The sequence below is a fragment of the Pelodiscus sinensis genome, unplaced genomic scaffold, assembly GCF_049634645.1.
Source record: "Pelodiscus sinensis isolate JC-2024 unplaced genomic scaffold, ASM4963464v1 ctg100, whole genome shotgun sequence".
Classification (NCBI taxonomy): Eukaryota; Metazoa; Chordata; order Testudines; family Trionychidae; genus Pelodiscus; species Pelodiscus sinensis.
In genome coordinates, this window is record NW_027465939.1 from 269462 (window position 1) to 393574 (window position 124113).

The window sequence follows — 124113 nt, forward strand, 5'->3', positions numbered from 1 at the left end:
AGAGCGACAAGAATGATTAAAGGTCTAGAGAACATGACCTATGAAGCCAGGCTTCATGAACTGGGCTTGTTTAGTTTGGAAAGGAGCAGACTGAGGGGGGACATGATAGCGGCTTTCAAGTACCCAAAAGGGCGTCACAAGGAGGAGGGAAAACAACTTGTTCATCTTGGCCTCTGAGGACAGGACAAGCAGCAAGGGGCTGAAACTGCAGCAGGGGAGGTTTAGGCTGGACATTGGGAAATTTTCCTGCCTGGCAGGGGGTCAAACACTGGAATGAGTCGCCCGGGGGGTTGTGGAATCCCCGTCTCTGGAGAGACTGAAGAGCAGGCTGGACACACCGGCCAGGGACGGTCTAGACCAGTCTCTCTCAACCTTTTTTTAAAGTACCCATTTTTTCAACAGTTACAAGTACCCCCAGCCCCTACAGTTTTCAGACACACTCACATTTTTTTCTACCATTGCAACACATTTGTGTAAACAGCATAATCGTAGCCGGGCAGGTGGTGACATTTGTGGGTGTAAAAAATACAAAAATAATGAAGTGCTGTAACACTTAAAAGAAACATTCATCATCACTGACACTTCTCCGACTTTGTGTGTTGACGTCCCCCCCAACCTCTCTCGGGCACCCCGGGGGACTCGGACCCTGCTCTAGACGGTGCTTGGTGCTGCCGTGACTCCAGGGGACTGGACTTGACCTCTCGAGGTTCCTGGGCTCTAGGAACTGGGGGAAGCTCTAGGGCCTGTGCCATGCAGGAAGGTCGGACCAGTCCCAGGGCCTGTGTTGTGCAGGGGAGGGGGGTGACGGCAGGTCAGGGAGCCCCCGACCCTGCACCCCGTCTGCAGCCAGATGTGACTCCGCCCACCAGGAGAGCACAAATGGGCTTATTGCTTCTCCAGGATCCAGCCCAGCGCAGGCACAGGATAGGCCGACGGCCCTAGTGCCCTTGGGGGGCGGGGTCACAGGCCCCTGAACCCCGTACTGGCTTTTAGTCTCCTCCGTGCTTCCCCACGCTCCGACTGCCCCGCCCCAGGCCCCGCCCCCAGCCAGGTGGCATCTCCGCCTCCCTCCCTTTGTCTCTCCCCCGGGAAGAGCCGTGTTCCCTGCCCAGGCTGGGACTAGGTGTCTGGGCCAACCCACAGGTGGGTGAGTCCGTGGGAATCCCACAGCGCAGCCAGGCGGGGTACGGAGCAGACAGCCCCCCCCCCCCCGTCACAGGGTGTCATCCACACACAAGGGTCTCCACTGGCCTGGGAACGGATGCGTGTCTCTTGCTGGGGGGCAGGGTTTGCTGCGGTCCCTGGGCCTGGCACACCCCAGAGCTGCCAGTGATCCCTGGTGGGTCAGGCAGGGGCCAGGCGCATGTCCTGCCACAGCCGTTCCCAGAGAGAGAGCCACCCAGGGTGGGGGCACCGCTGGGAGCCAAGGCAGAGGGCAGGGAAGGGCCTTTCCGCAGAGCCCTGCCCCCACGGCGGTGCGGCTGGGTGGTTCTGAGGCCACGGCGGTGCGGCTGGGTGGTTCTGAAGCCACGGCGGCGCGGCTGGGTGGTTCTGAGGCCACGGCGGCGCGGCTGGGTGGTTCTGAGGCCACGGCGGCACGGCTGGGTGGTTCTGAGGCCACGGCGGCGCGGCTGGGTGGTTCTGAGGCCACGGCGGTGCGGCTGGGTGGTTCTGAGGCCACGGCGATGCGGCTGGGTGGTTGAGGCCACGGCGGTGCGGCTGGGTGGTTCTGAGGCCACGGCGGTGCGGCTGGGTGGTCCTGAGGCCACGGCGGTGCGGCTGCTCCCACCCTGGGCTGGGCGTCTGGGCGGCCCCTGAGATGGAGGCTGAAGCTGGAGGAGGTGCCTCTTTAGGCCTCTCTCAGTCTTCATGGCCCTGCCTCCTGCCCCCCAAGTAAGGGCAGCCCTGGGCGCAGGCCCCGCACGCAGTAACCCAGGCGCTGCGCTTCCCTACAGGGTCGGCACCAGCATTTTCACCCGGGTCAAATGATGGAGCGGGGGCCAATCCGCGAGGAGCGACGGCGCCCGGTGACCCAGCAGCCCCAGGACCACGCTCTGCAGCCCCGGCTCCGGCCCTGCCCTGCCGGGATTGTCTGGGCCCCCAGGGAGCAGCTCGCTGGGCTGGTCGCCCGTTTCTGGCTCCATCTCCCCGGGCTGCCCATAAAGCTCTAGCGCAGGAGGCACAGGAGTCTCTGGTGTTTTATCGCTCTCAGCCCTGGAGTCGCTGTCGCGGAGCCGTCTGTCCCGCCCGCCCCGCCTGGGCTCCCCGGGGGTGCCGGAGTCTCCCCGTGAGCCCGGCCCAAGGAGACGCCCGTTTGCTAAACCGCCTCCAGGCTCGTCCCGGACGCTCCTTTCCCTCAAGCAGGCGCCACCCCGGGAGGTTCTGGGCGCCAGGAGCCAAATAAACCTGTTCCCCTGGAAACCAGAGCCCAGGTCTGTGGCCTTCTCCCTGGGACCCGCCCCTCAGACCTCGCCCTGCCCGGGTGGCGGGACGCTCTGGAGGAACCCGGGGTGGACCCAAGCCAGGGAGGGTAGAGCCACAATCCAGAGTTAGAGAGGCCCTTAGGCCTGGGTCTGAGCCGCCCCCCAGTGGCTGCTTCCCTGGGCCCTCGCACGCTCTGTCCCCCCACGTGGCTGCTTCCCTCGGCCCTCGCACGCTCTGTCCCCCCCCACGTGGCTGCTTCCCTCGGCCCTCGCACGCTCTGTCCCCCCCACGTGGCTGCTTCCCTCGGCCCTCGCACGCTCTGTCCCCCCCACGTGGCTGCTTCCCTGGGCCCTCGCACGCTCTGTCCCCCCCACGTGGCTGCTTCCCTGGGCCCTCGCACGCTCTGTCCCCCCCACGTGGCTGCTTCCCTCAGCCCTCGCACGCTCTGTCCCCCCCACGTGGCTGCTTCCCTCGGCCCTCGCACGCTCTGTCCCCCCCACGTGGCTGCTTCCCTGGGCCCTCGCACGCTGTCCCCCCCCACGTGGCTGCTTCCCTGGGCCCTCGCACGCTCTGTCCCCCCCACGTGGCTGCTTCCCTCGGCCCTCACACGCTCTGTCCCCCCACGTGGCTGCTTCCCTCGGCCCTCGCACGCTCTGTCCCCCCCCACGTGGCTGCTTCCCTGGGCCCTCGCATGCTCTGTCCCCCCCACGTGGCTGCTTCCCTCGGCCCTCGCACGCTCTGTCGCCCCCACGTGGCTGCTTCCCTCGGCCCTCGCACGCTCTGTCCCCCCCCACGTGGCTGCTTCCCTGGGCCCTCGCACGCTCTGTCCCCCCCGCGTGGCTGCTTCCCTCGGCCCTCGCACGCTCTGTCCCCCCCCACGTGGCTGCTTCCCTGGGCCCTCGCACGCTCTGTCCCCCCCGCGTGGCTGCTTCCCTCGGCCCTCGCACGCTCTGTCCCCCCCACGTGGCTGCTTCCCTCGGCCCTCGCACGCTCTGTCCCCCCCCCACATGGCTGCTTCCCTCGGCCCTCGCACGCTCTGCCCCCCCCACGTGGCTGCTTCCCTCGGCCCTCGCACGCTCTGTCCCCCCCCCACGTGGCTGCTTCCCTTGGCCTTCGCACGCTCTGCCCCCCCCACATGGCTGCTTCCCTCGGCCCTCGCACGCTCTGCCCCCCCCACGTGGCTGCTTCCCTCGGCCCTCGCACGCTCTGTCCCCCCCCCACGTGGCTGCTTCCCTCGGCCCTCGCACGCTCTGTCCCCCCCCACGTGGCTGCTTCCCTCGGCCCTCGCACGCTCTGCCCCCCCACGTGGCTGCTTCCCTTGGCCTTCGCACGCTCTGCCCCCCCCACGTGGCTGCTTCCCTCGGCCCTCGCACGCTCTGCCCCCCCCCCGTGGCTGCTTCCCTCGGTCCTCGCAGCTCAGCCCCGCTCCTGGCAGCCGCCAGCTCCCAGTGGGCACTAACCCCCAGGGGAGCAGGGGCAGCTGCCACCCCCAAGGCAGGCCCAGGGCGAAGGGCAGAGGCCTGGGGATGCTGCGGCACCGCTCAGACTCCCCTGAACCCGCCCCCCCAGCAGTAAGTGGGCCCAGGGGTGCCCCATGCACTGTCACCGTGGGGGAAGGGCCTCTCCTGCCCCCCGCCCAGGGACTAGGACACTCAGGCGCCTCTTTGCCCACTGCCAGGGCCTTCTTGGGGACAAGCTTCCGGGCAGCGTCCTCGGCTTCACCCCTCACCCAGCGCAGCCCAGGCCACGCGCCGGCTGGGCCTGGCTTCCTGGGACTGTGCAGATGCCACAGGTGGGGGGGGGAGAAGAGGGGGTAGGGCCAGGGCCCTCTGCCTGCAGGAGGCCGGTCGGGGGCAGGGCAGTTACCGGGGGGGGGCAGGGGGAGGCTGGACCCCCTTGCACGGGGGCAGCTTGGGGGGCTAGCGGGGCCCCTGCACACAAGGGACAGCGCCACAGGGGCCCAGTTTATTTACACTTTATTGCACAAGCCACGGTGCCCCCCACCATGGGCACCAGCCCTCAGGGCTCTGTGCACCCCCACAGCAGGGCAGGCCCCGCGCTGGTGACAGCCCTGGGCAGAGAACTGTGCCTGTCACCCCCCCGCTGGGGTGGGGGGCGCGGCCTGGCCTGTGGGAGCGTGGGGGCTGGGCAATCCGCGCCTGGAGCTGCAGGAATTGCTCAGGGGCCTGGACCCCGGGGCCCAGCCCAGTGGGGCCCAGCCCGGCTGCAGAGCTGGCCCAGAGTGCTGGGGGGCTGGGAGGGGCTGCAGCCCCCTCCCCACTACAGGCAGCTGCCCCAGCTCAGGTCTGGGGGCGGACGGCAGACCCCGCGCCGGGGCCGTTTGAGGAACTGAGTCAATAAGGGGTGAGTAGCCCCGGCCCTCACATCTCGTCTACTCGGTGCTGCTGGATCACCACGCTGGGGGTGCGCGCCACCCACTCCTGCCTCTCCGGCTCCCAGGCTGCCGCCTCGGCTGAGTGCAGGGGGCCCCTCGCAGGCAGCTGCTGGGCAGGACCCGGCTCCGAGCCAGCCCCTGCCGGAGGGTCGGAGGAGGAGTTGCTCTTGACGGCCGCGCTGTGCTCTGGCCGGGGCGGGCTCCGGCCCCCCTCCCGGGAGCCATTGAGGCTGCCTGGCAGCGAGGCCTTCTCGGCTTCCAGGGTCAGCCCTTCCAGCGTGGGCCCCTCCCGCTGCGGGGCGGCTCCTGCCTGAAACCGGGGCCCCTGACTGGGGTACTCGCGGATCTGCCGAGACAGCACTGCAAGAGAGAGGCGAGTCGGTCCGGCGCCAGGACACGGCCGGGCTGGGGGCTGCCCTGGCCCTGCTCTGCACGGGGCAGCCGCTGGCAACGGCACAGGACAGCCGAGCAACCACGACAGCACCAAGCCCGGGACCCACGGGGAGCCCAGGAACCCACAGAACGCCTGCCTCTCCCCTGGCCCCACTCACCCCCTCGGAGCTCCTCCGGCTGCACCCTGGCTCCCAGCGGGTAGAGGCTGGGGGAGAGAATGAGGCAGAAGGACAGGAGCAGGACCTGGGGAGAGAGCACTGAGCCGTGAGCACGGGCGCGACGCCAGCCCCGCCAGCCCCGGGGGCGGCCCAGCCACTCACCACGATGCAGGTGCTGGCGGTGGTGGTCTTGGTTGAGGACTGTCGCACCAGGGCCTGGAGCTTCCGCAGCTGCTCGAGCAGAGACCTGGGGCCGAGTGTGAAACACGAGTGAGCACCCCCATCCCAGGCTGCCCCCACCCGCACGGGCCCCGTGGCCCCCTCTCGGGGCAGGGCGGGGGTGCTGCCTGGAGGGGCCATGTCACGGGAAGCCAAGCGCTCCCCTTCCCCCGGGGCTGCCCCCTTCCCAGTCTCCATGCGGGGGGGGGGGGGGGGGGGAACGACTCACATGTTCTCCTTCTGCAGCAGCTGCACCTTCTTCTGGAGCTGGTGGTTCTGCGCCGTGCAGGCCACCACCCTGCCGAGTGGCAACAGGGAGAGGAAAGTGTCAGACGGGGCAGGGGTTTGCACCGCTGGCTCTCTGGGCAGGGTTGAGGGTGCCCTATGCCAGGTGGGGGTGTCCCCATCTCCCCCTGCACTGCCACACGCTGGGGCGCAGAGCCCAACTGCTCCCACACAGATGGGGGAACTGGGCTACCACCGATTTGCAGGCAGACGGGGCCAGCGGGGATGTACCCTGGGACTGACCCCGGCCCTTGGCGTCCCAGGGCGGGTGACACCCACCCCCCACACCTGAGCTGGCAGCCCCGTGACACAGGGCTGCGCTGGCCCCAAGGCGGCTCACAGGAGGGGCCGGTCTCAGCCCGCGATCAGAGCTGGCCACTTTGCCAGCGCACGGAACGTGAGAGCAGCCAGGCCGGGTCAGACCAAGCCCGACCAGCCCAGCGTCCTGTGCCGGCAGGGCCAGTGCGGGGGCCCCAGCGGGCATGAACAGAACAGGGAACCCCCCAGGGAATGTCGCCCGTTCCCAGCCCTGACACACACAGGCCAGGGACCCCGGCCCGGCTAACAGCCACTGGCGGGAATGCATCTCGCAGCCCTGGCCTGGCGCTCCCCGGGGTGCAAACCCACCGCTTGCCCCGGTACCTGCTCTCCAAGCCGTCCATATAGACCTTCTTCCTGCGCCGACTGTCCTGGGCCGACTGCTTGTTCCGGATCTTTCGACGGACTCTCTTCAGGAGCCGCTCCTCAGCCTGGAAGAGCCAGCTCCAGTTCCAGCCACGCTCCCAGGCCAGAGCCGCCCCAGCCACGCCCGCCCCCGCCCGAGCTCAGGAGCTGGCAGGTGCCTGCCAGGGGGCCGGGTGCAGGCAGCGCCCATGTGCTGGGAACCCTGCTGCAAGCCCTGGCCCAGACGGCAAGGCCTCCTGGGGCTGCCGAGACCTGCTGCCCCCAGGGCGCCAGGAAACGGGGGAGCCACCAGGCAGAGCCTCAGCTCCAACAGCACTTTCTGCTCTCCCAGTCTGCATGTGCATGCACCCCCGCCCTGAGCTCGCTGCACCTCACCATGACCAGGCCGCAGAGGGGAGGGGTGAGCTATGGGCGCCGGGGGAGCAGGCTGAGGACTATCAAGACGCACCTCACTGGCCCTCCAGCTCTCCGCAGCACCCCCATCCCGTCCCTCCACAGCAGCGGACGGGCCCCCAGCAGCTAGTGCTGCACTGGCTGGAGGGCCTAGCTCCATTCGGGGAGCAATTCGCCGGCTCCAGAGTGTGGGGAAGGGCCCCCCTCAGCGCTACGATCAGTCTCTGGCCTGGCCCTCCCAGCCGGGCTGGTGGGGACTCACCTTGGTCAGGGGCAGGTGGGCTGGCAAGGAGACACCCTCCTTCTGCAGAAGCCGTTTCTCCTCTTCTGTCAGGGTGAGCTCGGGGAAGCCAGACTGGAAGACAAAGGACTCGCTGCTGAGACTGGAGACCCTGGGCGCGGGGAGCCTGCCCTGAGCCGGAGTTTGGGGGCCTGGAAAGGCAGGGAGCAGGTGGGGCTTGTCCCTGGGGCATGGGCCTCAGTACCTGCACGGGGGACCCAGGCCCCAAGTCATCCACAGGCACCGCAATGTCTCCTGGCGTCTCCTCTGCACTTCCAGAGTCCCCCCACGCATCTGGGAGAGGAACAAGAGTCAGGCTCCACCCACGGCACCCCCATAGCAGCCAGCCACCCCGCCCCCGCAGACAGCCTCCGGCCGCGGGGCCGGCCCTCACCGAGGTCAATGAAGATGTCTCCTTCTGCCATCTCCGCTCTCGCGCGCTGCAGCACCGCCCCGTCGCGATGGAGGGAGTAGCTGTGGTCCACCTGCACCACGGCCGAGCTGGAAGGGCTGCTGGCCAGGTCGCTGGCCGGGGACCAGGGCATGGGGACTGTGGTCTGGTCCTCGGAGAAGCTGCTGTCGCTGTCGGGGGGCGAGTGGCCCTGCCCAAAGGGGCTCAGCAGGGCGCTGAGGAAGTCCTCCACCTCCTTCTCATCCAGGAGCTGCGCAGGAGAGTGGCTGTTCAACAGGCCTGCAAGCCCCCTCCCACGGCTCAGCTCTGCCCACCCCAGGCACCAGGCTCACCTCGGGCTCCAGCAGCCCCCAGTCTCCCGGCAGCTTGGCGTCGGCCCCAGGGAACGCCGCACAGGGGGAATCGCCCGCTAGGAGGAAGCTGAGCAGCTCTTCCTCTGCCAAGGCAGCCACCTCTGCTGGACACGACATCTGAGCGAGACAGACAGGCCACCCAGGGGCTGGGGGAGAGCGCCACCTCCCGCCTGCCCCTCCGGTGCACCACAGGCAACGCGAGGCCTGGAGCGTGCTGCTGCGGGAGGCCGGGCGCCCTGAGCCCTGCGGCCCACGAGCAGGCGGCCGGGCCGGGCCCAGGGAAGTAGCCAAGACTCTGCCCCGGCCTGACGCCACCGAGGCCCCGATCCGGCCGACAGGTGCAGCAGCTTCGCTTGTGGGGCAGCCCTGCTGATCGCTGTGTGGGGCGCCGAGGAGCAGGAAGGAGGGGCCTGCTGGCAGTCCAGGTCAGGCAGGGCCCCGCCCCGCTGCTCCAGGGAGCGCCTGGCTGGAACGGGCCCAGCAGGGAGGAAGGGTCGCGAAAGCTGCTCCGCACACGCAGCGTCTCTCCCCGCGAGGGGCCCACGCCAGGGCACCGCGGTTCGGACAGCGCCGAAGGGGCCGTGCTCAGCCCCACGCGGCCGGCTGCGCCATGGGAAGGCTGAGAGCACAGGGCTGAGCGGCAGAAGGGCCCCTCGACCTCCTTACTGCCTTGGGCCCCAAACGCTCCCCTTTGCCTTGGGCCCCAAACGCTCCCCTTTGCTGGGCAGGCCTCCGGCTAGTTCTCCACAGGCACCCAGGCTCGTGGCCAGGAACCGCTGCCCCAGGGCAATGGCCAGGGGCACCAGGCGCATTCTCCCTCCTTCCCTCTGCAACCGAGCCCCAGCCAGCGGGCTCTGGGTGTGGAGCTGCACCCCGCCTGCCCCATGGCCCCAATGCCTCAGGCGGGCTCCTGTCTGCGGGGGCAGGACCCCAGGGCTCTATCAGGAGGGGCAAGGCGCAGGGGCTGGGGTTCTCTCCGCAGGGGGAGGGAACGGGGGGCAGGACCCCAGGGCTCTATCAGGAGGGGCAAGGCGCAGGGGCTGGGGTTCTCTCCGCAGGGGAGGGAACGGGGGGCAGGACCCCAGGGCTCTATCAGGAGGGGCAAGGCGCAGGGGCTGGGTTCTCTCCGCAGGGGAGGGAACGGGGGGCAGGACCCCAGGGCTCTATTTGGAGGGGCAAGGCGCAGGGGCTGGGGTTCTCTCCGCAGGGGGAGGGAACGGGGGGCAGGACCCCAGGGCTCTATCAGGAGGGGCAAGGCGCAGGGGCTGGGGTTCTCTCCGCAGGGGGAGGGAACGGGGGGCAGGACCCCAGGGCTCTATTTGGAGGGGCAAGGCCGCAGGGGCTGGGGTTCTCTCCGCAGGGAGAGGGAACGGGGGCAGGACCCCAGGGCTCTATCAGGAGGGGCGGGGCGGGATTCTATCCATGGGGGGAGGGGATGACAGGATGCCGGGGTTCTATCCGGGGGAGGGGCAGGGGACCAGACGGCGGGGTTCTATCCGGTGGGGGGGGCAGGGTGCCGGGGTTCTATCCGGGAGGAGGGGCGGGGGGTGCAAGAGCCCGGGGTTCTCTCCGGGGGGGAGGGGCGGGGGGGGAGGGCGCCGGGGTTCTCTCCGGGGGGGAGGGGCGGGGGGGGAGGGCGCCGGGGGTCTCTCCGGGGGGGAGGGGCGGGGGGGGAGGGCGCCGGGGGTCTCTCCGGGGGGGGGAGGGGCGGGGGGGAGGGCGCCGGGGGTCTCTCCGGGGGGGGGAGGGCGCCGGGGTTCTATCCGGGGGGGAGGGGCTGGGGCAGGGCGCCGGGGTTCTATCCGGGGGGGGGGAGGGGCGGGGGGGGAGGGCGCCGGGTTCTATCCGGGGGGGAGGGGCGGGGGGGAGGGCGCCGGGTTCTATCCGGGGGGGGAGGGGCGGGGGGGGGAGGGCGCCGGGGTTCTATCCGGGGGGAGGGGCGGGAGCAGGGCGCCGGGGTTCTATCCGGGGGGGGAGGGGCGGGGGGGGAGGGCGCCGGGGGTCTCTCCGGGGGGGGGAGGGGCGGGGGGGGAGGGCGCCGGGGGTCTCTCCGGGGGGGGGAGGGGCGGGGGGGGAGGGCGCCGGGGGTCTCTCCGGGGGGGGAGGGGCGGGGGGGAGGGCGCCGGGGGTCTCTCCGGGGGGGGGAGGGCGCCGGGGTTCTATCCGGGGGGGAGGGGCTGGGGCAGGGCGCCGGGGTTCTATCCGGGGGGGGGGAGGGGCGGGGGGGAGGGCGCCGGGGTTCTATCCGGGGGGGGGAGGGGCGGGGGGGAGGGCGCCGGGGTTCTATCCGGGGGGGAGGGGCGGGGGGGGAGGGCGCCGGGGTTCTATCCGGGGGGAGGGGCGGGAGCAGGGCGCCGGGGTTCTATCGGGGGGGAGGGGCTGGGGCAGGGCGCCGGGGTTCTATCCGGGGGGGGAGGGGCGGGGGGGGAGGGCGCCGGGGGTCTCTCCGGGGGGGAGGGGCGGGGGGTGCAAGAGCCGGGGTTCTCTCCGGGGGGGGGGCGGGAGCAGGGCGCCGGGGGTCTCTCCGGGGGGGGGGCGGGGGGTGCAAGAGCCCGGGGTTCTCTCCGGGGGGGGAGGGGCGGGAGCAGGCGCCGGGGGTCTCTCCGGGGGGGGAGGGGCGGGAGCAGGGCGCCGGGGGTCTCTCCGGGGAAGGGGCGGGGGGGGAGGGCTCCGGGGGTCTCTCCGGGGGGAGGGGCGGGGGGAGGGCGCCGGGGTTCTATCCGGGGGGGGGAGGGGCGGGGGGGGAGGGCGCCGGGGTTCTATCCGGGGGGGAGGGGCGGGGGGGGAGGGCGCCGGGGGTCTCTCCGGGGGGGAGGGGCGGGGGGCTGCGCAGACCCCGGTACCTCGTTCGGCAGCTTCCGCCCGCAACACCGCTTCCAACACACCACGGATGACGTCACCTGGCCCAGCAGCCCGTGCGCACCCCCTCCCTCTACGTTGCGCGGGGCGGGCCCCGATCCCTATTGGCCAGCAGCAATGTCACCCAGACGCGCTGAGAGCCCGCCCCCAGCTACGCATGATTGACAGGGCGCAGGGGGGCCGAGGGGTGGGAGCCGGGCACGGGGGCGTGGCTCCGGCCCGCCCCGCCCCGCCCCGCAGCGGTGCCCATGCAGCCGGGGCAGTCTCACCGGGCCCGGCAGAGCCCCAGCGCTTCCAGGGTCTGGACTCGGGCTGTGCCGGACCCCCGGGGCTCTGCCCCTCCCCCAGGGCCTGGGGCAAAGCGCTGGGGGACTGAGCCTGGCCACCTGGCCCTTGCCATGGGCTCTGTGAGGTCACTGTCCCCAGCCTGCGTCAGAAGGCCCCTGTGATGTCACTGCCGCATCACTGTCGGGCCCCAGGTCTGGTGCAGAGGCTCCCCGGGAAGGGGAGGAGCCCAGTGGAAACAGGGAAGCTGGTGGTGGCTTCCATGGAGCTGTGGGTCAGTGCCCCCCCGGCACAGCTCTCCAGGCAGCTGCCCTGTGCTGGGTCTGAGCCCAGTGGAAACAGGGAAGCTGGTGGTGGCTTCCATGGAGCTGTGGGTCAGTGCCCCCCTGCACAGCTCTCCAGGCAGCTGCCCTGTGCTGGGTCTGACGGCTCAGATGGGGGTTAGGGTGGGGCTAGGGCCTAGGGCTGAGCCCAGCAAGCGTGGGGTGGAGGAGTGCAGGGCTGGGCCAGTGTGGGGCGACCCATGGGGAGTGCCGCCACCGGGCGGGCAGGCTAGCGCAGTCCCTTTTAAATGGTTAGAGCTTTATGAGGGGTCCCCACGTGGGACCAGGAGCCCAGATGCTACGGCACATTTCCAAAGGCTGGGCGGACAGGCTGGGGCTGGGCACTGCTGAGGGTGTCTGCTCAGGTGAATGCTCAAAACCAGGGCTCCTTGCAGCCCCGACTGGAGCCCTTTCCCAACAAGCCACACACCAGTCACACGGAGCGCTCCAGCTGCCATTCCGGCCAGCAGGAAGCCTCACAAGCAAAACCCCTCCGAAACCCCAGCTCTCCCTGTGCCACAATCAGCCCTGAGCCTAACACAGGTGAGGGGTTATAGAACCCGATCTCACCTACCCCGAATACATCCCCCTGGCCCAAAGAATCAGCCCCAACCCCAGCCAATTTACACTCTGGATCTTACCCACAAGAGCACGCTGGGCCGATCCTTTAGAATCTACCATCTAAAGGTGTATTCATAAAAGAAAGAAAAGGAGGAGAGTGAGGTTGTTAAGGTGAATACGATCCCCAAGTTCTCAATGCAGGCTCTTAGCAGAGATGTTACACACGGCTAGCTTAAAAGTCTCTGGTGTCCACCTGCATTAGGCCGGGTCGGCCTCCTTCCCGCTCGCTGTCCCTCGCAAGGCTGCATCTGGGGTCAGGAGCAAGATTGAAGACCAGATGGAGACGGCCTCATGGGATTTTTATATTCCTGGTGTGTCCCTAACTCAAGCTGGTCACATGGTCACGTGACCTATCTCTGTTTCGCATGCAACTTGCCATGAGGCACTGGCCAATCTGCAGGCTGCCAGACGCATCCCTCAGGTGTGTATTGGCCACCCAGAGCCAGTGTCCATGCAGCAGGGCTAGAGAGCACCGCCAGGCACTGAACAAGCCTTCCTCACAACAGGCAGTCCATGCCCATTGCTCTGTCTCAGACAGAGAGCACACCACACCAGCACAGAGCCCCTATTCATAACACCTCACACAGACTCACACACATACATGAGTGGCACACACAGAGTCAGTATGACACAAGCTTTCGTTTGACACCTCACATGGCCCCCTTTGTACAGACTTTGAGGCAAACACGCCCCCCCCCCCCCGTGGGTGCAGCAGTGACCTGTCTGCGCTCCCTTTAAAATCCAATAACATGACACCCCAACTCAAAACTGATGCAGGAGGTGATGCCAGTAACATCACTGAGGGCATCACAGCCTCCCCATGTTTTGGCTCTGTGCTACTGCGGGTTCTAATCCAATATTAGAAACAGGAGTACAGACCTGGACGAGTGGGAGGATAGCTCAGTGGTTTGAGCATTGGCCTGCTAAACTCAGGGTTGTGAGCTCAATCCTTGCAGAGGCCGTTGGGGGCACAAATTGTCAGGGTAGTACTTGGTCCTGCTGTGAAGGTGGGCGACTGGAGGCGATGACCTTTCAAGGTATGTTCTAGGAGATAGGCAATCACCATTATTTTTAAAGTGTGTGAAAACCAGGCTTGCCTAAAATAGGCTTCAGCACTGCAAGGTCTGTCCTAGTGACAACCATGTCCTTGCACCGTTTTGTAAACCTTGGTAAGAACCATAGTCAGTCAGATCTGCTTTTGCAGCATGATCCCCATGTGTGTCATGCAATCTTGCCCAGAGCTAAAGAAAATAGTAAAGTTATTCAGGGTAGCTCTGGCAACTGTCTGAAATCCAATTAACATGAGTTACTGTAGGGATTCTCATCCCCCATAGTGTAGGTATCTTGGCCTTAGCCATGAAAACATAATGATGGTGTGCCTCAGTTTACCTTTCCACACAGCACATTCTGACTGGAATCTTCTTTGTCCTGTAAGAAGTTCCAAGATCAGTTACAGGCATTACCGTGAAATATCAATATCACAAGGTCCTTTAACATACAATGGGTCACATGGTACATTTCTTGGCAGGTTCAATGGTCTTTCCAAAAGAGCACGCACACTGGACATTTCTACAATTCTTGGTAACAACAACACATTGTGTCAAGTATCAGGGGGGAGCCGTGTTAGTCTGAATCTGCAAAAGCGGCAAGGAGTCCTGTGGCACCTTTTAGACTAACCGAAGTGTTGGAGCAGAAGCTTTCGTGGGCAAAGACCCCTTCGTCAGACACATGTGACATGCAAAGTGGTCTTTGCCCATGAAAGTTTATGCTCCAACACTTCATTTAGTCTAAAAGGCGCCACAGGGCTCCTCGCCACAATGGCACATTGGTTACAACAGTTAACATCAGCAATAGGAACAAATCCATATCCAGTGCCCATCGACAGTACTTTCCCCCGGGCCCCATCTTTGGCTCACTACTGATGAAATCCTGGCCTTTTAGGCTTAAACGGCAACTTTCCTTTGCAAAAGCAAGTTTTGCCTTCCCCCTTTTCGTGTGGGTTCAAATCCTGAAGTCCATAGCTTAATAGAGACAAAGAACGGGCTGGGTGTGTCTTCCCTGCCAAAGATGGCCATGGAATTTTCCTTCTCCCCCCAGTCAGTCAGGTAACAATAACAAGCAGCCCAGACACCCTTCTGATCCTCTGCTTTCAGCCTACTTCCCCAGGTGGGTCTCTGCCTCACAGAGAGGGTCCATTCTCACTGACATGATAGACTTACAAATCTCTTGTCCTTCCACCACCACCCTGTGCTTCTGCATGGAATCAGGTGTCAAGTTCACTGATAGATTACAAGGGTCCACTGTGTCTAGAGATGGGAGCGTAACTGCCATCTCCTGCATTCTAGAGAGACTAACCACACAGCTGTTCTGCTCTGCATACTTAGCTACATGGTCCTTCCTCTGAACCTGAGACACATGGCTACGTCTACACTGGCATGATTTTCCGGAAATGCTTTTAACAGAAAAGTTTTCCGTTAAAAGCATTTTCGGAAAAGCGCGTCTAGATTGGCAGGACGCTTTTCTGCAAAAGCACTTTTTCCATGGCCAATCTAGACGCGCTTTTCCACAAAAAAGCCCCGATTGCCATTTTCACGATTGGGGCTTTTTTGCGGAAAACAAATCTCTGCTGTCTACATTGGCCTTTTTGCGCAAAAGTTTTTCAGAAAAAGACTTTTGCCCGAACGGGAGCAGCATAGCATTTCCGCAAGAACACTGACAATCTTACATGAGATCGTCAGTGCTTTGTGGAAATTCAAGCGGCCAGTGCAGACAGCTGGCAAGTTTTTCCGCAAAAGCAGATGATTTTGTGGAAAAACTTGCCAGTCTAGACACAGCCATGCTGTCCATCTCATCATCAGCCTGGAAACATTTCTGTCCCAAACACGCGGACTTCCCAGCAAGCCGGTCAAATACAGTCATTGGTTATCACAGGACGATTCCACCTCTCTGGCCGTTTCTGCCTCCTTTGAAACAATCCACGATCCCTCTGAAACCTCTTCAAAACTGTCCACACTGGACCTTTCTAAATCCAGGTCAGTGGAGTCACTGTTAACAGAAATATTCTGTCTATCAGGCACTGAAACAAGTGTCTCACAGAACAAACTGCTGCCTCTTACAGGCAGAGCTTTCTCCTGATCTTCCCCAAGCCAGCCACTTTCACTCCTTCAGCCTCAGCAAACCGCTGGCCAAAATCACTGTACAGATTCTCTTCCCTATAAACTCCTGTAAGCAACAGCTCACCTTCCCCTGGCCCTACAGTAGCATTGCTCTGCTGAGCCACAACCAACTCCTCCTGAGTTTCCCTTACCCCACCCCACCCCATGCTCATGAGGGTTAGCCAGCAGCCTGGGGACTAAGGGGTTAACTATGTCCCTTACCTAGCCAGGTGGAGTGGCCAATAGGAATGTCGGTAGGAATTTCAAACTGGGAGAAAGGAGTTTTGGGTTTTCCCTCCTTTGTTCTGGACAGTTCTCTCCAGCTATTGAGGGGGACAGACACTACGTCTCCCTCCAAGGAAAGACTCTTGCTTCACTTTCTGTAGGTGGGGTACGTTTAGATAAATCCGTCAGGTTTCATTGTTTTATGGTTTGGGTTTGGGATCTGCTGTCGGGGCACTTTTTCAAAGCTATTTGGTGTTTCTTTGTACCTAACTTCTAGGCCCATGGAGTTCTCCAGGAGGATATTTTGTTTGTTACTTTTCCATCCAGCCGTTATGCTTGCAACAGGAATGTTGTGCTGATAATAAAAGTTTTCTCTCTTTTCTTTTTATTAACCTGGGATTGGTTAATGGTGGTGTGACGGACCCAGGCAGGTCCGCACTAGAGCCCCAGGCCGCCGGGCGGGCCGACAGGCAACCCCGGGAGCGGGGGCGAACGGACCCGGGGGGACACCCAGCCGGAGAAGGGGCGGCTGGCCCCGCGGCGGGGAAGGAGGGGCCGGGAGCGGCCGCAGCCGATGGGCGGGGAGCCCGAGCAGCGCAGGTCCAGCGTCAGGGCGGTACGCCCCGGCCGTGACGTCAGTGAGTGTCGGGACGCCCGGGGGCGGAACTGACGCCCCCGGCGCCCTCGGCCGGGCCGCTTGAAAAGTGGCCGGCAGAACAGGCAGCGGCGGCACTCGGAGGAGCTGCTGCCGCCCCAGCTGCCAGGGGGAGACCCCCCCGCGTTGGAGGAGAAGGACCGGACCCGAACCCCCACGACGGCCGCGGGACGAGACCGACGCTTCGGGCGGGGTAAGCGACCCCGGGGGCCCCCCTGACGGGGCGGAGGGTAGCGGGGAGTGGAAGGAGCCCGGGGCGGGGTCCTTCTGGCGCCCGTGGACAGGTGCGTTACGGGGATAGACCCCACCTGTCGTGGGAGGAACGTCTCCATTGTTCCCCCACTTAGGGCCCCGGGCTGGGACCCCCACACCCCCTCCCCACCTCGAAACCCCCAACCCACGCACCCCCCCGCGGGGGTGAACAACGCAAGGTACAGTAGAGGGTGAGAAGGGGGCCAAGGCCCTTACCCTCCTTTCACCCCAGCAAGGACCTTGCCCACGGACAGGCGACCCCGTCCCCTCGCCCCTAGCACCCGGACAGACCAGTACCCCGGGCTGCCAGAGGGGAGTCGGGACAACGAGTCCGCGGATCCCAGCCCAGACTCGCGGGCGGGAGGGGTGTTCGCACCCACGCGAGCCATCACCCTGCTTTTACTTTGGGTGAGATTTTCCCAAATGGTCTCCCTGGTTTATTAATTTGGGTGGTGGCAATGGAGATTCTAGCCCCAAGATCCAGGGTTTAGTTTGATACCAAAGCCTGGAAGCTAAGGCTTTGGGGTGCACTGGCTGGCCCCCACGTCTGCATTTATCCTGCCAGAGCGGGGAAGGAGCCAGGACACCCCCGATCATCTGTGGCCCTCAGGCAGGTTTCCACACGACCCACGTCAGGTAAACAGACCCCTCAGGTACGAGGTCAGAGACGTTTCCCTTCCCTTTGCAGCTTTCCAGACTGCCCGTAGGCACCGCAGTTAACTCCCCTGCTCGCCTCTGCCCCGGCAGGGCAGGGCCGTCCTGAGGATTTCTGGTGCCCCTAGGCCTGACCTGCTCTTCCACCCCTTCCCCTCCCCCTCCCAAAGACCCCAGCGGCCAATCCCACTGCGTTCAGGTCTCCAGGACCCAGCCCTGCTGTTACGTGCTCTACTGCTTCCTGTCAGAGGCGTGCGCAGGCATGTGCACCCAAAGAATGTTTTTTAAATGTACTCTTTGACCCCCCGTTAGCCACACCCCTGAGCCCCGTTAGCCACACCCCTGAGCCCCGTTAGCCACGCCTCTGGAGGCAACACTCTCAGGGCAGGATGGACAAATGACCAAAAGTAAAAGGTGTCATGTGACACCTCCCCCCCCCAAGGACTTTTCCCACCATCCTCCTCCCAATAGGGATTAGTTTGGCCCCCACCAGCCCCCCCTCATGCAACTATCCTGCAATTGCATTAACCAATGGGTGTCACATTAACTTGGGGGCGTAGAGGCTGGGGGAAGTTTTCCCTCTCAGCCTGTGTCTACATTGGCACAATCTTGCACAAAAGCAGCCGCTTTTGCGCCAAAACTTGCTGCCTGTCTACACTGGCCACAAGTCCTTGTGCAAGAGCACTGACGTTCTCATGTATGAAATCAGGGCTTCTTGTGCAAGAACGACGATGTGCCTGCTCAGGAATAAACCCTCTTGCACAACTGTTCTTGTGCAAGAGGCCAGTGTAGACAGGCAACAGGAATTTCTTGTGCAAGAAAGCCCTGTGTTTAAAATGGCCATGAGAGCTTTCTTGCACAAGAGAGTGTCCAGACTGGCACGGATGCTCTTGCGTAAAAGCACAGCTCTTGTGCAAAGTCACATGCCAGTGTAGACGCTCTCTTCTGGAAGAGTTTTTGCACAAGAACTCTTCCGCAAAAGAGTCCTTGTGCAAAATCATGCCAGTGTAGACGTAGCCTAAGAGTTTCCTCCCATGAGCAAACTGAATTTTGTGTTGTGCACCAGTCCTGAGTTCATGTGGCTTGTTTGGATGTGCCACTGTGGCACCCAAGTTATGAATAAATATCTTATAAACCTCTACCTTTTCCCCCTGCTGCCATGTCTCCTCCCCTTGCTCCATCAGCTCCCCATGTGTCTGCTGCCCCCCGACTCCGCACCCTCCTCTGCTGTCCTGACTCCTGCCCTTCTCACTGCCCTCAGCCTTCCTGAGACCTGCCCCCCTCCGCCAGCCCTTCTCTCCCCCTGTGCCCACTCCTCCAGTAGCCCCACTCTGATCGTGTGAGCTACCCCTCCTCATCCCCTCTCCTAAAACCTCCCTCTGCACACCTGCCCTGCCTCTCTCCTCTGGTGCTGGTCCCTCCCCTGCAGGTGTCTGCCCTTCTGCTTCACCCCCAGAATCCCCTGGCACCTGCACCTTCCCTTAGCCCTGCACCCTCCTGGTGCCTCCCCCTTCCCTCACTGCCCCCTGCCCCCTTTTTCCCTGAGGCCCACCCCCTCACCACTCTCTGCCTCATTCCCCTCCTGCCCCTCTGTGCCCTCACACATGCCTTGCTCCATCCCCACCTTCTCATGCCTACTCCTTCTTTTAAGCCTTCGCCCTTCCCTCTCCCCCTCCCCCTCCAGCCCCCAATGTGCTTCCCCTCTTCTCTCCCAGCATCGCCCTGTCCCCCCTCCACTGACACCTCCCCTCCTGCCCTTTCCTCATTGTCTCCACTTGCCCCCCCCCCCGCATTAGGCTCTCCTGCACCCCTGCCCCTTGGTGCCTTCCCCTTTCTTCTCCTGACCTGCCCCCTCTCTCCCCCCCCATAGCACAAGCCCCTTCCTCTCCCACCCCTCCCCTCGCCTTGCCTCACCTCGCCTACCTTCTGCCTTCCAGTTTGCAGGACTGGAGTCTGCTGCAATCGGGCCCCAGAAGTCCCCGCAGCCCGGGCTCCAGACCACGTGCCAGTACCAGAGCCGGGCCGCTCAGCGCTCACAGCCCCGGCCATCACAACACGGCCGGTCCCGCCCTAGCAAGGCTCTGCTCCCCTGCGCCCCACTCGGCACATCTCTTTCCGAGGCACGGCTTGGCCATTTTGAAAAACAGCGCCGCAACGCCAAGTCACGTGTGCCCCCCCCAGCGCAGCCCCGGCTCCTCCCAACACTGCTGCCCGGGCTGGCAGCTTCCCTCCTCCAGCCGGGGTCAGCTTGCTGGCCTGCTCGCCGGAGTCCCTCGGCCGGTGGGGGTCTTCTGGCAGGGCCGTAAGAGCTCCGGAGCAGCTTCCCCTCCGTGCCGGGCCGGCAGAGCGGTGCCCCAGAAGGCGTGGTGCCCTGCGCGACTGCGCGCTCTGCGAATGCCTAAGGACGGCCCTGGCTAAGGGATCGCCTGATCCCACAGAGTCACTTCCAGCAAGACACCAGCCCCAGAACCGTCTGACCTCTGGGATCCTGACACGACACCGACTGGACCTACCCCGGCCACAGCATCAGCCCCCAGCAGAGACAAACTGGCTGGACGCGTGTGTTGTGGGGGGGAGAGGGGGACGGCAGGCTGAGGCAGTGGCTCTGCTGGGTGGGGTGGGGAGGGGCAGGATGGGCTGAGGGGGGCGAGGACTTATTGGAAAACCCTGGGAGGTGGACGGCACAAGCTGCACCAGGCAGGGCAAGGCAGGACTAACAGGGAAGGGCGAGGGCGGGGCCAGGCTGGGTGGGCAGGGTGGAGCTGCAGAGAAGGGGCTGGGGTGGCCATACAGGGCAGGCTGTGGAGGGCAGGGGCTAACAGGGAAGGGGCAGGAGGAAGCCGTGCAGGGCTGGGCAGGGCAGGGGTAGCTAGGAAGCGGTGGGGGCAGCCAGGCAGGGCAGGAAGGGGCAAGGTGGGCCAGGCAGGGCAGAGGTGGGGCGGCCAGGCAGGGCAGGAAGGGGCAAGGTGGGCCAGGCAGGGCAGAGGTGGGGGGGCCAGGCAGGGCAGGAAGGGGCAAGGTGGGCCAGGCAGGGCAGAGGTGGGGGGGCCAGGCAGGGCAGGAAGGGGCAAGGTGGGCCAGGCAGGGCAGGGGTGGGGGGGCCAGGCAGGGCAGGAAGGAGCAAGGTGGGCCAGGCAGGGCAGAGGTTGGGGGGCCAGGCAGGGCAGGAAGGGGCAAGGTGGGCCAGGCAGGGCAGGGGTGGGGGGGCCAGGCAGGGCAGGAAGGGGCAAGGTGGGACAGGCAGGGCAGAGGTGGGTGGACCAGGCAGGGCAGGAAGGGGCAAGGTGGGCAGGCAGGGCAGGGGTGGGGGCGGCCAGGCAGGGCAGGAAGGGGCAAGGTGGGCCAGGCAGGGCAGAGGTGGGGGGGCCAGGCAGGGCAGGGGTGGGGGGGCCAGGCAGGGCAGGAAGGGGCAAGGTGGGCCAGGCAGGGCAGCGGTTGGGGGGCCAGGCAGGGCAGGAAGGGGCAAGGTGGGCCAGGCAGGGCAGAGGTGGGTGGACCAGGCAGGGCAGGAAGGGGCAAGGTGGGCCAGGCAGGGCAGGGGTGGGGGGGCCAGGCAGGGCAGGAAGGGGCAAGGTGGGCCAGGCAGGGCAGGAGTGGGGGGGCCAGGCAGGGCAGGGGTGGGGGGGCCAGGCAGGGCAGGAAGGGCAAGGTGGGCCAGGCAGGGCAGAGGTGGGGGGGCCAGGCAGGGCAGGAAGGGGCAAGGTGGGCCAGGCAGGGCAGGGGTGGGGGCGGCCAAGGAGGGCAGGAAGGGGCAAGGTGGGCCAGGCAGGGCAGGGGTGGGGGCGGCCAGGCAGGGCAGGAAGGGCAAGGTGGGCCAGGCAGGGCAGAGGTGGGGGAGCCAGGCAGGGCAGGAAGGGGCAAGGTGGGCCAGGCAGGGCAGGGGTGGGGGGCCAGGCAGGGCAGGAAGGGGCAAGGTGGGCCAGGCAGGGCAGGGGTGGGGCGGCCAGGCAGGGCAGGAATGGGCAAGGTGGGCCAGGCAGGGCAGGGGTGGGGGGCCAGGCAGGGCAGGAAGGGGCAAGGTGGGCCAGGCAGGGCAGGGGTGGGGGCGGCCAAGGAGGGCAGGAAAGGGCAAGGTGGGCCAGGCAGGGCAGGAAGGGGCAAGATGGGCCAGGCAGGGCAGGGGTGGGGGCGGCCAGGCAGGGCAGGGGTGGAGGGGCCAGCAGGGCGGGGTGGGGGCGGCCAGGCAGGGCAGGAAGGGGCAAGGTGGGCCAGGCAGGGCAGGGGTGGGGGCGGCCAGGCAGGGCAGGAAGGGGCAAGGTGGGCCAGGCAGGGCAGGGGTGGGGGCGGCCAGGCAGGGCAGGAAGGGGCAAGATGGGCCAGGCAGGGCAGGGGTGGGGGCGGCCCGGCAGGGCAGGGTGGGGGCGGCCCGGCAGGGCAGGGGTGGGGGGGCCAGGCAGGGCAGGGGTGGGGGCGGCCAGGCAGGGCAGGAAGGGGCAAGGTGGGCCAGGCAGGGCAGGGGTGGGGGCGGCCAGGCAGGGCAGGAAGGGGGTGTAGAGACATCTAATTAATTTCTGTATTAAATCGTTTTCTCACTGAAATGTTGTTAGCTTTGTCTCACGTCCTTTGAGCTCTGTGTTCTCATCTTTAGCGTTGTATGAAACCCTTGTCTGTAGAAACTGCGTGTACTTCGTGTAGAACATGGAACGTCGGTATTCAGTCTGTGCACATAGAAAAGAGACTCTGTCTTTGCACCCGTTGGTGAATGGGTTGCTCTGTGGCGCGAAGGTGGGAATGGCTGAGGCTTGAGAGAGGGGATGGAAGCCAGAGCCGAGAGGAAAGAGAAGAACAAGGGGACCTGTGAGGCGGGCCCACGAAGGAAGGCTGGACACAGAGATGCCTTGGGGGTCGGGAAGCCCCCTCCTTGAAGGGGAACGTGGCAGCGCTGACGCCCCACGTCTGCCTGCACAGGAAGGGGAGCGCTCTCAGGGAGGACACGTGCTGAGCGGCCGGTGGAGGTCTGCAGGAGAGAGCCACGCTCCACATTTAAGGCGTCTTGCAGGGGGACCCAGGTTTTTGTCTTGTCAACGTGGGCGCATCCATCCGGATCGGCAGAGCCCGGCTCCTCCCCTCCCCGACCTACCTCACCTGGCAGTGCCGTTAGGGGGAGCAACAAGTTTGGCAACAACAAGAAGATGGAGTCTGTGTGCATGTGCTTGTCTGTGTGCGTGCGTGCGTGTGTCTGTGCGTGTGCGTGTCTGTGCTTGTCTGTGTCTGTGCGTGTGTGTGTCTGTGCGTGTGCGTGTCTGTGTCTGTGCGTGTGCGTGTCTGTGTGTGTGCGTGTGCTTGTCTGTGTGTGTGCGTGTGCTTGTCTGTGTGTGTGCGTGTGCTTGTGTCTGTGTGTGCGCGTGTGCTTGTCTGTGTGCGTGTGCGTGTGCTTGTCTGTGTGTGCTTGTCTGTGTGTGTGCGTGTGCTTCTCTGTGTGTGTGCTTGTCTGTGTGTGCTTGTCTGTGTCTGTGTGTGTGCGTGTGTGTGCTTGTCTGCTTGTGTGCTTGTCTGTGTCTGTGTGTGTGCGTGTCTGTGTGTGTGCGTGTCTGTGTGTGTCTGTGTGTGTGCGTGCGTGTGTGCGTGTGTGCATGTGTGTCTGTGTGTGTGCGTGTGCATCTGCGTGTTTGTGTGTGTGCATGTGCGTCTGCGTGTCTGTGCGTGCGCGTCTGCGTCTGTGTGCTTGTGTGTGTGTGTGTGCGTCTGCGTGTCTGTGCGTGCGTGTGCGTGTGTGTGCGTGTGTGTGTGCGTGTGTGTGATATCACATGTATAGAAGAGTTGATAGATAATGTGTTACCAATAAATGTGGAGTTTTGCCTTTTCCCCCTGAAAAGTTCCCGTGTAGCACTTTTAAGTACAACAGGGATAGGGGTAGCCATGCGGGGAGGGGAGGGGGGCTGGCTGTGCAGGGCGGGGTGGGGGTGGGGACGGGGGCAGGAGGTGGGGGCGAGCAAGGAAGGGAGCAGGCTGTGCAGGGCCTGGTGGTGGGGGGGGCAGGTTGTGGGGGCAGGGAAGGGCGCAGGCTGTGCAGGGCCTGGTGGTGGGGGGGGGCAGGTTGTGGGGGCAGGGAAGGGAGCTGGCTGTGCAGGGCCTGGTGGTGGGGGGGGCAGGTTGTGGGGGCAGGGAAGGGAGCTGGCTGTGCAGGGCCTGGTGGTGGGGGGGGGCAGGTTGTGGGGGCAGGGAAGGGCGCAGGCTGTGCAGGGCCTGGTGGTGGGGGGGGCAGGTTGTGGGGGCAGGGAAGGGAGCTGGCTGTGCAGGGCCTGGTGGTGGGGGGGGGCAGGTTGTGGGGGCAGGAAGGGAGCTGGCTGTGCAGGGCCTGGTGGTGGGGGGGGCAGGTTGTGGGGGCAGGGAAGGGAGCTGGCTGTGCAGGGCCTGGTGGTGGGGGGGGGCAGGTTGTGGGGGCAGGGAAGGGAGCTGGCTGTGCAGGGCCTGGTGGTGGGGGGGGCAGGTTGTGGGGGCAGGGAAGGGAGCTGGCTGTGCAGGGCCTGGTGGTGGGGGGGGCAGGTTGTGGGGGCAGGGAAGGGAGCTGGCTGTGCAGGGCCTGGTGGTGGGGGGGGGCAGGTTGTGGGGGCAGGGAAGGAGCTGGCTGTGCAGGGCCTGGTGGTGGGGGGGAGCAGGTTGTGGGGGCAGGGAAGGGAGCTGGCTGTGCAGGGCCTGGTGGTGGGGGGGGCAGGTTGTGGGGGCAGGGAAGGGAGCTGGCTGTGCAGGGCCTGGTGGTGGGGGGGGCAGGTTGTGGGGGCAGGGAAGGGCGCAGGCTGTGCAGGGCCTGGTGGTGGGGGGGGCAGGTTGTGGGGGCAGGGAAGGGAGCTGGCTGTGCAGGGCCTGGTGGTGGGGGGGGGCAGGTTGTGGGGCAGGGAAGGGAGCTGGCTGTGCAGGGCCTGGTGGTGGGGGGGCAGGTTGTGGGGGCAGGGAAGGGAGCTGGCTGTGCAGGGCCTGGTGGTGGGGGGGGCAGGTTGTGGGGGCAGGGAAGGGAGCTGGCTGTGCAGGGCCTGGTGGTGGGGGGGGGCAGGTTGTGGGGGCAGGGAAGGGCGCAGGCTGTGCAGGGCCTGGTGGTGGTGGGGGGGGCAGGTTGTGGGGGCAGGGAAGGAGCTGGCTGTGCAGGGCCTGGTGGTGGGGGGGGGCAGGTTGTGGGGGCAGGGAAGGGAGCTGGCTGTGCAGGGCCTGGTGGTGGGGGGGCAGGTTGTGGGGGCAGGGAAGGGAGCTGCTGTGCAGGGCCTGGTGGTGGGGGGGGCAGGTTGTGGGGGCAGGGAAGGGAGCTGGCTGTGCAGGGCCTGGTGGTGGGGGGGGGCAGGTTGTGGGGGCAGGGAAGGGAGCTGGCTGTGCAGGCCTGGTGGTGGGGGGGGGCAGATTGTGGGGGCAGGGAAGGGCGCAGGCTGTGCAGGGCCTGGTGGTGGTGGGGGGGGCAGGTTGTGGGGCAGGGAAGGGAGCTGGCTGTGCAGGGCCTGGTGGTGGGGGGGGGCAGGTTGTGGGGGCAGGGAAGGGAGCTGGCTGTGCAGGGCCTGGTGGTGGTGGGGGGGGCAGGTTGTGGGGGCAGGGAAGGGAGCTGGCTGTGCAGGGCCTGGTGGTGGGGGGGGCAGGTTGTGGGGGCAGGGAAGGGAGCTGGCTGTGCAGGGCCTGGTGGTGGGGGGGGGCAGGTTGTGGGGGCAGGGAAGGGAGCTGGCTGTGCAGGGCCTGGTGGTGGGCGGGGGGCAGGTTGTGGGGGCAGGGAAGGGAGCTGGCTGTGCAGGGCCTGGTGGTGGGGGGGGCAGGTTGTGGGGGCAGGGAAGGGAGCTGGCTGTGCAGGGCCTGGTGGTGGGGGGGGGGCAGGTTGTGGGGGCAGGGAAGGGCGCAGGCTGTGCAGGGCCTGGTGGTGGTGGGGGGGGCAGGTTGTGGGGGCAGGGAAGGGAGCTGGCTGTGCAGGGCCTGGTGGTGGGGGGGGGGCAGGTTGTGGGGGCAGGGAAGGGAGCTGGCTGTGCAGGGCCTGGTGGTGGGGGGGGCAGGTTGTGGGGGCAGGGAAGGGAGCTGGCTGTGCAGGGCCTGGTGGTGGGGGGGGGGGCAGGTTGTGGGGGCAGGGAAGGGAGCTGGCTGTGCAGGGCCTGGTGGTGGGGGGGGCAGGTTGTGGGGGCAGGGAAGGGAGCTGGCTGTGCAGGGCCTGGTGGTGGGGGGGGGCAGGTTGTGGGGGCAGGGAAGAGCTGGCTGTGCAGGGCCTGGTGGTGGGGGGGGCAGGTTGTGGGGGGAGGGGCAGGGAAGGGCGCAGGCTGTGCAGGGCCTGGTGGTAGGGGGGGGGCAGGTTGTGGGGGCAGGGAAGGGAGCTGGCTGTGCAGGGCCTGGTGGTGGGGGGGGGCAGGTTGTGGGGGCAGGGAAGGGAGCTGGCTGTGCAGGGCCTGGTGGTGGGGGGGGGCAGGTTGTGGGGGCAGGGAAGGGCGCAGGCTGTGCAGGGCCTGGTGGTGGTGGGGGGGGGCAGGTTGTGGGGGGCAGGGAAGGGAGCTGGCTGTGCAGGGCCTGGTGGTGGGGGGGGGCAGGTTGTGGGGGCAGGGAAGGGAGCTGGCTGTGCAGGGCCTGGTGGTGGGGGGGGGGGCAGGTTGTGGGGGCAGGGAAGGGAGCTGGCTGTGCAGGGCCTGGTGGTGGGGGGGGGCAGGTTGTGGGGGCAGGGAAGGGAGCTGGCTGTGCAGGGCCTGGTGGTGGGGGGGGCAGGTTGTGGGGGCAGGGAAGGGAGCTGGCTGTGCAGGGCCTGGTGGTGGGGGGGGGCAGGTTGTGGGGGCAGGGAAGGGAGCTGGCTGTGCAGGGCCTGGTGGTGGGGGGGGGGCAGGTTGTGGGGGGCAGGGAAGGAGCTGGCTGTGCAGGGCCTGGTGGTGGGGGGGGCAGGTTGTGGGGGCAGGAAGGGAGCTGGCTGTGCAGGGCCTGGTGGTGGGGGGGGGCAGGTTGTGGGGGCAGGGAAGGGAGCTGGCTGTGCAGGGCCTGGTGGTGGGGGGGGACAGGTTGTGGGGGCAGGGAAGGGAGCTGGCTGTGCAGGGCCTGGTGGTGGGGGGGCAGGTTGTGGGGGCAGGGAAGGGCGCAGGCTGTGCAGGGCCTGGTGGTGGGGGGGGGCAGGTTGTGGGGGCAGGGAAGGGAGCTGGCTGTGCAGGGCCTGGTGGTGGGGGGGGGCAGGTTGTGGGGGCAGGGAAGGGAGCTGGCTGTGCAGGGCCTGGTGGGGGGGGGGGGCAGGTTGTGGGGGCAGGGAAGGGCGCAGGCTGTGCAGGGCCTGGTGGTGGTGGGGGGGGCAGGTTGTGGGGGCAGGGAAGGGAGCTGGCTGTGCAGGGCCTGGTGGTGGGGGGGGGGCAGGTTGTGGGGGCAGGGAAGGGAGCTGGCTGTGCAGGGGCCTGGTGGTGGGGGGGGGGCAGGTTGTGGGGGCAGGGAAGGGAGCTGGCTGTGCAGGGCCTGGTGGTGGGGGGGCAGGTTGTGGGGGCAGGGAAGGGAGCTGGCTGTGCAGGGCCTGGTGGTGGGGGGGGCAGGTTGTGGGGGCAGGGAAGGGAGCTGGCTGTGCAGGGCCTGGTGGTGGGGGGGGCAGGTTGTGGGGGCAGGGAAGGGAGCTGGCTGTGCAGGGCCTGGTGGTGGGGGGGGCAGGTTGTGGGGGCAGGGAAGGGAGCTGGCTGTGCAGGGCCTGGTGGTGGGGGGGGCAGGTTGTGGGGGCAGGGAAGGGAGCTGGCTGTGCAGGGCCTGGTGGTGGGGGGGGCAGGTTGTGGGGGCAGGGAAGGGAGCTGGCTGTGCAGGGCCTGGTGGTGGGGGGGGCAGGTTTGTGGGGGCAGGGAAGGGAGCTGGCTGTGCAGGGCCTGGTGGTGGGGGGGGGGCAGGTTGTGGGGGCAGGGAAGGGCGCAGGCTGTGCAGGGCCTGGTGGTGGTGGGGGGGGCAGGTTGTGGGGGCAGGGAAGGGAGCTGGCTGTGCAGGCCTGGTGGTGGGGGGGGGGGCAGGTTGTGGGGGCAGGGAAGGGAGCTGGCTGTGCAGGGCCTGGTGGTGGGGGGGGCAGGTTGTGGGGGCAGGGAAGGGAGCTGGCTGTGCAGGGCCTGGTGGTGGGGGGGGGGCAGGTTGTGGGGGCAGGGAAGGGAGCTGGCTGTGCAGGGCCTGGTGGTGGGGGGGGCAGGTTGTGGGGGCAGGGAAGGGAGCTGGCTGTGCAGGGCCTGGTGGTGGGGGGGGGCAGGTTGTGGGGGCGGGAAGGGAGCTGGCTGTGCAGGGCCTGGTGGTGGGGGGGGGCAGGTTGTGGGGGCAGGGAAGGGCGCAGGCTGTGCAGGGCCTGGTGGTAGGGGGGGGCAGGTTGTGGGGGGCAGGGAAGGGAGCTGGCTGTGCAGGGCCTGGTGGTGGGGGGGGGGCAGGTTGTGGGGGCAGGGAAGGGAGCTGGCTGTGCAGGGCCTGGTGGTGGGGGGGGGGCAGGTTGTGGGGGCAGGGAAGGGCGCAGGCTGTGCAGGGCCTGGTGGTGGTGGGGGGGGCAGGTTGTGGGGGCAGGGAAGGGAGCTGGCTGTGCAGGGCCTGGTGGTGGGGGGGGCAGGTTGTGGGGGCAGGGAAGGGAGCTGGCTGTGCAGGGCCTGGTGGTGGGGGGGGGGCAGGTTGTGGGGGCAGGGAAGGGAGCTGGCTGTGCAGGGCCTGGTGGTGGGGGGGGGCAGGTTGTGGGGGCAGGGAAGGGAGCTGGCTGTGCAGGGCCTGGTGGTGGGGGGGCAGGTTGTGGGGGCAGGGAAGGGAGCTGCTGTGCAGGGCCTGGTGGTGGGGGGGGGCAGGTTGTGGGGGCAGGGAAGGGAGCTGGCTGTGCAGGGCCTGGTGGTGGGGGGGGGGCAGGTTGTGGGGGCAGGGAAGGGAGCTGGCTGTGCAGGGCCTGGTGGTGGGGGGGGCAGGTTGTGGGGGCAGGGAAGGGAGCTGGCTGTGCAGGGCTGGTGGTGGGGGGGGGCAGGTTGTGGGGGCAGGGAAGGGAGCTGGCTGTGCAGGGCCTGGTGGTGGGGGGGGGACAGGTTGTGGGGGCAGGGAAGGAGCTGGCTGTGCAGGGCCTGGTGGTGGGGGGGGCAGGTTGTGGGGGCAGGGAAGGGAGCTGGCTGTGCAGGGCCTGGTGGTGGGGGGGGCAGGTTGTGGGGGCAGGGAAGGGAGCTGGCTGTGCAGGGCCTGGTGGTGGGGGGGGGGCAGGTTGTGGGGGCAGGGAAGGGCGCAGGCTGTGCAGGGCCTGGTGGTGGTGGGGGGGCAGGTTGTGGGGGCAGGGAAGGGAGCTGGCTGTGCAGGGCCTGGTGGTGGGGGGGGCAGGTTGTGGGGCAGGGAAGGGAGCTGGCTGTGCAGGGCCTGGTGGTGGGGGGGGGCAGGTTGTGGGGGCAGGGAAGGGAGCTGGCTGTGCAGGGCCTGGTGGTGGTGGGGGGGGCAGGTTGTGGGGGCAGGGAAGGGAGCTGGCTGTGCAGGGCCTGGTGGTGGGGGGGGGCAGGTTGTGGGGGCAGGGAAGGGAGCTGGCTGTGCAGGGCCTGGTGGTGGGGGGGGGGCAGGTTGTGGGGGCAGGGAAGGGAGCTGGCTGTGCAGGGCCTGGTGGTGGGGGGGGGCAGGTTGTGGGGGCAGGGAAGGGAGCTGGCTGTGCAGGGCCTGGTGGTGGGGGGGGCAGGTTGTGGGGGCAGGGAAGGGAGCTGGCTGTGCAGGGCCTGGTGGTGGGGGGGGGCAGGTTGTGGGGGCAGGGAAGGGAGCTGGCTGTGCAGGGCCTGGTGGTGGGGGGGGCAGGTTGTGGGGGCAGGGAAGGGAGCTGGCTGTGCAGGGCCTGGTGGTGGGGGGGGCAGGTTGTGGGGCAGGGAAGGGAGCTGGCTGTGCAGGGCCTGGTGGTGGGGGGGGCAGGTTGTGGGGGCAGGGAAGGGAGCTGGCTGTGCAGGGCCTGGTGGTGGGGGGGGCAGGTTGTGGGGGCAGGGAAGGGAGCTGGCTGTGCAGGGCCTGGTGGTGGGGGGGGGGGCAGGTTGTGGGGGCAGGGAAGGGAGCTGGCTGTGCAGGGCCTGGTGGTGGGGGGGGGGCAGGTTGTGGGGGCAGGGAAGGGAGCTGGCTGTGCAGGGCCTGGTGGTGGGGGGGGGGCAGGTTGTGGGGGCAGGGAAGGGAGCTGGCTGTGCAGGGCCTGGTGGTGGGGGGGGGGCAGGTTGTGGGGGCAGGGAAGGGAGCTGGCTGTGCAGGGCCTGGTGGTGGGGGGGGGGGGCAGGTTGTGGGGGCAGGGAAGGGAGCTGGCTGTGCAGGGCCTGGTGGTGGGGGGGGCAGGTTGTGGGGGCAGGGAAGGGAGCTGGCTGTGCAGGGCCTGGTGGTGGGGGGGGGGCAGGTTGTGGGGGCAGGGAAGGGAGCTGGCTGTGCAGGGCCTGGTGGTGGGGGGGGGACAGGTTGTGGGGGCAGGGAAGGGAGCTGGCTGTGCAGGGCCTGGTGGTGGGGGGGGGGCAGGTTGTGGGGGCAGGGAAGGGAGCTGGCTGTGCAGGGCCTGGTGGTGGGGGGGGCAGGTTGTGGGGGCAGGGAAGGGAGCTGGCTGTGCAGGGCCTGGTGGTGGGGGGGGGGCAGGTTGTGGGGGCAGGGAAGGGCGCAGGCTGTGCAGGGCCTGGTGGTGGTGGGGGGGGCAGGTTGTGGGGGCAGGGAAGGGAGCTGGCTGTGCAGGGCCTGGTGGTGGGGGGGGCAGGTTGTGGGGGCAGGGAAGGGAGCTGGCTGTGCAGGGCCTGGTGGTGGGGGGGGCAGGTTGTGGGGGCAGGGAAGGGAGCTGGCTGTGCAGGGCCTGGTGGTGGGGGGGGGCAGGTTGTGGGGGCAGGGAAGGGAGCTGGCTGTGCAGGGCCTGGTGGTGGGGGGGGGGACAGGTTGTGGGGGCAGGGAAGGGAGCTGGCTGTGCAGGGCCTGGTGGTGGGGGGGGGGCAGGTTGTGGGGGCAGGGAAGGGAGCTGGCTGTGCAGGGCCTGGTGGTGGGGGGGGCAGGTTGTGGGGGCAGGGAAGGGAGCTGGCTGTGCAGGGCCTGGTGGTGGGGGGGGGGCAGGTTGTGGGGGCAGGGAAGGGCGCAGGCTGTGCAGGGCCTGGTGGTGGTGGGGGGGGCAGGTTGTGGGGGCAGGGAAGGGAGCTGGCTGTGCAGGGCCTGGTGGTGGGGGGGGCAGGTTGTGGGGGCAGGGAAGGGAGCTGGCTGTGCAGGGCCTGGTGGTGGGGGGGGCAGGTTGTGGGGGCAGGGAAGGGAGCTGGCTGTGCAGGGCCTGGTGGTGGTGGGGGGGGCAGGTTGTGGGGGCAGGGAAGGGAGCTGGCTGTGCAGGGCCTGGTGGTGGTGGGGGGGGCAGGTTGTGGGGGCAGGGAAGGGAGCTGGCTGTGCAGGGCCTGGTGGTGGGGGGGGGCAGGTTGTGGGGGCAGGGAAGGGAGCTGGCTGTGCAGGGCCTGGTGGTGGGGGGGGGCAGGTTGTGGGGGCAGGGAAGGGAGCTGGCTGTGCAGGGCCTGGTGGTGGGGGGGGGGCAGGTTGTGGGGGCAGGGAAGGGAGCTGGCTGTGCAGGGCCTGGTGGTGGGGGGGGGCAGGTTGTGGGGGCAGGGAAGGGAGCTGGCTGTGCAGGGCCTGGTGGTGGGGGGGGGCAGGTTGTGGGGGCAGGGAAGGGAGCTGGCTGTGCAGGGCCTGGTGGTGGGGGGGGCAGGTTGTGGGGGCAGGGAAGGGAGCTGGCTGTGCAGGGCCTGGTGGTGGGGGGGGCAGGTTGTGGGGGCAGGGAAGGGAGCTGGCTGTGCAGGGCCTGGTGGTGGGGGGGGCAGGTTGTGGGGGCAGGGAAGGGAGCTGGCTGTGCAGGGCCTGGTGGTGGGGGGGGCAGGTTGTGGGGGCAGGGAAGGGAGCTGGCTGTGCAGGGCCTGGTGGTGGGGGGGGGCAGGTTGTGGGGGCAGGGAAGGGAGCTGGCTGTGCAGGGCCTGGTGGTGGGGGGGGGGCAGGTTGTGGGGGCAGGGAAGGGAGCTGGCTGTGCAGGGCCTGGTGGTGGGGGGGGCAGGTTGTGGGGGCAGGGAAGGGAGCTGGCTGTGCAGGGCCTGGTGGTGGGGGGGGGGCAGGTTGTGGGGGCAGGGAAGGGAGCTGGCTGTGCAGGGCCTGGTGGTGGGGGGGGCAGGTTGTGGGGGCAGGGAAGGGAGCTGGCTGTGCAGGGCCTGGTGGTGGGGGGGGCAGGTTGTGGGGGCAGGGAAGGGAGCTGGCTGTGCAGGGCCTGGTGGTGGGGGGGGCAGGTTTTTGGGGCAGGGAAGGGAGCTGGCTGTGCAGGGCCTGGTGGTGGGGGGGGCAGGTTGTGGGGGCAGGGAAGGGAGCTGGCTGTGCAGGGCCTGGTGGTGGGGGGGGCAGGTTGTGGGGGCAGGGAAGGGAGCTGGCTGTGCAGGGCCTGGTGGTGGGGGGGGCAGGTTGTGGGGGCAGGGAAGGGAGCTGGCTGTGCAGGGCCTGGTGGTGGGGGGGGCAGGTTGTGGGGGCTGGGCGGGGGTGGGGGCAGGGAAGGGAGGTGGGGGGCTGTGGGGGCGGGGCGGGGGCGGGGCGGACGCCAGGCCGATGGGGGGGCGGGGCGGTCCGGCGCTAGGACCCTGTGGCCCGGCCCCGCCCCCCCGGATGCAGGCGGGGTGGGACGTGGCGCCGCGTTTGCGCAGGCGCGGCGGGACCACCGAGTGGGTGGCTAGAGCGTCTCCTGGGGGCGTCGCTCCTCCCCCCCCCCCCCCCTCATCCTGCGAGTCGCGTCCGGACCCGGAGCAGCGCGGCAGCCGGGCCCGGCCCAGGTAGGCCCGGGCGCGCGGGGGGAGGGGCGGCCCGAGGGGGGGCCCGAGGGGGGAGGGGCGGCCCGAGGGGGGGCCCGTGGGGGGAGGGGCGGCCCGAGGGGGGCGCGCGGAGCCCCCCCCCCCCCCGAGCCCGCCCGGGCGCCCAGCGGGACACGTGCGGGCGGGGCCCTTCCCGGGAGCGGCGCTCGGCTCCCCGCCGGGCCCTTCCCGCGCCTGCGGCTTGCAGGGCCCGTGCAGGGCCGGGGTCTCAGCCCCCCCTGCAGAGGTGTCAGCCCGCCCCCCCGCAGCCCCCCCCTGCAGAGGTGTCAGCCCGCCCCCCCGCAGCCCCCCCCCCTGCAGAGGTGTCAGCCCGCCCCCCCGCAGCCCCCCCCCCTGCAGAGGTGTCAGCCCGCCCCCCCGCAGCCCCCCCCCTGCAGAGGTGTCAGCCCGCCCCCCCGCAGCCCCCCCCCCTGCAGAGGTGTCAGCCCGCCCCCCCGCAGCCCCCCCCCCGCAGAGGTGTCAGCCCGCCCCCCCGCAGCCCCCCCCTGCAGAGGTGTCAGCCCGCCCCCCCGCAGCCCCCCCCTGCAGAGGCGTCAGCCCGCCCCCCCGCAGCCCCCCCCTGCAGAGGTGTCAGCCCGCCCCCCCGCAGCCCCCCCCTCTGCAGAGGCGTCAGCCCGCCCCCCCGCAGCCCCCCCCTGCAGAGGTGTCAGCCCGCCCCCCCGCAGCCCCCCCCTGCAGAGGTGTCAGCCCGCCCCCCCGCAGCCCCCCCCTCTGCAGAGGTGTCAGCCCGCCCCCCCGCAGCCCCCCCCTCTGCAGAGGCGTCAGCCCGCCCCCCCGCAGCCCCCCCCTCTGCAGAGGTGTCAGCCCGCCCCCCCGCAGCCCCCCCCCTCTGCAGAGGCGTCAGCCCGTCCCCCCGCAGCCCCCCCCCGCAGAGGTGTCAGCCCGCCCCCCCGCAGCCCCCCCTGCAGAGGTGTCAGCCCGCCCCCCCGCAGCCCCCTCTGCAGAGGTGTCAGCCCGCCCCCCCACAGCCCCCCCCTCTGCAGAGGCGTCAGCCCGCCCCCCCGCAGCCCCCCCCCTCTGCAGAGCTGTCAGCCCGCCCCCCCGCAGCCCCCCCCCCTGCAGAGCTGTCAGCCCGCCCCCCCGCAGCCCCCCCTCTGCAGAGCTGTCAGCCCGCCCCCCCGCAGCCCCCCCTCTGCAGAGGCGTCAGCCCGCCCCCCCCGCAGCCCCCCCTCTGCAGAGCTGTCAGCCCGCCCCCCCGCAGCCCCCCCTCTGCAGAGCTGTCAGCCCGCCCCCCCGCAGCCCCCCCCTGCAGAGCTGTCAGCCCGCCCCCCCGCAGCCCGTCTAGCCCTGGGGGCCAGCGCTGCTTCTGGGACTTTGCCAGCTCCCAGATTCCAAAGCCCTGGTGCTCGTTGGGTTCCCGTGGCCGGGTCCGCCGGGGAAAGTGCCGGAAAGTGGCCAGGTCTGCCGGGGAAAGTGGCCGGGTCTGCCGGGGAAAGTGGCCGGGTCCGCCGGGGAAAGTGGCCAGGGAAAGTGGCCGGGTCCGCCGGGGAAAGTGGCCGGGTCCGCCGGGGAAAGTGGCCAGGGAAAGTGGCCGGGTCCGCCGGGGAAAGTGCCGGAAAGTGGCTGGGTCTGCCGGGGAAAGTGGCCAGGTCCGCCGGGGAAAGTGGCCAGGGAAAGTGGCCGGGTCCGCCGGGGAAAGTGGCCGGGTCTGCCGGGGAAAGTGGCCAGGGAAAGTGGCCGGGTCCGCCGGGGAAAGTGGCCGGGTCCGCCGGGGAAAGTGGCCGGGTCCGCCGGGGAAAGTGGCCGGGGAAAGTGGCCGGGTCCGCCGGGGAAAGTGGCCGGGTCGGCCGGGGAAAGTGGCCAGGGAAAGTGGCCGGGTCCGCCAGGGAAAGTGGCCGGGGAAAGTGGCCGGGTCCGCCGGGGAAAGTGGCCGGGGAAAGTGGCCGGGTCTGCCCGGGAAAGTGGCCGGGTCCGCCGGGGAAAGTGGCCGGGGAAAGTGGCCGGGTCTGCCCGGGAAAGTGGCCGGGTCTGCCCGGGAAAGTGGCCGGGTCCGCCCGGGAAAGTGGCCGGGTCCGCCCGGGAAAGTGGCCGGGTCTGCCCGGGAAAGTGGCCGGGTCCGCCGGGGAAAGTGGCCGGGGAAAGTGGCCGGGGAAAGTGGCCAGGTCCGCCGGGGAAAGTGGCCGGGGAAAGTGGCCGGGTCGGCCAGGGAAAGTGGCCGGGTCCGCCAGGGAAAGTGGCCAGGGAAAGTGGCCGGGTCCGCCAGGGAAAGTGGCCAGGGAAAGTGGCCGGGTCGGCCGGGGAAAGTGGCCGGGGAAAGTGGCCGGGTCCGCCGGGGAAAGTGGCCGGGTCGGCCGGGGAAAGTGGCCAGGGAAAGTGGCCGGGTCCGCCGGGGAAAGTGGCCGGGTCGGCCGGGGAAAGTGGCCGGGGAAAGTGGCCGGGTCGGCCGGGGAAAGTGGCCGGGTCGGCCGGGGAAAGTGGCCGGGTCGGCCGGGGAAAGTGGCCAGGGAAAGTGGCCGGGTCCACCGGGGAAAGTGGCCGGGTCCGCCGGGGAAAGTGGCCGGGTCCGCCGGGGAAAGTGGCCGGGGAAAGTGGCCGGGTCTGCCCGGGAAAGTGGCCGGGGAAAGTGGCCGGGTCCGCCGGGGAAAGTGGCCGGGGAAAGTGGCCGGGTCTGCCCGGGAAAGTGGCCGGGTCTGCCCGGGAAAGTGGCCGGGTCTGCCCGGGAAAGTGGCCGGGTCCGCCCGGGAAAGTGGCCGGGTCTGCCGGGGAAAGTGGCCGGGGAAAGTGGCCGGGGAAAGTGGCCAGGTCCGCCGGGGAAAGTGGCCGGGGAAAGTGGCCGGGTCGGCCAGGGAAAGTGGCCGGGTCCGCCAGGGAAAGTGGCCGGGGAAAGTGGCCGGGTCCGCCAGGGAAAGTGGCCAGGGAAAGTGGCCGGGTCTGCCAGGGAAAGTGGCCGGGGAAAGTGGCCGGGTCTGCCCGGGAAAGTGGCCGGGTCCGCCAGGGAAAGTGGCCAGGGAAAGTGGCCGGGTCTGCCAGGGAAAGTGGCCGGGGAAAGTGGCCAGGGAAAGTGGCCGGGTCTGCCAGGGAAAGTGGCCGGGGAAAGTGGCCAGGGAAAGTGGCCGGGTCTGCCAGGGAAAGTGGCCGGGGAAAGTGGCCGGGGAAAGTGGCCGGGTCTGCCCGGGAAAGTGGCCGGGTCCGCCAGGGAAAGTGGCCAGGGAAAGTGGCCGGGTCCGCCGGGGAAAGTGGCCGGGTCGGCCGGGGAAGTGGCCGGGGAAAGTGGCCGGGTCGGCCCGGGAAAGTGGCCGGGTCGGCCCGGGAAAGTGGCCGGGTCGGCCCGGGAAAGTGGCCGGGTCGGCCCGGGAAAGTGGCCGGGTCGGCCCGGGAAAGTGGCCGGGTCGGCCCGGGAAAGTGGCCGGGTCGGCCCGGGAAAGTGGCCGGGGAAAGTGGCCGGGTCCGCCAGGGAAAGTGGCCGGGGAAAGTGGCCGGGTCGGCCCGGGGAAGTGGCCGGGTCGGCCCGGGGAAGTGGCCGGGTCGGCCCGGGGAAGTGGCCGGGTCGGCCCGGGGAAGTGGCCGGGTCGGCCCGGGGAAGTGGCCGGGTCGGCCCGGGGAAGTGGCCGGGTCGGCCGGGGAAGTGGCCGGGGAAAGTGGCCGGGTCGGCCGGGGAAGTGGCCGGGGAAAGTGGCCGGGTCGGCCCGGGAAAGTGGCCGGGGAAAGTGGCCGGGTCGGCCCGGGAAAGTGGCCGGGGAAAGTGGCCGGGTCGGCCGGGGAAGTGGCTAGCCCTGCCAGGCTGCTGCTTTGGGAAGCCTGAAGCGCTCGCCAGGGCTGCCTGCAGCAAGGGGCTGGGGAATAGCAAAGCCGTAGAGCAGCCCGCTGGCTGGGGCGCTGGGGCTGTTCGTGTACTTTCTAGCCAGAGATGACTCTGAAAGAGGCTTCCAGACAGGGTCCAGCGAGGACTCTGCACCCGGGGCAGGGGCTGTGCTCTTCCCCCTCCCTGGATGGGGTGGGGAGGGACACACCGCTGCTCCCTGGTCAGTCTCTTCCTGGGTGTGCTACACCCTCTGCCTTGGCTTTGTGGCTAGCTGAGCCTGCCTGCCGCCCACCCCAGCTGCAGTAATGGGCACGTAGGTCTGTGGTGGGCTTCCCGTGCGTCTCACGTGGGCCATGCTCCCGAAGGCTCCCAGGCTGCGGAGCCTTGCTGTGCAGGGAAACACCCAGGCTTCTCTCTGGGCCGGAGGGCTGGGATTGGGGTTTGTTCCCCTCCCTGTCTGCTGCGCAAGGCAGCTGCGCTGAGTCAGGCTCTGCTCAGTTACTCAGGCCGGAGGAGAGGGCTGAACTCTGGCTGCTGTGTGCTGAGGCAGGGTGGGGCTTGCTGCCTCCTGCCAGGAAATGCAGTGCAGAGGCTGCCTCTTCATCTGGCTGCAGCTCCCGCTAGAACTCAGTAGCGTGTCCTCCCCGCCATTCCCCGGCCCTCTTTCGGGAGCAGGCACGGGGCCAGCGCAAGTCCCCCTTCTGCTCCGGCTTGTGGCGCTCCGCTGGGAGTGTGGCCTGACGCGCCTGCTTTGTCTCCCTCCATGCCTCTGGGGCAGGGTTTTGTGGAACAGGTTTGCCTGGGAGGTGGAGGCTGAGCTCAGAGGGAGCCCTGCCCTTAGTGTTGGCATGCACACGCTGTGTGTACCAGTGGGGGTTCCTTGCGGGGGCGGGAAGGGGTCTGGGGAAGTTCTTACCGACTGCAGAACCCTTCCCGGGGCCACTGGCAGTAGCCGTGAGGAGCGTTAATGCCCCTCGCGCATGGGTGAGATGACTCTGTCCCCTGTCTCTGTGGCATTCAGCTGAGAACTAGGTGCCGTGTAGACCCCTGCATCCGAGCCAGCTTTCATCTGTCTTGGCTTCCCTGCTGGCTGAACTGAAGCTACCGCTGCAGCTCTTTGGGTGAGGCCTTGGCGCATGGTGCTTAAGGCCAGTTCCACTGATGAGTTTTGTGGGTAGCTGAGGCCTCCAGCATGCACAGCTGTGGGAGTTGGAGGGGTTTTTGCCCTGCTCAGCTGGGCCATCTCAGAAACAGTGGCAGCTCCCTTTGCTCTCCTGCTCTGCACCTTTTCTTGTGAGGGGCACACCCGTTCTGAACAGGAGGGGCTGTAGTGTTGGGAGAAGTGTTCCCTTGGATTGTTTCCTTCCATGTGCGGAATAAATGTTATGGGCACTGAGGCGTGTGTGGCTGTGCACCGCCAGTAGGAATGTGTGTTGCCAGCTGTGGGCACTGAGGCGCTCTGCTAATTAGCTGGGCAGCATTGACTGGGTGGCCACCCGAGTGCTGGGCTTACAGGGGACGCTGCTGTGGGTTATGCGCTGGCTAAAGGGAACCTCTGCCTGTCGCCTGGATGCAGGCCCTCCTGCTGAGTGCAGGAGCAGCGTGACTGCTGCTGGCTGATGCATGCATTGGGCAGCCACGGAGAGCTAGGCACTTTCCATCTTTAGTAGTTCTCCTGTGCGGAGGTCCTCCCGGTTGGTTGGTTGCTCTGGGCTGCCTAAGGCTTCCTGGCATCGTTCCAGAGGCTGGGTTTACTCAGCACCGCCCAGGGAATCTCTCGCCTGGAGGGACTCTCCTGTGACAGGCTGTGGGGCCTGCGGCGGGTGGGTGTGGGTAAGCTGGGTCGCTGAGCCAACCAGCCTGTGCCTGTCTGAGCACTGGCCTCTTCCAGCCAGGGGCTGCCGAGGGAGTGCTAAGGAGGCTTTGGGGCTGGAGTGAGTTCCTCCTTCTGAGCCCATCTCCCCCCGGGCTCCGGTTTCTCTTGCCATGGGCAGCAGCCTGCTTCCGGCAGCGTCTTGGCTACAGCAGCTCGCTTGGCTGCGCCAGCTGCTGGCTCCCGGGGGCTGTCCCAGGGCTCGTGGGCTGCGCTGGGCAGTGGTGAGGCAGGGAAACCCTCTGCCAGAAGAGCAGCAGGGTGGGACCCAGTCTGCCCTGGAGAGAGCCCCGCGGGACAGCGGCTGGGCCACCCCTACAAGCTGCCGGCTCGCTTGACCTCAGAGGCGCTTTCCAGTGAATGATGGGCGCCTGGTGGAGTGGGTGGGGGCTGGCGATGGACCCAGACGTGAAAGCTTAACTGGGAATCTCGCTGGAAGCCTGACCAGTCTGGGGAGAGCGTGGGTACCCGAAGCTGAGAGCCTGTCGCGCCTCCCAAATGTGCCTGTGCCGCGCGGGGTCTGGCAGGCGCTCCAGCTGCTGAGGGCTTTGAGAGCCTCGGGGCTGGGCGACGTGCTTGCTGCACACCCAAAGGGCCTGATGGGAGCCAGGGCAGCTGCATCAGCCTGTCGCTTCCTGCCTGGGAAGTTGCCGGGGCAAACGTTGGCTCTTCTCGGCTGTGTGTGGCTTGGTCAGTTTGCCCGGGCTGCGCTCGCCCTGCATAGTCTTAGGAGCAGAGCTGCTGTCCCCCGCGGGCGCCCTCTGCCTCCTTGGCTCCCCCAGGCTTCTGCATAGGCCCCGTGTGTTCAGGCCTGCTTGCCTGTTGCATTGGCTGTTCTGGGAGGGCTGGCAGGGTCACAAGCGCTGACGAGCCAGGCTGCTACCTGCTGGACCTAGTGCAGACTTGGGAGAGCGGCTGCCTGCTCCCCAGGCCAGGGCACGTTTCGGCAGGCCCCAGCTAGCCGGGTCTAGGTGTGTCACGCGTCAGGAGCATGGCAGCATGGACATCAGGGTGGGCTTGTGCTACCGCAGCCTCACTGCTGTTTGTGCCCATGTTGGCTCCAGGCGAGCCCGAGTGTGTCTGCGTGCTGCAGCCCCCTGTCCGTCGCGGCCCATCGTCCAGGCCTGGATCAGCACGGAGGCTAGCGAGGGTGCCTGCCACGCCAGGTGGGTGTGGCCGGAACGGAGCGTCGCGCTCTCCCATTCAGGAGGCGTGCGATTCCTGTATCTTCCCGCTGGCGTGGATATCATTGCACCCTCTGCGTTCCCTGCTTTGGACGGGCTCCCAACACCACCCACCAGTGTAACGTGTGGCCCCCAGCGGCTCCAGCAGGAGGAACAGCTCTGTGCCCGCGCCTCCCGGTGAATAGCCAGTCAGCCCTTGGGCACAGGATGGATGTTTGCCTGGGAACGGCTTCCGCACGCACTTAGGAGCCTGTGCTCCGGGGCTGGATGAATGGAGTCGCTCCTAGCCCTGTTCACCTCTGTGCCCTCCCACGTCCCAGCTCTCGCCCCTGCTGGGGGTGGAACCCAGGGGCTGGCCCCTGCACAGTTGGCAGCTGAAGCGAGTGTCCTTCCTCTGCAGGACTAAGCAGAGCAGCCGGCCTCCAGCCTTTAGCTAGACCCATGTTGGCGCCACACGCTGACTGCACGAGCCTGTGTGGTCAGCACTCGCGGGCCCCGGGAGCGTTCCGTGTTAGTGCGGTGGGAGCCGCACTGCTGGACGCGCAGCAGGAACAGAAGAGGGGGAGGAAGGAGGCTGGTGGCCCAAAGCGAAAGATGTGACCTGTCACTGGGAAAGCCTCAGAGGCTCAGCCCCAAGCCTGCTGGGGTGGGGGCCCCAGTTCAGAGTGGCACGTGCGACGCTCCAGGAGAGGGGGTGGCAGCTGTTGTGGCTGTACTGGGAGGTTCATTTCCATCACTAGCAAGAGCTGCGTCTGCTGGGCACTCAGCAGGCTGCACGGGTGAGCTGGCCTTGGGAGAGGTGTCCCCTCGGCTGCCTGCCATGGGCGTGAGGCTGGCTGCTGGCTGGCCGCTCCTGTCCCGTAGATGGACGTGGCTCAGAGGGAAGAGTCTCGCCCTGGGACTGGAGACCACGCGGTGCTGTGAGCCTGGCCCTGGCCTCGCCCATGGACTGCGGGCCGGGAGAGCCGTGACTCTGCTGCTGGCTCAGAAGGGCTGACGTGGGGAAGCAGGGTCCGTGCTGTGCTTGGTCCCAGCTGGGGGGCTGTTACCACTACCCGGCAGCCAGCTGTCCAGTGCGGCTTTGCTACCCCATTCTCCAGCGCAGGCCACTGGCCTGAGGGAAGGAGCGAGGAGAGTCTGGGGGGTGGGACCTGGTGGGCAGAGCCTGGCCTTGCCCTGCCCTCTCATGGGGCATCCCCGGGAGCCCAGGCTGCTCCTGGGCCCTGACACACAGCTGTTTGGGAGCCAGGCCTAGAGATGCAGGGGTGCCTTGGGGCTCGTTATAGCTCTGGCCTCACGGCCCCCTTCCCAGCCTGGCAGCACTTCCGGCTGGGCGGGGGGGGAGGGGGCTGGGCTGGGCAGAAGGGCTGCAGGGTGAGGGCAGGGGCAGGTCACGTTGGAATATGGTCTAAAGGAGGGGTGTAAAATCCCCTTGCGTTAGTTACCTGGTTAAAGTTGGTTAACCGATTGTCCTGCTAGGTGGGGGCTGTTCCACTGGTTAAGCGTAACGGTGACTCTTAGGGCACGTCTAGACTACAGCCAGTTCTGTCGCCAAAGCAAGCCGCTTTGCTGACATGGCAGTGTGGACGCAAAGGACGGTGCAAATGCAGCAGCGCCTTCTGGCGACAGACCTCTGTGGACAAAAGGCGCATTCCTCATAGAATGAGGTTTACAGCCGTCGGCAGAGCTGTTGCCAGAACTCAGCGCAGTGTAGACGCAAAGGACGGTGCAGATGCAGCAGCGCCTTCTGGCGACAGACCTCTGTGGACAAAAGGCGCATTCCTCATAGAATGAGGTTTACAGCCGTCGGCAGAGCTGTTGCCAGAACTCAGCGCAGTGTAGACGCAAAGGACAATGCAAATGCAGCAGCGCCTTCTGGCGACAGACCTCTGTGGACAAAAGGCGCATTCCTCATAGAATGAGGTTTACAGCCGTCGGCAGAGCTGTTGCCAGAACTCAGCGCAGTGTAGACGCAAAGGACGGTGCAAATGCAGCAGCGCCTTCTGGCGACAGACCTCTGTGGACAAAAGGCGCATTCCTCATAGAATGAGGTTTACAGCCGTCGACAGAGCTGTTGCCAGAACTCAGCGCAGTGTGGACGCAAAGGACGGTGCAGATGCAGCAGCGCCTTCTGGCGACAGACCTCTGTGGACAAAAGGCGCATTCCTCATAGAATGAGGTTTACAGCCGTCGGCAGAGCTGTTGCCAGAACTCAGCGCAGTGTAGACGCAAAGGACAATGCAGATGCAGCAGCGCCTTCTGGCGACAGACCTCTGTGGACAAAAGGCGCATTCCTCATAGAATGAGGTTTACAGCCGTCGGCAGAGCTGTTGCCAGAACTCAGCGCAGTGTAGACGCAGGGATAGGACAAACCCTGTAGTCTAGACCATTAACACCCCTCCTCTAAACCGTGTCGATTGTCTGTGTGCTCTGAAGCCCCCGCGTCTCCTGTGCCAAGGTCGGGATGTACAATCCTGTTTCATTGGCTAACCCGTTAAATACCATGTCCCACTCCCCCTCTGGCTGGCCGGTCGGAGCAGCCCCTGCCTGCTGATGAACCAGTTAGGGTGAGCCTTACCAGTGAACCATCGCACCCCTTGCCCCAGGCCACCCTGGGTGTCCGTAGCAGAGCCGGGAGTAGGCCCCCTCTCTGAACCACCCTCTGGTGCCTTGGCTCCCTGCCCCCTCTGCTTTGGCACTAGCAGCAGAGAGCTGGGGGCTAGAACGCCCTCCCCTTGGCCAGCCACGGGCCTCGAGTGCTGGCTGTGGAGATCCAGACTTGCTGGATTCCTGCCAAGGTGCCCCTAGTTTTTCTGTCCATGTGCTGAATAAGCGTTCCGCGCCCCTCGGGTGGAAACAGGCTGCTGGCTGCGGGGTCGGCGCGCTGGCCCCTGGCGCTCTGCAGAGCGAGGAGCGGGGTTCGCTGCCTCAGGGAGTGCGAGGAGGCCTGGGGCCCGCGGCTGGAGCACTGACAACCCAGCACAAAGGGCTGAGGAGAAGGCAGTGGGGCAGGGCGCAGATCTCCAGTCCTCCCCCAGCCTGGGCGCCCTTTCCGGCTCTGGCCAGAATGCGGATGTAGCCCCGAAAAGGGGAAATCCGCACTGGCTGCAGTCACCCAGCGGGGGCCGTTGCTTGGCGGGGGGAGCAGAGCGCCCCAGAGCCCCAGCCGGGGGGCGGAAGTAGTTAACCCTGTGCCGTTCCAGCTCCTCCCTGCCATGGCGCCTGGCTCCCCAGCTCGGCCGTTTCCTTCGCCCTTTAAATCTGCCGGCAGGATGTGCATGCTTGGGCTGTGGCTTCATCGGCTGCTAATTCCATATTTGGTAGCAGTCATTGTTCCCTCCTCTCCCCTCCCGGCCTTGAGGGAGGGAACACCCTTCCACCCATTCCACCCGCTTCCTGGGCCAGGGGCGAGGCCACACAGAAAGGAGCCCGTTTTGCTCTAGTCCCAGCACTGCACTGGCAGCTGCTCCAGCAGGGGGCTGGTGGGGGGGGAGGGCCTGCGTGGGGGCTGGGGGCATGGGGTCGAGGGGATACTCTGCAGCTGTTCTCAGGCTCAGGAAGGATAGGGGAAGCAGGGAAGTTTCTATCCTCTCAGACTCCATCTTCCCCTTCTGGTGCCACGCTCCGTGCGTCGTGCCCATTTTGCCGTGCAGCTGCAAGGGCCTTGCCAGGCTGCTGTCTGTGGGCAACAGGCACCCCCTTCTCGGCACTGGCCACGGGTCAGCCGGGTCCTAAGCCGGGCAGGGTAGCTGCTGTTTGCCCTCCCCCAATGAGCGAGCGGCGTGCGCATTGTGGGCAGGCGAGCGCTCTGCTTACGCTGTCTCTTGCCACAGCAAAACTTGCCGTGTGCGTGGGGGGGGGCAGCATCGCTCAACGACGCGTTTTGTTGGGCCGTTAAGTGGGGCCCTGCTGGGAGGCCTACCAACCCTGGCCCCTAGGACTCCCGAGGAAGGGCCTCGTGCTGAATGAGGCTGCAGCTTGGTCCCTGCTGGCTGGCCCAGCCCTTGGAGAGGCAGGGAGGGAGGCAGCCAGGCCATGCGGAGGGAGAAAAGTCTCTGGTCCCAGTGCATGAGGAGCCCCGCGCAGTCCAGGGCATGGTCAGTGACCTGCTGTTGAGAGAGCTGCCTTGTGGCTGCTGGTAGCTAGGGGCAGCCTGGCCCAGGGTGTGCCCAGGGAGGGTGGGTGCCAGGCCTGCTTTCGTGCCATGCTCAGACTGAGAGTGAAGCAGTGGCTTCTGGGAGAAGAGCAGAGGGGCTAAGTTGGGGGTGGGGAAGAGAGACTCCAACATTTTGGACTGTGTTCCAGGGCCACGCTCTCCCATGATCCTAATGGAGGAGGTGCGGGGTTTGGGATGGAGGTTGGGTGCAGAGGGGAGCTTGGGGTAAGGAACTGGGCTGCAGGAGGGACTTGTGACCTAGTGCAGGGCTCTGGGATGTGACCTAGGCTAGGAGGGGATTGTGATCTGGGACAGAAGATTGGGGTGCAAGAGGGGGCAAATGGTTGGGGAAGGGGCTGGGGTGCCAGAGGCAGGCTCTGGCCATGAAACTTACCAGCCAGCAGCCAAACCAGCCTGCTTGCCCGAAGCCTGCTTGCCCAGCCATGTGCTTCAGTGAATAACTGAGGGGAGGGGATGGAGCGTGATTCTTCTTGGCTGCCTGTTATTCAGAGAGGCAGCTCCCATTGGCCAGTTTCTGGCCAGAAACCAGCCAATAGGATAGTGCTGGGGACGGGGGCAGCTCCTGAAACTTCCCACCCATCCCTTCCAGTTTTGAAACAAACGGGGCCCAGCAGCTGTGGTCTGCGGGGCAAGCAGGGGAGACTGCCTGGGGCTCTCCGCGGGCTGGGCCAGTGGCTTGGTGGGTCAGAGCTGGCTCACGCCTGGGCTGAGAGAGAAACATGGCAGAGCCAGGTCTGTGGGATTGAGCCTGATTGGGGGGAGGGAAGACTACCCCCCCCCCCCCCCCCGGCTGCTTGTTTGCAGCTTGCCCTGGCTTTGAGTGTCCACTTGTCAGCACCTTGGCTTTAGCGCACTGGGTAGCGAGAGCCTAGTGCAGCTCTGGGGTGGAGGGAGGCAGGGGTTCCTTTGTCAAGTGCTTCTGAGCTCCTCCCTGCTGTTCTGGGAGGGGGGGGGGGAGGCTCTAGTCTAGGAGGCCCCTGGGCCTGGCCTGCCCCTCCTGTGAGCAGTTCTGCCAGCAGTGGGCAGCTGAGGCTGCTTCAGCCACATGCACCTGGGCGCTCAGGCCCCAGAGCCCCACTGTGTCCTGGGTTTCCGGGCGCTGACAGACTTGGGCTTCACCTGTCCGGTTCCAGGGGTCTCTGGCTGAAAGCTTTCACCCTTTCAGGCCCTGACTCGGCCCTGTGCTCTCCCATAGGGGCGTGCAGGCCGCTGGGAGGAAGTGTGGGGCACAGCTGCTTGGGGGCTGCACCCTGGGGCCGGTTGGGGAGCTACGTCTGCCAAGAGCCCCTGTGCCTGTCCGTCTCCCCGAGGCCTTTGGCTCCAGCCACAGATCCTGTTGGGGCAGCCACCGGAATGTGAGCCTGTCAGCAAAGCGCGGGTTCCCTGTGTGTCGGAGGGAGGCTGGGGGAAGAGGTGTGCGCTGTCCTTGGGGCTGCTCAGGGATAGGCAGTGCGGAGGGAAGGGCAGCCGGGAGCCTGGAGGGAAGGTGCTTGTCTGCTTGCGGCGTGTGGGGCCGAGAGTTGAGGTGGTTTGCGCCTGGGAGCTGAAGACACAGGCCCTGGAAGAGCCCGTGTGGAGACCAGCCAGGGAGGCTGCTGCGGTGGCAACAGGGAGAGGGCTGGAGAGTCCTTTTTCCAGAGTGTGCACACGTGGCCGCAGGCGCTTCTCGTAGCCTTCGGAGGGAGCCGGTTTAAGTACAACCAAGAGTCCGGGCACCATGGAGACTAGCAATTTTATTTTGGCCTAACCTTTCGTGAATTGCAGCTCCCTTGCTCAGATGCATGCGCTGAAAGAAACCGAGATGGGCGCGCTCCATCGGAGCCAGCTCAAACGGGTGGATGTAGATTGGAGGAGGAGAACGTGGAAAGTCTCTTATGGTAATGAGCGAGCCATTCCCAGGCCGCCTTCAGACCCATTCTGATGGTGTCAGATTTGTATTTGAATTCCGTCTCCACCATTGCACGCTGCGGCCTGGTTTTGAAGGCTTTTTTGGTTCTTGAGGTTGGCAACTTTCAAGTCTGTACATGTGTGCCCAGGGAGGTCAAAATGTTCTGCCACTGTTTGGTGTGTTACACATCAGACATTAAGAACAGTGTCATTTTATTCTGTTGTGTAGAGACTGTCCAGCTTGGCCACTGATTATGGCAGAGGGGCATGGCTGGCACATGATGGCCTATGTCACGTTAGTAGATGTTCAGATAAATGAGCCTTGGTGTGGCTGATGTGGGTAGGTCCTGTGACAGGGTAGATCTGTCACTAGAGTGGACAGAAGCGAATGAGGAAAAGTTATTTACTTGTTCCCTTAAGACAAGAGCTAGGGGTCACCAAATGAAATTAATAGGTAGCAGGTTTAAAACAAAAGGAAGTTTTTCTTCATTCAGTGCACAGTCAACTTGTGGAACTCCTTGCCAGATGATATGAAGAGCAGAACTTTTAACAGGGTTCAAAATAAAAACCTCGATAAATTCTTGGAGCATAGGTCCGTCGGTGGCTATTAGCCAGGGTGGGCAGGGATGGTGTCCCTGGAAATGGGTTCTGTTCCCTTCCTCTGGACCACCTGGCATTGGCCACTGCCGGCAGATAGGACACTGGGCTAGATGGACCTTTGGTCTGATGCAGTGTGGTTGTTCTTACGTTCAGAATTGGCTACGGAGTTTGTTGCAGGTTCCTGGGTGAGCGTCTTGTGGGGTGTGAGATTGGTGGTGTGCGTGTGTCTCAAGTTGGGGGCTGTCTGTGAGCGAGGACTGGCCTGCCTCCCAGGGTCTGAGAGAGGGAGGGATTGTCAGCGAGGGTAGGGTGTGTATCCTTGAAGATGTGCAGAAGAGGTTTTAGCTGGGGGCTGTAGGAAAGGGCCAGTGATGGTCTGTTGGATCTGTTGCTTTCTTTGTTGGCTCTGACGTGTAGTACAGTAAAACTCCATTAGTCCAGCGTCCAATGCTCTGGCACTCCTGATGGTCCGGCACCATCAGGAACCCGGACGTGTTCAGGGCAGCCAGATAATTGGAGCTGTTCTGCGCCCGGCTTCCCCGACTCAGCTGCTGCTGAAACTGACCAACAGCTGAATCAGGGAAGCCAGGGGCAGAGCAGCTGGGGTGCTGCTGGGTTGGTTCTTTAGCGCTGCCACTCAGGGCTGCGGGACCAACCCGGCAGCACCCCAGCTGCTCTTGGGGACGCCTGGAGCAGAGCAGCCAGAGTGCTGCCGGGTTGGTCCCGCAGCGTCGAGGGGCAGCGCTACGGGACCAAGCCGGCAGCACCCCAGCTGCTCTGTCCCAGGCATCTCCAAGAGCAGCTGGAGTGCTGCCGGGTTGGTCTCGCAGTGCCGAGGGGCAGCGCTATGGGACCAAGCCGGCAGCACCCCAGCTGCTCTGTCCCAGGCATCTCCAAGAGCAGCTGGAGTGCTGCCGGGTTGGTCCCGCAGCGTCGAGGGGCAGTGCTATGGGACCAAGCCGGCAGCACCTCAGCTGCTCTGTCCCAGGCATCTCCAAGAGCAGCTGGAGTGCTGCCGGGTTGGTCCTGCAGTGCCAAGGGGCAGAGCTACTGGACCAACCCGGCAGCACCCCGGCTGCTCTGTCCCAGGCATCTCCAAGAGCAGCTGGAGTGCTGCCAGGTTGGTCCCGCAGTGCCAAGGGGCAGAGCTACTGGACCAACCCGGCAGCACCCCAGCTGCTCTGCCGCAGGTGTCCCCGATTAAGCTGCTGCTGAAACTGACCAGCAGCTGCTGAATCGGGGACGCCTGGGGCAGAGCCGGACTATCAGAAGGGGGGGCTATGTGCGCTCTGGGCCTTTCGGGGGCAGCCAGCTGGGAGGTGGGCAGGGGCTGCAGGGCAAATAGCCCTAGACTCCCCCATGCCACTGGCAAGGGTTTGGCGGTGGAGGCGGGCAGCGTGCTGTCGGGAAGGGAAGCTGCTGCAGGCATGGCACGTCAATGCCACCTCTGCAGATGCCCAAACTAGGTACCCAGAGCCCTCTCCCTGAATTGGTTACCTGGCTCAATGAGGGAATTGCAATAGCTGACAAGCATCGATCGCTCCACCCGGGACACTGTGGATGGTTCAGGTTTGGGACTGTGCCCCACACGCTCGGCGTGGAAACGGCTGCAAAGGATCACTGAGCTCTGCAATGGCCTTGTCTTCCGGGGGCACTGCTCTAGCACCTTGCTCGTCCGGAGGTCCGGCTGGTTTTCTTGGGCGTCCCGCTTCTGAGCTCCGCGTTTGGCTTTGTCAGACCGAGTCTCTGCTCGTGCTCTGCCATGCGCGGAAGATGGGGGTATTCGCTGTATTTGTACTGCCTGCTGCTCTGTCTGTGCAGCTGGAAACGAGACTCCACCCGCCGGTGCGGAGCGCTTGGCAGGTACAAGCCGTGTCTGCTCACAGAGCGTGTCTCTGCTGTGCTTATAAAAAGCTCTGGTTAGACAAAGCAGCCCCGCTGTTCAGTCTGTAGCCGTGCAGCCGTCAGACAACTTCCTGTAAAGAGAGTTCTGGCTGCGTGTGCCCCGTTCGTCACCCAGCCAGCCAAGACTTGGCAAAGGCAGCCCTGGAATGTCCTTTCCCAAGGAATTCAGGGTTTTCAGAACAATCTGGTATGTTGCCTTCCATGGGAGTTACAACATGACGGGAAGGTTTGTACTGTGCCGTGGGGCTGGGTGCCTGTCGAGACAGCCAACTCCAGCGTTACTTCCGTTGTCTCCAGTGTCCTTGTCTCCTAGAGCAGTTGGCCACAGTGGTCTCCACCGCACTAAGCCTGTGTCCAGGAGCCTGGCAGTGTTGTAGGTGCTTTCCAAATGGAGAAGACTGCACCTGAGAACTGCAGGAGAGTGAGTCTCTGCTGCTCTCATACACTTCAGGATTCTGCCATCTTCATACTCACTGTTAGGGATGTGATGGTGTGAACGGATAGCCGATGAGCCTGGGTGTGTCCGTTAACCTTCACGGTTACCTGCAGCCAGCCGGTACACACGGGGAGCAGCGGGTGGGGTGTCAGGCGGCTGCACGGGAGCCAGCGCTTGCAGGGAGCAGAGCCGTCCCCCTGCCCCGGGGATAAATGTGTACCCGCTGAAAATGTACCAGACCCAACCCGTTGTAACCCCCTAGTCACTGCGCCCTGCCATCGGGCATCACTGCGAGAGTCACTGGAGATGTTCCGGAACAGATGATTGGAAATAGTCTGCAGAGGAGACGTTCGTTGGCGTGGTTACGCCACACGTCGGGCAGCGGGCTGCAGCTTGCTTCTCAAACCAGCATAGCTGCTGCTGTGTCCAGTGAGGCAGCAACACTGGTCTGGCCCCGGCCATTGGCCCCTCCATGCAGTTGCCAAGTCGGCTTCAGGCTCCCAGGAGCGCTGGAGGGACGTGAGGCAGCGAGCCCCGCGTTCTGGGACTCGCCTCAGGAGCACTGAGGGCTGCAGTTGTCAGGAGAACAGCCCGCTCGGCCATGGTGACGCTTTTCCTAGGCTCCTAGCCCCTGCAAAGTTCTCTCCAAACCAGCAGGTGGGTTCAGCTGCCCCCTCTCCTTTTACTTCTGTGGTTGCCACAAACTGCAATGCCAACTGCTTTGGAAACAGGATCCCTGGGGTACAGCTGGGAACGGTGGGCCCGCGACACCCCCTTGATGCTCCAGCCGGGGCTGTCTCGGGCCCAGTCGACGCTACTAGTTTGGGTCAAATGTAGCCCATGAAGTCAGCCTATAAACAGGCGTCTCCCCCAGCAGGCCTGTTGCACCGAGGTAAGGGCAGTTGCTCGACGTAGGAGCCCCTGCTTTCACGAGGCGAACAGGAAATGTGCTCGACTTTGGGGGAGCGCGCAGCTCTGTTCAAGTCGACATTTTTGGACTCTGGCAGGTGTCCCATGGTGCCCCGGTCTGACCAGCAGGCTCAGCTCAGCTGTTCTGCCCCGCACACAGGAGAAGCCCTGGGAAAACTAGAACTGAATTTCTGGTGTTGGCCAGCGTGGCGAGCTCAGCAGCCCGCCTGACCATGGATGCCAGGTGGCAAAGGAGCTCCAGCATGGCGCATGCAGGAGATCCTGGCTCTGCTGGGTGGCGGGGAGGGAGGAATCTGCAGGAAACGCTGGGAGCCATGCCAGTCACACAGGCCTGGTGGGGAGAGGACACAGCAGGGCCGCCCAGCCGGGCGTAACACAGGAGGCAAACGGTCCGGTTCAGAGCCGCAAACGTGCTGCTTCTGTGAGCAGCTGCAGGGATTCTAGGAGGTGGCCCACGCACTGTCCCAGAGGAACGGTGGCTGCCTCCCCAGCGACTCTCCAGGCAGCCGTGGGCAGCAGCGAGGGCCGTGCAGTGAGGAGGAGAAGGCTCAGCAGGCAAGTGCAGGCTCTGAGCTCACCGACAGCCAGGACCTGTTTCTAACTCGGGAGCCGCTCCCCTGGGAAGTATTGCTGCCGCTCCTTACTGCGGCCCGGGGCCGGCTGGGTCTCCAAGGGTCCCTGGAGGCATTCCTGGTCCACTTTCCGGAGAGACGGGAGTTCCTCCGCCTGTCCTGGCCGTCCCATGCTGAGGTTGGTGAACCGGCCCTTGGGATCCCCCAGCAGCTGCAGCACCATTGATGAGCACCCCTTACGGTTCGTGTCCTCTTGGCAAGGCTGTGCCACGACAGGGCCCCCATTGTGGCAGTGCTGGCCACTGTCCTGCACGTTTCCCGGAGGGCAGCGATCGCTCGCCCCGGCTGCGTGGCTCACAGCAGCGCCCACAGTAGATCCTCGGCTCCAAACTGATTCCCAGCTGGCCGGAGCTGTCAGGCGTGGCAAGGGGATGGCCGCTCGCTTCTCGGCTGTCGGAGCGGGCCCCGTGGCAGGGAGAGCGACTGGCAAAGTTCCAGGGACGGGGTCTTGCGCGTGCGAAAGTTCTGCAGCTGCAACGGAAGGTCCCACCAGTCCTGCTGGTCTCCAGGACCACAGTTGGCGTCCGCGGGCTTGACTGATGCCAGCAGCTGCCCAGTGCTCCCCTCAGTGCTTTCAGGCATGGCCGGCTCTGCAGCGTAAAGCACGAGGCCGCTGGATACCGGCTCTGGCGTCTGCACAGCTAGCCGGGAAGGGAGGCCGTGGCACGGCTGTTTGCTGTTGCTTTCGGGCATGGCCGGCTCTGCAGCGTAAAGCACGAGGCCGCTGGATACCGGCTCTGGCGTCTGCACAGCTAGCCGGGAAGGGAGGCCGTGGCACGGCTGTTTGCTGTTGCTTTCGGGCATGGCCGGCTCTGCAGCGTAAAGCACGAGGCCGCTGGATACCGGCTCTGGCGTCTGCACAGCTAGCCGGGAAGGGAGGCCGTGGCACGGCTGTTTGCTGTTGCTTTCGGGCATGGCCGACTCTGCAGCGTAAAGCACGAGGCCGCTGGATACCGGCTCTGGCGTCTGCACAGATAGCCGGGAAGGGAGGGCGTGGCACGGCTGTTTGCTGTTGCTTTCGGGCATGGCCGGCTCTGCAGCGTAAAGCACGAGGCCGCTGGATACCGGCTCTGGCGTCTGCACAGCTAGCCGGGAAGGGAGGCCGTGGCACGGCTGTTTGCTGTTGCTTTCGGGCATGGCCGGCTCTGCAGCGTAAAGCACGAGGCCGCTGGATACCGGCTCTGGCGTCTGCACAGCTAGCCGGGAAGGGAGGCCGTGGCACGGCTGTTTGCTGTTGCTTTCGGGCATGGCCGGCTCTGCAGCGTAAAGCACGAGGCCGCTGGATACCGGCTCTGGCGTCTGCACAGCTAGCCGGGAAGGGAGGCCGTGGCACGGCTGTTTGCTGTTGCTTTCGGGCATGGCCGGCTCTGCAGCGTAAAGCACGAGGCCGCTGGATACCGGCTCTGGCGTCTGCACAGCTAGCCGGGAAGGGAGGCCGTGGCACGGCTGTTTGCTGTTGCTTTCGGGCATGGCCGGCTCTGCAGCGTAAAGCACGAGGCCGCTGGATACCGGCTCTGGCGTCTGCACAGCTAGCCGGGAAGGGAGGCCGTGGCACGGCTGTTTGCTGTTGCTTTCGGGCATGGCCGGCTCTGCAGCGTAAAGCACGAGGCCGCTGGATACCGGCTCTGGCGTCTGCACAGCTAGCCGGGAAGGGAGGCCGTGGCACGGCTGTTTGCTGTTGCTTTCGGGCATGGCCGGCTCTGCAGCGTAAAGCACGAGGCCGCTGGATACCGGCTCTGGCGTCTGCACAGCTAGCCGGGAAGGGAGGCCGTGGCACGGCTGTTTGCTGTTGCTTTCGGGCATGGCCGGCTCTGCAGCGTAGAGCACGAGGCCGCTGGATACCGGCTCTGGCGTCTGCACAGCTAGCCGGGAAGGGAGGCCGTGGCACGGCTGTTTGCTGTTGCTTTCGGGCATGGCCGGCTCTGCAGCGTAAAGCACGAGGCCGCTGGATACCGGCTCTGGCGTCTGCACAGCTAGCCGGGAAGGGAGGCCGTGGCACGGCTGTTTGCTGTTGCTTTCGGGCATGGCCGGCTCTGCAGCGTAAAGCACGAGGCCGCTGGATACCGGCTCTGGCGTCTGCACAGCTAGCCGGGAAGGGAGGCCGTGGCACGGCTGTTTGCTGTTGCTTTCGGGCATGGCCGGCTCTGCAGCGTAGAGCACGAGGCCGCTGGATACCGGCTCTGGCGTCTGCACAGCTAGCCGGGAAGGGAGGCCGTGGCACGGCTGTTTGCTGTTGCTTTCGGGCATGGCCGGCTCTGCAGCGTAAAGCACGAGGCCGCTGGATACCGGCTCTGGCGTCTGCACAGCTAGCCGGGAAGGGAGGGCGTGGCACGGCTGTTTGCTGTTGCTTTCGGGCATGGCCGGCTCTGCAGCGTAAAGCACGAGGCCGCTGGATACCGGCTCTGGCGTCTGCACAGCTAGCCGGGAAGGGAGGCCGTGGCACGGCTGTTTGCTGTTGCTTTCGGGCATGGCCGGCTCTGCAGCGTAAAGCACGAGGCCGCTGGATACCGGCTCTGGCGTCTGCACAGCTAGCCGGGAAGGGAGGCCGTGGCACGGCTGTTTGCTGTTGCTTTCGGGCATGGCCGGCTCTGCAGCGTAAAGCACGAGGCCGCTGGATACCGGCTCTGGCGTCTGCACAGCTAGCCGGGAAGGGAGGCCGTGGCACGGCTGTTTGCTGTTGCTTTCGGGCATGGCCGGCTCTGCAGCGTAGAGCACGAGGCCGCTGGATACCGGCTCTGGCGTCTGCACAGCTAGCCGGGAAGGGAGGCCGTGGCACGGCTGTTTGCTGTTGCTTTCGGGCATGGCCGGCTCTGCAGCGTAGAGCACGAGGCCGCTGGATACCGGCTCTGGCGTCTGCACAGCTAGCCGGGAAGGGAGGCCGTGGCACGGCTGTTTGCTGTTGCTTTCGGGCAGGAGGGGAGAGAGCAGATTAGTGCATTGCGGGAGACTGGCGCGTGGTCCTGCTGTGAGGGCAGAGGACTGGACTCAGTGACCTCTCGAGGGCCCTGCCAGTCCTAGAGTTGGGATTCTATGAATGCTCTCCAAGCCAGGCGTGAATTGTAGAGAGGCACTAGAAACTCAGCCCAGCATGTGCCCTCTTAACCTGCCGAAGGCTCCCTGGGCCAGGGCAAACACATGTGTTTTCTAACCCTGCCCTTCCCTGGACTGGCAACAGCCTCGGAAAGCTGAGCTGAGCTCCTCTCCGCACTGCAGCCAGGAGCACACTGAGGTGAGAAATTAAGCAGATTCATTCCTATCACTTGGAAAGCACCAGGGACCTGTGTGACGTAGTGGGGGTACTTGCTGGGATGTGGTGACCTCTGCTGTCTGGAGCAAGACCCAGCAGGGAAAACCTCGCTAGGCAGAGGTAAGGCCAAACTGGTTGAACCAGTGGCCAGACACCCCCCATGGAGAGGAACAAAGGAAGGTGGAATGGGGCCCTGACTGGGGGGGCAGGGCTGCAAGGGAATTTAGTTAGTTACTGTGGGAGAGCATGGAGGAGACAGCCTAGGGAAAGGGGCTGGGATTTAGGGGCCCAGTCTCCCCCATCTCAAGGGGGCCTGAGGCATCCTAGCCCAGCTCTGTGACCAGATTCCATCTGTGCTGGGCTGTATCCTGGAGAGGCAATAAACTTCCTCTATTCCACCGGCTGGTGCAGTCTGTTTGTGCCATTTCGGGGTGCAGGAGACGGGGAACCCCAACGCGCCGTCACAACCTGCGACCGAGGAGCGGCTAGAGCCGGTGAAAAGCCTTCGCCTCCGTCAGCTCAGGAGCTGTGCTGGCGCAGAACCCTGCAGCTACAGAGGTGAGGCGCAGGGGGAGGCCTGCCTGGGGAGCAGACCCAGGAGGCTGAGGCAGGTAAACCCTGCGAGAGGCTAGATTCCCCTCGCTGCTCCCTGCTATGCCAGTGAGTGAGCAGTTGGGGTGGGAGTTGCCAGGGTTAATGCGCAGGACTTGGTGTGTGACTGCAGGAGCCGTGTCACGCTAGGCCAGCCACGGGTGTGTCCCTTCCTGCTCTGGCCACCGCTCCGCAGGATGGCGGCCTGCTGACTGCGCGTGTCCCGTGTGCTGGAACGCCTCTGGGAGAAGTGTACCTCTCCCGCTCCGTTACCCGCTTTCTGCCGTAGGCCCACAGCTCTCCTGGTGTGGGGGCCCTTTTGCTGCAGGCCTGACGCTGCAAAGGCGGGATCGGCGTGACAGTGGCGGCACGCAGGCAAGGGGCACGGCGCGGGACATGCTGTCAGAAGCTGTAAAAGGCAGCACTCTGATCCCAAAAAGAAGATCAGCTGTCTTGCCGGTGGCAGCTGACTCATGGCTCGGTCCACGCTGGTCTGGCTCATTGCCAAGCGCAGCTCTTGAGCCTGACCTCTGGAATGGTGGCTGAAGAGGAAGGGGCAGAAGAACCTTTAGCACATCTGGCGCACAGCTACCGCCGTGCCAGGCGCCCGCGTGCTCACCGGTCACCTGCCAGTCAGAGCAGGAAGCAGGCAAGCCGATCGCTGCGAATGCAGCGCGCCAGTTTTACTGTGTGCCATTGCAGTTATTTACAGTACACGGCTCTACGCGTGTGCGGTCTGCTTCCGTGACCCATTGAACTGTAGGACTTGCAGGGGGCTGCAGACTACTCTTATCTTTTACAGGGCCCGTATTTGTAACACATCAAGCCTCTATTCCTGTTTCACACCGATTGGTTGTTGACTTTTCAAGACCTTTGGTAACCCCAGTGACTATCAGTAAGACTGACGAGCTTCTCAGATTTCGAGAAGTCCTCGAACCCAATCCCGCCCAGGCACTGGGACTCTTGGGCATGTTAGTCGTCTCGGCCCCTCGGGCTCCAGACAGCAGAAACGAGTTCCTCCTTGTTCAGGCTTTTTATACTTTGCCCTTCTGCTTCCGGTTGCGAATGGGCCCATGGCAGCTCTCCCGGCGCTGGGCAGGCCGGGCGGCGCGGCAGCCTGGTTTGTACTGGCACTTCGGGGGCCGGGGCTATGGCAGGACTGGGCCTCGGCTCGATAGGAATTCAGTTGCTCGTCTCTTCCTGGGGAGGAGGAGCGGCAATCGAGGACTCTGGTCAGTGTTGGGGGGCGTGAGTGTCGCCTTGCGCGTGCGTCTCTCCCAGGCACAGAGCAGACACCTCGCACTGCCGGCGGGGAGGCCTGGTGCAATAGCAGCCCGGTGAGAGATGCTGGCTGCCGCTGACATGCAGGAGAGCCAGCCTGGTGCTCAGCTGAGAGCGGGGGGCCGTGCAGCGAGCTGCCGTGGCTGGCGGGGCGGAGATTGGCGTCTGGAGTGTTGAGACGCCAAGGAAGGTTTTGCACTGTCCCTGTCCGACCGCCGTGCACGCCTCGCAGGCCGAGGCCGCGCTCCCCTATGTTAGAGGGGCCCGTGAGGAGGCAAGCGCCCTGCTCCCCAGCGTCCAAACGCCAGCTTACGCCCAGCCTTGTGCTGGATCTGCTGGGACGCTGACCACAAGCATTCGGGGTGCAGAGTGGCGCTCCTCCCGTTCCCTCCCTCCTAACGCCCGCCGTGTGATACTGGAGGAACCCTTCTACGCACGCGCTTCTCCTAGGAGGCCTCTGTGGGGCCGGGGGGGATTTTTGCACCTAATTGAGTCTGATTGGTCTTGTGTTAGCCAGGCTACTAGCACTGGTGCCTAGGCAGCCGAAGAATTTCTTCTCTCCCTGTTCTTAGAGCCCCTGGCTAATTGATTTCTCGCTGTCTCTTGTGCCAGCTGATTGTCCGTTTGCTATTGGCCGGGGTGCTGGGTGGGCCCGGGCATAACAAACCGGCACCCAACTCGGAGCACACGGTGAAGCTTCCGCCCGGGTGGTGGCGCTCGTCTGACGGAGCGGGCGGCTCGCCGGCGTGGGAAATGGCGAGGCCGCGGCTCGGGTTCGCCGTACTGAACGGAATGGCGGAGTGCCTGCAGGGGGAGGGGTGCGTTCACTAACGTGCTGAGACAGCCTGCCATAGCTGGCTCTGCCCTTGATCCAGAGGATGGGCGCGGGGCGGGCGCGGCCACGGCAGGAGGATGAGGGCGCGAGGGTGTGTGGATGCCAGTGCAATGCAAGGCTTCTTGGGGGTGCAGGGCGGCTGGTGCCGAGCACGGCAGGGCAGCCTTGGGGGAAAGGCTTTTGGGGGTGCAGGGCGGCCGGTGCCGAGCACGGCAGGGCAGCCTCGGGGGAAAGGCTTTTGGGGGTGCAGGGCGGCCGGTGCCGGGCGCGGCAGGGCAGCCTCGGGGGAAAGGCTTTTGGGGGTGCAGGGCGGCCGGTGCCGGGCGCGGCAGGGCAGCCTCGGGGGAAAGGCTTTTGGGGGTGCAGGGCGGCCGGTGCCGGGCGTGGCAGGGCAGCCTCGGGGGAAAGGCTTTTGGGGGTGCAGGGCGGCCGGTGCCGAGCACGGCAGGGCAGCCTTGGGGGAAAGGCTTTTCGGGGTGCAGGGCGGCTGGTGCCGAGCATGGCAGGGCAGCCTCGGGGGAAAGGCTTTTGGGGGTGCAGGGCAGGGCAGCCTCGGGGGGAAGGCTTTTGGGGGGGCAGGGCGGCCGGTGCCGGGCGCGGCAGGGCAGCCTCGGGAGAAAGGCTTTTGGGGGTGCAGGGCGGCCGGTGCCGAGCACGGCAGGGCAGCCTCGGGGGAAAGGCTTTTGGGGGTGCAGGGCGGCCGGTGCCGGGCGCGGCAGGGCAGCCTCGGGGGAAAGGCTTTTGGGGGTGCAGGGCGGCCGGTGCCGAGCGCGGCAGGGCAGCCTCGGGGGAAAGGCTTTTGGGGGTGCAGGGCGGCCGGTGCCGGGCGCGGCAGGGCAGCCTCGGGAGAAAGGCTTTTGGGGGTGCAGGGCGGCCGGTGCCGAGCACGGCAGGGCAGCCTCGGGGGAAAGGCTTTTGGGGGTGCAGGGCGGCTGGTGCCGAGCATGGCAGGGCAGCCTTGGGGGAAAGGCTTTTGGGGGTGCAGGGCGGCCGGTGCCGGGCGTGGCAGGGCAGCCTTGGGGGAAAGGCTTTTGGGGGTGCAGGGCGGCCGGTGCCGGGCGTGGCAGGGCAGCCTTGGGGGAAAGGCTTTTCGGGGTGCAGGGCGGCTGGTGCCGAGCATGGCAGGGCAGCCTCGGGGGAAAGGCTTTTGGGGGTGCAGGGCAGGGCAGCCTCGGGGGGAAGGCTTTTGGGGGGTCAGGGCAGCCTCGGGGGAAAGGCTTTTGGGGGTGCAGGGCAGGGCAGCCTCGGGGGAAAGGCTTTTGGGGGTGCAGGGCAGCCGGTGCCGGGAGTGGCAGGGCAGCCTTGGGGGAAAGGCTTTTGGGGGTGCAGGGTGGCTGGTGCCGGGAGTGACATCCCATCCACTGCCCAGCCCCCTGTCCCCCACTGACCCCCCAGCACTGCCCTGCACATCCCATCCACTGCCCAGCCCCCTGGGTCCCCCTGACCCCCCAGCACTGCCCTGCACATCCCATCCACTGCCCAGCCCCCTGGGTCCCCCTGACCCCCCAGCACTGCCCTGCACATCCCATCCACTGCCCAGCCCCCTGTCCCGCACTGACCCCCCAGCACTGCCCTGCACATCCCATCCACTGCCCAGCCCCCTGTCCCCCACTGACCCCCCAGCACTGCCCTGCACATCCCATCCACTGCCCAGCCCCCTGGGTCCCCCTGACCCCCCAGCACTGCCCTGCACATCCCATCCACTGCCCAGCCCCCTGGGTCCCCCTGACCCCCCAGCACTGCCCTGCACATCCCATCCACTGCCCAGCCCCCTGTCCCGCACTGACCCCCCAGCACTGCCCTGCACATCCCATCCACTGCCCAGCCCCCTGTCCCGCACTGACCCCCCAGCACTGCCCTGCACATCCCATCCACTGCCCAGCCCCCTGTCCCCCAGTGACCCCCCAGCACTGCCCTGCACATCCCATCCACTGCCCAGCCCCCTGTCCCCCACTGACCCCCCAGCACTGCCCTGCACATCCCATCCACTGCCCAGCCCCCTGTCCCGCACTGACCCCCCAGCACTGCCCTGCACATCCCATCCACTGCCCAGCCCCCTGTCCCCCACTGACCCCCCAGCACTGCCCTGCACATCCCATCCACTGCCCAGCCCCCTGTCCCGCACTGACCCCCCAGCACTGCCCTGCGCATCCCATCCACTGCCCAGCCCCCTGGGCCCCCCTGACCCCCCAGCACTGCCCTGCACATCCCATCCACTGCCCAGCCCCCTGGGCCCCCCTGACCCCCCAGCACTGCCCTGCACATCCCATCCACTGCCCAGCCCCCTGTCCTCCACTGACCCCCCAGCACTGCCCTGCACATCCCATCCACTGCCCAGTCCCCTGGGCCCCCCTGACCCCCCAGCACTGCCCTGCACATCCCATCCACTGCCCAGCCCCCTGTCCCCCACTGACCCCCCAGCACTGCCCTGCACATCCCATCCACTGCCCAGCCCCCTGTCCCCCACTGACCGCCCAGCACTGCCCTGCACATCCCATCCACTGCCCAGCCCCCTGGGCCCCCCTGACCCCCCAGCACTGCCCTGCACATCCCATCCACTGCCCAGCCCCCTGTCCTCCACTGACCCCCCAGCACTGCCCTGCACATCCCATCCACTGCCCAGCCCCCTGTCCCCCACTGACCCCCCAGCACTGCCCTGCACATCCCATCCACTGCCCAGCCCCCTGTCCTCCACTGACCCCCCAGCACTGCCCTGCACATCCCATCCACTGCCCAGCCCCCTGGGCCCCCACTGACCCCCCAGCACTGCCCTGCACATCCCATCCACTGCCCAGCCCCCTGGGCCCCCCTGACCCCCCAGCACTGCCCTGCACATCCCATCCACTGCCCAGCCCCCTGTCCTCCACTGACCCCCCAGCACTGCCCTGCACATCCCATCCACTGCCCAGCCCCCTGTCCCCCACTGACCCCCCAGCACTGCCCTGCGCATCCCATCCACTGCCCAGCCCCCTGTCCCCCCCTGACCCCCCAGCACTGCCCTGCACATCCCATCCACTGCCCAGCCCCCTGTGCCCCCCTGACCCCCCAGCACTGCCCTGCACATCCCATCCACTGCCCAGCCCCCTGTCCCCCAGTGACCCCCCAGCACTGCCCTGCACATCCCATCCACTGCCCAGCCCCCTGTGCCCCACTGACCCTCCAGCACTGCCCTGCACATCCCATCCACTGCCCAGCCCCCTGTCCCCCAGTGACCCCCCAGCACTGCCCTGCACATCCCATCCACTGCCCAGCCCCCTGTCCCCCACTGACCCTCCAGCACTGCCCTGCACATCCCATCCACTGCCCAGGCACCTGGGCCCCCCTGACCCCCCAGCACTGCCCTGCGCATCCCATCCACTGCCCAGCCCCCTGGGCCCCCCTGACCCCCCAGCACTGCCCTGCACATCCCATCCACTGCCCAGCCCCCTGTCCCCCACTGACCCCCCCCGCACTACCTAGCCCGCTCACCCAGGGCCCCCCCCAGCCGGCCTCTGAAGCCCACTCACAGCTGGACCCGTCCCACGGCCCTTAGGGACTCTGTACCAAGCAGTGAAATGGGCCGGGCACCGCACTTTACAGTCCTGCCGGCTTGCTGTGCCACTTTACACTGACACGGCCGCCGCGCTCTGCCGATCGGCCACCCGGCGTGGGGAACGGAGCGGGGATTTAAATAATCGCCCTGCGTTTACACTGACACGGCCGCCGCGCTCTGCCGATCGGCCACCCAGCGTGGGGAACGGAGCGGGGATTTAAATAATCGCCCCTGCGTTTACGCTGACACGGCCGCCGCGCTCTGCCGATCGGCCACCCGGCGTGGGGATCGGAGCGGGCATTTAAATAATCGCCCCTGCGTTTACGCTGACACGGCCGCCGCGCTCTGCCGATCGGCCACCCGGCGTGGGGATCGGAGCGGGGATTTAAATAATCGCCCCTGCGTTTACGCTGACACGGCCGCCGCGCTCTGCCGATCGGCCACCCGGCGTGGGGAACGGAGCGGGGATTTAAATAATCGCCCTGCGTTTACACTGACACGGCCGCCGCGCTCTGCCGATCGGCCACCCGGCGTGGGGATCGGAGCGGGCATTTAAATAATCGCCCCTGCGTTTACGCTGACACGGCCGCCGCGCTCTGCCGATCGGCCACCCGGCGAGGGGAACGGAGCGGGGATTTAAATAATCGCCCCTGCGTTTACGCTGACACGGCCGCCGCGCTCTGCCGATCGGCCACCCGGCGTGGGGAACGGAGCGGGGATTTAAATAATCGCCCCTCCGTTTACGCTGACACGGCCGCCGCGCTCTGCCGATCGGCCACCCGGCGTGGGGATCGGAGCGGGGATTTAAATAATCGCCCCTGCGTTTACGCTGACACGGCCGCCGCGCTCTGCCGATCGGCCACCCGGCGTGGGGAACGGAGCGGGGATTTAAATAATCGCCCCTCCGTTTACGCTGACACGGCCGCCGCGCTCTGCCGATCGGCCACCCGGCGTGGGGATCGGAGCGGGGATTTAAATAATCGCCCCTCCGTTTACGCTGACACGGCCGCCGCGCTCTGCCGATCGGCCACCCGGCATGGGGATCGGAGCGGGGATTTAAATAATCGCCCCTGCGTTTATACTGACACGGCCGCCGCGCTCTGCTGATCGGCTGTTTGGTGGCTCAGTGCGCTAGTCTGGATGCTCCAGAGGCATTTGTCCACCTCCCAGGGGCCCGGGGCAGGTGGCTGCAGCTCAAGGGGGAGGGTTTCTGGCGGGCTCAGTGGAGTGGTGCAGAGGAGGTGGGGGTTCAGCGTGCCTGCTCAATGTGACATCCCTTCCCTTCCCCCCCAGGGCTTATCCGCCCATCCCCCTTCCCTTCCCTCTGCTCTTCCCCCACTCAATCCTTTCCCCCAGGACTTATCTCCCCCCAGCCCATCCTCCTTCTTCACCCCCTTCCCTTCCCTTCGCCTGTCCCATCTCTTTTCCCGGGGCTTATCCCCCCACAGTCCATCCTCCTTCCCCTCCCCCATGGCTTATCCCCCTTCCCCTCCCCGTTCATGTCTCCCCCCCCATCCCTTTCCCCAGGGATGTGATAGACCTTGACTTTAGCAAGGCTTTTGATACGGTCTCCCACAATATTCTTGCCAGCAAGTTAAGGGATTGTGGATTGGATAAATGGACGGTAAGATGGATAGAAAGATGGCTAGAAGGCCGGGCCCAGCGGGTAGTGATCAATGGCTCGATGTCAGGATGGGGGTCGGTTTCTAGCGGAGTGCCCCAAGGTTCGGTTCTAGGACCGGTTTTGTTCAATATCTTTATTAATGATCTGGATGAGTGGATGGATTGCACCCTCAGCAAGTTTGCGGATGACACTAAGCTGGGGGGAGAGGTAGATACGCTTAAGGGCAGAGATAGGATCCAGAGTGACTTAGACAAATTGGAGGATTGGGCCACAAGAAATCTGATGAGGTTGAACAAGGACAAGTGTAGAGTCCTGCCCGTGGGACGGAAGAATCCCAAGCATTGGTACAGGCTGGGGACCGACTGGCTAAGTAGCAGTTCTGCAGAAAAGGGCCTGGGGGTTCCAGTGGCTGGGAAGCTGGAGATGAGTCACCAGGGGCCCTGGTAGCCAAGCAGGCTAATGGCAGATCAGGTGCGTGAGGAGGAGCATGGCCAGCAGATCCAGGGATGTCGTTATTGTATTCGGTCCTGGGGAGGCCACATCTGGAGACTGAGTCCAGTTCCAGTTCTTAAAGGGGGAATCCAGAGAGGCTGGAGAGAAGCTGGGCTCAGTGGTTGCAGGTGGCAGAATAAGAACCAACCCCCGGCTCGTGAGTCAGGCGGCGAGGCCTGCAGGCCTGGCCGCCAGCCAAGTGCCCGGGGCACGCTGCACAGTCGGAGCTGGAAACAAACCTTCATGAAGGGGAAACCCTGCAGCGCTGTTTGCCCCCCCCCTCCGCCCAGTGCCCCCATGAGGGATTTCCAGCTTGGGCCGTTGCCTCGCCTGTGGTGGGAGGGGCGGTGCAGAGGGCCCTTCGGGGAGGAGGGTGCCGCCTGCCCAGCTGTTGTGAATGTGATCTGTTGTGTCATTCAGCACGAACATCAGAACGGCCGTGTTGGGTCAGACAAAGGTCCATCTAGCCCAGTAGCCTGTCTGCCGACAGTGGCCAGCGCCAGGTGCCCCAGAGGGGGTGGACCCAAGACAATGATCAAGCGATTTGTCTCCTGCCATCCCTCTCCAGCCTCTGACAGACAGAGGCCAAGGTCACCATTTTATCCCCTGGCTAATAGCCTTTTATGGACCTAACCTCCATGAAATTATCTAGCTTCTCTTTAAACTCTGTTATAGTCCTAGCCTTCACAGCCTCCTCTGGCAAGGAGTTCCACAGGTGGACTACACGCTGTGTGAAGAAGAACTTTCTTTTATTAGTTTTAAACCTGCTCCCCATTAATTTCATTTGGTGTCCTCTAGTCCTTCTATTATGGGAACTAATGAAAACTTTATTTAACGGCCCTCTCCACACCACTCATGATTTTACAGACCTCTATCATATCCCCCCTCAGTCTCCTCTTTTCCAAGCTGAAAAGCCCAGTCTCTTTAACCTCTCCTCATATGGGACCCGTTCCAAACCCCTCAGTATTTTAGTTGCCCTTTTCTGGACCCTTTCCAAGGCCAAAATATCTTTTCTGAGGTGAGGCCACTTGCTGTCGTGTTGAATGTCCTGTTGTGCCGCCTCCCCCGCCCGCCCCCCCTCAGCAGCCCCCTGCCCTCAGCGTGCCGGTGCCGCCTGTGGTGGGGTGAGATGCTGCCAGAGGGCCGCAGGGCGGTCAAACGGGGGGGTCTGGGCGGGACTCGTGCTCCAGCCGGGTGCATCCCCTCTCCCTCCACGCGTGCCACGTGCTGAAGCTGAGCGCCAGCCCAGCCAGGGTCGGGCACTTCTTCCCTTCAGGCCCGGACTCTGCCATGCTGCCGCTTGGCTGTGCCTCGCTCTCCTCGGCCAGGAGGGGGGCGGGGGGAGGAGCCTTCGCAGAGCTGCCGACCGGCCAGGCCCTGCCCATCGCCGCCCCGGCGCCCGCTCCGTGCCGTGAGCTCTCTGGGCCAGGAGGGGGGCGGGGGGAGGAGCCTTCGCAGAGCTGCCGACCGGCCAGGCCCTGCCCATCGCCGCCCCGGCGTCCGCTCCGTGCCGCGAGCTCTCTGGGCCAGGAGGGAGGCGGGGGGAGGAGCCTTCGCAGAGCTGCCGACCGGCCAGGCCCTGCCCATCGCCGCCCCGGCGCCCGCTCCGTGCCGCGAGCTCTCTGGGCCAGGAGGGGGGCGGGGGGAGGAGCCTTCGCAGAGCTGCCGACCGGCCAGGCCCTGCCCATCGCCGCCCCGGCGCCCGCTCCGTGCCGCGAGCTCTCTGGGCCAGGAGGGGGGCGGGGGGAGGAGCCTTTGCAGAGCTGCCGACCGGCCAGGCCCTGCCCATCGCCGCCCCGGCGTCCGCTCCGTGCCGCGAGCTCTCTGGGCCAGGAGGGGGGCGGGGGGAGGAGCCTTCGCAGAGCTGCCGACCGGCCAGGCCCTGCCCATCGCCGCCCCGGCGCCCGCTCCGTGCCGCGAGCTCTCTGGGCCAGGAGGGGGGCGGGGGGAGGAGCCTTCGCAGAGCTGCCGACCGGCCAGGCCCTGCCCATCGCCGCCCCGGCGCCCGCTCCGTGCTGCGAGCTCTCTGGGCCAGGCCTGGTGGCTCGCGGGGTCAGATAAAGCTGGTAAGGGTTGCCTGCTGCATGTGAGCCCATCGGCCTGCTTTCCCGTGCGCCAGCTCTGGGGTGCAGGGGCCCGGTGTGGGCAGCGGCCTTGCTCTGGCTCCCTGGCGCAGGCGCTTGCAGGAGTTCAGTGTCGGCTCGTGGCAGGAAGCCGGCAGCTGCAGATCGGGGGGGCGGCCGAGCCCGCAGTCGAGCTGTTTACCCTGCTCAGCCCTGGTGCGCTGCTGTCAAACCGCGGGGCCTGCAGCTTCCTCCGCACTGACTCAGCGCGCTCCTTGCAGCTGGGCAGTGGCCGTGCCGAGGAGAGGGGAGCGGGCTGGGCCGCTGCCCCGCAGGTCTGCGGGTTGCTGAGCGCGGCAGGTACGTGGTCAGCGTGGCGCCAAGGGCACGCGTGCCAGGAGCTGGGTCCCGCGCGGCGCCCGCCAGCGACTTGCTCTTCCCTCCCGCTTTCTGGCTGGTTAACGCGCCGGGCGGCGAGGTGGGTTCCAGCCAGGGTGCAGCCTCGTGGCTGAGACAGGGCTTGGCTCAGTGGCCCTGGCTGGTGCCTGCTTCCCATCTGGCATGCAGGGCTGCATCTCCTGGCAGCCTCTAGCGCTGGCCACCCGCGGGCCTCTGGCCGGAGGGAGCAGCCGGTGGGTTTGCCGCGCGGGGACGGAGGTTCTCAGCGGGTTTTCACCCCCGTCATCCTGCTGTGAGCGCTCCGGCCCCCGCTCTCGGCATGCCGTAGCCAGGGCGGTGCGAAGGGGTAGCCAGCAGAGCGGCTCGCTGGGGCTGCTCAGGCTTTGGTGGCTTGGTGCCCCAGGCCTCAGCACCATGTGGAGGGCCTGGACTTTCTGCCTTGAACCTGCGTCTGCTGGAGTTGGGCCCTGGCTGGAGTGTGGGGCCAAGCCAGGCCCAGATTCCCTTCCCTCCCCTCAGCCCCGCTCCAACCCACCATCTGCCGCCGGTGCCAGCTCCTGTCTGCTGCCCTTTGCTCTCTCAGCGCCCCCCCGCCAGGCTCCGGGGGCTCACCGCCCTGGCCCCAAGGGAGGCAGGTTGTGGGAAGTGCCTGGCCTGGCGGCAGGTTACAGGGTGGCGATGGGCATGGCAGGAGGCTGAGCGCTGGGGGCGGGGGAGGAGCAGTGAGCGTGTGGCCGGGGGCTCTGGGCTGGGGTCGCTGCCCCAGGGTCTCTGGGAGAGGCCGGGGCGGAAGGGGGGCGGGCGAGGCGAGAGCTGGGCGGATCTGAGCTTCCTTTGTGCATACGAGAAGTTTCCCCTTTTTCAGCCTCCGTGTTGCCATGAGCTGCTCTTCTCTGGCTCTGTGACTCAACTCCCTGGCTTTCCCCAGCGCCGGGCCGGGCCGCCCTGCCCCCCCGGCCCGCGGGGAAGGTCCCTTCTCCCGTCCTATGCCGCGGTCCTCAGGCTGGATGGAAGCAGCTGTGGCATAAGCAGCCAGTGGGCCACGTGCCGTGGGGCAGGAGGGGCCCTGCTCTGCGTCTTGGTCCTGTCCAAGGGAGCTGGCTGCTCTTGTTCTCTTGGCTTGCGGCAGGGAGTTCCGCAGGCAAACGGCACGTGGTTCAAGCGGTGCCCTTGCTCCACTATTCACCCCCCGGCGCTGGTTCCCAAGCTAGCAGGGAGGCGAGGCAGACTGCCCCCCGCGCTCTCTGGGCCCCCCGTCTGGGAGCGGGGAGGCGTGTTGCGCGGGGTGGCCAGGAGGCAGGATGCTGTGGGGGGGCCGTTGGGGAACCCCCGAGCAGGGAGGCCGAGAGCACAGGCAGGGCCCTGCTGGCATGTGGGTTGAGCTTGGTTTTCCTCTTGTGGTTTGTGTGTCAGGGCAGCTTTTATTGATAATTCGTTCCCTCCCCTGCCACCGTATCGGCCTGGGCTCCCTTGCAGGCGCTTCCTCCGGCTGATAGTGTCACTGCCCGGGGCCAAGTCCCTTCCGTCCGAGGTGCCCACCCCCGCACGCTGGGCAAGCTGCCCTGTGCTGCTCACCCCAGGCAGCCCTTGTGGCCGGAAGGGCCTGCGAGCCTACTGGGTCCAGCTCAAGGTGTGGGGCAGGGTCTCTGGCCCCACCTGGCAAGGAGCAGCCAGGGCTTGGGTGGCTGGATCCCTGCCCCTGCCCCACAGCCAGCCCCGGGTAAAAGCCAGGCCCCTCCGGAGAGCTGGGGGGCGGGGAGGGCCCCTCGTTCACTGGCCAGGGCAGGACATGCTGGCTGTGCCCCATGCCCTGCAGGGCTCTGTGCCCTGAGGCAGCGTGCTAGAGCCTCCTGGGAGGCGGCCCCAGAGCCCGGGGGCTGGGCAGGCCTGAGAGCTGACCTGGCTGTGGCTTCCCTTTGGCAGGTGACACAGGAGCGGAGCCCATCCAGCCGCCGCCATGGTCGCCCTGTCGCTGAAGATCCGCATTGGCAATGTGGTGAAGACCATGCAGTTTGAGCCCTCCACCATGGTGTACGACGCCTGCCGCATCATCCGGGAGCGCGCGCCTGAGGCACAGGCAGGGCAGCGTAAGTGGCAGGGCTGCTGGAGGGATCGGGAGAGGTCCCATCCCAGGGGTTTCCATCTTGGGCAGCAGGGCTCCTGTCCCAGCCTGGGGGAGAATCCCTCAGCCTGACCTAGCTCGCTGCTGCTGCTGCTCCGGCTGAACTTCCCCTTAACTCTGCCCATTCTGGATGCTACCCCCGCATCTCACCCCAAACAACCCATCGTCTTTCTCAGGCGTGGCGCCCTTCGGATGCCGTGGAGCCCGAGTTCTGACTCTGGCTCTGCAGCTTTGTGTCTCATGTGGCGGACGGGAGACCAGTGCTGGAGCCTGTGGCCCAGGTGCTGGGAAGCCCATGGGTTCACCCCAGTGAGCCAGTGGGACCCCAGGGGACTCGCACTCTAAACGGGCCCCTCAGGGCCCATTGCAGAACTAGTCAGCACCAGGCCCGTGGCTCTGTAGCAGGGTGTCCAAATAATTCCCCTTGGCCACAGCCAGCTCCACGGGAAGAGAGGGCAGAGGAAGCCTCGCGGTGTCCTGGGCTGTTGGCAGGGGGGTATAGCGGGCAGAGTTCAGGCTGCGAGGGCGCACTCTGCATTTCCTGGGCTCACGGGGGTCAGCTCGGTGCCGTTCTGCAGGGGTGGACCTAGCGACGCTGCGAGTTCTCCCCGGCACTGGGCTGCTGCTGTCGGGAGTTCTGCACTGTCTGGGCCACCTCCTGAGCCAGCCGCTCTTCCCCAGAGACCAGGCCCAGCGCCCAGCGGGCCCCTCTCTCCCTGTACCGGGCCTCCCAGCCGCAAGCCGGGAGCGTCGTCCTGACAGTTCTCTTGCTCCTTCCCCACTCACAGCCAGTGCCGAGCAAAGGGCCACTCTGTCGAGCAGCTTTGTACTGAAGTATGTCCTGCAGGGGGTGCCGTGGCATGCAGGGAGGGCACTGGGCCCTGTGGGCGGAGCCATGGCGTGCGGCGGGAGGGGAAGCCATGCCCCGTGGGAGGGGCGGTGCCATGGCATGTGTGTGGGGGGGGCCCAGGCCCTGTGGGCGGAGCCATGGCGGGGAGGGGGAGCCGTGCCCCGTGGGAGGGGCGGTGCCGTGGCATGTGTGTTGGGGGGGCCCAGGCCCTGTGGGCGGAGCCATGGCGGGGAGGGGGAGCCGTGCCCCGTGGGAGGGGCGGTGCCGTGGCATGTGTGTTGGGGGGGCCCAGGCCCTGTGGGCGGAGCCATGGCGGGGAGGGGGAGCCGTGCCCCGTGGGAGGGGCGGTGCCGTGGCATGTGTGTGGAGGGGTCCAGGCCCAGTGGGCGGAGCCATGGCGGGGAGGGGGAGCCGTGCCCCGTGGGAGGGGCGGTGCCGTGGCATGTGTGTTGGGGGGGCCCAGGCCCTGTGGGCAGAGCCATGGCGGGGAGGGGGAGCCGTGCCCCGTGGGAGGGGCGGTGCCGTGGCATGCAGGGAGGGCACTGGGCCCTGTGGGGGGAGCCATGGCGTGCGGGGAGGGCGCTGGGCCCGGTGCCGTGCGTGCGTGGCCGTGGCCTACGGAGGGGCCGGGCCGTGGCGTACGCGGGGGGCCCTGCGGGTGGAGCCGTGGCCTGTGGGCGCTGGGCCCCATGGGTGGAGCTGAACGGGGGTGCAGAGGGGTTGGGGCGTGTCACAGATTGGTGCTCTAACCCTTCAGTGGACCAGAGCCCCGAGGGGTCTTACTCTTCTCTGCAGCTCCACGCGGAGGGCCGCTGGGCGGGCGGCCCAGGCCCTCGGTGTGGGGAGGGGGTTCGGCTGGACTGGGCGCGAGGGAGCTTGTGCAGAGAGGAGGGATGTGGAGTCGGTCAGACGTTCCGTTGACGAGGCAGCGTGGGCCGGGGTCTGCTCTAGCCCCGCTCGGCTGGGGCTGGGCTGGCGTCGCCCCCGCACTGCAGGCAGGGCCGCTCTGGCGTCGGAGCAGCCCCTGTCCGCGGGGCGCCTTGGCTCCGGACGGAATGGGAACCGGTCAGCCTCACCCGTTGGCCTTTCACATCCCTAATGAGGAGGACGGGCTGCCCTGCCCCACAGTGGGGCACATGCCACCCGAAGGTCCCAGGGCGCGGGGAAAGCCGGCGGGTGCAGAGAAGCGTGTCGTGCGGACGCAGGCGTCCCTTAGCGGAGGGTCTAGTCGGGTGAGGCTGGCAGCTAAAATAGCCGTGGGAAAGCCCTGGGGAGTCCCACTACACGACGCAGGCAGCTGTTCAGGGCTCTCGCACGGTGACCTGGAGTCTCTCGGCTCAGAGGAGGGGGCTGTAACAGGAATCACAGAAGCGTGGTGGGGGGCAGTCACGCCAGGGCCCAATGTACCACAGAGACAGAACCGGCCTGCTGGTGGGGCCGTGGCATTACTTGGGAGAGAACGTATTGCTTGGGGGAGGAACCGTCTTTCACAAGCCAAAGTGCCCCAGAGGGCTTCTAGGGGGATATCTCCATGCACTAATGATGACATGGCCGGAGGGCTGTTCACTGACCGCGGGAGCGGGAGCAGGACGGTGCTAGTGAGTGAGAAATGCTCAGGGAGATTAGAGAGGCTGTTAAATAAACTCAGTAATAATGTGTGTGGGGGGGGGGGTCAGCTGTCCCCCCCCTCGACTGGGTACGCGGCCCCTCAGGACAGGATGCAGAGACCTTGACTGGCTGCCTCTTGGAGCAGCTGGGTCTGGAACCCGCGAGGGGAGGGGCTGTTCTTTTCCTTGTCCTGCGTGGAGCGCAGGGTCGGTCCAAGAGGTGACTGTCGCTGGAAATAGTGACCGTAGTGTGATACGTAACATCCCCGTGGTGGGGAAAGCGCCTCAGCAGCATCTAATCTGAGAGGGGCACTGCACAGTAATGGGGAGGCCACTTAAACAGAAGTGAAAAGGGACGGTCCCAAGAGTGAAATCCCTGCAAGCTGCATGGAAACTTCAACAGCACCATGCGAAAGGCCCAGCTTCCACGTAGAGCCCGCACTGCAAGCCAGGAGGAGGGCCAGAGAGTGCCAGCATAGCTAGTAACGACGTAAAAGAAGCCTTAAAAACTGGACAGTCAATCCTACTGAGGAAAAGACAAATGAGCATGAACTCTGGGAAGCGTAAAAATGTCGCTCGCGAGGCCAGAAGGAATGTGAAGAACAAGTAGCCAGAGTCTCAGGGAGCAGCAGCGGGAAGCGTAAGGCCATGAGAAGCAGGAGGCCCACTAACGCACACGCCCATCACGATGCCACAGGAGCTCGCGAGGCCAGAAGGAATGTGAAGAACAAGTAGCCAGAGTCTCAGGGCGCAGCGGGAAGCGTAAGGCCATGAGAAGCAGGAGGCCCACTAATGCACACGCCCATCACGATGCCACAGGAGCTCGCGAGGCCAGAAGGAATGTGAAGAACAAGTAGCCAGAGTCTCAGGGCGCAGCAGTGGGAAGCGTAAGGCCATAAGAAGCAGGAGGCCCACTAACGCACACGCCCATCACGATGCCACAGGAGCTCTCGAGGCCAGAAGGAATGTGAAGAACAAGTAGCCAGAGTCTCAGGGCGCAGCAGCGGGAAGCGTAAGGCCATGAGAATCAGGAAGCCCACTAACGCACACGCCCATCACGATGCCACAGGAGCTCGCGAGGCCAGAAGGAATGTGAAGAACAAGTAGCCAGAGTCTCAGGGCGCAGCAGTGGGAAGCGTAAGGCCATGAGAAGCAGGAGGCCCACTAACGCACACGCCCATCACGATGCCACAGGAGCTCGCGAGGCCAGAAGGAATGTGAAGAACAAGTAGCCAGAGTCTCAGGGCGCAGCGGGAAGCGTAAGGCCATGAGAATCAGGAGGCCCACTAACGCACACGCCCATCACGATGCCACAGGAGCTCGCGAGGCCAGAAGGAATGTGAAGAACAAGTAGCCAGAGTCTCAGGGAGCAGCAGTGGGAAGCATAAGGCCATGAGAAGCAGGAGGCCCACTAACGCACACGCCCATCACGATGCCACAGGAGCTCGCGAGGCCAGAAGGAATGTGAAGAACAAGTAGCCAGAGTCTCAGGGAGCAGCGGGAAGCGTAAGGCCATGAGAAGCAGGAGGCCACTAACGCACACGCCCATCACGATGCCACAGGAGCTCGCGAGGCCAGAAGGAATGTGAAGAACAAGTAGCCAGAGTCTCAGGGAGCAGCAGTGGGAAGCGTAAGGCCATGAGAAGCAGGAGGCCCACTAACGCACACGCCCATCACGATGCCACAGGAGCTCACGAGGCCAGAAGGAATGTGAAGAACAAGTAGCCAGAGTCTCAGGGAGCAGCGGGAAGCGTAAGGCCATGAGAAGCAGGAGGCCCACTAACGCACACGCCCATCACGATGCCACAGGAGCTCTCGAGGCCAGAAGGAATGTGAAGAACAAGTAGCCAGAGTCTCAGGGAGCAGCGGGAAGCGTAAGGCCATGAGAAGCAGGAGGCCCACTAACGCACACGCCCATCACGATGCCACAGGAGCTCTCGAGGCCAGAAGGAATGTGAAGAACAAGTAGCCAGAGTCTCAGGGAGCAGCAGCGGGAAGCGTAAGGCCATGAGAAGCAGGAGGCCCACTAATGCGCACGCCCATCACGATGCCACAGGAGCTCGCGAGGCCAGAAGGAATGTGAAGAACAAGTAGCCAGAGTCTCAGGGCGCAGCGGGAAGCGTAAGGCCATGAGAATCAGGAAGCCCACTAACGCACACGCCCATCACGATGCCACAGGAGCTCTCGAGGCCAGAAGGAATGTGAAGAACAAGTAGCCAGAGTCTCAGGGCGCAGCGGGAAGCGTAAGGCCATGAGAAGCAGGAGGCCCACTAACGCACACGCCCATCACGATGCCACAGGAGCTCTCGAGGCCAGAAGGAATGTGAAGAACAAGTAGCCAGAGTCTCAGGGAGCAGCGGGAAGCGTAAGGCCATGAGAAGCAGGAGGCCCACTAACGCACACGCCCATCACGATGCCACAGGAGCTCGCGAGGCCAGAAGGAATGTGAAGAACAAGTAGCCAGAGTCTCAGGGAGCAGCGGGAAGCGTAAGGCCATGAGAAGCAGGAGGCCCACTAACGCACACGCCCATCACGATGCCACAGGAGCTCGCGAGGCCAGAAGGAATGTGAAGAACAAGTAGCCAGAGTCTCAGGGCGCAGCAGTGGGAAGCGTAAGGCCATGAGAAGCAGGAGGCCCACTAACGCACACGCCCATCACGATGCCACAGGAGCTCTCGAGGCCAGAAGGAATGTGAAGAACAAGTAGCCAGAGTCTCAGGGAGCAGCAGCGGGAAGCGTAAGGCCATGAGAAGCAGGAGGCCCACTAACGCACACGCCCATCACGATGCCACAGGAGCTCTTGAGGCCGATGAGATTGCTGCAGAGAAGCCAAATGAATTCTCTGCTTCGGTCTTCGCGGATGAGGGAGATTCCCAACCCTGAGCCGTCCTTTTTAGGTGACACATCAGTGGACTTGTCCCAGACTGAGGGGGCAGTAGAGGAGGATTTGGAGCCAGTAACACGTCACCGGGACCAGATGGCATGCACCCAAGAGTTCTGAAGGAACTTGTGAAATTGAGGAACTGCTAGCTGTGGGCAGTAGCCTATCCTTGGAATCAACTTCCTTACCTTGTGGCGCCGTTCTTTAGAAAGGGCTCCAGAGGCGATCCCGGCACGAACAGACTGGCAAGTACCTGGCAAACTGGCTGATGCTATAGCGATGAACCTAATTTGTTGAGGGAAGAGTCAACAAAGTAAAAGAGAAATCAGGCCTGAGAGTCTTTTGAGGGAGTCCACAAACATGGATGAGGGGGAGCCAGTGGATAGTGCACCTAGATTTCCAGAAAGCCTTTGACAAGGTCCCTACCAAAAGCTCTTAAGTAAAGTCAATTGTCATGAGATGAGAGAGGAGGATTGATAACAGGAAACAAAGGGTAGGAAGAAAGGATCTGTTTTCAGAGTGGAGAGCGGTAACTAGTGGTGTGCCCCAGGGTCTTACTGGGACCCGTCCTGTTCCACGTATTTAGCAATGATTTGGAGAAGGGGGAAGCAGGGAGGTGCAAAGATAGTGCAGTCCAAGGCAGACTGCAAAAGGATCTTACAGAACAGGGTCACTGGGCAACAGAATGGCAGATGGAAATCCATGTTAGTGCAGATTGCACAGAATCCCAGCTAGAGATGTAAAAGGATGGGGACTAAATGAGCTGTTAGCAGCTGAGGAGTCTTGGAGTCGCTGTGGCTCGTTCTCAGGAAGCGTGCACTCACTGTGCAGCGGCGGCAGTCAAAAAAGCAAACTGTGCTGGGAACCATTAAGAAAGAGGGAGGAAGACAGAGATTCCTCTTCGAGTGATGTCCCGGGGCTGCTCCCCTGGTGGTGTCGGACTTGTCCCGGCGCTGCGGATCGCAGGCCTTCGAGCAGTCACCAGGCCGGCTGCGCATGCGGGAGCAGAGAGCGGCGTTTCGCCTTTGACGTAGCGCGTGCAGCCCGCTTTCCCCCAGGGCCGCCTTCGCCGCCCTCGGCTACGGACAGAGTTCGAGCCTCTCCTCAGCCGTATCGGAGAAGTGATTGACAGACTCCTCTCGGCATGCAAACAGACACAGGGCAAAGCGGCTAGCAGCTCTCCGGGGCAGCCCAGTCAAACTGAAACCAACCCCCCCTAACGAATTAAGCAACTCCTAGCCCAGGCAGGCAGCTTGGTTCACACAGCTCAGCCTGGGGGGATGTGCCAGTCCTGCCTACGGACAAGAGATGTGGGAGATGCCAGGAGCCCATGCCAGCCACAGTGAATGCACACGCTGTCTGGGGACGTGTACAGCACCACTGTGTCCCCGTCGCAGCCTGGCAGCGAGGGCTCGCAAGGGAAGAGATCTCTTGGCTCACACGCCGTCTGGGGACGTGTACAGCACCACTGTGTCCCCACCACAGCCTGGCAGCGAGGGCTCGCAAGGGAAGAGAGTCCACCTCACACGCTGTCTGTTGACACAGCCCTGGACCCCCATAGCTATAAAGGGGGCAGTAAGGGCTCTAGCACAAAATCCCCTCTGGAAACCCCTTCACCCTGTGTCTCAGAAGGCCGGGTCAGAAACCAGACCCCCACCAGCCTGCACTTTCCCTAGGATCAGGAGAGGGGATGACCCGGGCACTCGGGCGTGGGGAAATCTCCAGCCTCCTCTGACAGGCTCAAGGGCGCCCTCTGAGCAGGCCGGCAGACCACCTGCCCGGGCATCAGAAACGGCCCTGCTAAGGGCCTGGTGTAAGAGAGGCACCAGTGTCCTGGAGCACACTCAGTATCCCTGGCACAACATAAGCCCCCTGTGCAATCTCCCCACAGGCGCCAGGAGGGGACAGGGCTAGTCCCAGTGCCCTCCAGTACCTCACGCTAACCCCACATCCTCCGGGGCCGCGACCCACCCATGCCACCACCTTGTGCAGCGGCCCCCAGGGCGTCATCCCACAGCTGTTCCCCAATGCGCAAAACAGGCACCACCGTGGCAGGACAGGTGGGCCAGAGCGGGCCCCCACTCGCTCTCGCTCCCCATTACCAATAAGGGGTTGCCGTGCTCACCTGCCTCGTCTCAGATCAGTGCTACAGGGGGCTGAAGGGGCAGGTTCTCCTCTCGACGCTCCTCCCCAGAGAGCACGCGCACGGGGCATGCGGCTCACCTCGTTCTCAGCATCCTCCCTGCGCCTGGAACGGCACTGTTGACAGACACCACAGCCCATGGTCCCCCTGTCGCTACGGGGCACCTCGCCATGCTCCACTGCCCCCACACCTGCCCAGGAAATCCTGCTGACTGCAGGCTGCACGCCGCTGCGGAACGGGAGCTGTGTTTCAAAGTCCTGGGCCCCGGGCTCCATGCTATGGCTCCCCTGTGCCGTTGAGTCGCGCGAAGGGGGCAGCCACCGCACAGCTGATCAGCCACATGGCCGCTGTCCCTTTGAAGCTGCCGCCTCCGTGATTCCGGGGCGCAGCCTTGGAGCCGGGCTCAGCTGGGAGTCCTCAGCTGACCCTGGATTCCGCACAGCACTTCTCTGTAACCCGGCCAGCCGATCCGGGCTCAAGGGCTGCCCCTTTGAATCCGCGCAGAGGTGCAGTTGTAAAGGGGCAGCCCTCTGTGCAGCTGCTGCCTTGGGGTTTGCAAGTGGCAGCGCTGCTGTGCGGCACTACCGCTTGAAGTACCCTCCCCCCGCTGCCTGTATTTAATAAGGGCAGCAAGGTGGAGGGAGGGGGTTGTCTAGTCGACATGACTCTCTGATAAGCAGATGCTTATTGGCTAGTCGACTAGTTGTTGGTTCAGACCCATCGCGCTCCCCGTCCCAGGGCATGGACCTCGAGGAAGGGCGAGCCGAGGGTGAGCCAACAGTCCAGCAATCAGACACGCCACCCAGTGATAACTCCTCCTCCGCTTCTCATGAAGCGTCATCCCGAGTGATCCAGCACCTAGTGAGCACCGTAGACAGCTCCAGGCGCTATTTTAGAGAGGAGCTGTCAGCCAGGAGGTGCAGGAAAAACCCCACAAGCTCCTCTGCGCAATCCAAAACTGCCCTGCCTAGACACAGCTGTTCTTGAGGCAGCCGACAAAGTCTAGCAAAGCCCAGCCACGGCCCCTCCGACCAACAAAGGTCCAATAGAAAGTGTTTTGTCCCATCAAAGGGCATGGAATTCCTGTGCTTGCACCCTCAGCCTAGCTCCTTGGGGGCTGATGCTGAGAACCAAAGGGCCAAAACCCGCAGCACAAGGCTCGGACGCAGGACGAAGGCCACAAATGCCTCGAGGTCTTTGGGAGGAAGATGCACTCCTCAACCCTGCAGCTGCACACAGCCCCCTGGACAGTGCTCATCTCAGACACCACGGCATTACAATATTCCCCTAGCTGGACGATTGCCTTCTCAAGGGCCCCTCGTAACGGGCCACGAGTGGCATGGTCAGGTTCACAAAGGCCTCTCCTCCGTCGCTAGGCTTCATTATCAACGAGCAGACATCCGCACACGCCCCACTCAGTCCCTGGAGTTCCTAGGGGCTCGCAGAGATTGCACAACAGACGCCGTTTCCACAGCATAAGAAGTCTCGTTGCTATCGTTCCCACCAGCCCAGCCGGGTCCACCCTAACTTGCCGGAAGTGTATGGGGCACATGGCGACCACCACAGATGTGGTTCCGTACGCCAGGCTGCGCTTGCGATGTGTCCAGCTCAGGGTTTCATCAGTGTCCATGCCAGCCAGCCGCCACATCCACAGGCACGTCTCGCCTCCTCCCTGCGATGGTGGACCCCGGCGCAGGACCTCTGCAAAGGGGAGCCTTTCTACCATGTACACGTTACGATGGACGCCTCGCTGATGGGCTGGGGTGCACGCTTCCAGCAACCGGTCGCACAAGGGAAGTGCTCCAAAGACGATTCCAAACTCCAGTAAACCTGCTCACGCTTCGAGTGGTTCACAGTGCATGCAAGCACTTCCTCCCGCACCAGGGCTCCTCACCGACAGCATGACCACGATGTTCTACGTCAGTCGTCGGGGGGGGGGGGGGGGAGGCGAGATCCCAGTCGTTATGTGCAGAGGCAATCAAGCTGTGGAATTGGTGTATCTGCCACAACATAACCATCCCGCAGCGTAGTTACCTGGGGCAAACACCACGATCACATCGCCCACGAGCTGTTCCAACGTCGGGGTGTGCCGCAGACATGCCTTCGCCCCCGCGCTGTTTGAGAGTGGGCATTGGGCACGGCTCCCTGGGAGATGCAATGCTCCTTTCTTGGGGGACCCATTCACTGTCCGCCTCTCCACCTACCCCCTCATTCCCAGAGGCCTCCAGAAGATACAGGCAGACGGGGCCCAAGTGATTCTAATAGCCCCAGCCTGGCCTCGACAGACATGGTTCCCGTGTCTTTATCGCCTGTCTCTACGACCTCCCTGCCTGCTTCCGAACCGCCTGGGCTTTCACCCCGCTGCGAACACTGCACCTGTCTGGTTCTTGGAAGTGGAGCAGCAGTGCTCCCAGCAAGGGAGAGTCGTGCTTCTGCACAGCAGGAGGCAAACGACACACAAGACTTAGCTGTACAAAGGGCAGCGCTTCACGCAATGGAACCCAACCCTCCTGGGCGCTGATCCACCTGATACTGGAATACATCGTGCCCCTGAAACAACAAAACATATCGCTCTCAGCGCTCCGGCTGTGTCCCACTGCCGGGGTTTTTTGGCAGAAGATATGCAGATCACGCTCTCATTTGCATTTCTTCTGCCGATCCTTTTTGCAGAAGAGGTTTTGCTGCTAAAAAGCCCCATGTAGACGGGGCCATTTGTTGGAAAAAAAACCCTTTTACGCAAGAGCCCTTATTCCTCAAAAAATGAGGTTTACAGGATCTTGCGAAAAAGGGGGATTTCCAACAAGTGGGGCTTTTTAGTGGCAAAACGTCTTCTGCAAAAAGGATCGGCAGAAGACATGCAACTGAGAGCGTGATTTGCATATCTTCTGCCAAAGAAACCCGGCAGTGTAGACAGCCTCTGCGTGCTCGTAGCGGCCATTCCGGCCTTCCATCCCACATTGATGTGTTCTCCAGATTTCCCCGTCTCGTAAGAGATTCAGGAAGGGTCTACAGAACCTTCCCCCACAGAAGCATACACTCAGACCTCCCACGTGGCACTTAGGGTTGGCCCCCCACTCGCTCAAAGCACCTTTCGAACCAATGGCAACTTCGTCACTTACCTTCCTGGCCAGGAAGACGCTGTTCCTCCTCCCAGTCACGACCGCAAGGCGGGTTAGCGAACTTGCAGCGCTCACGGCCTCGCCTCCATACACGACCCTCACAAGCGCAAGATGATCCTGTGGCCTATCCAATTCCTGTGGTTGGAATTCCATATCAATGAGCTGATGATCCGTCACTGCGCCAGAGAAGAGGCCACTTCACCCACGCTGACCGTTAGAAAGGCAGTGGCCTTCTATCTCGATAGGACTCACTCCTTTCGGTTATCCCAGAGATTGCTGGGATCCCTGGCTGAAAGGCCCAAGGGACAAGCACTGTCTTCTCAGCGCATTCCAAAGCTGATAACATCCTGCGTGCTACTCGCTCCAGAACAGGGCATTCCCCATGACTCCAAGGGCCACTCCACCAGGGCGATGGCGACATCAGCTGCTTTCCTCAAGGGGGTCTCACTCCAGGAAACACGCAGAGCAGCGACATGGCCGTCCAGTCACACATTCATGAAGCACTACACCATTCCACCATGCTCCACCGCAGATACTGCCATAGCCACTGCGGTCCCCTCCAATCAGTCGACGCCCACCGTCCGGCTCGGGGCTCTGCCACACAGACACTAACAGTGGAGCTCCCGCGGGGACATCACCCGAAGGAGAGAGAGAAGTTACTCGTCACTGCACGAAGAGATTGTTCTTCCAGATGTGTGTCCCCGTGGGCGCTCCACAACCCGCCCACCTCCCCGTTTCTTCGCCGCCCTCGTGGGCTGCTGCTATTGCCTGAAGAAGGAACTGAGGGGAAAAGCGGGCTGTGCACGCTACTTCAAAGGCAGGAACGCCGCTCTCCACTTGCACATGTGCAGCTGGCCTGGTGACTGCTCGAAAGTCTGTGATCCGGGGCGAGCCCGACACCACCAGTGTAGCACCCCAGGCACACACATCTTCAGAACCATCTTTACTGCATGGAGCGAGTAACTTCTCTACGTCCTATCCTCGGTACGCCCGTGTCTGGAATACAGCGTGCAGATGTGGTTGCTCCGTCTCAGAAAAGGAAAAGGTTCATAAAAGGGCAACAGAAATGATTATGGATATGGAACAGCTTCCTCATGAGGGGAAATTAATTAGACTTGGACTTTTCAGCCTGGAAAAGAGATGAGTAAGGAGGGATATGAAAGAAAACTAGGGCAACTAGAGCTCTTGGCCACTTCTCTGGGAGCGGGAGACCTGCTGTGCTGATGCCATACAAAGAACCCCAGCTCTCCCTGTGCTCCAATCAGCCCCGGGCCTAACACAGGTGAGGGGTTAGAACTCCATCTCACCTCCCCGAACAGGTTCTTCCGGTCCCAAGAAACCAGCCACAGAGCCCAATTAATTTACACTCTGGATCTTACACAAGGTCACGCTGGGCCAATCCAGTTAGAATCTAAAATCGAAAGGTTTATTGCTAAAGGAAAGAAAAGCCCGAGAGTGAGGTTAAGGAGAATACGTTACATGCATCGAATCTCCCAGTTCTCGATACAGGCTTGTAGCAGAGATGTCACAAACTGCTCTCTCAACAGTCTCTGGTTACATGCTATGTCAGGACGGATCCACAGTTCTTCCCGGCTCGCTGTTCCCTGAAAGGCTGCGTTTGGGGTGAGGAACTGAACTCCAGACCAGATGGAGGGTGCCCCATGGCACTTATATACCTCTCCTGGCATCCTCCTGGCTAGAGAAGGTCACATGGTCCAACGACCTTGACACAGGCGCTGAAGGATCTGACCAGGGGCCGTGCGCAGCTTGACCTGCTCACAAACAGGGAGGAACTAAGAGGGGAAGTGGAGGTGGGTGACAACCTGGGAAGCAGTGATCATGAGATGGTCAATTTCAGGATCCTGACCAAAGAAAGAAAAGAGAGTAGTAAAATACACACCTTGGACTTCAAAAAAGCAGATTTTGACTCCCTCCGAGATCTGATGGGCAGAATCCCCTGGGATGCTAACATGAAGGGGAAAGGAGTCCAGGACAGCTGGCAGTACTTTAAAGAAGCCTTATTGAAGGCACAGAAAGAAACCATCCCGACGCGTAGCAAGAGAGGCAAACATGGTAGGAGACCGGACTGGCTTACAGGGGAAATCCTTGGTGAACTTAAGCACAAAAAGGAAGCTTACAAAGAGTGGAAACTTGGACAGATGACCAGGGAGGAGTTTAAAGGTCTAGCTCGAGAATACAGGGGAGTTATCAGGAAGGCAAAAGCGCAAATGGAATTGCGACAGGCTAAGGATGTGAAGGATAACAAGAAAGGTTTCTACAGGCATGTTAACAAGAAGAAGGTGATCAGAAAGGGTGTGCGGCCCCTAATGGATGAAGGAGGTAACCTAGTGACAGATGATGTGGGGAAAGCTGAAGTACTCAATGCTTTCTTTGCCTCTGTATTCACGGACAAGGTCGGCTCCTGGACTTCTGCGCCAAGTGACGCAAGATGGGATGAAGATGGACAGCCCGTGGTGGGTAAAGAACAGGTTAGGAACTATTTAGAAAAGCTAAATGTACACAAATCCATGGGTCCGGACTTAGTGCATCCGAGGGGACTGAGGGAGTTGGCAAATGTCACTGAGGAGCCTTTGGCCATTATCTTTGAAAAGTTGTGGAGATAGGGAGAAATCCCGGATGACTGGAAAAAGGCAAATGTAGTGCCCAGCTTCAAAAAAGGGAAGAAGGATGATCCAGGGAACTATAGGCGGGTCAGTCTTACCTCGGTTCCTGGAAAAATCATGGACAGTGGAAGCATGCGACTCAGAGGAAAAGATGGATCAGTGAAGGAAAAATAGAGCTCAAGAACAGGTATGTGGAGCTGGAGAATGAAGAAGGGGTACAGCAGGTAGATAATGAAGATGGAAGGGTGAGGAAGAAGAGAAGAGTGGCTAGTCCCTTAGATAAAGGGGAAGAGTTAATGGAGACAACACCAATAATGAGCATTAGGATTACAAGGGAAAATAGGAATGACAAGGACTTGCAGCCAGAGGTCCTGATGAAATGCATCCCAGGATACTCAAGGAGCTGATAGAGGAGGTATCTGAGCCTTTAGCTATGATCTTTGAAAAATCATGGCAGACAGGGGAGATTCCAGAAGACTGGAAAAGGGCAAATATTGTGCCCATCTATAAAAAGGGGAATAAGAACAACCCAGGAAACTACAGACCGGTCAGTTTAACGTCTGTCCCAGGGAAGATAATGGAGCAGGTAATTAAGGAAAACATATGCAAACACTTGGAAGGTAATAAAGTGATAGGGAATAGCCAGCATGGGTTTATGAAGAACAAGTCATGCCAAACTAATCTGATAGCTTTCTTTGATAGGATAACGAGCCTTGTGGATAAGGGAGAAGCGGTGGATGTCATATACCTAGACTTTAGTAAGGCATTTGATACGGTCTCGCATGATATTCTTATTGATAAACTAGGCAAATATAACTTAGATAGGGCCACGATAAGGTGGGTGCATAATTGGCTGGATAACCGTAGTCAGAGAGTTGTTGTTAACGGTTCTAAATCCTGCTGGAAAGGGATAGCAAGTGGAGTTCCTCAAGGGTCTGTTTTGGGACCCGTACTGTTCAATATCTTCATCAATGATGTAGATATTGGGATAGAGAGTACGCTTATTAAGTTTGCAGATGATACCAAACTGGGTGGGGTTGCAACTTCTTTGGAGGATAGGGACATAATTCAAAATGACCGTAGCAAGTTAGAGAAATGGTCGGAGGTAAACAGGATGAAGTTTAATAAAGAGAAATGCAAAGTGCTCCACTTAGGAAGGAACAATCAGTTCCATACATACAAGATGGGAAGCGACTGTCTAGGAAGGAGCATGGCGGAAAGGGATCTAGGGGTCATAGTGGACCACAAGTTGAATATGAGTCAACAGTGTGACGCTGTTGCAAAAAAAGCAAATATGATTCTAGGTTGTATCAACAGGTGTGTTGTAAGCAAAACTCGTGAAGTCATTCTGCCGCTCTACTCTGCACTAGTTAGGCCTCAGCTGGAGTACTGTGTCCAGTTCTGGGCGCCACATTTCAAGAAAGATGTGGAGAAATTGGAAAGGGTACAGAGAAGAGCGACAAGAATGATTAAAGGTTTAGAGAACATGACCTATGAAGCCAGGCTTCATGAACTGGGCTTGTTTAGTTTGGAAAAAAGAAGATTAAGGGGGGACATGATAGCGGTTTTCAAATATCTAAAAGGGTGTCACAAGGAGGAAGGAGAAAATTTGTTCCTCTTGGTTTCTGAGGACAGGACAAGGAGTAATGGGCTTAAAGTGCAGCAAGGGAGGTTTAGATTGGACATTAGGAAAAAATTCCTAACTGTCAGGGTGGTCAAATATTGGAATAAATTGCCAAGGGAGGTGGTGGAATCTCCCTCTCTGGAGATATTTAAGAACAGGTTGGATAGACATCTGTCAGGGATGGTGTAGACGGAGCTTGGTCCTGCCTTGAGGGTGGGGGGCTGGACTCGATGACCTCTTGAGGTCCCTTCCAGTCCTATTATTCTATGATTCTATGATTCTATGAAGCTAGAGATAGACCAGAGAATTTCACTGTCACTAGGAAAAGGCAGGTCTATGTGATTGGGGACTCCTTATTGAGAAGAATAGACAGGCCTGTAACCAGAGCTGATCCAGAGAATAGAAGGGTGTGCTGTCTGCCAGGTGCTAAGATACGGGATGTGGAACTGAGGTTGAAGAGAATTATTAAGGGAGCAGGAAGGAATCCATTGATCATCCTTCATGTAGGAACAAACGATACGGCTAGATTCTCACTGGAACGAATTAAGGGAGACTATGCTGGGCTGGGGAGGACGCTCAAGGAAATTGAGGCTCAGGTGATCTTTAGTGGGATTCTGCCTGTTCCTAGAGAAGGGCAACTAAGATATGACAGGATTATGATGATCAATAGATGGCTTAGGCAGTGGTGCTATAAGAAGGGCTTTGGGATGTGTTGTCACTCGGAGGCATTTATGGACAGAGGACTGTTCTCTAGAGATGGACTTCACCTAAATAGGAAGGGAAATAGACTTCTAGGATGGAGGCTGGCTCAACTGATTAAGAGAGCTTTAAACTAGGAATTTGGGGAAGACGGTTGGGAGATGCCCAGGTAATCTGTATGCCAGATTTCAACACTGAGAGGGAGGAAAACGAAGTAAAAAACGATATAGCTGGGGGTGGGAGAATGAACATGAGGAAGGGTGGGGTGGATACTAGTCTAATAGGTCATATTGGAGGTATAACGTCTGTGCCAAATTGGGTAAAGAATGTGAATGAGGCCAAACAGCAAAAATTAAGATGTTTGTACACCAATGCGAGGAGCCTAGGTAACAAAAAGGAGGAACTAGAGCTATTGGTCCAGGAAGTGAAACCAGATATTATAGGAATAACAGAAACATGGTGGAATACTGGGCATGACTGGAGTACAGGTATTGAGGGGCATGTGCTGTTTAGGAAAGACAGAAATAAGGGTAAAGGTGGTGGAGTCGCATTGTATATCAAAGATGAGGTAGATTGTAAAGAAATAAAAAGTGATGGAATGGAGAAGACAGAGTCCGTTTGGGCAAAAATCACATTGGGGAAGAAAACTATCAGATCCTCCCCTGGGATAGTGCTTGGGGTGTGTTACAGACCACCAGGATCCAATTTGGATATGGATAGAGACCTCTTTAATGTTTTTAATGAAGTAAATACTCATGGAAACTGCGTAATCATGGGAGATTTCAACTTTCCAGATATAGACTGGAGAACACATGCTAGTAATAATAACAGGGCTCAGATTTTCCTAGATGTGATAGCTGATGAATTCCTTCATCAAGTAGTTGCTGAACCAACAAGGGGGGATGCTATTTTAGATTTGGTTTTGGTGAGTAGCAAGGACCTCATAGATGAAATGGTTGTAGGAGACAACCTTGGCTCGAGTGATCATGAGCTAATTCAGTTCAAATGAAATGGAAGGATAAACAAAAATAAATCTGAGACTAGGGTTTTTGATTTCAAAAGGGCTAACTTTAATAAATTAAGGAAATTAGTTAGGGAAGTTGATTGGACTAAAGAAATTATGGATCTTGAGGTGGAGGAGGCCTGGAATTATAAGTTAAAGTTGCAGAAGCTGTCAGAAGCCTGTATCCCAAGAAAAGGGAAAAAATGTATAGGCAGGAGTGTTAGACCAAGCTGGATGAGCAAGCATCTCAGAGAGGAGATTAAGAAAAAGCAGAAAGCATATAAGGAGTGGAAAATGGGAGGGATCAGTAAAGAAAGCTACCTTATTGAGGTTAGAGCATGTAGGGACAAAGTGAGAAAGGCTAAAAGTCAGGTAGAGTTGGACCTTGCAAAGGGAATTAAAACCAATAGTAAAAGGTTTTATAGCCATATAAATAGGAAAAAAAAACAAAAAGAAGTAGGACCGCTAATTACTAAGGATGGAGTGGAGGTTAAGGATAATCTAGGAATGGCCCAATATTTGAACAAATACTTTGCTTCAGTCTTTAATGAGGCTAATGAATAGCTTAGGGATAATGGTAAATTAACAAATGGGACTGAGGATAAGGAGGTAGATATTACCATACCCGAGGTAAAAGCCAAACTTGAACAGCTTAATGGGAGTAAATCGGGGGGCCCAGATAATCTTCATCCAAGAATATTAAAGGAACTGGCACATGAACTTGCAAGTCCATTAGCAAAATTTTTTAATAAATCTCTAAACTCAGGGGTTGTACCATTTGACTTGAGAATAGCTAATATAGTTCCGATTTTTAAGAAAGGGGGGGGGGGGGGAAAGCGACCTGGGTAACTATAGGCCTGTTAGTTTGACATCTGTAGTATGTAAGATCCTGGAAAAAATTTGAAGGAGAAAGTAGTTAGAGACATTGAGGCCAATGGCAATTGGGACAAATTACAACATAGTTTTACAAAAGGTAGATCGTGCCAAACCAACCTGATCTCCTTTTTTGGGAAAGTAACAGATTTTTTAGATAAAGGAAATGCCGTGGATCTGATCTACCTCGACTTTAGTAAGGCATTTGATACAGTACCACATGCGGAATTATTGGTTACATTGGAAAAGATAGGGATTAATATGAAAGTTGAGAGGTGGATAAGCAACTGGTTAAAGGGGAGACTACAGCGGGTCATAGTGAAAGGTGAACTGTCAGGTTGGAGGAAGGTTACTAGCGGAGTTCCTCAGGGATCAGTTTTGGGGCCAATTTTATTTAATCTTTTTATCGCTGACCTTGGCACCAGAAGTGGAAGTGTCCTGATAAAATTTGCGAATGACACAAAGTTGGGAGCTATTGCCAATTCAGAAAAGGATCGGGATATCATACAGGAAGATCTGGAGGATCTTGTAAATTGGAGTGATAGCAATAGGATGAAATTTAATAGTGAGAAGTGTAAGGTTATGCATTTAGGGATTAATAACAAGAATTTTAGTTATAAGCTGGGGACACATCAGTTGGAAGTAACGGAGCAGGAGAAGGACCTCGGAGTCCTGGTCGATCACAGGGTGACTATGAGCCGCCATTGTGACATGGCCGTGAAAAAGGCTAATACGATCTTGGGATGTATTAGGCGAGGTATTTCCAGTGGGATAAGGAGGTGTTAGTGCCATTATACACGGCATTGGTGAGACCCCATTTGGAATACTGTGGGCAGTTCTGGTCTCCCATGTTTAAGAAGGATGAATTCAAACTGGAACAGGTACAAAGAAGGGCCACTAGGATGATCCAAGGAATGGAAAACCTGTCTTATGAAAGGAGACTCAAGGAGCTTGGCTTGTTTACCTTAACCAAAAGAAGGCTGAGGGGGGACATGATTGCTCTCTTTAAATATATTAGAGGGATAAATACCAGGGAGGGAGAGGAATTATTTAAGCTTAATGCCAATGTGGACACAAGAACAAATGGATATAAGCTGGCTAGTAGGAAGTTTAGACTTGAGATTAGACGAAGGTTTCTAACCATTAGAGGAGTGAGGTTCTGGAACTGCCTTCCAAGGGAAGTAGTGGGGGCAAAAGATCTATCTGGCTTCAAGATTAAACTAGATGGGTTTATGAAGGGGATGGTTTGATGAGATAACAGGATCTTGGTAACTAATTGACCATTCATTATCAGTGGGAATAGGTCAATGGAGGGATGATAGGAGTTACTATAGAGAACTTTCTGGGTGTCTGGCTGGTGAGTCTTGCCCACATGCTCAGGGTTTAGCTGATCGCCATATTTGGGGTCGGGAAGGAATTTTCCTCCAGGGTAGATTGGCAGAGGCCCTGGAGGTTTTTCGCCTTCCTCTGTAGCATGGGGTACAGATCACAGCTGGAGGTTTCTCTGCAGCTTGGGGTCTTCAAAGTATTTGAAGGCTTCAGTATCTGAGACATAGGTGAGAGGATTATTCTAGGAGGGGTGGGTGAGATTCTGTGGCCTGCACTGTGCAGGGGGTCAGACTAGATGATCAGAATGGTCCCTTCTGACCTTAAAGTCTATGAGTCTATAAGGTTGCATTAGGAGGAGCATTGCCAGCAGATCCAGAGATGTCATCATTCCCCTTTATTCGGCTTTGGTGAGGCCGCATCTGGAGTATTGTGTCCAGTTCTGGGCCCCCCACTACAAAAAGGATGTGGACGCATTGGAAAGGGTCCAGCGGAGGGTGACCAGAATGATTAGGGGGCTGGAGCATATGACTTGTGAGGAGAGGCTGAGGGAGTTGGGTCTGTTTAGTCTGCAGAAGCAAAGAGTGAGGGGGGATTTGAGAGCAGCCTTCAACTTCCTGAAGGGAGGTTCCAAAGAGGATGGAGAGAGGCTGTTCTCAGTAGTGACAGTTGGCAGAACAAGGAGCAATGGTCTCAAGTTGTGGTGGGAGAGATCCAGGTTGGATATTAGGAAAAACTATTTCCCTAGGAGGGTGGTGAAGCACTGGGACGGGTTCCCTAGGGAAGTACTGGAGTCTCCATCCCTAGAGGTGTTTAAGTCTCGGCTTGACACAGCCCTGGCCGGGTCGATTTAGTTGGGATTGGTCCTGCCTAGAGCAGGGGGCTGGACTTGATGACTCCTGAGGGCTCTTCCAGTTCTATGATTCTATGACCTATCCCTGTGTCCCGTGCTGGTAGCCGGCTAGTCTGCAGTTGTCAGTCCCATTCCTGAGGTGGCACCTGGAGCGTCATTGTCCCCTTGCTAATTAGCAGAGCCCCTGGTGAGCATTCCTTGCCCGTTGCTTAGCCACAGACAGAATTTTCCAGCATCCCCACAGAACACATCAGTGTCCCAACGCGGTGCCACGGCGCGCCCCGGGGCAGTTACGTGTGCCCGCCCCGTCGGGGTCGCGACGCGGGATGGCCAGGGGAGGACGGGCCGCACGCGCTGCGGGGCCCAATTCGTGCCATGCCGGCGGGTGGGGAAGCGCTGGCGGCGGGAGAACCTGCGGAGGAACGTGGCGAGAAAGCCGCGGGAGCTGGGCGGACAGTCTGAAGCAGTGAAATGGCCGCGGTGGGGCGCCTGGTGCCGGCGCAGGTGCACTTGGCATGGGTCTGGCCGGCCGGGCAATGCAGTGGGATGACGTCACCCACCGGTGCGGCACCTGCCACACACAAAGGTTGGGAACCACTGGAGTCCATGTTTCTAAGTCCACGTACAGACCTCACACAAGTGCACGAATAGCAGACACAGAATCAGTAGAGCAGAAGCTTTCTTGTGACACCTCACATGCCCCCTTTGTACAGACTTTGGGGTAATCCCCCCCCCGCATGGGCACAGCAGTGACCTGGCTGCTCCCCTTAAAATCCAGTAACGTGACACTAGAATTCTTCGCTCAGCCAGGCCCCTGCAGCAGGCTGTGTTCCTATTTCTTCCCAAAGCCTGCACACCCAGGAATAACTCTTGTCCCTCCTCATCATCTCCCATTTGAGTGGCTGCCCTCTCCTGTCGGCTGGCTTTCCGGTCCCTGGCAGATGGCCGCACAAGCCAGCGTAGCGCCTTGCAGCGCATCCAACGTGCTGGGAGGCCTGGCCGCTGGCGGGGGGGAAGGGCAGCTGGTCCAGCCACGCAGAGCCAGGTGCAGGGGCCTGCCCCTGGTGCGTAACTGCACACACACACGGCTCCCCACCCCCGCCAGCCTTTGCCCACGGTGTCGTCTCTGCTCATTCTCACCGGCCGGGGCAGGGCTGCCAGCCGGAGCCCTGGACAATGAGCCCAGCTGTGGATCGCCGTGGGCTGTGTGGAGCGGGGCCTGGCTTCTGACGTGCGCAGTGCTAGGGACAGGACGCCTGGATCGGGTCCCAAGCTGTGTAAAGCCGTCCGGCGGCGGTGGAGGGCTGAGTGCTAGGCGGGACACGCTGTGACCGCTGTGACCTGCAGCTCAGCGGGGGCTTCCCTCTCCCCAGCGCCGGGCCGCTGACCCTCTGGAGGCGCACCGGGTGTCTGAGCCATCCGACCGAGCATGGCGACAGAAGGGGGCTGGGAGCGGGTGGCCTTGCAACAGGTGTCATGACGCCCGCGTCCCGGGAACCCCGCGTCCGCTCTTGTTTCTGCATTGGAAAGGGGCTTGAAAAGCACTTCCCTTGAGCAGAGAGCGGGGCAGTAGCTTGGTGGCAGGGGAGGAGGTTTCTGGGGGAGCCCCTTGCACCGAGCCTACGGAGGTGGGATGAGACCCAGCGGCACAGGCTGGAGCCGGACAAAAGCGAGGGACAGAACGTGACCCAAGAGGAGTTAACCGTTGACCTGGCGTAGCAAGGAATGCGGCAGAGGCTCCATCCCTTCCTCCTCAGTGATTGGGCATCTCTTCCCGCAGGCTCCGCCCTCGCTGGCCACCAGCCATGGGGCTGGAGGAGGAAGTTGGGGTTCTCAGGCCTGGATCATGCAGGAGCTCGGGGCTAAGGTCCGTCGGCACTTCCAAGCCGAAGCTGTTGGGAGCAGGGCAGGCCACAGGCTGGTCTGACCCTCGTCTGCGCTGGGAGGCTACGGAAGGAATCGCCTGTCTCGGGCCCCCAGGCTGCGCCGAGGCCCAGGGCCGTGAGAAATTGCTCCAAGTCTTCACTCCACAGAATGCGCTTCCGCTCCCTAGGGCCCGTCCCGCCGCCAGGCCAGTGCGAGGTTGGCCTCTGCCCCAATTTCCCTTCCCTGTCAGCAGCGAGCCGGAGACCAGTTCCGGTTCAGCTGCAGCGCTCGGCTGCAGGCAGGGATTCCAAGTTCTCTGAGGGTCGAGCAGGAGAGTGAGTTTGGGGGTTAACGGCCTCAGGAACTCAGCCACAGCTTGGACAGGTCTGTCAGCCCTTGGCTCGAGCTTCATGCCTAGAGAAATGACGTGAGAGGTGCAGGGGCAAAGCCGAACTGCGGCTGCCTTTGGTCTCCTTTGCCGTGTCGCTTGTTCTTCCCCGGGGCCTGGACAAGCCTTGGCGTTTTACCCAGAGGCCTGCCCTGCCGTGTAGGTCCCGGCCTTTCCGTGGGCTCGGCGGCCACCAGACTGCTTGGGGTGTCCCGCAGAAACCCAGCCCCTGTGGGAGTTACAGGTGCGAAGGGGGTTCACCAGGCACGCGCTATGGTACTTGGTGAGTGGCAACTTTCCCACCGTGTGTCTGGGAAGATTCAGAGAATCACAGAGCTCAGGAGCCATCGCGACAGCCCCCTCCCAGGGCAGGACCAACCCAGCTCAACCATCCCAGCCAGGGCTGTGTCCAGCGGGGACTCAAACCCCTCTAGGGACGGAGATTCCCCCTCCCTCGGGAGCCCTCCCAGCGCTTCCTCGCCCGCCTGGGGAAATTGTTTTTCCTCATATCCAACCTAGACCTGCCCCATTGCTCCTTGTTCGGCCGTCAGAGAACCACCTCTCCACCCTCTCTGGAACCCCCCGTCAGGAAGTTGCAGGCTGCTCTCAAATCCCCCCTCACTCTTCCGCAGACTAAACAACCCAAATCCCTCAGCGGCTCCTCAAAGGTCATGTGCTCCAGCCCCGAATCATTTCATTTGCCCACTGCTGGACCCTCTCCAATGCGTCCACATCCTGTCTGCAGTGGGGGCTCAGAACTGGACACAATCCTCCAGATGTGGCCTCACGAGGGCCAAATGAAGGGGAATGATCACTTCTCTGGATCTGCTGGCAATGCTCCTCCTAATGCACCTAATCTGCCATTAGTCTTCTTGGCTACCAGGGCGCCCTGTTGACTCATATCCAGCTTCTCATCCACTGTAATCCCCAGGTCCTTTTCTGCAGAACTGCTGCTTAACCGGTTGGTCCCCAGCCCGTAACAATACTTGGGATTCTTCCGTCCCAAGGGCAGAACGCTGCACTTGTCCTTGTTGAACCTCATCAGATTTCTTGTGGCCCAATCCTCTAATCTGTCCAGGTCACTCTGGACCCTTCCCTGCCCTCCAGCGTATCTACCTCTCCCCCCAGCTTAGTGTCATCCACAAACTTGCTGAGGGTGCAATCCATCCCCTCAGCCAGATCATTAATAAAGATATTGAACAAAACCGGTCCTAGAACCGAACCTTGGGGCACTCTGCTAGAAACCGACCGACGGCCATCCTGACATCGAGCCATTGATCACTACCCGCTGGGCCCGGCCTTCTAGCCAGCTTTCTATCCATCTTACCGTCCATTTATCCAATCCACATTCCCTTAACTTGCTGGCAAGAATATTGTGGGAGACCGTATCAAAAGCCTTGCTAAAGTCAAGGTCTATCACATCCACTGACTTCCCCATGTCCACCGAGCCAGTTACCTCATCATAGAAGCTAATCAGATTGGTCAGGCACGACTTGCCCTTTGTGAATCCATGCTGACTATTCCTGATCCCTTTGCCCTCTTCCAAGAGCTTCACAATGGATTCCTTGAGGATCCCTCCATGATTTTTCCGGGGGCTGAGGTGAGGCTGACTGGTCTGTAGTTCCCTGGATTGTCCTTCCCTTTTGTAAAGATGGGCACTGCACTTGCCTTTTTCCCAGTGATCCCAGGAGTTCTCCTGACTTCCATGAGTTTTCAAAGATAGTGGGGGACCTCTGAGCCTTGGAAGCCAGATCCAGAAAAGCCAAGGCCCACATCTAGCTCCCGGGCCTTAGTTTCTCCACCACTGCTCTAGCCCCGTCTTAATGATTCCCGCCGTTCGGTTTGCTTTTGGCTGCCGCTGCACATTGAGTGGGTGTTTCCAGAGAACTCTCCACAGTGACTCCAAGATCTCTCTAGAATAGTTGTGGCTATTTAGTCCCCGTTGTTTCACACGTGTGCTTGGGATTCTGTTTTCCCTTGTGCACCAATTTGCACTATTGGTGCAACATTAGCTTTCCTCCAGACTTCCTCTGTATTCCAAGCCTTATTGAAAAATAAACATTAATGGTCCAGGGAGCTCCTTAGCCAGCACTTCTCCAACTCTTGGATGCAACCACCCTGACCCGCTGATTTAAAGAAGCCGAATGTTAGCAGCTGCTGTTCACACACCTCGAGACCCGGGCAGTGGGAAGAGGTTCCATACCATGTGGCCACATCAGGTTTTCCAGTCCTTTTTCTTGTCCTTACCTTTGCTGGCCGCTGGTGTCTCTTTGTGCTCTTTGGCTTCCCCAGCCAATGTCCTTAGCTCAAGTGTTCCCTGGCAGCCCTGAAACCATGAGTTTCCTCAGCCTGGGGAGCCTGCCTTCTCTCCCCTCTGGTTACAGGCCCCCTTCTCTCCTCTCCAGTGACAGGCCCCCTGTTAAAGTTCTAGCCTTCACCACATCCTCTGGCAAGGAGTTCCACAAGTAAACTGTGTGCTGAGTGAAGAAAAACTGTATGGCTGCGTCTAGACTGGCATGATTTTGCGGAAATACTTTTAATGGAAAAGTTTTTCCATTAAAAGTATTTCCACAAAAGAGCGTCTAGATTGGCACAGATGCATTTTGCGCTAAAATGGCCATTTTAGCCATCGGGCTTTCTTGTGCAAAAAATGAAGGTGCCTGTCTACACTGGCCCTCTTGTGCAAGTATTCTTGTGCAAGAGGGCTTATCTCTGAGCGGGAGCGTCAAAGTATTTGCGCAAGAAGCACTGAATTCTTACGTTAGAACGTCAGTGTTCTTGCGCAAATTCAAGCGGCCAGTCTAGACGCACCCTATTTGTTTTACACCTGCTGCCTATTAATTTCATTTGGTGACCCCTAGTTCCTGTATTGTGCGAATAAGTAAATAACTTTTCCTTATTGACTTTTTCCACACCAGTCATGAGGTTATAGACCTCTCTAATATCCCCCCTTGGTCTCCTCTTTTCCAAGCTGAAAAGTCCAAATCTTTTGAATCTCTACTCATATGGGACCCGTACCAAACCCCTCATCATTTTTGTTGCCCTTTTCTGAACCTTTTCCAATGCCAGGATATCTTTTTTGAGATGAGGAGACCACATCTGTACGCAGAATTCAAGATGTGGGCGTACCATGGTTTTATATAGAGGAAATAAGATATTCTCTGTCTTATTCTCTCTCCCCTTTTTAACGATTCCCAACATTGTTTGCTTTTTTGACCCAGAGTAGATGTTTCCAGAGAACTCTCCCCAACGACTCCAAGATCTCTCTTTTGAGTGGTTGTAGCTAAATTAGTCCCCATCATATTGTACATATAGTTGGGGTTATTGCTTCCAATGTGCATCACTTTACATTTATCCACATTCAATTTCATTTGCCATTTTGTTGCTAGTCACTTAGTTTGGGGAGATCTTTTTGAAGTTCTTCACAGTCTGCTTTGGTCTTAACTACCTTGAGCAGTTTGGAATCATCTGCAAATGTTGCCACCTCCCTATTTGCCTGTCTCCAGATCATTTATAAATAAATTGAACAGGATGGGTCCCAGGACAGACCCTTGGGGAACCCCACTAGTTACCTCTCTCTACTCGGAAAACTGACCATTTATTCCTACTCTTTGTTTCCTGTCATTTAACCAGTTCTCAGTCCATTAAAGGACCTTCCTTTCTATTCTATGACAACTTACTTTACTTAAGAGCCTTTGGTGAGGGAACTTGTCAAATACTTTCTGGAAATCTATGTACACTATATCCATTGGCTCCCCCTTGTCCACATGATTTTTGACCCCCTCAGATTAGTAAGGCAGGATTTCCCTTTACAGAAACCACATTGACTTCCCCCCAACAAATTATGTTTTTACTTGTCTGACAATTTTATTCTTTACCATAGTTTCAAGTAATTTGCCTGGTGCTGAGATGAGACCTACCGGTTTGTAATTGCCAGGATCACCTCTAGAGGCCTTTTTGAATATTGGCATTACATTAGCTGTCTTCCAGTCATTGGGTATGGAAGCCGATTTAAAGGATCGGTTACAAACCACTGTTAATAGTTCTGCAATTTCACCTTTGAGTTCTTTCAGAATTCTTGGGTGAATGCCATCTGATCCCGGTGACTTGATACTGTTAAGTGTATCAATTTATTCCAAACCGCCTCTGACACCTCAATCTGGGACAATTCCTCAGATTTGTACTTAAAAAGAATGGCTCAGGTTTGAGAATCTCCCCAATATCCTCATCTGTGAAGACCGAAGCAAAGAATGCTATGCCTTTATCATCTTGGAGTGGTGCTTTAGCATCTCGATCGTCCAAGGGCCCCACTGGTTGCTTAGCCGGCTTCCTGCTTATGATGTACTTAAAAAATATTTGTGTGGCGCAGTGGGGGCTGTCTGCTCTGTGACCCGGGGTCCCCCTGCGCTGTGATGGGGGATTCTCACTGACTCTCCCAAATGTGGATTAACCCAGACACCCAGGCCCCGCCTCCCAGGGAGAGACAGAGGGAGGAGGGCGGAGTCTCCCCCTTATCAAGGGGGCTGAGGCATCCTAGGCCTGCCCTGTAACCCGATTACATCTGTGCTGGGCTGTATCCTGGAGAGGCAATAAACTCCCTCTGTTCTACTGGCTGGGGGAGTCTGTTCGTGCCACTACGGGGGTGCAGGAGACGGGGAACCCCCAACGCGCCATCACACTGGTGTCAGAAGTGGGATGCACTGCACCCCGTGGATGGAGCTTCCAGCAGTGAGTGACAAGGCGCAATAGAAGCAAGAGCCCTGGAGCCAGGCATGCTGGAGGCAGAGCGAAGCGGTTCCGGGGAATCGTGGGGCGCTGCAGCACTAGACTGGTGAGTCTGCACCGAGGGGACCAGTAGAGAGAGAGCCTACGCCCAACGCCAGAAGGCAGAGCTGGTGGGGCTATGCAGAGAGAGGGGCTTGCTGTGCGGAAAGCAACCAGGGCCCAGCTGATTGCCTGGCTGGAGGAGAATGACCAGCCACGGGGCTGGGATCCTGTCCCAGTGGGGAGCAGCCAGACCCCCCCCGGGAGCGTGACAGGCTCGGGGGGGGGGGGGGCGGAGCACTGGAGCCTGCCGGAGAGATGGGACAGCTTCCCAGGGGAACCCTGCAACCCATAGTCTGCCCAGGGAAAGGTCCAGCCCAGCAGAGCTGTGGTGGCTGGGGATCCAGCTGCGGAAGAAGGAATTGGAAGTAGAGGACCAAGAGAAGGAGCGCCAAGATCGAGAGAGGGACCACCAGGACTGAGATAGGCAACAGCAGCATGAGCTGGCCATGGCAGAGCGGAGAAGCGGCGCTGAGTGCGGATGGGCCCCAAGGTCCCAGGACTGCCAGACACTTGGAGAGGCTCGTGGTGGCCCAATTGAAGGACATGGGCGACATAGATGGGTTCCTCAGCTCCTTTGAGAGGGCCTGTGGACTGCAACGGGTCCCCCCAGCTGACTGGCTGCAGGAGCTCGTCCCCGCTCTGAACCAGGAGGCGGCTGGAGTGCTCAGTCAGCTGGAGGACCTACAGCCAGGGGATTACAGCCGAGTCAAGGAGGCCCTGCTGGCCTCCAAGATGTACAGGAAGAAGCTCCAGGGGGTGCAGAAGAAGCCACAGGAGACCTATGTGGATCTGGCCTCCCGCCTGGCGCAATACTGCCGCAAGTGGGTGTCTGGAGTCGGAGCCCAGGCCGCAGAGGAGCTGCTCAAGCTGGTCATGATGGAGCAGTTCTATGAAGCGTGCCCACCCAGACTGAGGCTGTGGCTCAAGGACCGGAGACCAGAGAACCCCCAGGAGGCCGGGAGGCTGGTGGATGAGTTCACGGAGAGCTGGTCCGGGTGTGAACGGGAGTCCCGGAGAGAAAGAATCGCACAGAGACCGGTTCTCGGCTGAGCAACGGAGAGAGACACCTCCGAGGTGAGCCCCAGGGACCAGGCAGGGCCCGGGCAGAGCCGACCTGAATGGGCCCACAGAACCTAACTTGCCATCGCTGTGGGCAACGAGGCCACAAGAGGGCTCAATGCACCAGGCGCGAGAACAGGTCCCATGACCTGGGACATTCCAGGGTTAACTGGCTGGGGCTGGAGGAAGGGCAGGCTGCCCCAGAGGCTGGGGCCATCAGGCAAACCTCAGCTCAGAGTGGGGGGGAAGGATGCTCAGTGCACCTCCCCTGGGAGATCTGACCCTCGGGAGGCGGATTTCTCCGTGTACTGGGTGGGGGCAGGACGGCCCCTGCGGAGCGAGAGCCTCGTGGCCCTGCAGGTGGATGGCAGGGAGGTGACGGGCTTCTGGGACACGGGGCGGAGGTGACGCTGGCCTGGCCCGAGGTCGTAGCCCCAGACCACATGGTACCTAACACTCAGCTGACCCTGAGGGGCATAGACGGACCCCGTTTAAAGTGCCTGTAGCCAGGGTGCATCTGAAAGGGGGGGCCGAGAGCCCCAAGGAGGTGGGGGTCCACCCGCACTTGCCCATGGAGGTGCTGATGGGGAGGATCTAGAGGAGTGGCCAGACGGACCCCCCAGGACCCTGGTCGCTGCCCGTAGCCAGAGTCAGCGAGGGGCTGGTGACCCTGACCCAGGGGATGGCTCCCTGCAGGGGGCTCAGGGCCCCATCCCAGTGGACACGGGGTCCAGCCAGGCTGGGACTCCGGACCTAGGCAAAGGTGGGGAACAGGTCCCGATCCCTGCCTCAGCAGCTGAATTCCAGGCTGAGGTGCAGGCAGACCCCTCCTTGCAGAGGCTGAGGGACCAGGCTGGCCTCCGTGCAGCTCAGCCCCGGGGGAGAGGTGGCCAGGAGAGATTCCTGCGGGAGCGTGGACTCCTGTTCCGGGAATGGCTTCCCCCCAGGAAGGCGAGGGCATGGGGGGTCCAGCGGCAGCTGGTCGTCCCCCAAAAGTATCGCAGCAAACTGCTGTATTTGGCCCACGACGTCCCCTTTGCGGGCCCCCGGAGGATCCGGCGCATGTGGCTGAGGCTGCTCCAACACTTCTACTGACCGGGGATATTTGCAGCCGTGCAGTGGTCCTGCGACTCCTGCCAGATGGGGGGAAAGGCCCAAGGTGGGAGAAAGGAAGGCTGATTGGAGGAGTGGTTCCGGAAGCAGCATTAGAGATAGTGGGGCCTGTCGGCCGGTCGACCTGGACGGGGAACAAATACACCCTGGTAGCCGTGGATTTCGCTACCCACTGTCCCGGGGCCGTGGCTCTGCCCTCTATCCAGGCAGACACGGTGGCAGACGCGCTGCTGGCCCTTTTCAGCGAGGTGGGGTTCCCCCAGGAGTCCTCACGGACCAGGGGTCCCACTCCATGTCGGCCCCGCTCTGGTGCTAGTGGGAGAAGCTCGGGGCCCGGCTCATGTGGACCCCAGCGTATGGCGCCCAGCCCAGCAGGCTATTTGGGAGGTTTCAGGGGACCCTGAAGCAGATGCTGGAGGCCTTTATGCTCCGGCACCCGCAGGACTGGGACGAGTATCTGCCCCACCTGCTGTCTGCACAGGGGAAGGCCCCTCGAGTGTCTGCCAGGCTCTCCCAGACCGAGCCAGGGTGCGGAAGAGGGAAGGACCCCCTGGGCTTGCTGAGAGAGTTATGGGGGGGGAAGACCTCCCTGGATGGAGCGTCGGGGGGTGAAGACATCCTGGCTTTCCGGGAAAAGCTCGCTGGGCTCATGGCCCCGGCCAGAGATCAAGGGCAGTGGAAGGGCTGGGACAGCCACCGAAGACGGGCCCGTGCCGGCCCCCCCAGAGCTGTGCAGCAACGGGACAGGGGGGAGCCAGCTCCTGCAGGGCAGCGCCGCAGCCAGCCCGAGCCAAGGGGAGCGCCAATGTCACCGCAGTGGCTTTCCCGGGCAGGGGACCCGAGCTTCCTTTGGTCACAAGCGGAGTGACCCTGTTCACTTTGCTCTAGGAAGGGGGGCAGCTGGGGCGCAGTGGGGGCTGTCTGCTCTGTGACCCGGGGCCCCCTGCGCTGTGATGGGGGATTCTCACCGACTCTCCCAAATGTGAATTAACCCAGACACCCAGGCTCAGCCTCACAGGGAGAGACCGAGGGAGGGGGGGAGACCAGCACCTGGCTGGGGGCAGGGCTGGGAGAGAGTTTTAGTTTGTCTGGTATCACGGGGGAAGCAGCCTAGGGAAAGGGGCTGGGATTTAGGGGCCCAGGCTCCCCCATCTCAAGGGGGCTGAGGCATCCTAGGCCTGCCCTGGAACCAGTTACATCTGTGCTGGGCTGTATCCTGGAGAGGCAATAAACTCCCTCTATTCCACCGGCTGGTGCAGTCTGTTTGTGCCATTCCGGGGTGCAGGAGTTGGGGGACCCCGACGCGCCGTCACAATTTTAATATTATTTTTGAGTCTGTCTCATCTGATCTGACTCACACTTCCATCTCCTCCTCCTCACTAGAACACAGAGCATCTCTGTGAATAGACCCATGTCTGACTGAGCCACGTCTCCACCGCACCCATCGACTTGCTTTAAAAACTGCTCTGCGGCCTTTTCAACGTTCAGTGCTAGGAGTCTGGTTCCACCCTGGCTTAGTGGAGCCCAGCCTTCCTCTATAGGCTCCCCCTCCCCCAAAAGTGTCCCCAGTCCCTAATAAATCCAAACCCTCTTCCCTCCACCATCGTCTCATCCACGCATTGAGACTCTGAAGCTCTGCCTGCCTACCTGGCCCTGAGCGTGGAACTGGAAGCATTTCCGAGAATCCCACCATAGAGGTCCTGGATTTCAGTCTCTTTCCTAGCAGCCTAAATGTGGCCCGATAGGAAGGGGCCGGGGAGTTGGGGGCCCTCTGGCCCGTGGGCCCCTGCTTGCAGCGCCTGCTCTGTTTTTCAGCCAGTGACTTTGGGCTGTTCCTTTCGGACGAAGACCCGAAGAAAGGAATCTGGCTGGAAGCCGGGAAGGCTCTGGACTACTACATGCTCCGCAATGGGGTGAGTGCCCAGGCCCCCGGCCTTGAGCCCCGCTGCCCCAGCCCCCGTGCTCCGCAGCGCCCGGCGTCCCCTGCCTGCCCCACAGCGCTGGGTGCACCCCGATGCCCTGGGGCAGTGCAGCGCACCGGGAGGGCGTGCTGGTCCCCTGTGCCCGGAGGAGCCCCCGGTCGCCAGTGCAGCGCCGGCAGGCAGAACCGAACCCGGGCCCTCTGGAGCTCAGTGCAGGACCCTCTCCAGCCTGGGCTAAAAGCCGCCGGCTCCCAGCCCTAACCGCCAGCGCCTGCTGCAGGACACCATGGAGTACAAGAAGAAGCAGCGACCGCTGAAGATTCGCATGCTGGACGGGACGGTTAAAACCGTCATGGTGGACGACTCCAAGACTGTCACAGAAATGCTCATGACCATCTGTGCCCGGATCGGTGAGGGAGAGCCTGGCCTGGGCGCGGCCACGCGGGGGGCGGGGGCTGTGCCTGTGCCTGGCCGTGGGGGCATGGGCATGGGGCGCTGGCCAGGCACGGGGCTGGCTGTGGGAGGGGAGAGGGTGCTGCCACGGTGGAGGGGCTGTACCTGGCCCTGGGGGCATGGGCATGGGGCGCTGGCCAGGCACGGGGCTGGCTGTGGGAGGGGAGGGGGTGCTGCCACGGTGGAGGGGCTGTGCCTGGCTGTGGGGGCATGGGCATGGGGCGCTGGCCAGGCACGGGTCTGGCTGTGGGAGGGGAGGGAGTGCCGCCATGGGGGGGAGGGCTGTGCCTGGCCATGGGGGCATGGGACGCTGGCCAGGCACGGGGCTGGCTGTGGGGGCATGGCCGTGGGGTGCTGGCCAGGCATGGGGCTGGCTGTGGTAGGGGAGGGGGTGCTGCCACGGTGGAGGGGCTGTGCCTGGCCGTGGGGGCATGGGCATGGGGCGCTGGCCAGGCACGGGGCTGGCTGTGGGAGGGGAGGGGGTGCTGCCACGGTGGAGGGGCTGTGCCTGGCTGTGGGGGCATGGGCATGGGGCGCTGGCCAGGCACGGGGCTGGCTGTGGGAGGGGAGGGGGTGCTGCCACGGTGGAGGGGCTGTGCCTGGCTGTGGGGGCATGGGCATGGGGCGCTGGCCAGGCATGGGGCTGGCTGTGGTAGGGGAGGGGGTGCTGCCACGGTGGAGGGGCTGTGCCTGGCTGTGGGGGCATGGGCATGGGGCGCTGGCCAGGCACGGGGCTGGCTGTGGGAGGGGAGGGAGTGCCGCCATGGGGGGGGAGGGCTGTGCCTGGCCATGGGGGCATGGCCGTGGGGTGCTGGCCAGGCATGGGGCTGGCTGTGGTTGGGAGGGGGGTGCTGCCACGGTGGAGGGGCTGTGCCTGGCCGGGGGGCATGGGCATGGGGTGCTGGCCCGGCGCGGGGCCGTCTGTGCCCTGTAGGCTGTGCCACAGGGCCGTGGCGCCGGCCCGGGGGCTCCCCAGGCAGCCGCTGAGGGGTGCTGCTCCGTCTGCCTTGCAGGCATCACCAACCACGACGAGTACTCGCTGGTGCGGGAGCTGCTGGAGGAGAAGAAGGAGGAGGTGACGGGGACGCTCAAGAAGGACAAGACCTTGCTGCGGGATGAGAAGAAGATGGAGCGGCTCAAGCAGAAGCTGCACACGGACGATGAACGTACGTCCCTGCACTGGGCTCGCGTCTGTCCGGACGGCGGGTCTGTCTGTCCCTCCTGGCCCCGCGCCGGGGGCTGCCGTTCGGCCCCGCTCACGCTCTGTGCTCCGCAGTGAACTGGCTGGACCACGGGGAGAACCCTGCGGGAGCAGGGCGTCGACGACAGCGAGACGCTGCTGCTGCGCCGCAAGTTTCTTCTACTCCGACCAGAACGTGGACTCCCGCGACCCCGTGCAGCTCAACCTGCTCTACGTGCAGGTATGGCCCGGCCCCGCCCCCTATCCCCACCCCCATTCCCCGCCCCGCCCCCTATCCCTGCCCCCTATCCCCGCCCCCATTCCCTGATCCCGCCCCGCCCGCCCACTCCAACCAGAACGTGGACTCCCGCGACCCCGTGCAGCTCAACCTGCTCTACGTGCAGGTACGGCCCGCCCCCCCGCCCCCTATCCCCACCCCCATTCCCCGCCCCGCCCCCTATCCCTGCCCCCTATCCCCGCCCCCATTCCCTGATCCCACCCTGCCTGCCTACTCCGACCAGAACGTGGACTCCCGTGACCCCGTGCAGCTCAACCTGCTCTACGTGCAGGTATGGCCCAGCCCCGCCCCCTATCCCCGTCCCCGCCCCCATTCCCTGATCCCGCCCTGCCTGCCTACTCCCGACCAGAACGTGGACTCCCGCGACCCCGTGCAGCTCAACCTGCTCTACGTGCAGGTATGGCCCGGCCCCGCCCCCTATCCCCGCCCCCTATCCCCGCCCCCATTCCCTGATCCCGCCCCGCCCGCCTACTCCGACCAGAACGTGGACTCCCGCGACCCCGTGCAGCTCAACCTGCTCTACGTGCAGGTATGGCCCAGCCCGCCCCCTATCCCCGCCCCCTATCCCCGTCCCCGCCCCCTATCCCCACCCCCATTCCCTGATCCCGCCCCGCCCCCTATCCCCGTCCCCGCCCCCATTCCCTGATCCCGCCCCGCCCCACTCCAACCAGAACGTGGACTCCCGCGACCCCGTGCAGCTCAACCTGCTCTACGTGCAGGTATGGCCCGGCCCCGCCCCCTATCCCCGCCCCCTATCCCTGTCCCCGCCCCCTATCCCCGTCCCCGCCCCCTATCCCCACCCCCATTCCCTGATCCCGCCCCGCCCCCTATCCCCGTCCCCGCCCCCATTCCCTGATCCCGCCCCGCCCACTCCAACCAGAACGTGGACTCCCGCGACCCCGTGCAGCTCAACCTGCTCTACGTGCAGGTATGGCCCGGCCCCGCCCCCTATCCCCACCCCCATTCCCCGCCCCGTCCCGCCCCCCGCCCCCCGCCCCCCGCCCCCATTCCCTGATCCCGCCCCGCCCGCCTACTCCAACCAGAACGTGGACTCCCGTGACCCTGTGCAGCTCAACCTGCTCTACGTGCAGGTATGGCCCAGCCCCGCCCCCTATCCCCACCCCCTATCCCCGTCCCCGCCCCCTATCCCCACCCCCATTCCCTGATCCCGCCCCGCCCACTCCAACCAGAACGTGGACTCCCGCGACCCCGTGCAGCTCAACCTGCTCTACGTGCAGGTATGGCCCGGCCCCGCCCCCTATCCCCGCCCCCTATCCCCGTCCCCGCCCCCCGCCCCCTATCCCCGTCCCCGCCCCCTATCCCCACCCCCATTCCCTGATCCCGCCCCGCCCCCTATCCCCGTCCCCGCCCCCATTCCCTGATCCCGCCCCGCCCAGTCCAACCAGAACGTGGACTCCCGCGACCCCGTGCAGCTCAACCTGCTCTACGTGCAGGTATGGCCGGCCCCGCCCCCTATCCCCACCCCCATTCCCCGCCCCGTCCCGCCCCCCACCCCCCGCCCCCCGCCCCCATTCCCTGATCCCGCCCCGCCCGCCCACTCCAACCAGAACGTGGACTCCCGCGACCCCGTGCAGCTCAACCTGCTCTACGTGCAGGTATGGCCCGGCCCCGCCCCCTATCCCCGCCCCCGCCCCCTATCCCCACCCCCATTCCCTGATCCCGCCCCGCCCCCTATCCCCGTCCCCGCCCCCATTCCCTGATCCCGCCCCGCCCAGTCCAACCAGAAACGTGGACTCCCGCGACCCCGTGCAGCTCAACCTGCTCTACGTGCAGGTATGGCCCGGCCCCCGCCCCCTATCCCCCACCCCCATTCCCCCGCCCCGTCCCGCCCCCCACCCCCCGCCCCCCGCCCCCATTCCCTGATCCCGCCCCGCCCGCCCACTCCAACCAGAACGTGGACTCCCGCGACCCCCGTGCAGCTCAACCTGCTCTACGTGCAGGTATGGCCCGGCCCCGCCCCCTATCCCCGCCCCCGCCCCCTATCCCCACCCCCATTCCCTGATCCCGCCCCGCCCACTCCAACCAGAACGTGGACTCCCGCGACCCCGTGCAGCTCAACCTGCTCTACGTGCAGGTATGGCCCGGCCCCGCCCCCTATCCCCGCCCCCTATCCCCGCCCCCCGCCCCCTATCCCCGCCCCCATTCCCTGATCCCGCCCCGCCCCCTATCCCCGTCCCCGCCCCCATTCCCTGATCCCGCCCCGCCCACTCCAACCAGAACGTGGACTCCCGCGACCCCTGTGCAGCTCAACCTGCTCTACGTGCAGGTATGGCCCGGCCCCGCCCCCTATCCCCGCCCCCTATCCCCGCCCCCCATTCCCTGATCCCGCCCCCGCCCGCCTACTCCGACCAGAACGTGGACTCCCGCGACCCCGTGCAGCTCAACCTGCTCTACGTGCAGGTATGGCCCAGCCCCGCCCCCTATCCCCGCCCCCTATCCCCGTCCCCGCCCCCTATCCCCACCCCCATTCCCTGATCCCGCCCCGCCCCCTATCCCCGTCCCCGCCCCCATTCCCTGATCCCGCCCCGCCACTCCAACCAGAACGTGGACTCCCGCGACCCCGTGCAGCTCAACCTGCTCTACGTGCAGGTATGGCCCGGCCCCGCCCCCTATCCCCGTCCCGCCCCCTATCCCCACCCCCATTCCCTGATCCCGCCCCGCCCCCTATCCCCGTCCCCGCCCCCATTCCCTGATCCCGCCCCGCCCGCCTACTCCAACCAGAACGTGGACTCCCGTGACCCTGTGCAGCTCAACCTGCTCTACGTGCAGGTATGGCCCAGCCCCGCCCCCTATCCCCACCCCCTATCCCCGTCCCCCGCCCCCTATCCCCACCCCCCATTCCCTGATCCCGCCCCGCCCACTCCAACCAGAACGTGGACTCCCGCGACCCCGTGCAGCTCAACCTGCTCTACGTGCAGGTATGGCCCGGCCCGCCCCCTATCCCCGCCCCCTATCCCCGTCCCCGCCCCCGCCCCCTATCCCCGCCCCCGCCCCCTATCCCCACCCCCATTCCCTGATCCCGCCCCGCCCCTCCTATCCCCGTCCCCGCCCCCATTCCCTGAACCCGCCCCGCCCAGTCCAACCAGAACGTGGACTCCCGCGACCCCGTGCAGCTCAACCTGCTCTACGTGCAGGTATGGCCCGGCCCCGCCCCCTATCCCCACCCCCATTCCCCGCCCCGTCCCGCCCCCCGCCCCCCGCCCCCATTCCCTGATCCCGCCCCGCCCGCCCACTCCAACCAGAACGTGGACTCCCCGCGACCCCGTGCAGCTCAACCTGCTCTACGTGCAGGTATGGCCCGGCCCCGCCCCCTATCCCCGCCCCCGCCCCCTATCCCCACCCCCATTCCCTGATCCCGCCCCGCCCACTCCAACCAGAACGTGGACTCCCGCGACCCCGTGCAGCTCAACCTGCTCTACGTGCAGGTATGGCCCGGCCCCGCCCCCTATCCCCGCCCCCTATCCCGTCCCCGCCCCCTATCCCCACCCCCATTCCCTGATCCCGCCCCGCCCCCTATCCCCGTCCCCGCCCCCATTCCCTGATCCCGCCCCGCCCACTCCAACCAGAACGTGGACTCCCGCGACCCCGTGCAGCTCAACCTGCTCTACGTGCAGGTATGGCCCGGCCCCGCCCCCTATCCCCACCCCCATTCCCCGCCCCGTCCCGCCCCCCGCCCCCCGCCCCCATTCCCTGATCCCGCCCCGCCCGCCCACTCCAACCAGAACGTGGACTCCCGCGACCCCGTGCAGCTCAACCTGCTCTACGTGCAGGTATGGCCCGGCCCCGCCCCCTATCCCCACCCCCATTCCCCGCCCCGTCCCGCCCCCCGCCCCCCGCCCCCCGCCCCCATTCCCTGATCCCGCCCCGCCCGCCTACTCCAACCAGAACGTGGACTCCCGCGACCCCGTGCAGCTCAACCTGCTCTACGTGCAGGTACGGCCTGGCCCCACCCCCTCACCCCGCCCCCAATCCCGCCCCCTCTCCCCGCCCCCTCATTCCCCAATCCCACCCCCTCCCCGCCCCCATTCCCTGATCCCACCCCGCCCGCCTACTCCGACCAGAACGTGGACTCCCGCGACCCCGTGCAGCTCAACCTGCTCTACGTGCAGGTACGGCCTGGCCCCGCCCCCTATCCCCACCCCAATCCCGCCCCCTCTCCCCGCCCCCCCATTCCCTGATCCCACCCTGCCCCGCCCCGCCCCCATTCCCTGATCCCGCCCCGCACGCCTACTCCGACCAGAACGTGGACTCCCGCGACCCCGTGCAGCTCAAGCTGCCTCTACGTGCAGGTATGGCCCGGCCCCGCCCCCTATCCCCACCCCCATTTCCCGCCCCGCCCCCCGCCCCCATTCCCTGATCCCGCCCCGCCCGCCTACTCCAACCAGAACGTGGACTCCCGCGACCCCGTGCAGCTCAACCTGCTCTACGTGCAGGTATGGCCCGGCCCCACCCCCTATCCCCACCCCCTATCCCCGTCCCCGCCCCCTATCCCCGTCCCCCGCCCCCTATCCCCGTCCCCATTCCCTGATCCCGCCCCGCCCCCTATCCCCGTCCCCGCCCCCATTCCCTGATCCCGCCCCGCCCACTCCAACCAGAACGTGGACTCCCGCGACCCCGTGCAGCTCAACCTGCTCTACGTGTAGGTATGGCCCGGCCCCGCCCCCTATCCCCACCCCCATTCCCCGTCCCGCCCCCCGCCCCCATTCCCTGATCCCGCCCCGCCCGCCTACTCCAACCAGAACGTGGACTCCCGCGACCCCGTGCAGCTCAACCTGCTCTACGCCCCCATTCCCCGCCCCGTCCCGCCCCTATCCCCGCCCCCCGCTCTCCCCACCCTGTCCCCTTTGCCCCCCCTGCACTCGCCTCCGGCATCCCCTGTCTGGGCCCCTACATTCACCCCCACCCATGCCCCCAGCGCTTGCCCCCGGCGAGCCCCACCTGTAGCTAGCCCTGCTGCAGCCAGGGGCCGGACCAGCTGAGCTCTTAGGGGCCCTGTGAGACCGTTCCCTGGGGAGCCAGCACTGCCCGGTGGGGGTGGGAGACGGGCTGCCCTGGCCTGGCACCCCCTGGCCCTCAGCCTGCCCGTTCCCAGCCCCGAAGAGACATTACCGAGTGGCCAGGAATGGCCTCCCCCTCCCCCGCCCCCCATGGTGCCTCTGCCCTCCCCCCACCACCCCAGCACCGCATCTCTGCCCCAAATCCAGTGTGCGGACTGCTCCCTCCCCCCGCACAAACCCTTCCACCCCCCTCGCCTTCTCCCACCCCCCTCGCCTTCTCCCTCCCCCCTCGCCTTCTCCCTCCCCCCGCGCAAACCCTTCCACCCCCCTTGCCTTCTCCCACCCCCCTTGCCTTCTCCCTCCCCCCTCGCCTTCTCCCTCCCCCCTCGCCTTCTCCCTCCCCCCGCGCAAACCCTTCCACCCCCCCTCGCCTTCTCCCTCCCCCGCGCAAACCCTTCCACCCCCCTCGCCTTCTCCCACCCCCTCGCCTTCTCCCTCCCCCCTCGCCTTCTCCCTCCCCCCGCGCAAACCCTTCCACCCCTCTCGCCTTCTCCCTCCCCCCGCGCAAACCCTTCCACCCCCCTCGCCTTCTCCCACCCCCCTCGCCTTCTCCCTCCCCCCGCGCAAACCCTTCCACCCCCCTCGCCTTCTGCCTCCCCCCGCGCAAACCCTTCCACCCCCCTCGCCCTCTCCCTCCCCCCGCGCAAACCCTTCCACCCCCCTCGCCCTCTCCCTCCCCCCCCGCGCAAACCCTTCCACCCCCCTCGCCCTCTCCCTCCCCCCCCGCGCAAACCCTTCCACCCCCCTCGCCCTCTCCCTCCCCCCGCGCAAACCCTTCCACCCTCCTCGCCTTCTCCCTCCCCCCGCGCAAACCCTTCCACCCCCCTCGCCCTCTCCCTCCCCCCGCGCAAACCCTTCCACCCCCCTCGCCCTCTCCCTCCCCCCCCGCGCAAACCCTTCCACCCCCCTCGCCCTCTCCCTCCCCCCGCGCAAACCCTTCCACCCTCCTCGCCTTCTCCCTCCCCCCGCGCAAACCCTTCCACCCCCCTCGCCTTCTCCCTCCCCCCGCGCAAACCCTTCCACCCCCCTCGCCTTCTCCCTCCCCCCCCGCGCAAACCCTTCCTCCCCCCCTCGCCTTCTCCCTCCCCCCCCGCGCAAACCCTTCCACCCCCCTCGCCTTCTCCCTCCCCCCGCGCAAACCCTTCCTCCCCCCCTCGCCTTCTCCCTCCCCCCCCGCGCAAACCCTTCCTCCCCCCCTCGCCTTCTCCCTCCCCCCCCGCGCAAACCCTTCCTCCCCCCCTCGCCCTCTCCCTCCCCCCCCGCGCAAACCCTTCCACCCCCCTCGCCCCTCTCCCTCCCCCCCCGCGCAAACCCTTCCTCCCCCCTCGCCTTCTCCCTCCCCCCGCGCAAACCCTTCCACCCCCCTCGCCTTCTCCCTCCCCCCCGCGCAAACCCTTCCACCCCCCTCGCCTTCTCCCTCCCCCCGCGCAAACCCTTCACCCCCTCGCCTTCTCCCACCCCCCTCGCCTTCTCCCTCCCCCCGCGCAAACCCTTCCTCCCCCCTCGCCTTCTCCCTCCCCCCGCGCAAACCCTCCACCCCCCTCGCCTTCTCCCTCCCCCCCGCGCAAACCCTTCCACCCCCCTCGCCTTCTCCCACCCCCCCGCGCAAACCCTTCCACCCCCCTCGCCTTCTCCCTCCCCCGCGCAAACCCTTCCACCCCCTCGCCTTCTCCCACCCCCCTCGCCTTCTCCCTCCCCCCCGCGCAAACCCTTCCACCCCCCTCGCCTTCTCCCTCCCCCCGCGCAAACCCTTCCACCCCCCTCGCCTTCTCCCTCCCCCCCGCGCAAACCCTTCCACCATACCCAAACCCCCCTCGCCTTCTCCCTCCCCCCGCGCAAACCCTTCCACCCCCCTCGCCTTCTCCCTCCCCCCCGCGCAAACCCTTCCACCCCCCTCGCCTTCTCCCTCCCCCGCGCAAACCCTTCCACCCCCCTCGCCTTCTCCCTCCCCCCCGCGCAAACCCTTCCACCCCCTCGCCTTCTCCCATCCCCCTCGCCTTCTCCCTCCCCCCGCGCAAACCCTTCCACCTCCCTCGCCTTCTCCCTCCCCCCCGCGCAAATCCTCCCACCCCCCTCGCCTTCTGCCTCCCCCCGCACAAACCCTTCCACCCCCCTCGCCTTCTCCCACCCCCCTCGCCTTCTCCCTCCCCCTGCGCAAACCCTTCCACCCCCCTCGCCTTCTCCCACCCCCCCGCGCAAACCCTTCCACCCCCCTCGCCTTCTCCCACCCCCCCGCGCAAACCCTTCCACCCCCCTCGCCTTCTCCCTCCCCCCCGCGCAAACCCTTCCACCCCCCTCGCCTTCTCCCTCCCCCCGCGCAAACCCTTCCACCCCCTCGCCTTCTCCACCCCCCTCGCCTTCTCCCTCCCCCCGCGCAAACCCTTCCACCCCCTCGCCTTCTCCCACCCCCCTCGCCTTCTCCCTCCCCCCGCGCAAACCCTTCCACCCCCCTCGCCTTCTCCCTCCCCCCCCGCGCAAACCCTTCCACCCCCCCTCGCCTTCTCCCTCCCCCCCCGCGCAAACCCTTCCTCCCCCCTCGCCTTCTCCCTCCCCCCCGCGCAAACCCTTCCACCCCCCTCGCCTTCTCCCTCCCCCCGCGCAAACCCTTCCACCCCCCTCGCCTTCTCCCTCCCCCTCGCCTTCTCCCTCCCCCCGCGCAAACCCTTCCACCTCCCTCGCCTTCTCCCTCCCCCCGCGCAAACCCTTCCACCCCCCTCGCCTTCTCCCTCCCCCCCGCGCAAACCCTTCCACCCCCCTCGCCTTCTCCCTCCCCCTCGCCTTCTCCCTCCCCCCGCGCAAACCCTTCCACCTCCCTCGCCTTCTCCCTCCCCCCGCGCAAAACCCTTCCACCCCCCTCGCCTTCTCCCTCCCCCCGCGCAAACCCTTCCACCCCCCTCGCCTTCTCCCTCCCCCCGCGCAAACCCTTCCACCCCCCTCGCCTTCTCCCTCCCCCCTCGCCTTCTCCCTCCCCCCGCGCAAACCCTTCCACCCCCCTCGCCTTCTCCCTCCCCCCTCTCGCCTTCTCCCTCCCCCCGCGCAAACCCTTCCACCCCCCTCGCCTTCTCCCTCCCCCCTCGCCTTCTCCCTCCCCCCCGCGCAAACCCTTCCACCCCCCTCGCCTTCTCCCTCCCCCCGCGCAAACCCTTCCACCCCCCTCGCCTTCTCCCTCCCCCCGCGCAAACCCTTCCACCCCCCTCGCCTTCTCCCTCCCCCCGCGCAAACCCTTCCACCCCCCTCGCCTTCTCCCCCGCAGGCCCGGGACGACATCCTGAACGGCTCCCACCCCGTCTCCTTCGACAAGGCCTGCGAGTTCGCCGGCTTCCAGTCTCAGATCCAGTTCGGCCCCCACAACGAGCAGAAGCACAAGCCGGGCTTCCTGGAGTGAGAGTCGAGGAGCCCCCGAACCGCCGCCCAGCCCCCCCCGGGTCCCTTTGACACCCCCTTCCCGGCACCCCCAGTGCAGCGCCGGGCCCCCCCAGGCTCCCTGCCTAGACCCCCAGTGCAGCGCGGGGCCCCCCCAGGCTCCCTGCCTAGACCCCCAGTGCAGCGCCGGGGCCCCCCCAGGCTCCCTGCCTAGACCCCCAGTGCAGCGCCGTGGCCCCCCCAGGCTCCCTGCCTAGACCCCCAGTGCAGCGCCGTGGCCCCCCCAGGCTCCCTGCCTAGACCCCCAGTGCAGTGCCGGGCCCCCCCCAGGCTCCCTGCCTAGCCCCCCCAGTGCAGCGCCGGGCCCCCCAGGCTCCCTGCCTAGCCCCCCCAGTGCAGCGCCGGGCCCCCCCCAGGCTCCCTGCCTAGCCCCCCCAGTGCAGCGCCGGGCCCCCCCAGGCTCCCTGCCTAGCCCCCCCAGTGCAGCGCCGGGTCCCCCCCAGGCTCCCTGCCTAGCCCCCCCCAGTGCAGCGCCGGGTCCCCCCCAGGCTCCCTGCCTAGCCCCCCCGGTGCAGCGCCGGGGCCCCCCCAGGCTCCCTGCCTAGCCCCCCCGGTGCAGCGCCGGGTCCCCCCCCAGGCTCCCTGCCTAGCCCCCCTGGTGCAGCGCCGGGTCCCCCCCAGGCTCCCTGCCTAGCCCCCCCGGTGCAGCGCCGGGGCCCCCCCAGGCTCCCTACCTAGCCCCCCCGGTGCAGCGCCGGGCCCCCCCAGGCTCCCTGCCTAGCCCCCCCGGTGCAGCGCGGGGCCCCCCCAGGCTCCCTGCCTAGCCCCCCCGGTGCAGCGCCGGGCCCCCCCAGGCTCCCTACCTAGCCCCCCCAGTGCAGCGCCGGGGCCCCCCAGGCTCCCTGCCTAGCCCCCCCGGTGCAGCGCCGGGCCCCCCCAGGCTCCCTGCCTAGCCCCCCCAGTGCAGCGCCGGGCCCCCCCAGGCTCCCTACCTAGCCCCCCCAGTGCAGCGCCGGGGCCCCCCAGGCTCCCTGCCTAGCCCCCCCGGTGCAGCGCCGGGGCCCCCCCAGGCTCCCTGCCTAGCCCCCCCGGTGCAGCGCCGGGGCCCCCCCAGGCTCCCTGCCTAGCCCCCCCGGTGCAGCGCCGGGCCCCCCCAGGCTCCCTGCCTAGCCCCCCCGGTGCAGCGCGGGGCCCCCCCAGGCTCCCTGCCTAGCCCCCCCAGTGCAGCGCCGGGCCCCCCCAGGCTCCCTACCTAGCCCCCCCAGTGCAGCGCCGGGGCCCCCCAGGCTCCCTGCCTAGCCCCCCCGGTGCAGCGCCAGGGCCCCCCCAGGCTCCCTGCCTAGCCCCCCCGGTGCAGCGCCGGGGCCCCCCCAGGCTCCCTGCCTAGCCCCCCCGGTGCAGCGCCGGGGCCCCCCCAGGCTCCCTGCCTAGCCCCCCCGGTGCAGCGCCGGGGCCCCCCCAGGCTCCCTGTCTAGCCCCCCCCGGTGCAGCGCCGGGGCCCCCCCAGGCTCCCTGCCTAGCCCCCCCGGTGCAGCGCCGGGGCCCCCCCAGGCTCCCTGCCTAGCCCCCCCGGTGCAGCGCCGGGGCCCCCCCCAGGCTCCCTACCTAGCCCCCCCGGTGCAGCGCCGGGGCCCCCCCAGGCTCCCTGTCTAGCCCCCCCGGTGCAGCGCCGGGGCCCCCCCAGGCTCCCTGTCTAGCCCCCCCGGTGCAGCGCCGGGTCCCCCCCAGGCTCCCTACCTAGCCCCCCCCGGTGCAGCGCCGGGTCCCCCCCAGGCTCCCTACCTAGCCCCCCCGGTGCAGCGCCGGGGCCCCCCCAGGCTCCCTACCTAGCCCCCCCGGTGCAGCGCCGGGGCCCCCCCAGGCTCCCTACCTAGCCCCCCCGGTGCAGCGCCGGGGCCCCCCCCCAGGCTCCCTGTCTAGCCCCCCCGGTGCAGCGCCGGGGCCCCCCCAGGTTCCCTACCTAGCCCCCCCGGTGCAGCGCCGGGGCCCCCCCAGGCTCCCTGTCTAGCCCCCCCAGTGCAGCGCTGGGCTTTGCCGGCTGCTCCCCCCCCACTCCCTCCGGACCATCTTCCCCGAGGGGCCGCTCTGTGGGCTCCTGGCGCTGCGTGCTCGGTACCTCTGCACTGCCCGGGCCCTGCGGGGTGGAGTCGGAGCCGGGCTCTGGGGCGTGCCCAGGTCTGGCCTCCTGCGGGTGACAGCTGCTCTGCTCTGCCTGCAGCCTGAAGGATTTCCTTCCCAAGGAGTACATCAAGCAGAAGGGCGAGCGCAAGATCTTCCTGGTGCGTGGGCAGCTGGGCTGGGCCTGTCCCAAGGCTGCAGCCCCTGGCGGGGAGAGGACTCTGCCTTGGGAGTGCAGGGCTGGCCAGGAGCAGCCGTGGGGAGGAAGGGAGTGGAGCTGGTTACTGGTGGGCCATGGGGGTGGGCAGCTAGGGCAAGAGCTGTGGGGGGGAGCTGCATTGGCGGGGTGTGCAGGAGGGAGCCGCAGGGGGCGGGGCGTGCTGGAGGGAGCTGCGGGGGGGCGGGGTGTGCTGGAGGGGGGCGTGCTGGAGAGGGCTACGGGGGGCAGGGCGTGTTGGAGGGGGGCGTGCTGGAGGGGACCGCGGGGGGCGGGGTGTGCTGGAGGGGGGCGTGCTGGAGGGGACCGCGGGGGGCGGGGTGTGCTGGAGGGGGCCATGCTGGAGGGGGCCGCGGGGGGGGCGTGCTGGAGGGGGATGTGCTGGAGGGGGCCGCGGGGGGGGGGGGCTGCTGAAGGGGGGGCGTGCTGGAGGGGGCCGCGGGGGGGGCGTGCTGGAGGGGGATGTGCTGGAGGGGGCCACGGGAGGCGGGGCGTGCTGGAGGGGGGATGTGCTGGAGGGGGCCATGGGAGGCGTGCTGAAGGGGGGGCGTGCTGGAGGGGGCCGCGGGGGGCGGGGCGTGCTGGAGGGGGCGTGCTGGAGAGGGCTACAGGGGGCAGGGCGTGCTGGAGGGGGATGTGCTGGAGGGGGCCATGGGAGGCGTGCTGAAGGGGGGGCGGGGCGTGCTGGAGGGGGCGTGCTGGAGAGGGCTACGGGGGGCAGGGCGTGCTGGAGGGGGATGTGCTGGAGGGGGCTGCAGGGGGGGGCTGCTGAAGGGGGGGCGTGCTGGAGGGGGCCGCAGGGGGGGCGTGCTGGAGGGGGATGTGCTGGAGGGGGCCACGGGAGGCGGGGCGTGCTGGAGGGGGATGTGCTGGAGGGGGCCATGGGAGGCGTGCTGAAGGGGGGGCGTGCTGGAGGGGGCCGCGGGGGGCGGGGCGTGCTGGAGGGGGCGTGCTGGAGAGGGCTACAGGGGGCAGGGCGTGCTGGAGGGGGATGTGCTGGAGGGGGCCATGGGAGGCGTGCTGAAGGGGGGGCGGGGCGTGCTGGAGGGGGCGTGCTGGAGAGGGCTACGGGGGGCAGGGCGTGCTGGAGGGGGATGTGCTGGAGGGGGCTGCAGGGGGGGGCTGCTGAAGGGGGGGCGTGCTGGAGGGGGCCGCAGGGGGGGCGTGCTGGAGGGGGATGTGCTGGAGGGGGCCACGGGAGGCGGGGCGTGCTGGAGGGGGATGTGCTGGAGGGGGCCATGGGAGGCGTGCTGAAGGGGGGGCGTGCTGGAGGGGGCCGCGGGGGGCGGGGCGTGCTGGAGGGGGCGTGCTGGAGAGGGCTACAGGGGGCAGGGCGTGCTGGAGGGGGATGTGCTGGAGGGGGCCATGGGAGGCGTGCTGAAGGGGGGGCGGGGCGTGCTGGAGGGGGCGTGCTGGAGAGGGCTACGGGGGGCAGGGCGTGCTGGAGGGGGATGTGCTGGAGGGGGCTGCAGGGGGGGGCTGCTGAAGGGGGGGCGTGCTGGAGGGGGCCGCAGGGGGGGCGTGCTGGAGGGGGATGTGCTGGAGGGGGCCACGGGAGGCGGGGCGTGCTGGAGGGGGATGTGCTGGAGGGGGCCATGGGAGGCGTGCTGAAGGGGGGGCGTGCTGGAGGGGGCCGCGGGGGGCGGGGCGTGCTGGAGGGGGCGTGCTGGAGAGGGCTACAGGGGGCAGGGCGTGCTGGAGGGGGATGTGCTGGAGGGGGCCATGGGAGGCGTGCTGAAGGGGGGGCGGGGCGTGCTGGAGGGGGCGTGCTGGAGAGGGCTACGGGGGGCAGGGCGTGCTGGAGGGGGATGTGCTGGAGGGGGCTGCAGGGGGGGGCTGCTGAAGGGGGGGCGTGCTGGAGGGGGCCGCAGGGGGGGCGTGCTGGAGGGGGATGTGCTGGAGGGGGCCACGGGAGGCGGGGCGTGCTGGAGGGGGATGTGCTGGAGGGGGCCATGGGAGGCGTGCTGAAGGGGGGGCGTGCTGGAGGGGGCCGCGGGGGGCGGGGCGTGCTGGAGGGGGCGTGCTGGAGAGGGCTACAGGGGGCAGGGCGTGCTGGAGGGGGATGTGCTGGAGGGGGCCATGGGAGGCGTGCTGAAGGGGGGGCGTGCTGGAGGGGGCCGCGGGGGGGCGGGGCGTGCTGGAGGGGGCGTGCTGGAGAGGGCTACAGGGGGCAGGGCGTGCTGGAGGGGGATGTGCTGGAGGGGGCCATGGGAGGCGTGCTGAAGGGGGGGCGTGCTGGAGGGGGCCGCGGGGGGGCGGGGCGTGCTGGAGGGGGCGTGCTGGAGAGGGCTACAGGGGGCAGGGTGTGCTGGAGGGGGATGTGCTGGAGGGGGCCATGGGAGGCGTGCTGGAGGGGGCGTGCTGGAGAGGGCTACGGGGGGCAGGGCGTGCTGGAGGGGGACGTGCTGAAGGGGGTCTCGGCCTCGGGGTGACCCGCTCTGCCCTCAGGCTCACAAGAACTGCGGGAACATGAGCGAGATTGAGGCCAAGGTTCGCTACGTGAAACTCGCCCGCTCCCTGAAAACCTACGGAGTCTCCTTCTTCCTGGTCAAGGTGAGACAGCAACCCCCCCCCCCCCATCAGTCCTCCAGGGCTCCCCCCTCTGGCCTCTGCTCCCCTCTTCTCGCTTCCTGGGGCCTGGAGCTGGGCTCTGGCTGGGGGGGGGGGTGAGGGGCAGGCCTTTGGGGGGGCTGGGGGGCGGGGCTTTGGAGGGGCTGGGGCGGGGCTCGGACTGGGCTGGGCTGGGGGGAGGGGCTTTGGGGGGGCTGGGCTGGGGGGCGGGGCTTTGGGGCCCTGGGGCGGGGCTCAGACCAGGACTGGGCTGGGCTGGGGGGTGGGGCGCTGGGGCGGGGCTCGGACCAGGGCTGGGCTGGGGGCGGGGCTTTGGGGGGGCCGGGGCGGGGCTCCGGGGCAGCTGCGACCCTGCCCCGTCCCGCTGGCAGGAGAAGATGAAGGGGAAGAACAAGCTGGTGCCGCGGCTGCTGGGGATCACCAAGGAGTGTGTGATGCGCGTGGACGAGAGGACCAAGGAGGTGATTCAGGAGTGGAACCTCACCAACATCAAACGCTGGGCCGCCTCCCCCAAGAGCTTCACCCTGGTAAGGTGCCCCCCGCGCCCCCCCCCGTTCCCCCCCGCGCCCCCGTTCCCCCCTGTGCCTCCTGTTCCCCCCCTTCCTGGCCCAGCGCCCTGCCCCCCCGCCTCCTGTTTCCCCCCCCACCCTGCCCCCGCCTGGCCCAGTGCCCTGCCCCCCCGCCTCCTGTTCTCCCCCCGCCTCCTGTTCTCCCCCCCCACCCTGCCCGCCCTGCTGCCCCCTGTTCCCCCCCCCACCCTGCCCTCCGCCTGGCCCAGCGCCCTGCCCCCCCGCCTCCTGTTCTCCCCCCCACCCTGCTCCCCGCACCTTCTGTTCTCCCCTGTTCCCCCCCTGCCCCCCCTGCCGCCCCCTGTTCCCCCCCGTCTGGCCCAGCGCCCTGCCCCCTGCACCTCCTGTTCTCCCCCCCGCGCCTCCTGTTCTCCCCCCCACCCTGCCCCCCCTGCCGCCCCCTGTTCCCCCCCTGCCTGACCCAGCGCCATGCCCCCTGCGCCTTCTGTTCCCCCGGCGCCCTGCCCCCGGGGATGACAGTGGCTGGGAAGCTGGAGATGAGTCACCAGGGGCCCTGGTAGCCAAGCAGGCTAATGGCAGATCAGGTGCGTGAGGAGGAGCATGGCCAGCAGATCCAGGGATGTCGTTATTGTATTCGGTCCTGGGGAGGCCACATCTGGAGACTGAGTCCAGTTCCAGTTCTTAAAGGGGGAATCCAGAGAGGCTGGAGAGAAGCTGGGCTCAGTGGTTGCAGGTGGCAGAATAAGAACCAACCCCCGGCTCGTGAGTCAGGCGGCGAGGCCTGCAGGCCTGGCCGCCAGCCAAGTGCCCGGGGCACGCTGCACAGTCGGAGCTGGAAACAAACCTTCATGAAGGGGAAACCCTGCAGCGCTGTTTGCCCCCCCCCCCCGCCCAGTGCCCCCATGAGGGATTTCCAGCTTGGGCCGTTGCCTCGCCTGTGGTGGGAGGGGCGGTGCAGAGAGCCCTTCGGGGAGGAGGGTGCCGCCTGCCCAGCTGTTGTGAATGTGATCTGTTGTGTCATTCAGCACGAACATCAGAACGGCCGTGCTGGGTCAGACAAAGGTCCACCTAGCCCAGTATCCTGTCTGCCCACAGTGGCCAGCACCAGGTGCCCCAGAGAGGGTGGACCGAAGATAACGATCAAGCGATTTGTCTCCTGCCATCCCTCTCCAGCCTCTGACAGACAGAGGCCAAGGACACCATTTTATCCCCTGGCTAATAGCCTTTTATGGACCTAACCTCCATGAAATTATCTAGCTTCTCTTTAAACTCTGTTCTAGTCCTAGCCTTCACAGCCTCCTCTGGCAAGGAGTTCCACAGGTTGACAACACGCTGTGTGAAGAACTTTCTTTTATTAGTTTAAAACCTGCTACCCATTAATTTCATTTGGTGTCCTCTAGTCCTTATATTATGGGAACTAATAAATAACTTTTCTTTATCGGCCCTCTCCACACCACTCATGATTTTATAGACCTCTATCATATCCCCCCTCAGTCTCCTCTTTTCTAAGCTGAAAAGTCCCAGTCGCTTTAACCTCTCCTCATATGGGACCCGTTCCAAACCCCTCATCATTTTAGTTGCCCTTTTCTGAACCCTTTCCAAGGCCAAAATATGCAAGGCCTGTAGTCTAGAGGTACCCAAAGAGGCAGCAAGGGGGCAGAGGAGGGCCCTTGGAAGTGGCAGCGCCGCGTGCAGCCTGGAGCCAGCCGGGGAAGGGCCGCAGGGATCCCGGCGCCAGACTCCCTGCAGTATTTCAAAGTGGCAGCGCCGCATGTAGCCAGGATCAGCGAGTCCTCAGCTGAGCCCTGGAGGTGGAGCCGTGGCCCTGGGGCTCTTGGATTAGTCAGTTACTCCATGCTTAGCGTCCCTAGTGCAGGCTGGGCACGGCCGGCAGGTGGGGGGCGCTACCTGGGGAGGGCCGTGGGGGGAGTAAGCCGGGCAGGGCCGTGGGGGGAGTAAGCCAGGCAGGGCCGTGGGGGGCCGGAGCCGGGCAGGGCCGTGGGGGCGGAGCCGGGCAGGGCCGTGGGGGGGGAGCCGGGCAGGGCCGTGGGGGGGGAGCAAGCCGGGCAGGGCCGTGGGGTGCAGTAAGCCAGGCAGGGCTGGGGGGGCGGAGCCGGGCAGTGCCGTGGGGGCGGAGCCGGGCAGGGCTGTGGGGTGCAGTAAGCCAGGCAGGGCCGTGGGGGGGCGGAGCCAGGCAGGGCAGGGGGGGGGCGGAGCCGGGCAGGGCCCTGGGGCTCTCGTGCTGCCCTGTGCCCCGTTGCTGCAGGATTTCGGGGATTACCAGGACGGGTACTACTCGGTGCAGACGACAGAGGGGGAGCAGATCGCTCAGCTGATCGCCGGCTACATCGACATCATTCTGAAAAAGGTGAGTGGGGCAGGAGCACGTCCTGGGAGGGGTGCGCAGGGCGGGGGGGCAGGGCAGGGGGCTGCCATGGAGGGGCCAGCAGGCGGGGGGGATCTGCAACGGGGGGGCGGGAACAGGGAGGAAGGGGCCAGTGGGGGGGTGTTCCATGGGAGGGACAGGGTGGAGGGGCCAGCGGGGGGGGGGGCGGGAACAGGGAGGAAGGGGCCAGTGGGGGTGTTCCATGGGAGGGACAGGGTGGAGGGGCCTGCAGGCGGGGGGGGGCGGGAACAGGGAGGAAGGGGCCAGTGGGGGGTGTTCCATGGGAGGGACAGGGTGGAGGGGCCAGCCGGGGGGGGGGGCGGGAACAGGGAGAAAGGGGCCAGTGGGGGGGGTGTTCCATGGGAGGGACAGGGTGGAGGGGCCAGCGGGGGGGGGGGGCGGGAACAGGGAGGAAGGGGCCAGTGGGGGGTGTTCCATGGGAGGGACAGGGTGGAGGGGCCAGCGGGGGGGGGCGGGAACAGGGAGGAAGGGGCCAGTGGGGGGTGTTCCATGGGAGGGACAGGGTGGAGGGGCCTGCAGGCGGGGGGGGCGGGAACAGGGAGGAAGGGGGCCAGTGGGGGGGGGGGCGGGAACAGGGAGAAAGGGGCCAGTGGGGGGGTGTTCCATGGGAGGGACAGGGTGGAGGGGCCAGCGGGGGGGCGGGAACAGGGAGGAAGGGGCCAGTGGGGGGTGTTCCATGGGAGGGACAGAGTGGAGGGGCCTGCAGGCGGGGGGGGGGCGGGAACAGGGAGGAAGGGGTCAGTGGGGGGGGTGTTCCATGGGAGGGACAGGGTGGAGGGGCCTGCAGGCGGGGGGGGGGCGGGAACAGGGAGGAAGGGGCCAGTGGGGGGGTGTTCCATGGGAGGGACAGGGTGGAGGGGCCTGCAGGCGGGGGGGGGGGGGGCGGGAACAGGGAGGAAGGGGCCAGTGGGGGGGTGTTCCATGGGAGGGACAGGGTGGAGGGGCCTGCAGGCGGGGGGGGGGCGGGAACAGGGAGGAAGGGGCCAGTGGGGGGGTGTTCCATGGGAGGGACAGGGTGGAGGGGCCTGCAGGCGGGGGGGGGGGCGGGAACAGGGAGGAAGGGGCCAGTGGGGGGGTGTTCCATGGGAGGGACAGGGTCGAGGGGCCAGCGGGGGGGCGGGAACAGGGAGGAAGGGGCCAGTGGGGGGGTGTTCCATGGGAGGGACAGGGTGTAGGGGCCTGCAGGCGGGGGGGGGGGGCGGGAACAGGGAGGAAGGGGCCAGTGGGGGGGTGTTCCATGGGAGGGACAGGGTGGAGGGGCCAGCAGGCGGGGGGGGGCGGGAACAGGGAGGAAGGGGCCAGTGGGGGGGTGTTCCATGGGAGGGACAGGGTGGAGGGGCCTGCAGGCGGGGGGGGCGGGAACAGGGAGGAAGGGGCCAGTGGGGGGGGGGGGCGGGAACAGGGAGAAAGGGGCCAGTGGGGGGGTGTTCCATGGGAGGGACAGGGTGGAGGGGCCAGCGGGGGGGGGGCGGGAACAGGGAGGAAGGGGCCAGTGGGGGGTGTTCCATGGGAGGGACAGGGTGGAGGGGCCTGCAGGCGGGGGGGGGGGCGGGAACAGGGAGGAGGGGCCAGTGGGGGGGTGTTCCATGGGAGGGACAGGGTGGAGGGGCCTGCAGGCGGGGGGGGCGGGAACAGGGAGGAAGGGGCCAGTGGGGGGGGGGGGGCGGGAACAGGGAGAAAGGGGCCAGTGGGGGGGTGTTCCATGGGAGGGACAGGGTGGAGGGGCCAGCGGGGGGGGGGCGGGAACAGGGAGGAAGGGGCCAGTGGGGGGGTGTTCCATGGGAGGGACAGGGTGGAGGGGCCAGCGGGGGGGCGGGAACAGGGAGGAAGGGGCCAGTGGGGGGGTGTTCCATGGGAGGGACAGGGTGGAGGGGCCAGCGGGGGGGGGGGGGCGGGAACAGGGAGGAAGGGGTCAGTGGGGGGGTGTTCCATGGGAGGGACAGGGTGGAGGGGCCAGCGGGGGGGCGGGAACAGGGAGGAAGGGGCCAGTGGGGGGGTGTTCCATGGGAGGGACAGGGTGGAGGGGCCTGCAGGCGGGGGGGGGGCGGGAACAGGGAGGAGGGGCCAGTGGGGGGGGTGTTCCATGGGAGGGACAGGGTGGAGGGGCCTGCAGGCGGGGGGGGGCGGGAACAGGGAGGAAGGGGCCAGTGGGGGGGTGTTCCATGGGAGGGACAGGGTGGAGGGGCCTGCAGGCGGGGGGGGCGGGAACAGGGAGGAAGGGGCCAGTGGGGGGGGGGGCGGGAACAGGGAGAAAGGGGCCAGTGGGGGGGGTGTTCCATGGGAGGGACAGGGTGGAGGGGCCTGCAGGCGGGGGGGGGCGGGAACAGGGAGGAAGGGGCCAGTGGGGGGGTGTTCCATGGGAGGGACAGGGTGGAGGGGCCTGCAGGCGGGGGGGGGCGGGAACAGGGAGGAAGGGGCCAGTGGGGGGGTGTTCCATGGGAGGGACAGGGTGGAGGGGCCTGCAGGCGGGGGGGGGGCGGGAACAGGGAGGAAGGGGCCAGTGGGGGGGTGTTCCATGGGAGGGACAGGGTGGAGGGGCTTGCAGGCGGGGGGGGCGGGAACAGGGAGGAAGGGGCCAGTGGGGGGTGTTCCATGGGAGGGACAGGGTGGAGGGGCCAGCAGGCGGGGGGGGGGGCGGGAACAGGGAGGAAGGGGCCGGGGGGGGTGTTCCATGGGAGGGACAGGGTGGAGGGGCCTGCAGGCGGGGGGGGGGGCGGGAACAGGGAGGAAGGGGCCAGTGGGGGGTGTTCCATGGGAGGACAGGGTGGAGGGGCCTGCAGGCGGGGGGGGGGCGGGAACAGGGAGGAAGGGGCCAGTGGGGGGGTGTTCCATGGGAGGGACAGGGTGTAGGGGCCTGCAGGCGGGGGGGGGGGGCGGGAACAGGGAGGAAGGGGCCAGTGGGGGGTGTTCCATGGGAGGGACAGGGTGGAGGGGCCTGCAGGCGGGGGGGGGGGCGGGAACAGGGAGGAAGGGGCCAGTGGGGGGTGTTCCATGGGAGGGACAGGGTGGAGGGGCCTGCAGGCGGGGGGGGGGCGGGAACAGGGAGGAAGGGGCCAGTGGGGGGGTGTTCCATGGGAGGGACAGGGTGGAGGGGCCTGCAGGCGGGGGGGGCGGGAACAGGGAGGAAGGGGCCAGTGGGGGGGGGGGGGCGGGAACAGGGAGAAAGGGGCCAGTGGGGGGGTGTTCCATGGGAGGGACAGGGTGGAGGGGCCAGCGGGGGGGGCGGGAACAGGGAGGAAGGGGCCAGTGGGGGGTGTTCCATGGGAGGGACAGGGAGGAAGGGGCCAGTGGGGGGGGGGGCGGGAACAGGGAGAAAGGGGCCAGTGGGGGGGTGTTCCATGGGAGGGACAGGGTGGAGGGGCCTGCAGGCGGGGGGGGGGCGGGAACAGGGAGGAAGGGGCCAGTGGGGGGGTGTTCCATGGGAGGGACAGGGTGGAGGGGCCTGCAGGCGGGGGGGGCGGGAACAGGGAGGAAGGGGCCAGTGGGGGGGGGGGGGCGGGAACAGGGAGAAAGGGGCCAGTGGGGGGGTGTTCCATGGGAGGGACAGGGTGGAGGGGCCAGCGGGGGGGCGGGAACAGGGAGGAGGGGCCAGTGGGGGGGTGTTCCATGGAGGGACAGGGTGGAGGGGCCAGCGGGGGGGGGGGCGGGAACAGGGAGGAAGGGGTCAGTGGGGGGTGTTCCATGGGAGGGACAGGGTGGAGGGGCCAGCGGGGGGGCGGGAACAGGGAGGAAGGGGCCAGTGGGGGGGTGTTCCATGGGAGGGACAGGGTGGAGGGGCCTGGTGGCGGGGGGGGGGCGGGAACAGGGAGGAAGGGGCCAGTGGGGGGGGTGTTCCATGGGAGGGACAGGGTGGAGGGGCCTGCAGGCGGGGGGGGGGCGCGAACAGGGAGGAAGGGGCCAGTGGGGGGGTGTTCCATGGGAGGGACAGGGTGGAGGGGCCAGCAGGCGGGGGGGGGGAACAGGGAGGAAGGGGCCAGTGGGGGGTGTTCCATGGGAGGGACAGGGTGGAGGGGCCTGCAGGCGGGGGGGGGGGCGGGAACAGGGAGGAAGGGGCCAGTGGGGGGGTGTTCCATGGGAGGGACAGGGTGGAGGGGCCTGCAGGCGGGGGGGGGGGGGCGGAACAGGGAGGAAGGGGCCAGTGGGGGGGTGTTCCATGGGAGGGACAGGGTGGAGGGGCCTGCAGGCGGGGGGGGCGGGAACAGGGAGGAAGGGGCCAGTGGGGGGTGTTCCATGGGAGGGACAGGGTGGAGGGGCCTGCAGGCGGGGGCAGGAACAGGGAGGAAGGGGCCAGTGGGGGGGTGTTCCATGGGAGGGACAGGGTGGAGGGGCCTGCAGGCGGGGGGGGGCGGGAACAGGGAGGAAGGGGCCAGTGGGGGGGTGTTCCATGGGAGGGACAGGGTGGAGGGGCCTGCAGGCGGGGGGGGGGGCGGGAACAGGGAGGAAGGGCCAGTGGGGGGGTGTTCCATGGGAGGGACAGGGTGGAGGGGCCAGCGGGGGGGGGGGGCGGGAACAGGAGGAAGGGGCCAGTGGGGGGGTGTTCCATGGGAGGGACAGGGTGGAGGGGCCTGCAGGCGGGGGGGGGGGGGCGGGAACAGGGAGGAAGGGGCCAGTGGGGGGGTGTTCCATGGGAGGGACAGGGTGGAGGGGCCTGCAGGCGGGGGGGGAACAGGGAGGAAGGGCCAGGGGGGGGTGTTCCATGGGAGGGACAGGGTGGAGGGGCCTGCAGGCGGGGGGGGGGCGGGAACAGGGAGGAAGGGGCCAGTGGGGGGGTGTTCCATGGGAGGGACAGGGTGGAGGGGCAGCAGGCGGGGGGGGGGCGGGAACAGGGAGGAAGGGCCAGTGGGGGGGTGTTCCATGGGAGGGACAGGGTGGAGGGGCCTGCAGGCGGGGGGGGAACAGGGAGGAAGGGGCCAGGGGGGGGTGTTCCATGGGAGGGACAGGGTGGAGGGGCCTTCAGGCGGGGGGGGGGGCGGGAACAGGGAGGAAGGGCCAGGGGGGGTGTTCCATGGGAGGGACAGGGTGGAGGGGCCTGCAGGCGGGGGGGGAACAGGGAGGAAGGGGCAAGGGGGGGGTGTTCCATGGGAGGGACAGGGTGGAGGGGCCTGCAGGCGGGGGGGGAACAGGGAGGAAGGGGCCAGGGGGGGGTGTTCCATGGGAGGGACAGGGTGGAGGGGCCTGCAGGCGGGGGGGGAACAGGGAGGAAGGGGCCAGGGGGGGGTGTTCCATGGGAGGGACAGGGTGGAGGGGCCTGCAGGCGGGGGGGGAACAGGGAGGAAGGGGCCGGGGGGGTGTTCCATGGGAGGGACAGGGTGGAGGGGCCTGCAGGCGGGGGGGGGGCGGGAACAGGGAGGAAGGGGCCAGTGGGGGGGTGTTCCATGGGAGGGACAGGGTGGAGGGGCCTGCAGGCGGGGGGGGGCGGGAACAGGGAGGAAGGGGCCAGTGGGGGGGTGTTCCATGGGAGGGACAGGGTGGAGGGGCCTGCAGGCGGGGGGGGGGCGGGAACAGGGAGGAAGGGGCCAGTGGGGGGGTGTTCCATGGGAGGGACAGGGTGGAGGGGCCTGCAGGCGGGGGGGGGGCGGGAACAGGGAGGAAGGGGCCAGTGGGGGGTGTTCCATGGGAGGGACAGGGTGGAGGGGCCTGCAGGTGGGGGGGGGAACAGGAGGAAGGGGCCAGTGGGGGGTGTTCCATGGGAGGGACAGGGTGGAGGGCCTGCAGGCGGGGGGGGGGGCGGGAACAGGGAGGAAGGGGCCAGTGGGGGGTGTTCCATGGGAGGGACAGGGTGGAGGGGCCAGCAGGCGGGGGGGGGGCGGGAACAGGGAGGAAGGGGCCAGTGGGGGGTGTTCCATGGGAGGGACAGAGTGGAGGGGCCTGCAGGCGGGGGGGGGGGCGGGAACAGGGAGGAAGGGGCCAGTGGGGGGTGTTCCATGGGAGGGACAGGGTGGAGGGGCCTGCAGGCGGGGGGGGGGCGGGAACAGGGAGGAAGGGGCCAGTGGGGGGGTGTTCCATGGGAGGGACAGGGTGGAGGGGCCTGCAGGCGGGGGGGGGGGTTCTGCAACAGGGGGCGGGAGCAGGGCGGGGGGGTCCTTGACCGGGTGCTCAGGGGTCGGGGCAGCAGAGCGGCGGCAGCTGCCTTGGGGCCAGGCAGGAGGGAACCCCCCCTCCCCCCCGCCAGCCACAGAGCTGATCCCAGAATGCACTGGGGCGGGCGGGGCTGCGGCTGAGCGCCAGTGTCTCTCTCCCCCCGCAGAAGAAGAGCAAGGACCACTTTGGGCTGGAGGGGGATGAGGAGTCCACCATGCTGGAAGACTCGGTGTCCCCGAAGAAGTACGGCTCAGTGGGGGGGGGGTCTGCATGGGCGCTCTCCGGCCGTGCTCCCGAGCTGTGGGCAGCGGGCAGGGCCCTGGGGGCAGTTACCAGCCCGTCACTGGCGTCAGACCTGGGCAGGAGGGGTGGCTGGCTCGGGGGTTGAGCGCCAGAGGGCTTGCATGGGGAGGGGGGGTGGGGTGAGGTGCCGAAGGCTCACACGGGAAGGGGGGGGGTCAGGCGCCGGAGGGGTCGCGCGGGGGGGGCGGCGGCGACAGGCGCCGGAGGGGTCGCGCGGGGAGGGAGGACAGGCGCCGGAGGGGTCGCGTGCGGGGCGGCGGCGAGGACAGGCGCCGGAGGGGTCGCGCGGGGAGGGGGGGGGGGGGTGAGGACAGGCACCGGAGGGGTCGCGCGGGGGGGCGGCGGCGGCGGCGACAGGCGCCGGAGGGGTCGCGCGGGGAGGGAGGACAGGCGCCGGAGGGGTCGCGCGGGGAGGACAGGCACCGGAGGGGTCGCGCGCGGGGGCGGCGGCGAGGACAGGTGCCGGAGGGGTCGCGTGGGGGAGGGGGGGCGAGGACAGGCACCGGAGGGGTCGCGTGGGGAGGGGGGGCGAGGACAGGCGCCGGAGGGGTCGCGCGGGGAGGGGGGGGCGAGGAGAGGCGCCGGAGGGGTCGCGCGGGGGGGGGAACGGCGAGGAGAGGCGCTGGAGGGGTCGCGCGCGGGGGGGGGGGGGGGGGTGGGACGGCGAGGAGAGGCGCCGGAGGGGTCGCGCGGGGAGGGGGGGAAGGAGAGGCGCCGGAGGGGTCGCGGGGGGGGGGGGGGGAGGAGAGGCGCCGGAGGGGTCGCGCGGGGGGGGGCGAGGAGAGGCGCCGGAGGGGTCGCGTGGGGGGGAGGGGGGGCGAGGAGAGGCGCCGGAGGGGTCGCGCGGGGGGGGGGAGGACAGGCGCCGGAGGGGTCGCGGGGGGGGGGGGCGGCGGGGTCAGGCGCCGGAGGGGTCGCGCGGGGGGGTGGGGTCAGGCGCCGGAGGGGTCGCGCGCGCGGGGGGGGGGGGGAGGATAGGCGCCGGAGGGGTTGCGCGGGGGGGGGGGGGGAGGACAGGCGCCGGAGGGATCGCGCGCGGGGGGGGGGGGGAGGAGGAGGACAGGCGCCGGAGGGGTCGCGCGGGGGGGGCGGGGTCAGGCGCCGGAGGGGTCGCGCGCGGGGGGGGGGGAGGAGGAGGAGGACAGGCGCCGGAGGGGGGGGCGGGGTCAGGCACCGGAGGGGTTGCGCGCGGGGGGGGGGGGGGGAGGAGGACAGGCGCCGGAGGGGTCGCGCGGGGGGGCGGGGTCAGGCGCCGGAGGGGTCGCGGGGGGGGGGGGGGGGAGGACAGGCGCCGGAGGGATCGCGCGTGGGGGGGGGGGGGGAGGAGGACAGGCGCCGGAGGGGTCGCGGGGGGGGGGGAGGACAGGCGCCGGAGGGATCGCGCGTGGGGGGGGGGGGGGGGAGGAGGACAGGCGCCGGAGGGGTCGCGCGGGGGGGCGGGGTCAGGCGCCGGAGGGGTCGCGGGGGGGGGGGGGAGGACAGGCGCCGGAGGGATCGCGCGTGGGGGGGGGGGAGGAGGACAGGCGCCGGAGGGGGTCGCGCGGGGGGGCGGGGTCAGGCGCCGGAGGGGTCGCGGGGGGGGGGAGGACAGGCGCCGGAGGGATCGCGCGTGGGGGGGGGGGGGAGGACAGGCGCCGGAGGGGTCGCGGGGGGGGGGGGGAGGACAGGCGCCGGAGGGATCGCGCGTGGGGGGGGGGGGAGGAGGACAGGCGCCGGAGGGTCGCGCGGGGGGGCGGGGTCAGGCGCCGGAGGGGTCGCGGGGGGGGGGAGGACAGGCGCCGGAGGGATCGCGCGTGGGGGGGGGGGGAGGAGGACAGGCGCCGGAGGGGTCGCGCGGGGGGGCGGGGTCAGGCGCCGGAGGGGTCGCGGGGGGGGGGGGAGGACAGGCGCCGGAGGGATCGCGCGTGGGGGGGGGGGGGGGAGGAGGACAGGCGCCGGAGGGGTCGCGCGGGGGGGCGGGGTCAGGCGCCGGAGGGGTCGCGCGGGGGGGCGGGGTCAGGCGCCGGAGGGGTCGCGGGGGGGGGGGGGGGAGGACAGGCGCCGGAGGGATCGCGCGTGGGGGGGGGGGAGGGGAGGAGGACAGGCGCTGGAGGGGTCGCGCGGGGGGGCGGGGTCAGGCGCCGGAGGGGTCGCGGGGGGGGGGGGAGGACAGGCGCCGGAGGGATCGCGCGTGGGGGGGGGGGGGAGGAGGACAGGCGCCGGAGGGGTCGCGCGGGGGGGCGGGGTCAGGCGCCGGAGGGGTCGCGGGGGGGGGGGGGAGGACAGGCGCCGGAGGGATCGCGCGTGGGGGGGGGGGGGGGGGGAGGAGGACAGGCGCCGGAGGGGTCGCGCGGGGGGGCGGGGTCAGGCGCCGGAGGGGTCGCGGGGGGGGGGGGAGGACAGGCGCCGGAGGGATCGCGCGTGGGGGGGGGGGGGAGGAGGAGGACAGGCGCCGGAGGGGTCGCGCGGGGGGGCGGGGTCAGGCGCCGGAGGGGTCGCGCGGGGGGGCGGGGTCAGGCGCTGGAGGGGTTGCGGGGGGGGGGGGGGCGGGGTCAGGCGCCGGAGGGGTCGCGCGGGGGGGGCGGGGTCAGGTGCCGGAGGGCTCCTCGGGCAGGGGGCCGGTTCGCGGTGCTGCCCGCCTAGGCTGATGGCTGTTGCGGGGCCACCCTCCAGGAGTTTCCTGAGCCTGGAGCCCGTCCTGCCTCCGCCTGGGTTTGGGCCGGTCGGGGGAATCGGGCTGCAGCGGAGCAGCCAGAGCTGGGCCCCGGGCTGCGGAGGGGGGGTCTCGCCCTGCAGGAGAGGGCATGGCACTCGGGGAGAACAGGCAGCGGGGGGCAGTGTGATCCCGCAGAGGGAGCTGAAGGCAGACGTGTTCAGACCAACACGGGCCCAGAGGGAGTGGGGGCCGGAGGGCGCAAGCTGAGGTGAGGGTAGGGGGTCAGGGCTGGGCTGGAAGGCATGAGCCGGGGCGGGGGCTGAAGGTGGGGGCCAAGGGCGGGAGCTGGCGGAGGGCGGGGCCGGTGGTGGGGGCCGAGGGCGTGAGGTGGTGTGGGGGCAGGGGCAGGGGCTGGGGCCGAGGGCGGGAGCTGGCGGGAGGGCGGGGCGGGAGCAGGGGCGGGGGCCGAGGGCGGGAGGTGGCGGGAGGGCGGGGGCCGGGAGCAGGGGCGGGGGCCGAGGGCGGGAGGTGGCGGGAGGGCGGGGCCGGGAGCAGGGGCGGGGGCCGAGGGCGGGAGGTGGCGGGAGGGCGGGGCCGGGAGCGGGGGCGGGGGGCCGAGGGCGGGAGGTGGCGGGAGGGCGGGGCCGGGAGCGGGGGCGGGGGCCGAGGGCGGGAGGTGGCGGGAGGGCCGGGGCCGGGAGCAGGGCGGGGGCCGAGGGCGGGAGGTGGCGCGGGGGTGGGAGCAGGGGCGGGGACCGGAGCTGGCGGGAGGGCGGGGGCCGTTAGCTATTGGACCCGTGGGGGGGTCCGCGGCCGTGTTGCC

The 124113-nt window shown here is 65.4% G+C and overlaps 3 protein-coding genes across 4 annotated transcripts in view; 2 read left to right on the plus strand and 1 right to left on the minus strand.

Annotated features, from left to right (window-relative positions):
* LOC102461030 (avidin-like) overlaps positions 1 to 2178 on the plus strand; it is a 10255-nt gene extending 8077 nt beyond the window's left edge. The window contains exon 4 of the mRNA XM_075917093.1: positions 1956 to 2178. Within this exon, the coding sequence (XP_075773208.1) occupies positions 1956 to 1989 (34 nt within the window). The 3' untranslated portion in view covers positions 1990 to 2178. The remainder of the gene's footprint in view (positions 1 to 1955) is intronic.
* A 2205-nt stretch (positions 2179 to 4383) lies between these two features.
* CREB3 (cAMP responsive element binding protein 3) lies at positions 4384 to 11214 on the minus strand. Of its 2 annotated transcripts, none has more exons than XM_075917101.1 (10): positions 10840 to 11214; positions 7976 to 8113; positions 7626 to 7893; positions 7437 to 7525; positions 7214 to 7306; positions 6502 to 6623; positions 5819 to 5887; positions 5533 to 5617; positions 5371 to 5455; positions 4384 to 5179 (listed from the first exon to the last, which is right to left on the minus strand). In XM_075917101.1, the coding sequence occupies exons 2-10, from the start codon at positions 8111 to 8113 to the stop codon at positions 4806 to 4808; spliced, it is 1323 nt and encodes a 440-aa protein (XP_075773216.1). In that variant the 5' UTR covers positions 10840 to 11214; the 3' UTR covers positions 4384 to 4805. The 2 variants fall into 2 exon arrangements, with proteins under 2 accessions (XP_075773216.1, XP_075773217.1); XM_075917102.1 differs by having other exon boundaries at positions 6517 to 6623; positions 10840 to 11210.
* Positions 11215 to 31528: 20314 nt separating this feature from the next.
* Positions 31529 to 120757, plus strand: LOC142825271 (talin-1-like). The gene is given in 14 exon segments (XM_075917105.1): positions 31529 to 31688; positions 65081 to 65244; positions 95950 to 96047; positions 96337 to 96466; positions 97523 to 97675; positions 97786 to 97799; positions 97801 to 97863; positions 97865 to 97930; positions 106319 to 106446; positions 108647 to 108707; positions 111212 to 111316; positions 111706 to 111861; positions 114131 to 114232; positions 120519 to 120757. Coding segments are annotated over 13 exon segments (1428 nt in total). The 5' UTR covers positions 31529 to 31688; positions 65081 to 65114; the 3' UTR covers positions 120741 to 120757.
* Positions 120758 to 124113: the final 3356 nt, after the last annotated feature.

Bases quoted from the DNA above. Each gene is read 5' to 3' on its own strand.
- CREB3 (XM_075917101.1), bottom strand. From the start codon at position 8,113: ATGTCGTGTCCAGCAGAGGTGGCTGCCTTGGCAGAGGAAGAGCTGCTC. The intron at 6,624-7,213 runs GTGAGTCCCCAC...TGGCTCTTCCAG, and splicing joins CCCACCTGCCCCTGACCAAG to GCTGAGGAGCGGCTCCTGAA. The intron at 5,888-6,501 runs GTGGGTTTGCAC...GCCACTCGGCAG, and splicing joins AGCAGGTACCGGGGCAAGCG to GGTGGTGGCCTGCACGGCGC.